This window comes from Miniopterus natalensis, chromosome 17 (assembly GCF_054644295.1).
Source record: "Miniopterus natalensis isolate mMinNat1 chromosome 17, mMinNat1.hap1, whole genome shotgun sequence".
NCBI classification, from domain to species: Eukaryota; Metazoa; Chordata; class Mammalia; order Chiroptera; family Miniopteridae; genus Miniopterus; species Miniopterus natalensis.
Window position 1 is genome coordinate 45,254,663 of NC_142097.1, and position 130,547 is coordinate 45,385,209.

The following is a 130,547-nucleotide window of genomic DNA, read 5'->3' on the forward strand; positions in this document are numbered from 1 at the left end:
GACTTCATCAACTCATGCAGCAAATGCTACGCATCTGCCCGCAGTCCATTTAGAAGCATTTGCGGTGGACGATGGAGGGGCCCGACTCGTCGTATTCCTGCTTGCTGATCCACATCTGCTGGAAGGTGGACAGCGAGGCCAGGATGGAGCCGCCGATCCACACCGAGTACTTGCGCTCAGGCGGGGCGATGATCTGAAAGACAGGAGCGCGGCTTCAGCTTGGGCCACCCTCCCCCGTGAGCCCCGCCCCGCCCGCCGCGCCCACAGCGCTCGGCTCACCTTGATCTTCATGGTGCTGGGCGCCAGGGCTGTGATCTCCTTCTGCATCCTGTCGGCAATGCCCGGGTACATGGTGGTCCCGCCCGACAGCACCGTGTTGGCGTAGAGGTCCTTCCGGATGTCCACGTCGCACTTCATGATGGAGTTGAAGGTGGTCTCGTGGATGCCGCACGACTCCATTCCTAGGAGACAAAGCGCTCGCTCAGCTCGCGGCTCCCCCTGCAGGCCGAGGGCGGCGCGGCTCGCGGCCCGGCCCGCACCTACCGAGGAAGGAGGGCTGGAAGAGCGCCTCGGGGCAGCGGAACCGCTCGTTGCCGATGGTGATCACCTGCCCGTCGGGCAGCTCGTAGCTCTTCTCCAGCGAGGACGACGACGCGGCCGTGGCCATCTCCTGCTCGAAGTCCAGGGCGACGTAGCACAGCTTCTCCTTGATGTCGCGCACGATCTCCCGCTCGGCCGTGGTGGTGAAGCTGTAGCCGCGCTCCGTGAGGATCTTCATGAGGTAGTCGGTCAGGTCCCGGCCAGCCAGGTCCAGACGCAGGATGGCGTGGGGGAGGGCGTAGCCCTCGTAGATGGGCACAGTGTGGGTGACCCCGTCCCCAGAGTCCATGACAATGCCAGTGGTGCGGCCGGAGGCGTACAGGGACAGCACCGCCTGGATGGCCACGTACATGGCCGGCGTGTTGAAGGTCTCGAACATGATCTGGACAAGAGGCAACGGAGGTCCCCTTAGCGGAGAGCAGGGGCACCCAGGGCCACCCCATGCTCACGCCCCGCATGCCAGCATGCCACCAATGTGATGTGTGGAGAAAGAAAAGACAGCAGGCAAAACACAACGAGAAACCTTGAGACTTCAGGGAGGAAATGCCAGGAGAGGAACAGAACCCTGGAAATAGTGAGAGAAATACTTGAATTTCAGAAAATAAAGCTGAACAGAAAATGACTTGTGAAACGGCTGGGAGGGCGGACGCGACCGGCGGCACTTACCTGAGTCATCTTCTCACGGTTGGCCTTGGGGTTCAGAGGGGCCTCGGTCAGCAGCACCGGGTGCTCCTCGGGGGCCACGCGCAGCTCGTTGTAGAAGGTGTGGTGCCAGATCTTCTCCATGTCGTCCCAGTTGGTGACGATGCCGTGCTCAATGGGGTACTTCAGGGTCAGGATGCCACGCTTGCTCTGGGCCTCGTCGCCCACGTAGGAGTCCTTCTGCCCCATGCCCACCATGACGCCCTGGTGTCGGGGGCGCCCGACGATGGACGGGAACACGGCGCGGGGGGCGTCGTCCCCGGCAAAGCCCGCTTTGCACATGCCGGAGCCATTGTCGATGACCAGCGCGGCGATCTCCTCTTCCATGGCGAGCTGCGTGGGGACGCGGCCGGCTTAGACGGGTCCGGGGCCCAGAGCCGGCCTCCAGGGAGGGTCCCGCCGCTCCGACCCCACCCCGCCGGCCGCAGGAGTAACCGCCTGGAACCCCGCCGGCCGCTCCCCTAACGCCCCCCACGCTCCTCCGCGGCGGCGCGGCCGGGGCTCGTCGCACTGCGGCCGGCCCCGCCCTGCCTCCCCTCCCCCACGGGCGGCACCGGCCCGGGCCCAGCCAGCCACCCGCCGGCCGCCCTTTGTTCCCGGGGACGGCGCGCCGGGGCTCCCGGGCAGGGAGCGGCCTGCGGGGAGCGGCGCGGGGGCCCGGAGCGCGACCGGGGCGCTCAGGGCGAGCCGTTTACCTGCGAGGGTGGCGGCGGCGGGGCGCAGAGGAGCGGAGCGGCGAGAGGACGGCGAGAGCTGGCCGGCGGCGGAGAGTGAGACCGACCACGGCCTCCCCCGCCGCTATTTAAGCGGAGCGGGGCGCGCGCGCGGGGCGGCGGCGCGCGCGGCCCCAGAACATGTCCATATATGGCGATCTTTCCGAACGCCGGGCGCCCATTGGCCCGTCCGGCTGGGGCACGTGGGGCCCCGCTCGGGCCCCGCCCCCCGCCTGCACCGCCCCCAACGGCCCCGCCCGCGCCCGCCGGGCTCCGGGGACCCGGCGCCCGAGACCCCGCGCTGCCCGCACGGGTGGGGCCGGCGGGAGCCCCCGGGGGTTGCGAGAGGGGCGAGGGGAGGATCCCGCGGGGCCCACCGGCCGGCTCCGCCCCGGGACTGCCGCGCGTCGTGGGGGAGGGCCCGGCTGCACCCCGAAACTGCCTGGCTCGGGGCTGGGTCGCGCCCCAAGTCGGGGTGTGTCACCGCGGCCCGGCCCCCCGAGGGGCTTCGGTCCCCGCGCGAGCGCCCCCTGCGAGCGTCCTCCCCGCGCTTCGCAGAGCGCTGGGCCCGAAGGCGGCTCCCGGGACCGGGCCGGGGGAAGGGGGCTCCCCGCAGGCCGCCCTGGCGGCACCGTGGCCCCGCCGCCCGGGGCACCTCGGGGACCCGTGACCTCGCCCGGGCACGGTCGGAACAAGTCGCCGGACCCACGGGGCGGCTACGGCCGCGCAGGCTCCTCCGCCCGAGGAGGGGGCGCCCTGCGCAGGGTCCCCGGCGGTGCTCGGTGCAGACAGGCCCGGCTCTTCCCACTCGCGACACATCCTGTTCTCGAAACCGCAGCCCTGATTGTCCCCAATCGCGGCTCCACTCCGGATTTGGGGTCACCCCCCCATTCGCTAGGGAGGGAGTGGAGCTTTGTTTCCTTTTAGGCGCCTGCGGGCATGATAGGGGCAGGCGGGGGGGCGCCCCCTCCTGTGCTGGCCCGGGGGGGCCGGCTGCGCGGCGGGTCCTCCCCGGCCCGGGAGCCCCGGCCCGGGCCCGCCGCACCTGCCGCCGCCGGGCTTTGGCTTTGCCCCGAGGGGGGCGGGCGCGGGGCTTCCTTCGGGCTCATTTGTAACTTTTGGAGCCGCTCCGTGTGAACGCCCGAGGGGGCGCGAGGAGAGCGCCTGGGGGGCAGCAGTTGCTGGGGCAGAGGGAGGCCGGATTGTCCTGGACACTCAGCTTGACCGGGGCAGGTGTCTGAGGGTGGGGGCCCCAAGAACCCCGTAAGGTCAGCTGGTGACCACCTCTCGGGGTGAGGGCGCTGAGGCTCGCCACCGAGGCCCAGCTGGCTCACCAACGCCCCAGGCCTCGCAGGGTGCGGGCCCGGCTGCGGGCTGCCAGCACCTGCCCCACCCGCGAGATAACCCGGGGCCGGGCCCCCGCGGCGCCCACCCTCCCTGGCGCCCGGGGTGGGGGAGGGAGGCGGGGCGTCTCCGAGGCCTCCGCGCCCCGTCTGCCCACCGCACATTCCACCCGGGCCCCTGGCCCTCGGGGTGGGGGCGCCTGCCCCCCACTCAGTCCCTCCGGCCCTCCTTTGTCTGGCGCGTGCGCCGGGAGGAGTGGCTGACCGGCTGCTGCCGGGGACAGACGGACGGAGCGGAGGCTCGGGGACCTCTGTCCCCGCCCCCCCCTTTCTTCCCCACCTTGCGCGCCGGGTGCACGGCCCGAGTCGCGGGGAAAGCGGGGCGGGAGCGAGCCTCTCGGGGCTCCCCCGCGGTCGGCCGCCAGCCCCCGACCCGCAGGCTGGGGTGCGGGGGGGCACTTCCCTCGACGCGGCTGTGTCGCCGCGGGGCGCGGCGGGGGGGTCAAGGTGCGGCCGCAGGTGCGCGGGCGGGGCGCGGGGGCGCGCGGTGCGGCCATATTTGGCGATTTCGGCGCCGCCCGGGAAACCGCGTCCCGGGCAGCCCCGTCCCCGCCCGCCGCCGGCCCTGAGTCACCGGCCGGGCGGGGGGCGGAAGTAACGGACGGGGGGCGCGGGGCGCGCTCCTCGCCTTATTTAGTCAAGGAGGCCGCCGATTGGCCGGCGGAACAAAGGGGCGGCGGCGGGGCGGCCGCGCGGCTCCGAGGGGCGGGCGGGCCCGCGGCCGCCCGGGTCCCACCCCGCGCGCGCTCCTCGGGGCGGCCCCGCGGCCCCGGCCGGGCCGGGAGGGGCGTGCGTGACCCCGGAGGCCTGGTGCCCGCCGCCGGGGAAGCACCAGCCGGACGCGGGGGACGCGGGAGCACCGCGTTCTGCACCCAGACGTTTCTGTTTTGCAGCCGGGCAGCGCGAGACCTCGCCCAAGGTCACCGAAGGGCTGTGCTCTCGGCAGCGCCAGCACCGTCCCCTCGCCTCCGGAGCAGGACCGGCCGGTCGTGCCCGGGGAGGGGCCCGTGCGGATGCTGCAGCCCCGGCTCCGAGCTCCGGGGGCCCTGGGGAGCGGGGAGAGTCAGCAGTTCCCTCCCGCGCCGGGGAGGGTGTGTCCTTCCCGTCTGGAGGGCGGATGCTGGGGCTCAGAGAAGTGATTTTTTTTCTAGCTCAGCGCCGGCTTTGGTGGATTTGCTGTGATCTTGGTGGGTCTCATTTACTCTTCCATCCACCTAATGGCTGAGAAACCTGCAGAGCAGGGAGGTGGTGCTCCTTGCAAGGGAGTGTGGCTGGGCCGAGACACCCCCCCCCCCAGGCCTGCCTCCAGGTCCTGGGCTCTGCCTGGCAACCCCAGCTCAGGGCCCTTCCCTTTCCTTCTCCCTCTGACACCCACATCGCCTGTCATCTCCCTGCTCCAGCCTCCAAGGACACTCTCCAGGATCTGGGTCACCTCTGCACCTCATAGCATGGCCCGAAGCCCACCTTTACACACCCCACCCTCCAGACCCCCCTGTCCCCCTCCCACCTCTAGCCGCTTCCCAACAAGCTGGACACTGGTCAGGCAGACAGGGTAGGGAACTTAGTGAGTCCCGGCTCCTGGCCTTTGCCTCTACTGTTCCACCTGCCAGAAATGCCTTCCCTTCCCTCCTGGGGTGGATCCTGTCTCAGAAAACAGGACGGGGGTGGAAGAACAGGTGAAGTCTGGAGTTTAACTAACACTAGACACCGAGGCCAATCTCAGTGTGACAACTGTGCAGGGCCTGTACGGCGTTGATTGGGGGAGACGGTGTAGAGCCTACAGGAACGCTCACACTGTCTTTGCAAATCGTAAGTCTAAAATCGTAACAAAAACTATTCCATAAAGTACGAGGAAAACCGAAGTTCCCCTGCCCTCAGCTCGCTGTCTTGTTCTCCCTGGCCCTTGGACAGATCAAATGTCACCTAAAGCCCACTCCAGGGGCAGTCCCTGGACTGGCTCTGGAACCACTGAGGGCTGCGCTGGTGTCAAGGCCAGGTCACCCCCCCCGCCCCTCCCGCTTGGCTTGCCTGCCTCTATTTCAGGTCAAGGGACAAGGTCAGGGCCACTCACTTCTGTCTCTGGTGTGGTGCCCAGTGGGGACTTGTTTTCCAGCAATGCTCAGACTGAGGCCCGGGAAGTCCCACTGTCCAGGGGCTCAGCCTTCACAGGGACAGTTGTTTCCTCACTATGGTGAGGTGAGTCCATGTGCCTATTGCTGCTATTTGTCCTGTGTCATGTGTTGTCCAGTCCTCACTGCCCAAGAACACACCAGATCCATGCCACTTCACAACAGGGAAACAGGCTCTCAGTGTGTACCCCCTCATGGAGTTTGGGGGTCAGGTCAGGTGCACAGAGACATCCAAGTCCAGGGTCCCTGGAGTCAACCTGAGGTTCCCTGTTCCCCGACTGGGCAGCAGGAACCAGGGAGGACCCTGGAAGAGCACTGGGCTGGGAATCAGGACCCGGAACCCCCTGTGACTTAGCTCTGTGAGGGGAACATGGCCCATCTGAGGCTGAGGCTGGTGCCCCTCTACACTGGACGACGGGTCTGGGGACAGGAGGCCACTGGGTGGCCCAGCAAACCTTCCCTCCCAGGCCTCACCACTGAGGTTTTCCAGGCCTCCAGCCTTGCTGTCCCCAAGTGTCCAATTTTGGTGAATATTCTGAAGTGTTCACTCAGCCCATGTGTCAGACCCCAGCTTCCTGGGAGCAGGGCCTGCCTCGGGGCAGCAGATCCTCAGATTCTTCAGGACACTCCCTCAGGCCACACCTCCCTGGACTCCAGACAGGCAACAGCCACTGTCTGGAGGGTGACCTTTTGTTTCCCCTGCCCTTGGTAGCTCTTACTGGCAGTGAGCCACATCATGGTCCTGTGCCTCCACACGTGGCCAAAGCCAGAAACCAGGGTGCCCACAGCACACCTGGCACATTCCTGACCTACCATGGTGTCCACTTGTCTACCCACCTCCAGCTTCCCCACAATTAATGTTGCAAACCAGGTCACTGCTCCTTGTGCCACCTACTGCCTCAGATGGAACCTGAGCCCCTAATCCTGGGGCTGTAGGGTCTCAACATGACCCTCCACCCCTTCAACTACAGCACCTGTGGCTCATTGCCCTCCAGCCCCCAGCTACCACCTGGCTGTTCCTCTGCCCAGAAGTCATTCCTGTTGACTGCCTCCTCCATGAAGGATTCCAGACCGTCCTCTGGCCTTGGGTCAAGTCCCCACCACCCACCTGAATATTGTCTGTCTCCGGCCTCCCCAGAGCACTAGGTCATCCAGCTTATGGTGAAGCAGGTGTCCCTGGAACAGGGCCTGGCCCCGAGATGCCTGCAGAAAGCTAGGATGGAGGCAGGAGTGGAGAGGGAGGGGCCTGCACTGAGAGGCAGAGGCAGAACTGGGACAGGTGAGAGGCAGAGGAGCTGTCACCCCAATATGTGAAGGGGGCTATGGCCCTGTGGCAGAGGGGAAAGGGAGCATGACTGCCCCCAGGGACCCTCTCTTCACCCAGCCGGTAGGTTTACAGGGTTGGACAGGTGGGTCCTTGAGGCGACAGGTAGAAGGTGCACAGGTAACCCAGCCTGCGCCTCCCACCCTGGCGCTGTGCTGTGCGGAGTGCACCTAGCCAGCCGAGCTTTCCCGAGCTAGACTAGGTCTGAGGCCTGTAGTCGGGGTTCCCACTTTGGGGACACCAGGGCCACGCTGAGGGCCGGGAGGTGGGTCAGGCTGGGATATGGGCAGGAGGCCGCTTCTCTGGACCCTGCCACTGTCCCCAGGGTGGGCAGAGAGGAGGGAGGTGGGGTTCTGAGCACTCATTCTGGCCTCAGCGGCCCCTCCTTTCCCTGCACAGACCACCCGGGGAAGGTGCCCTGGGCAGGGAGGAGGGGGTCCCTGGGGGTGGGAGTGGTTGGTCCGGCTGGCCCAGCCCCAGCAGGTGGGGGAGTGTACCGCTCCCCCGAGCCTGCCAGGTCCAGCACCCAGCAGAGACACCCCCGCTGGGCGCTCGCTTCCCGGCCGGCCCAGGGCAGCACCTCCTAATTTGGTCCGGGAACGGTGCCGGCCATACATCCCGTGGCGCTCCTACTGGCGCCTGGCCCGGCCCCACCCCGGGGAACCTGGTCCCAGCACCGGCTTTTCCTGCACCCTTTGGGGACTGCGCCGATGTCCCCGGGGGAAATGGGGTCCCGAGAGACGAGGTGGGCCCAGGCAGGAAAACCAGCAGGCAGCGAAAACTGGGTCCCGAGCCCTGGGACGCCCTGCCCGCCCGACCCACGAGGCGGCTCTGTCCCCCGCGGCCATTCTGCTTCCCGAGGGTGAGCTGGTTTCAGACCTGGAGCCAGAGCCCCCTCCCCTCCACCGCCCGACCACCCCTCCTTTGCCCCACCGGGGTATGGCCAGGGTAGGGAACCCGGAGCCCTGGGGACAGGGGAGGTGGGCGCAGTGTCTGCACTCAGCACCCACCTCTCCAGGCCGGCACCGCGGCCACTACCCCCAGGCAGGGAACTTAGAGGCCTGGGCCAGGAGGTGGCGCCCTGGCGGGCCTGGCTGCGCCCAGCGCCCAAAGCCCAGCGCCCAGCGCCCAGCCAGCCGGTGTCATTCCCGGGTGGGCCGCCAGGTGGGTCCCGCTCTCACCGGGGCCACCCGGGGAGTCCCGGGGCGCCGGCCTGCCCCGCCCCCCACCCCAAGCCCGCAGGCCCTCCCTGGGTCTGGGGAGGTGCCCGGTGCTGCCAGCCTCCGATGAGTCACCGCCCCCCAAGGGTGACGCAGAGCCGGCTGGGAGTGGCCGGTGACCTCAGGCTGTGCTGACGCAGGGAGAGAAGGTGGGATCCGGGTCAGCCCGCACTCAGGGCCACGGAACCGGGAAGGGCCAGCCCACCCCAAAGCATGGAGCACCTGCTGTGCAGGGCGGACAGCACCCACAGAGGGCCCCCAAAGCTAGGGCTGCTCCTAGACCTGGTGTGTGTCTGTGGGATACCTGGGAGCGCCCCAGTAGAGAATCAATTCAGAGAGAAAGGGAGGGAGGCTCAGAGAGGCTGAGGCTGGCTCCAGGTCACACAGCAGGAGAGGTGGAACCAGAAGAGGAGGGGTGGGACCCTGAGCACCACCCTACCCCACTGGGCACACCCTGCTGTCTGTGAGATGCCAGCCTCGGGTCCACCAGGGTTACACCAGGGTAGTGGGGAGCTATGGAAGGCCCTAGGGTGGGTGGGGGGAGGAGCAGAGGGCGGAAGCCCCAGGGAGTCCTGAAGGTGGAGCCCGGAGGGGTGGAGAGAGCCAGGTGGGGTCAGGTCATTTCTGAGGAAGGACAGAAGACGCCCATGGGCAGGTGGCCAGGGCAGCACCTCCACCTCCCTGGGTGACAGGTGAGTCCGTCTCCACCTGTTGGTCCACCGGGGACTGTGGGAGTGGATCACCCCAGGGAGCCAGCCCCCAGGAGCAGCCCCCACCCACAGGCACCAGGAGCCTGAGGTTAGCTGTGTGAGCCCCTCCTGCCAGCCCCCACAGCGCCCCCCACTGTGTTGGCTGAGCTCGGAGGGCCACGCAGCTGGGCAGGGCAGGCCTGGGGCCCCTCAGGAGGATTTTGAGTTTCAGATCCACACTGGTCTGTATTCCACCCTTCAGGGAGGGAGAGAGGTTCACGTAGAAATGTTCCCTGGGGCTTTGAAGGCTTGGCTGCCTGGCTCTTGCTTGTAGTGTGGCTCTTGGGAGATGGCTGTCATTCGAGTCCTGATCCAAAGTCTGTGATTGTTTGGGCGTCTCCAGCAGCACCTAGGATTGTCCCTTGGCTCCTGCGGGTCTGACATTTCCGGCGCACCCTCCTCGGAGAAGCTTGTCATCCTTGCCCTGGCCCTCGGCTGCTCAGATCCTTCAGTTCTTGGGAATTTTCTTTTATTATTTCTTTCCTGCTTTTTTTTCCTGTTCTGTTCTTTGGGGGGGGGGGTCCTATTAATGGGGTGTCATAGCTACTAGATGAATCCATTAACATTTTAATTTTTCTTCTATTTGTCAATGTTTTGCTTTATTAACTTTCTGGGTTTTTTGTGGGGTTTTTTACTTCTTTTGACCCTGCAGTGGGGTTTTTTTATTCCAGTTATTATAGCTTTTAACCTCTTTGTTTTGAGAAAATTTCAAATTTACTAAATTGCTGCCACTGCCACATTTGCCTTCCCTTTCTCTCTCTTCACTCCTGAGCCATTTGGGCGTGTGTCTCAGGCACACTGACCTAGGCCCCTTATTTCAGTGTTTTTCCTAAGAACAGACATTATCTTTTATGTGACCACAGTACAGTGACCAAACTCAGGCACTTTAACATCAATGACACCTTCCATCTAAACTACAGTCCACATTTCCATGATGACAGTTGTCCTCGCAGCATTTTCCGGCCCTAATCCAGGATTCCGCTCCACGCTCAGTTGTCATAAATCATCACATATTTAATCCCCAAAGCCTCGCCCCTGTTCTCTGTACATCTACAGCGTCACCGACAGGTAAGGAGGTTTTTATGAGAACAGACCAGCACTAAAGCCTCGAGCTGAGTGGGGTGGCACCGTCCCCACGGGAGCCACTAGGCAAAGGACAGTGACCATGTGCAGAGCCTGAGTCACCGTAGGGCGGGCGAGGGGGATGGCCCAGAAGTCAGAAATGGAGTCAGCTCCTTTTCGGGTCCCCAGCAAGGTTTCTGGCACACAGCAGGTACTTAATCAGTGCCCATGATTGCTCGGTGTCAGGGCTCTGAATCTTTCACAAGGGCTGAGCCTCTACAGATAGATGTGGCATTGTGCAGCCTGTCTCTGTGTGTGCATGTGTGTGCAGGCATGACTGGGCATGTGTGTGTGTTTTCCTGTGAAGGTGCACATGGGTGGGGGCGGGGCAGAGGCTGCCGTGGTCACCTGTGGAGCTGTGAGCTCGTGACAGATGTCGACACATTGTGGCCTCATACCTGTGTCTGGAAACCCAGGTGGGCAGTAAGTAGCTCTCTGTTTTCTTGGAGTTGGCCTGGTTCTCACTCTGAGCCCCATGCAGCCAGGGGCTCACTCTGATATATTCTTGTGAATGCTCCCCTCTTGTCCTAAGTATGTGCAAAGGTCCTGGGGTTTGGGTGTTGAACAACTGCCCAACGTTCACGGGGCATCCTGGGTTGCTCAGATGCCTTCGGTCCTCTCCTTGTGGTCCTTTGAGGACTTTTGGCCTCGTTGAGGCCCAGAGGCCTTAGGTCTCTCCCTCCCCTCCCCTCCCGGACACAGCTCTGCCTCTTACGGTTTTACAAGAAACAAAGGCCAGGAGACGGCCCCAGCTTTCTACCCTGACAGCCCCAAGCTGGCCTCCCAGTCCAGCCAGCAGCTCTGTGCTTGAAGGGGGGGGGGGGCACCAGGAAGGACAGGGTCCACAAAACCAGTATTTCAAGAGGCTGCCCCTCCAAGTCCAGGGGAAGGGGTGGTAGATAGGGGCCCTGCGGTAGGGTGGGGGGAGGGTGGCCATGAGCAGAGGGGGCATAGGGTGGGGCGAGGGGTGGGTCTCGGAGGTGGGGGGTGGGTTCTCACGAGAGCAGGCGGGAGGGGCAGGCTGGGCACCCCCAGCGGGTGAGCACGGCGCAGTTGAGCGCGGAGCCCCCCCACACTGCTCGTTCAGGACCTGCCCACCCCCCGAGGGGCGCTGTCACACTAAACTGCCTGCAGGCTCCAGTAAACCAACCCACGGGCCAGGCGGAGTAAGAGAAGCGCGGCCCCTCCCGCCATGTAAGTGGAACTGGGCAGAGGCAGGGAACTCGGGCATGAAAAAATCATGAGGTAACCAAGCCGGGGCCTGTGCTCAGGAGCAATGTGGGAGGCAGGGCCCTGGGCGCCAGCCGGCTTGGGCCTCAGGAACAGGCCGTGGGCCCAGCATCCAGGAAATCAGGGCCTGGGCTGTGCCCACCAGTGCCCAGGCCAGCAGGGTGGCCCTTGCATTGTGGGGCAGAGGCCCAACAGAGCGTTGGCAAGGATGGCCTGACCGTGGAGGGGCAGAGCGCCAAGGCAGGGTGGGACCCAAATGCTTCAAGAGCAGCAGGTGGCCAGGCCTGGGGCTGAGGGTCTCTGGGAAGCGGGTGTGTTGGGATTATGCAGCTGGTGACACCCGGAGCAGGGGGCCACGACCTGGGTCTGGGAAAGGTGTGACCTGTGGAGGTCCCTCAGCCAATGGGCTGCCTGGGCCTCTGTCCTAGGCCCTTTCCCAGTTTCCAGGGCTCCAGGCCAGTCCAGTTGGGAGCCCCCCCAGCCTGCACACACACAGGGCCTGTGCCAGCTCACACCACCAGCATCAGCGTTGCCTGGGCACCCAGCCTAGCTCACGCGCCGGTCGCCATGGCAGCAAGCTGCATGCTGGCAGGAGCCCAGGCTGGCACTAGTGTCCAGAGCCGGTGGTCTAGATTTGCCAAGGCAGGGGTCCTTTCTCTGGTAGCCCCAGAGGGTCCTGCCTGGGTGGAGGGAGAGGGGAACCAGTCAAGAGGCCAGGCCTGCCCATCCCCCAGCATCCCTGGAAAGTAGTAGTTTTCTGAGCGCTCCAGGATGAACGCCAGTGGCCGAGGGGCCCTTGACACAGACCTCTCTGCTCCTTGCCCCAGCTGGACACTCCCTAAGAGGGGCAGGAGCCAAGGACCAGCCCAGTCTTGTCTGCTGGGGGCTTCCAACAGCTGAAGGGACCCCTCAGCTGTGGCCAGGAGGGACCCTCTGGCTGTGTCCACAGGTGGTCACTCCATGAGATAGGGCGCCGGGGTGCTGCTCACTCAAGTGGCCCCTTGGTGCCCATCAGGAAAAGGCGCCCCTCACGATGCCTTTAAGATGGTGCATCGGGTGGCCTAACGTCTGGTCCAGCAGTCAAGGGTGGCAGCCCAGGGCAGTGGGCACACACTAGGTACAGGTCCTGGCTCTGGGAGGGGCTGTGTCAAGTTTAGAGGTGACCGGGGGTGGATGAATGGGACTCCCAGAGCGGCAGGCTGGACAGGGCACAGTGGCAGGCACGTTCGTGTTCCTGAAGGAGTGGCTGTGTGGACACCTGGGGCAGGGCCTAGGGTTTCGCGGGGTTCCACGAGGGTGGTAAGAGGGGCGGAGCGCCCAGCCCACCCGGGCTCTGGGGAGCAGTGCATACCTGGGGTGGGGGCCCTGAAGTAGACTCCCTAGTGGGGTACACAGCCTGATCTCCCGCTGGGCAGCCAGGGGTGGGCCGGATAGGGGTCTGGGGAGCATCTCCAGGGCCCGGGGGGTCGGCAGATGGCTGCAGCTCACTCTGCCCATCCCTGTCCATGTGTACTTTCACTCACATTCACACGTGCACACACCCACGCACAGAGCTCAGCCCGTTACATAAGAACCCCCACGTCAGACATTCACGGGGACTTAAGTACCTACTATGTCCCAGAACCTTGGGGGAGGGGTACCAGAAAGAAACCATGACCCTAGCAAGCAGCTGGGCAGGGGACTCGGGTCCTGAGGGACAGGCAGGGACCGGGGAGGCCTGTGCAAACTACTTTCCTCCGAGGAAGCCTGGCCCGGGAGGCCCACCTCTGAGGTCCCCTAGGGCCCGAAAGGCAGCCCCAGGCAGTCCACCCACCTCCACCTGGGACCGTGGGGCCCCAGAATTGGGAGACCGCAGCCGCTTTGGCTCTGACGCTGAGAGGCTGCCTGAGCCAGGCCTACTTAGTGCCTGGCGGCTGGACTTCCTCCACGGGGCACGTGATGCCGCGAGCACCCTGCCAGCACCAGTCAGCACTAATGAGGCTGTCACGCTCCTGAGACGCCCGGCTCCGTGCGGGAAGGCGGGCGGGGGGCTCAGGGTGCAGATGGGGGGGCCATGGGCGCAGCTGCCCCTCGGGCCCCCCAGGCACAGATGAACTGAGGTTCAGGCTCACCGTGGCTTTTACCCACAACCCAGGGATGCTTCTCACATGGAGGCCTGGGCTGGGTCCCATGGTCTCCTCCGTGTCTGACGCGCTGGGCTTGGTCACTGCCAGGGGCTGGGAGGGTAGAGGAAGGACTCCTGGCCTTGTGTCCATTCCTGACTGTGGCCCCCCGTGCCCCCTGCCCACCCCCTAGGCTCACACATGCTCAGCCAAGTCCATTTCAATCGGCTGGAACCCCACAGCACCGGGCCCTCACGGTCTCGAGAGGGATGCAGGGGCTCGCCTAGGCCTCAGGGCCCACGAGGATGGAGCGAGGCTCTGGAGGCTGTGGCTGGAAGTGCCCGTGGCCCCAGGTCCTGGTCCTCAGGGAGCCCTGAGGGTCACTCGCTGTGACGAGAAAGGGGACACTGACGTTGGCCCAGGCCCAGGCCAGGCAGCTATAGTTTCACTACTTGGCTTCCAGCCCTCGAGGCAGGTGCAGGAGACAGACAGGCATGGCCAGGCCAAGCAGGCCGCTGCAGGTCCCTAAAGACGGCCCCCTGGGACTCAGCAGGAAGGGGGTGCAGGGGAGCCCCGGCAGCCGGGACTGGGAGGTGCCGGGTTTGGCAGTGGCCAGCTCCCGGCCTCTCCTAGCTGGCCTCATCCCTACATGGCCCCCTGGACCCGGCCCCATAAAGACCTCACAGTCTCTCTGGCAATGTGGACGGCAGTTCAGGGGTTCCCAAGGCCACCCAACAACGCTGGCCTGACCGGAGCTGTCCCATGGAGGAGGGAGAAGTCTCGGGCCCCATGAGGCGCTCAGGGTGCAGAGGTCAGCTTGGAGCTGGGCCCTCTCACCTGGGTCCTTCCTGCCGCCTCCCCCTGCAGCCCCGATGACTTTGTCTGCTCCATGCTCACGTTCTCACGTCACCCTCCCCGTCCAACCTGTTAGCAGGTGTCACCGTCTCCATCACACAGCTGCCATCGTGGCCCGAAGCAGGGGCCCTCTCCCCGGGGCCCGGCCCAGTGGGGACAGGGTAAGCAGCCGCCTCTCCATAACGCCTGCACCCTAGCTGGGTGCCGCGGGTGCCGGGACAGGGTGCCCAGCGGCTCACTGGCACCGACACCCCCACCTGCCACTGTCCCAGCCCCGACCACCCTTGGGGAAGCATCAGGCCCAGGGCTTCGGACTGTGGCCAAGGGGCAGCCTAGGGGGGCGCATGGCGCAGGCTGCAGGCTGCCGGGTGGGGGGCCTTGCCCTGCTCCTGGCAGCAGGAATCAGAGAAGCGGTAACTGGATCTGGCCGAGGCTCGGGCGGCTGCCGAGGGTGGAGGGCTGTGATCGGGTTGCGGCTGCGCTGTGTTTTCCACCAGGCGGCTTTTTCTACGTCGGGAAAGAGCTGGGCTGGGCTGGGCTGGGCTGGGCTGGGCGTCCGTGCAGTGGGTCTGGGGGCCTGAGGTTGGGGCAAGAAGGAGAGAGGCCAAGAGGTGCCAGGACCACGAGGCGGGACGCAGGGCCCGAGCCTGGGCCCCAGCAGCCACTGGGGAGGACGAGAGGGCGGTCAGGCCTGCGGCCGGGGCACCCTCCATCGCCGAGGGCCGGCTCTGGCCCCCTGCAGTCCAGGAGTGGCTGAAATCCAAGCTGGGGTAACGACAGGCAGCCTCTGTCCCTAAGCCGGCCCAGCTCTGATCCGCCTCCCACCCGCCCTCTGCTGCCCGCTGGTCATGTAAGAGCTGCCCGGGCCTACAGCCACTGGTTAGAGGAGGCGTCCAAGCAGGCAACGGGTCCATGACGCTGGCGGGACCTGGGGGCCACCGGCCAGCCCAGATGAGCTGGATCCCTGGGGACCATCCGGGGCCGTGAGCGCACAGAGGGAGCTTCCCAGGCCCCTGCCGGGCTGCCCCCAAGATGCCCACCAACGGCCTACACCAGGTGCTGAAGATCCAGTTCGGCCTGGTCAACGACACCGACCGCTACCTGACGGCTGAGAGCTTTGGCTTCAAGGTCAACGCCTCGGCGCCCAGCCTCAAGAGGAAGCAGATGTGGGTGCTGGAGCCCGACCCCGGCCGGGGCACGGCCGTGCTGTTCCGCAGCAGCCACCTGGGCCGCTACCTGTCGGCCGAGGAGGACGGGCGGGTGGCCTGCGAGGCGGAGCTGCCGGGCCCCGACTGCCGCTTCCTGGTCCTGCCGCAGCCCGACGGGCGCTGGGTGCTGCAGTCGGAGCCCCACGGCCGCTTCTTCGGGGGCACCGAGGACCGGCTGTCCTGCTTCGCCACGGCCATCTCCCCGGCCGAGCTGTGGACGGTGCACCTGGCCATCCACCCGCAGGCCCACCTGCTGAGCGTGAGCCGGAGGCGCTACGCCCACCTGTGCCCGCAGGAGGACGAGATCGCCACCGACAGCAACGCGCCGTGGGGCGTGGACGCCCTCATCACCCTCATCTTCCAGAACCGCCAGTACTGCCTCCGGTCCTGCGACAGCCGCTATCTGCGCAACGACGGCCGGCTGGTCTGGGAGCCCGAGGCCCGTGCCCGCTACACGCTGGAGTTCAAGGCGGGCAAGCTGGCCTTCAAGGACTGCGACGGCCGCTACCTGGCGCCCGTGGGGCCCACCGGCACGCTGCGGGCTGGACGCAACACGCGGCCCGGCAAAGACGAGCTGTTCGACCTGGAGGAGAGCCACCCGCAGGTGGTGCTGGTGGCCGCCAACCACCGCTACGTGTCCGTGCGGCAAGGTGAGCGGGGGCGGCCTCCACGTGGGGGCTGCGGGGGGAGTGGCCGCGGGGGGGGTGCAGGGCGCAGATGGCGGGGCCGTGGGCCATCAGTGGGGTCCCCGAGGAGGGCAGCTGGCTTTGGGGTCAGAAGGAAGAAGCTTTGTCTTGGGACAGCTGGGCAGCTGCCTAAAGCCACATGGGCAGTGCCCGGGGGGGGTAAGCAAGGGCCCCCTCCTCCCACCCCTTCTCTCTCACCACCCACCCCACTTTGAGCTTTAAAGGAAATTAGAGAGGGTGTGAAGACCAGGGCAAGGAGCCAGCAGAGCAGCGGTCCCCACACCCCCATGTGGCTGACCAGCGGGTCTTCATCCAGCCCCAGGAGTGGGCCGGGGAAGGGCCTTAGGGTCCCCCCAGCCTGGGGGATGCAGGGAGCAGGTGGCCCCTCCAGGGCCTGTGGTCCTCGGTGGGAAGGCTCGGTCTCAGCCTGGCCCCCCTGCCTCCTGGATCATTGGTCCCCTGCCTCATGTGACCGGTGGGCCCTTCCACATGCAGTCACACGCCTGTGGGACGGACACTGGCAGTTCCTGCTTCCCCTTGAGGAAGCTGAGGCCCTAGAGTGGCCTCACACTGCTAGTGGCCACCCCTGGCCCAGGCCAGCAGTCTCAGCTGCCTCCCACTTGGGCTCCTGGCTCTGCGCACCCAGGAGTGGCCAGGCACACCCTGACCTGGCACAGTGCCGCCCTTGTCGGGATGGCAGAGGCCCAGTCCTGAGCACCTGGGAGGGGTGCCCCACGATGGCTGCAGGGGCCCCTGCCTGTAGTCAGGGTCCTCAAGGCCAGTCCAGCACAAGGAAGGTATCCCACAAACACCCCCTGAGCACTTGTCCCGATGGGTGGCCGGGTCCTGGGGTTCGACGGAGGATGAACAGCCTGGCCCTTCCCACCACAGGCCCTGTGGTCCAGCTACACCAGCCTCTGGCCTGGGCCAAGGCCCGTAGGCTCGGTTCATCAGTGACACGTGGGCACAGTGTGGAAAAGCTTCCTGCGTGAGTCACAGGAGAGGCTGCACACAGTGACCTGCACGTGCTGAGCTTGTGGGCCTGGCTCGCGGTGGCATGGGAGCTGGTGGGGCGGTGGTGATGGCGGTGATGGCGGTGATGGTAGTTAGCGAGGTGGTGTTAACGATATTGGTATTGACGGTGGTGATGGTGCTGGTGTTGATGTTGGTGGTGATGGTGATGGTGTTGGTAGTGATGGTGCTGGTGTTGATGTTGGTGGTGATGGTGCTGGTGCTGGTGTTGGTGTTGGTGGTGATGGTGCTGGTGCTGGTGTTGGTGTTGGTGGTGATGGTGCTGGTGTTGATGTTGGTGGTATTGATGATGTTGGCAGTGGTGGTGTTTTGGAGATGGTGGTGGTGGTGGTGGTGAGGGATAGGGCCGTATGGACCATTTTTCACCCACTGGCCCACCCTGGATCTGACCGCATACCTCTGATGGGGGAACCCCCCGTTAACGACCAGACCCACCTCCCGCTGTAGAAGTGGAGGTACCTACATTTGCCTCCCCACTTCCCTTGCAATAAGCCTGACTGCATATGGCCTGGCCCCCAAGATGTCCGTATGTTGACGTGGCAACCAGGGTGTGAGGAAGCAGGACGTGGCATCTCAGCCCCGGGAGGGTGCCCCTAGGTTGGAGGCAGCTGGAGCAGCGGGTTCTGCAGAGTAGCGGGGCCTGGATCTTGGCCACCTTCCTGCTAGGTAGCCCCTGAACCCGACTCCGTCCCCCAGGAGCTGCGTGAGCCCCCGTCTGGCCCGTTTTCTCCTGATACCTTTGGCTGCCGCCAGCCTTCGTGGCTACTGTCCACAGCCGTCAGCGTTTGCTGCTGCGAGTAACAGGAAAAACAGTGCAAACTGGCAAACCCACAAGGACGTCGATTCTCTCTCATAAAGGGGCGTCTGGAGGCACGGGGTGGGGGCGTCCCAGGCAGGGCACTGTTGCCAGCTCAGTGGCATTACCAAAGTCTCCTCAAGGAGCCTGCCACTTGCCTGGGACAGCTCTGACCTCAGGCTGGTGCCCTTATGGTCACAAGGCGGTTGCTGCTTTCCAGGCCTCACATCTAGACAGGACAGTCCAGAGGAGAGGGGCCCAGCTCCTCTCCTGTCTTCCCAGGAGTGAGGCAAGTTCTCCCGTAAATTTCCTCAGACCCCCACTCGGTGCTCACACACCCACTGCTCAGCCAGTCCCTCCGGGGCAGCGGGTGGGGTGTGTGCTCTCCGCCAGCACCGACCAGGGCTCCTGGTGCTCTTCCACCTCGAGGTCAGGGCCCCAGCAGGTGACTGTGAGATGGAGGCCCTGGGACGCACCCTGTCTGCAGGGGTGTGTGGGGACACGCTGTGGGGAGGGGTGGCAGAGACGTGAGCCCATCCTCAGCGCCCACCCCATAGCCTTGCCCCTCCAGCAGCACCTGTGGGACCGTTCCCACACCCCTCAGGTCTGCTTCAGTGTCACCTTCCCCCGGAGGCCAGCCCAGCCCAGGCCCACAGCGGTCACGGGCACTGGACACCCCATGTTGTTGTTGGTCACTCCCCGCAGAGGGGAGGACTATTTTCCGTGTTGTCACTGACTGCGAGCCCAGAGCAGAGGGCGCTCTCTGAGTTCAGTGTTGCTGACAGACGCAAGGTGGGGACGGCCATGAAAAACGCCAGCCACCTTCTACTCTGAGCAGTGACCTAAGTGAGAGGGGAGGCCCCGCCTGGGGCTGCGGAGGGAGGGAGGCCCAGGCCTCTGCAGTGCAGGCCCTGCCCGGGGCCCAGCCTTCCTTCTCAGCATCAGGGTGGGACAGGATCTGGCCCCGACCCTCAGGCTCTGATGGGGATCGGCTGTCACCCCTCCTACTCCCCCAGCTGGACATACTGGAGCCCGAGTGGGGGGCTCTGTGACCTGCCACACCACTCAGACTGGCCAGTTGCCACAGAAACAGAAACTTGGTTTATGGATACTGGGATGACCCCAGTGCCCGCCTGCTGCCCCCCACCTGAGCATGGGTACCCCCCATCCCTGGCCCAGGAACCCCAGGCAGTCCCTGGGGTAGCCTTGTCCTCTCCTAGGACTGCTAGGATACCCCACTCGTGAGTGGGAGGCTGGGGAGCTGAGATGGGTTCAGCCCCTGCCCAGTGCCCTGGAGTGAACCCTAGGCCTTGGCTGTGTCCTGGGCCTTGGCACTGGGAAGCACAGGGACCCCACTATGCCCACGCAGCCGCTCGGGAGTGAATTATAAATAGAGGCCAGTGTAAGTGCTGGGCCCAGAGCAGGGGAAGCAGATTACCTGCTGATTAGCGAGGCCGCGGATTTGCTGGCACGGAAGGGCCTGGCTCCCGGGCTGCGGTCGGAGCTGGGCCTTAGGGAGCAGTGTGTGGGGCTCCACGTGCCCACGTGGCCCTGGGGCAGAGCTCCCGGAACCTCTGAGAAGTGCCTTTTGAATCCTCTCAGGTTCTAGGTGAGCCCCCTCTGGCTTCGGGGTTGCCCCAAGAGCATGCTTCCCCACCCGTCTGCTCCCCACCCACTCAGGGAGAGGCGTGAGGGGCTTCCCATCTCCTCCCTCCAGGGGTCAACGTCTCAGCCAACCAAGACGAAGAGCTGGATCATGAGACCTTCCTGATGCAAATTGACCGGGAGACAAAGAAGTGCACCTTCTATTCCAGCACTGGGGGCTACTGGACCCTGGTCACCCATGGGGGCATCCAGGCCACAGCCACACAAGTGTGAGTGTGCCATCCCCGTGTCCACCACCTTCTCTTCCACCTCCATCACCATCATCATCACCTCCATCACCACTATCTCCACCGCAAGGATATTGTAGCAGCCCAGCCAGGGAAGAATGCCTACTGGGGTGGGCACAAATCTTTTTTTTAAAAAAATATTTTTTTATTGATTTTTAGAGAGGGAGAGATAGAAACATGGATGAGAAACATCCATCGGCTGCCCCCTACTGGGGATGGAGCCTGCAACCTGGGCCTGTGCCCTGACTGGGAATCCAACCTTGACCTCTTGGTTCATAGGTCAATGCTCAACCACTGAACCACATGAGCAGGGCGAGGTGGGGACAGTTCTTAATGGTGGTGGGCGCGTCAGTGGAAGGCAGGTGCCTGCCCCTCCCCCTGGGGGTGGTACTGGACCTGAGGGGGTTGGGGAGCCCTGAGCCCCAGTCCTGCTGCTCTGAAGGGACCCTGCCCCGCCCCCTCAGCTCGGCCAGCACCATGTTTGAGATGGAGTGGCGGGGCCGGCGGGTGGCCCTCAAAGCCAGTAACGGGCGCTACGTGTGCATGAAGAAAAACGGGCAGCTGGCGGCCATCAGCGACTTCGTGGGTAAGCACTCCGGGCATGCCTGGGGTGACGGGCTGGGCCCTCTGCCCAGGGACAGCGCCTGCTGAGCCCGGGTCCCCCGAGAGCTGGCCTCTCCCCTGCCCCTCCCCGCGGACTGGGTGCTGTCCCTGGCACTAGCCACACCTGCTGGCCCAGAGCACTGCCGCTGACGTCGGGGCAGGTGGGCCCCAGAGCGCCCCTGTCCCCACTGCACCTCAGGGAGGCCCTGGCTCAGGGGCCGCAGACCCCTCGTGAGGTCATGAGGTCACCACGGGAACAGCAACGGCACATGTGGCCCAGGGGCCTGAAGCCCAAGCCTGCTGGGGGCGCTTTCTGGGGAGCCCCTGTTGCACCCCACGGGCGGCTAGGCCAGGGACGGCTCCCCCCGCAGGCCAGGACGAGGAGTTCACCCTCAAGCTCATCAACCGGCCCATCCTGGTGCTGCGCGGCCTGGACGGCTTCGTGTGCCACCGCCGGGGCTCCAACCAGCTGGACACCAACCGCTCGGTCTACGACGTCTTCCACCTGAGCTTCAGCGACGGCGCCTATCAGATCCGAGGTGCCGGGGCGCGCGGGGCGGGGGGCGCACGGGGCGGGGCGCACGGGGCGGGGCGCGCACGGGGCGGGGCGCACGGGGCGGGGCGCACGGGGCGGGGCGCACGGGGCGGGGCGCACGGGGCGGGGGGCGCACGGGGCGGGGCGCACGGGGCGGGGCGCACGGGGCGGGGCGCACGGGGCGGGGCGCGCGGGGCCCAGGGCGCCCCCCGACGGCTGCTCCCCCGCAGGCCGCGGCGGCGGGTTCTGGCACACGGGCAGCCACGGCAGCGTGCGCAGCGACGGCGAGCGCGCCGAGGATTTCCTCTTCGAGTTCCGCGAGCGCGGCCGCCTGGCCATCCGCGCGCGCAGCGGCAAGTACCTGCGCGGCGGCGCCTCGGGGCTGCTGCGCGCCGACGGGGACGCGCCGGCCGGGGTCGCGCTCTGGGAGTACTGAGCGCGCGGCGCGCTGTCCCCATTAAAGTGTCTGTCTCAGCGGCTGGTGGCTCGGTGGCCGCTGCTCCGGGTGGGCGCACCGGGTCTGCGCCGGGGCCCTCGGCTGCGCGGGGCGCGGGCGGGCTGCGCCCGGTTACCCAGCGGGGCCCCCGGGTTCCTGCGGTGCGCGCTCCGCCCCTCCACCCGTCCGTCCCAGGAAACGCAGCGCCCGGGGCTTGGCCGGGAGGAAAGTCCAGCCGGTTACCCCCCCCCCCCCCCCCCGGCACAACCACAGCCCTGGGTCTCCTCTTGCCCCCCCCTCCCCCCCAAACCCGGAGACGCTCGGCCGGTGTGGGCTGAGGCAGCCGGGGGGCCGCCGGCTAAGCAGGCCAGTTAGGTCTTCAGGGTTCACGTCTCCAGGCAGGATCGCTGCTCCCAGCGCCGGGGCAGGGTCTCAGGGACCCCGCACCTCCCAAGCGGCCCCGCTCAGCTTCTTAACCCGCCTCACTGCCACCCAGCCCCACCCAACCCCGGAAAAGGGCTCTCAGGCCAAGCCCACCCCCAAGCTGTGCACAGAGGCCCTCACTTGCCTCGCCCCGCAGCCGGCTGGCTGCCCTGTGGCCAGAGCGGACGACCAGACAAGGCCCGTAGCTCACCCACGTGCCTCCCCACAGCAGCCGGCACCCAGAGCACCCAGCTCACAAGGACTCCCACCCAGGCAGATGCCTCTTCAATGGGCTGGGTGACCCGGGACTCCTGAGGTGGGTGCTGGGTGGGAGACATGACCCCCGGGACTGGTCAGACCTTGAAGATGGGGAGATGGGGGGCTGGGGGGTGTGGGCAGGACACAGTCTGAGCGAAGGCCTAGAGCCCAGAGAGAGGGTGCAGCCACAGATGACTCCGCCTGACCAAGATGCTCTCACTACCCTCCCCCTAGGCCCACGCCCCTCTCCCCACCCCGGGCAGCCCCAGCCCTCGCTTGGGGCCTGAAGCCCCCCTCCAGTGAGTCCTGCCAGTGTGGCCCAAGGAGAGGGGTCACTGAGGATGGAACACTTTGAGAAAGGAGGGCAGCAGGGAGGGGGCGTGGGGCAGGTGCCAGGGGAGACCAGATGTATGTAGCCTGGGAGAAGGCAGGAAGGGGCTGAGAGGAATCCTGGGGACACAGGGGACCTGCTAGGTCACCCCCAAGCCTTCCTGCAGCCCCTCTCCAAGGGCCGCCTGGGCCCACTCCCCTCACCTTAGGGACAAGGCAGGCACCAGTTAACTCAGGACACAGCCCAGCAGGAAGGAGCCAGGGAGGCTGCCGAGCTTCAGTCTGTGCTGCCCCCTGGTGGCACCTGGGGAGGGAGGCTTGGGGCCCATCTGCCAGGGCGCCCACAGCCTGGAAGGTGGAGGCACCAGGCCTGGATCCCAGTGCCCTGCCCCTGGGTTCCTCGACCCTGCAGGGTGCCAAGGATGGGTTCCCCCTTGGCTCTCAGCCACAGTGCACTTGGCCTGAGATACTCAGAGTGGTGCCCACATGGCCTGCAGCAGCCGCTGGAGAGGGGAGGCAGGAAGGGGAGGAACTGGGGTGGCAGTAAGGAGACCCTGGCACCCCCAGGATGGGGAGTAAAGGGGGAGACAGGCATGCTGTGGCTGAGGTGGGCTTGAGCTGCGTGCAGGGGTATCTTGGTAATGGCCAGGCCAGGGCCTCATACAGCCCACTCGGTGGAGGCCACACTGTGGCCAAAGGAGGGGTACCAGGTGGGTGAAGGCCTGGACCAGGTGGCTCCCAGAGCAGCTGTCACCTTCCCTGGCTCTGCAGCCTGGCACCCACCCTGCACCTGTGTGTGCTGTTCCAGGTGGTTCCCTGACCAGGCGGGTCTGTGTCTTCACCAGCTTACACTACGCGTCCCAGCCGGGTTGAGGTCTGTCACCTTGCGGCTTGTGTCCTATTTGTCCTGTGTCCTGTCCCTCTTTTCCTGCCTCTTCCCAAATGTAGTTTTCCCCTTTTATTCCACGTGTACCCCTTCACCTCAGGACCACAAACAGGCCAGGGCAGGGCTCGCATGGTGTAGAGTAGGAGGGTGCCTAGGAATCTGTGTGGGAGCTGCCACCCACCCGAGGGGGGGGAGTAACAAAACCAGCGGAGACAGAGGCAGGTCACAGAAAGGGTCTGTTGTGGTGGCAGCAGGGCCCTCACAGCCCCACAAAGAGAGCACCAAGTGACACCCAGGAGTCACCTCCCCAAACACAGAAAACACCAGCACCGGCTGGGCCCGCCCAACCATGGGGCCCTGGGATTGCAGTGCTGTGCGCTGGGGGCAGCCCTGGCCACAGGCCGCAGGCCACCAGAGCACCTCCCACCTCGTGACCCCAGCAGTGCTGGGGCAGAGCCAAGGCACCCAGAGTGGGTGGCGGGGCAGGTGCCTCCAGGAACAGGGACAGCCAGACACAAACCTGCCCCACATCCTGGTCCCGAGCTGTCTCTCCCTGGCCTCTGGAAGCCAAGTGACCACTGGAGGCCAGGAGTCTGGTCTGCTGTGCAATGGCCAAACTCACCCCCGACCTTCCACAGCCACAACCAGCCAGTACCTGCCTCCCAGCTCAAGAGCCGGGAAGTAGTCTTTTGTGTCCTCGATCTTTCTCCGTAAAACCAGAGGCACTGTGTCCTCAGAGGCTGTTAATGTGCACGGAGCTGGGGCGGGACCCACCGGCCTCACAGCAGCAGGAGGCTGGGGCTGCGCAGCTGCTGATACACCTGCAGGAGCCTCTCGGCAGTGGCGCAGGAGCTGGCTTCGTCCTCTGTGCACAGCCGGTCCCGCAGGGTCTGCACCTCCCGCAGCAGCGCCTGCAGGTGGGTGCGAGCAGCAACAACTAGGCCCCCACCCTCCCACCTGCATGTCACCAGGTCCCTCTGGGGACACCTGTCCCCCACAAACCCTACTTGAGACGTGGTTCAGGAAAAACTCTCATCTGTGGCCTTAGTGTGGGACAACCTGCCAGCCACTGGAGACCCCTCAGGACAGGGCGTGGCAGGGCCGAAGGGGAGACCACACCCCCAGGTGACAGGAGGGTCCTAGCCAACAGGTAGGAACAGAACTAGAGACAGAAGTGACCGAGGCCACTCTTTGCCTCCCCACCCCACCCCTCTTGGTTCTAAGGGCTGTGCAGGCTGCTGGGAGGTTTGGGGACGGGACCCCAGGGGCCTCACCTCGTGGTTGGCCTGGATCTGGTGGAGGTACTGCATGCGGAGGTCAGGTGGGCTGGAGCCCCGGGCGGCCTGCTCCATAACCATCCTCTGAGGGCACAAGGGGCAGGTTGCTAGAGGGTGACAGGCAGTGCCAAGGGCTCCGGGGGCCTGTCCTCCGGCCCTTCCCTCCCCCAGTCTCCCTGCCTCGCCCCATTTCCTCCCAGGCCCCTCAGGCTCCCCCCCATTGCAGGCACACACCAGCTCCTGCTGACCACCCTCCCACATCTGCTCCCCACCCTTGTTCCTGCCCAGTCTGCTCAGCCACTCAGCCCACCGTGGGGCTGCTCCGAGTCCCGCTTTCCAAGTCCCCCTCCTCCACGCTGGCTCCCAGGGTTCAGATCTAAGCTCCAGACAGCTATAGACAGCGAGGACCCTGCTGCCTCCAGAGCAAAGCCTCGAGGAGATGGGGACACTTGGCTCCTCCCTGGGCGGAGAAATGCAGGAGCTGGACCAGCCGTGCATGGAAAGGGAACAGGTGTCCTTGGTGGGTAGAGCCTAAGAGGTGGCACCACTACCCTGGAGGCAACCTGCCACCAGAATGCCGGGACCAGATTCCCGGGCCTAGTGCGAAGCCTCGAGGTGTGCCAGGCAGGGCCATCACAGCAGTGAGGTGACCACTGGGGTCACGGCGGGATGAGAAGGGTCACAGAAAGGTCATGGTGCCACACAAGGTGGTCATTAGAGTTGCTGGCCTGAGCTAGTGCAGGTGCCCGGCCCACCTGAGGTCTGGCACTGCCCTCAGACCCTCGTCAAAGCTCAGACTGTGGGCTGATTCTCGAGGGCAGGGCTGGGGCCTGGGAATGCATGTTGGTAAGTTCGCAGGTGAGGCTGATGCAGACCATGCTTAAGAAAAGTCACCAAAGCTGGCTGGCTGGTGGCTGCACTGCGACCGGTGCCGGGAGGGGCACCAGCTGACAGCCGTTTTCTGGAACGTGAAGACTTTCTTGGAGCTGGAGTTGTCCCACCCCCGCACGGCACTGAAGTCCCAAAACCCATGCAGGGAGCCACAGACCCCCCAGTCCATGTCCCAACCAGCCCGTGGAGACCTCCCCAGCAGGGGATGTACCTGCATACGTCCAACGACAGCATGGTGGGCCCTGCACATGTTGGCCAGAGAGGAGCTCTCCACCTGGATCTCCACGGCCTGGATGGGCCCCGCAGGGCACAGGTCGGTCACGGCCACCTGTGACAGAGGAGGAGCCTCGTGCCCACCCACAGCTCCCTGGCCCCTCTGCCTCCCTATAACGTCCTGGGCAAAGTTTGGTGCTGGGTCTCCTTGACCAACGGCAACTCCCACCAAAGAACCACCCACCAAATCTGCTCACCCGTCTGGGAAGAACTCTGCTCCCTGTGGCCCTCACTCTAGAACACAGTGACAACTGTGACTTTGCCTGGGCACCTCCCACAGCCCACATGGGACAACCCAGATCACCAGAGCAGCTGCCACTGAGGCCGCCTTCCCCAAGGACAGGAGAGCTGACCCCTGCTTGCCTCATGGACAATAAGGCAGATGTCAGTGCCGTCCGGGGCCACTCCCTGGACAGAGGACAGTGCTTGGGACCTCACGACATCCACGGCAGCATTCTCAGCGAGGAGCCACTGCAAGGTGGCACAACACAGGGACACACCTGAAGGACAGAGGTGCAGGCCGTGAGCGTGGATGGATCCTAGGACAGTGAGGAAGCACCCCACGTCCACGGGCCTTGGTGCATCCACAGGGAGCAGGGGCCACAAGGCCAGAGCGCAGCCGGTCAGAACCACCAACCTGATGAACTGTCCCCCAAGGCGGCTCTGAGCAGCTCTGCTGACACCCTGATAGCGGCCACGGAAGGGGGCAGGTACTTGGCCCGCAGGGACTCGGGGCCCGATGGCTCGCTGCTGAGCCTGCAACAACTTTCCAGGAAGGTGTTCACGGGGTCACCCGAAGGGTGGGATGGCCCGGGGGCCTGCACGTGGGGTGCGGCTAGGCCAGGGAAACGCAGGCCCTGCAGCATGTCCACCGTGTGCTCGCTCAGGGGCAGGCAGATACCCCCCTGCTCAGGCAGGACGTCGGGGGGGCACCCGACCAAGGCAGGGTCCTTGAAAGAGTCCGAGGGGGCCAGGGCCCCGCCCACAACCTCCCTGAGGCTGTAGAAGAGCGCACAGGACACGGTCAGGGGCAGGTCGAGCACGCCATCCTCCCCAGGGCCGAGGAACAGCGTCACCTCCCGCCGACCGCCGGGGCCGAGCTGGTCCACGGGGATGGTGTAGGTCACGGCTGAGCCGGCCGTGTCCGGGTCTGAGGCATGGGAGCTGGGGAGCACCTGGACACACAAGGCCCAGCCCCGGTCCAGGCTGAAGCCACTACTGTTCTCTAGCAGGCAAGTGGCGGTCAGCACGTCCTGCAGCTCCTGGTGGCTCCAGGCAGTGGTGGTGGTGCAGGAGATGGGCCGGGGGCCCTCCCGGCTGGACAGCAGGGCGCAGCTCACATTCATGGCCTCGTTGAGGCACATCAAGGCCCTGTTCCGCTGGTCCACGGCCTTCTTCAGGGAAGACACTCTGGGGAGAGCAGACGGGGCACCAGGGAGGAGCGCGGAGCCGAGGTGGTGGGTACCACCCCCTACTACTGGGGTCAGAAAGGTCCAGACTTTGCTCCAAGCACCAATTAGGGAGCACCTGCCTCGGGGAGCAGCACTCCTTGTCCCACCCATGCTGTCCCCAGCCATCTGGGCCTAACCAGCTCTCTGGGTCAGGGAGTTTGCCGCCCCTGCCAGGGCCACATGGGCTAGCTGGTGCCTGTGCCAGGCTGGCCTCCCTACCATGTTTCTCGAGTTCTGAGTTGGCCTCTTTGCTCCACTCAGCCCTTAGAGTGACCAAGCACTATGGACGTGGCCCAATTCTACAGGGCCCTGGAGCCTAAGGAGACTCCTCGGGGCCACAGGAGGGCAGGTGAGGGACCCGCTCTCTCTGAATGGGTCAGAGGAAGGGCTGTGGACATCAGTGAACGCAAAGAGGAGAAGATCTCCGAGGAGAGGATGTCCTACATCCCCTACTAGAGAAAAGGGGGGTGGTCTGAGAAAACGGTGGGGGCCCCTTTTGCCTTCTGAGGGAGCCAGCCTAGTGTCAGGCATTTCTATGTCTGAGGCTCTTGGTAGGGACCAGAGGCAGAGTAAAAGGTTTGGCCTGGAGCAATATCCACACCTGGCCTAGGCACAGCCTGCAACTCACCTCTCAGAGACGGTGCCGATTCCACAGAGCAAATCCTTAATCTTTCGGCCAGTGTCCGCCGCAGTCACCCTGGTGGGATGAGGTGGCTCGGGGTTCAGGTCCAAGCTGCAGGTCATCAGGCGGCCTTTGGCAGACAGGGCCAGGAGCTCAGTGCCCCCTGAAGATGACACAGGCCAGGTCCAGTCAATGGGCAGGAGGAGCAAGCTGCTGGAACAGCTCCCCCAGACTCAGGACAAGTGCTGGCCGAAAACCAGCACCCAAAGGAGGACCCAGGACGAATGGAGAGCCTGGACGTACGCCACGGTCTGGGCAGAGCTGCCCAAGTTCATTATACACACACTCCATAGAGCCCTCCCTAGAAGGAGACACCGGCACAGTAGGGGTGGCACCGCTGTGTCACATCGCACACGGATGGGACTAGAAGAAGCCAAACAAGGAATCCTTGTGGGTATATCCATCCGACTCCTGCCTGCTTTCCTACGCCCCGCCATCCACATGGCCCTCTTTCCTTGTGGTGCACAGTAGCCTTTCCCTGTCAAAGCATTTCTTCCACATTAGAATTGCCTACAGCAGGCTTCAGGCCGACTCGGCGACCATCTAACAGGAACATACATTAGAGAACCTGCTGTCCCCCAACACTGGACAGAACACACAGGACCAGAACTCCAGGAAGCCACTGCCTCCAGTGCAGGGTGGCTTGTTAACAGTGAGCAGGGGTGGTGTTTCCTGGCCTTTGGGAGAAATGCCAAGACCTGAACTTCTCCTGGACCAACTGCAATGCAGGACCTGTCATGGAAAGACACTGCTGCCCTGGGTCACCCAGGTGCAGACCCCACCCAGGCAGAGCGGCACACCTCCTACAGGCAGGCACTCTCTGACCCCAAGACCTAGACCATCAACTAGGAGGCTCTGCCAGGTGAGGATGAACCTGCCCTGCCAGGATTATAGCAGCTGGGAACGAGGTAGGGAGAGGACAGGCCAGTTCCCAGGGGATAAACTACCAAAGGGGGGTCCACCTGTCCCCAAAGCTCTGGTTATTCAGGTTTAAACAGCAACTCATACCTTCCGATGACCTAGACGACACACAGAGGGTGACGACGCTGCAGACACCCAAGCTGGCTGGACACAGCAAAGAGGGCAGGCCTCCTGGGCAGTCGGGCTGCACGGAGTCCCCGGGGGTGCCTCCTCGAGCCAGGTCCACCACGCAGAGGTTGGCAGGGGTGCTGTGGTAGACGCGGCCGTCCCCGCCACAGGCTGCACACAGCACAGGCCCCGGCAGGCAGTACTCCCGCAGCTCCGGCACCAGATTCCCTGCCTCGTCCCAGCTGGCCTTGATGGCCAGTGTCCGGCCACGATGACCGAGTGCCACAAGGCAGTCTGAGTTGGCGTCCTCTAGGTCCTCAGCCAGTGGCTCTGTCCTCAAGGCCCCGATGAAGATGACGGGCTCCTCCAGGTGATGGAGGATCTTGACAAGGGCTTTCGGGTCACCAGGGGCCAACCTGGAGGTGACCAGGGTCTTCAGGACCACGCAGCAGAGCTGACCATCAGGGAGACCACAGAGGATCACGGGAGATTCCAGGAGGGCGGCGTCGGCTCCAAAGAGCAGCCCAAAGAGGGGCCCCTCCAGCGTGAAGCCCCTGGGACCCTGCAGGTGGCTGTGCGGAGCCCTGGAGCCCGGCGGCAACGCGCAGCACAGCACTGGGAGGAAACGGGGGGCTGGGGGCGGCCCCGGGCTCCCAGGCGGGGGGGTGTAGGTAGAGAGCTCCACCTCGCCGATCTGGCCTCCGGGCCCGGGGTCCTCCCCGGGGCGCGGACACTCGAACAGCCGCACCTTCCACTGGGCGGGGCCCTGCGCCAGCGCCACCAGCACGTCGCCCAGCACGGAGAAGGCGCACAGCGCGGCGTCGGGGAGCGCGCAGGCGGCGGGGTCCACGGGGGTCGCGGGGGGCGGGGGCTCGCCGTCCTCGCCGTCCCCAGCGCCCCGGCTCACAGACCTTTGGGGACACAGGGAGCTGTCACTCACGACGTTCACTCGCTGTCCCCACGACACCGGCCACGGAGCAGGCTGGCTCCGGGGGCTTCGCGGCGGCCCCTCCTTACCTGCCCGCCTGGTCCAAAGACAAGCAGTAGATGCCCCTCCGGGCGCACAGCACGTAGAGCGCCCTGCGTTGGGCGGGGGCCTCCAGGTGCCACACCTGCCCGGGGAACCTGTACGCCGCCTGGGCGCCGGGGCGGGAGGGCGGGGGCGTCAGCGCTCAGCGGCCCCGGGGGGCGCCCCCCGCGCCCCCGCCCCCCCGCCCCCCCCCCCGCGCCCCGGGCCCGCCCGCGCCCGCCGCTCACGCTCAGCCGCCGCCCCTCGGGCTCGTAGACGTAGACGAGCTCCCCGCCGGCGGACAGGGCCACCTCCGCGCCCAGGCTCAGCACGCGGGGCGTGCCCGCCGCCAGGCCCCCCGCGGGGCAGCTGAAGCCCGCCAGGTAGTCCACGCGCGGCGCGCGGCCGGCCATGGTGCGGGCCCGCCGCCAGGGGACGCGGGGCGGGGGCGCGGGTGGGGGCGGCGGGGGCGCTGTACGGCCGCCCACGTTGCGACGCGGCCTCCGCCGTAAAGCGACGCGGCGGGGGCGGGGCCGAGGCCGGGCCTGGGCGGGGGGCGGGGCCCCGGGGAGCACGCGGCGGGGCGGGGCCGGGACCCGGGGAGCACGCGGCCGCGCCCCTGGTCGTGGGGTCCGGGCTGGAGCCCCGGTCCGCGGGCCGGGGGGCGACGCCGCTGCGGTCGAGTTAGGGGGACAGAGCAGCTTAGCAAACGGTGGCCTGTCCTCGCCACCCCGTCCGTCCTCCGCGCGGCCGCATCTCCCTCGCCCGTGGCGGGCGGCGGGGTCCCCTTGGTCCGCACCAAGTCCCCCCCCGTGCGCCCTAGACCGGGCCGGCTCCCCCGGGCCGGCAGAGCGCGTCTTCCCGGAGCAGGGGGCCGCTCCTAACGCGACTTCCTGGGGTTCGGGGAGCGCCGGGATGCTGTGGGGCCCAGGAGTGGGCGGGCGGCGCCAGCTCTTGCTGATTCCACAGCCTGTGGCTCTGGGCCCTTTCCTCTGACCTGTTGGGCCAAACGTGGGCAGAAGTGCCCCCTCCACGCCTGCACACGGGCTGAGCGTGGGTGTGTTGGTTTGAACGGACAGTGGGGAAAGCCAGAGGAGCTCTGGGATGGGGGCCAGGGCCCTAAAGAAAATGAGGGGCAATCACCGGCAGCCCTGGGGGTGAGCGAAGCGGGGCAAGCCGTCCCTGCCCCCACCGGGCTGCTCCCTCCTCAGCCTCCTGGGCTCAGGTGAGGTGCAGACCAGAGAGGGACCAAGAGCTTTCCTCTGGTGAGAAACCTCTCCTTTAAGAAGCCAGTGGGACAATCTCCAAGGCCACCCACGAGGCCAATGGGAGGCATCGCCAGGCATGGCATGCTGAAGGGGCCCAGCTGCCAAGTGTTCTCTGGGCTTGGAAGTTAAGCTGGCACAAGGGAGGCTGGTGCGCCTGCCAAAAGAGAACCAGCAGCAAAAGTTCTAACTGCTCTTGAGGTGGGAGCGGGCACTTGGCCCCCAGGGCAGCGGATAGGCACTGTCGGACTGTCTCTGGGTGCTGGGATGGGCACGCATGTGTGGCATTTGCAGCGTTTGCCCTTTTCTGCTCCATGGTCTTTGGTGTGAAATGCTGTCCTGGATGCTGGGACAGGGAGGGCCGCAAGCGTGAAGAAGACCAGCTCCCACTTGGCCTTCTAAGTGGGGACACGCTCCTTTCAAGCCACCTCCCACTGTGACCGTGCCCCCCAGGGGACAAGTGTTCTGCACTGCTCTGCTCACCAAGCCTGAGTTGGAGGGAAACACCCCTCCAGGCATTGTAAGTGGGTGGCTCCTCCGTCCCACTCCCTTCTGCTAGCAGGCTCCTGGCCCCAAGCTCAAGCAGGCCCACACCCAGTGACACAAGGATTTACGAGCATCACCAGCCCGTCCAAACATCAAAGGACCTTCAGTGCTGCTCCTGGGGGTCAGACATAAGCAAAGGGCTACAGTCCAGTCTGGCTCAGACATCTGAGGGGTGAGGCCGAGTGAGGGGTCACCACGTGTGCGCGCAAGGTGCACGCTCCTGGCCCAAATCCTGTGGATTCTATGCTGGATTTGGAGGCAGTGTCTTCTTAGGACAGATTACACCCCGACTTGGGGAGGAAGCACGGTATGTGCAGGGAAGCTTCAGGCTGTGCGGTCCCTGCTCAAGTGCCAGGAAAGGGGGGCAGGCCCCCGAGTTCTGTTTCCAATCAGTACATTCCACTTCTTGATTTCTGGGGGAAGGTCTGAGAACCTTCTCACTTCAAGAACCAACGAGTTCAGCAGCCTCAGGTGCCCAGAGCTGAACAGCAGCCACACCTGAACTTGGGAGCTGTCCGCGGTCATCTCAGGGACAGGCCTGCAGGCCCCTCGGACAGCAGTGGTTTTATACACCTGTTGAGGGAGCAGTGAGTCACCTGGAGGAGTGTGCTGAATGCTGCGTATGAAGGCTGGCACCGAAATCAAAGGGACAAGGCAACTCGGGCCAGCAGTGTCTCCTCTGGCTTGTTCCCTGCAGTTCTGAGGGGCTCCTGGACTTCACCCTTCACCTGCCACTGGGCCACGTGCACCTGTCCCAGCAGGCAGAGGCCCAGGAGTGACACATGGTAGACAGGCAGGAAAGGCCCCGAGGGAGGCCAGGCTCTCTCCCTTCCAGACTGCTGGCTGGAAGCAGAGCCCAGGAGCCTGGGCAGGAGGAGAGTTCTCTACCCTCCAATGGTCCACACCTGACACAGGCCACATGAACTGGCCCTGCAGACAGATGCAGAGGCCTGGGGCTTCAGGTGTTTATTGGCCCCCTGCAGGGCCAAGTCCAGGCAGTGCTGAGGCCACCCCAAGCACACCATAGGCCCTGAGTGGAATGGAGCATGGAGGGGGGCAGACTGGTCGGAGGCCACCGACAGTGTCCCCTGGAACAGGTGTGCACTCAGTCACCCCTCTCCACTGCAGTGCCTGGCAGAAGAGGGTTGTGCTCATACCAGGGCAGGTGGGATGCAGGGGGCTGGAGGCCCCTCCCCTGTGCAAGAGGAGGTGGCTGAGCCACCTGGGTCAAGGCCAGAGCCCACCAGCAGGGTGCCCCCCCCCTCACTGCTGAGCTCTGACTCTCTTTGGACAAGGTAAAGTGCATTACTGAACAAAGAGCAACTCGAACCAGAAGCAGAGAAGTCACAACGCTTTTTCTTTAGCTGAAGAAACAAGGGAACATGAATTATGTGGATGCCAGAGCTTGAGAGGAGAATGCTGGTTGAAAGGAAGCTAGCAGTGGATGAAGGCGAGAGCACGTTGGGGAGCCGGGGGGCGGTGAGGTCTCAGGAGTGAGGTCAAGCGCGGGTCCAGCTGCAGCTTCACATCTGGTCACAGGAACCACACAACAGGCTGGAGTCCAGCCAGTGTGCCAGCCAGGAGTGCGACCAGACAGTCCCCCGAAGGTAGCTGTACTCTGCACTGGCCGCTCTGGCCCTCCTGCTCCTCCAGATCAGCCACTCTCTGCTCTGGCCAGACCCAACCTGAGCCTCCCCAAGAGCAGACAAGTCTGTGCTGGTGGACCTGGAGGTGCCAGACTGGGCCGTTACCACCACAGCCAACACCCAAGGGTTCTCCCGCACTGCACTGAGGGAAAGGGCAGGTCCCACAGGCCTGCCCCCGCCCCAGGGCAGATGTGAGGTCCCCAAGCAGTCTCTGTCTGGGCTGGCCCTTCCTGAGGGTGGGGAACAGCTCAGAGATCGGCTCTTATTAAGGCAAAGAGGCATCAGCATGCCCATGGGTTCCCGGGGCAGGGCGTGGTCACAGCCCAGCCACAGAGGATGGGTAAGGACCCCAGGGCACACCTGTAGGGTCTGACCACCACCTCTGTCCTGGGATGGCCCGGATCTCACACCATCGGCACAGCAGCACCCTTCCCGTCCCCACGGCAGAACCACGTAGCTCCACAACAGCCAAGCCCCACTCCCTCACCCAGGCCTGTCTCAATGGCCATGTCACTGTGCCAGAGGCTAGGGCCACGGGAAAGAACTGTGTGGGAGTCAAAGGGGACCAGCTTCTGGTCCTGGGCAACCTAGTTTGCCCCAGGGGGCCTGGTCAGCAGCCTTGGCCATCTGGAGGGGCCCCTGCCTGGCGGGAGCCACTGCTATACTCCTGCTCTGACAGCCCATGTCTGCAGCTGCTGTGCAGCTTGGCAGGAAAGTCTCAGGCACTGAGGTTTACTTCCAAGGAGGACTGAGTGTAGGCCCCCATCCATACTCACCCACCCTGCACACCCACAGGGACTCACTAGAGGGAAGGAAGTGGAAACTAGTCTCTCTCACTCCCCTTTTATGCGGTTTTTATCTTTAAAAAAATAAATAAACGTCTTCTGGGCAGGAATTACTGATAACTGTTATTACAACCAATGCCAACTTTAAAATCCCACCTGGATGTTGGGTGAGAGCAGGAGAAAGTGGGCAGCAAAGGAACCTGCAGACCAAGCAGACGGGAGGCCGGCGAGCCTGTGGCCACTTACGTTTCCACCAGACAACGGCTACCGGACGGGGAAGAGGTGCCCCCCAGGCAGGGCCTGCCCAAGGGCCACAGGGTACAGAGGCCACAAGAGCTCCAACCACAACCAGGGAGGGGCAAGAACAAACGGCATCCAGAGAGGAGGAAGCTGGCGCAGCAGCAAGCACTCCCGCCCTCCTGTGCAGGTGGAGATGTCGAGGCGCCAGGCCCCCCACCGTGGAGGTAGGTACCGGAGAGGCGTCTGCGTCAGGCCCACTGCTCCTCCACTAGGAGCCTGGTTTCAGCCGGCAGAGCACCAGCCTGGCTCCGACCTCCAGGGAAGCCTGATGCTGAGAGGCTTCGTGGGCCAGAGACCCCCAGGGCAGCCATGCCACCCTGGGGCACGGCTCCGTGACCCTGGCTTCAGAGAGGGCTGGGGTGGGCCCAGTCCTGCCAGCGGGGCCGAGGCCCTAGGTCCTGGGGAGGCTGCACATCTCGCAGTGGCCAGTGCCCGGCTGGTTCATGAAGGTGCAGTGCTCACAGGCCCACATGGCGGCCGTGGCGGCGTGTGAGGAGCCCCCGACGGCACCATACTCCTGGAGGCCCGGAAGCTGCACCCCAACTGTGCCTGCAGGGTGGGAAGAGAAGCAGCACCCATCATTCCTGCACAGGGAAGACGTCCTGCCATCTGAGCTCTAGTTACTGCCTGTCGGGGTCAAATGGACTCTAAGCAATTGCTCCGGGTGGGCAGATAAGGCCCCACCCCCACTGTGGGTCCCTGCTCACCCCCGGGACCCCGCTAAACACAGCTTCTGTCTGCATAGCTGGAAGCCAGCTCCCTACCTGCTGCCCCTGCTTAGTGGATCCTGCCCAGTGTCCCGGCTGCCCACCCACACAGTACGGACACTCAGTGGTTCCCGATTCAGTTGTCACTCATGCTGTGTCTGGATTACTATCAATATGCTAAGCTCTCTACAGTCACCTGCTGCACACCAACGCTGGACCCGCACAGACTAAGAGGTGGTCCAATAGGTCACAATAGAGCTGAAAATTTCCTATCACCTGTGGTGTTGTAGCTGGCGTCACACCATAGGACAGCGCCCCTCGTGTGTGTGGTGACGCTGGTGCAAGCAGACCTACTGCGCGTTTTTAGCGTTGCTGTCATGGAGCGGCGCATGATTGTGTATTGGGGCAAGTCTCATGTCACATCCTTGCACTTTAAACATTTCCCCAGCCTAGGCCTTGCCTTTTCACGTTTCTAAGTCTCTTGATGGGCCCAAGGGTTTCATTTTGATAAAAGTCCAACTGACCATTTTCCACGGTCAGTCCTTTCCTCTGTCCTACCCAAGGGCCTCTGGTCTTAGCTTCTACCATGAGGCCATGACCCGTGTTGAGCTGACTTTGGTAGCTGGTGTGCCTGTGGAGGCTGTTTTCTGCACAGGCCCCGGGGGGCTCACTGCCCTCCCTGAAAAGGCTTCCTTTCCTCACTGAACTGCTCAGGCACCCTTGTCATCAGCCGGGCCTCAGCTCCAGCTGGTCACAGTCTATTTACTGTCATGCTGACACCACGCCCCCGTAGCCACCACAGTGTCCCCGCTGAGACCGGGTGGTGCACAGCCTCCACCTTTCTCTGCCCTCCGCAGCCCAGATACATCTCATAATTTATCCCCCTCCCCCCGACTCAAAAAAGAAAGTGTCTATGGGGATTTTGATTGGGATTGTACTGATCGATTTTGGTAAAACTGATGTTAAAAATACCCAGAAACATGGTACTTCTTTGCATTTACTTATACTTAGTTCTTCCACAAAGTGTCTGCTTTCAGAGAGAGCTCTTACATGGCCTCCACCACACGCACACCAGGAAATTCCAGGTGCACAGTATGGCAAGCCCCTCGAGGAGACCCTGTCGGCAGGATCTGGACAACCCAGAGCGGACTCTTGGATGTGAGCACATGAGTGCCAGGAGCTCCCGGCAGAGGCTATGCTGCCTGGTTGCTATGGCTCTTCCCAGCTAAGCACTGGAGAGCCAGCAGGCCCTGCTCCCAAGGGTCACCAGCTGTAGGCTCAGTGCTCAGACAAACCTTCTCGGACCTAGCTTTCCTCACCCCCAACATGGCCACTGCACCTCCAGGATAACCCCTAGCCCACCTGCCCTCCCCTCCAGGGCCCCAGGATGCCCCTCTGCACCTCAGCTTCCCTGTGTGCAGCCCAGACAGCCACATGTGGGGCAGTGGGACACCACGTGCTGAGTGCTGCTGGCCAGCACTGCACCACCATCTACCCACAAACACACGGCTGTAGGGCTTTATGGGGAGTCTGGTGGGATGCCTTGTCTTGTCTCTAGAACACCTGAGCAGTGTCTCGGGATGGGGGGCAAGAATACCAGGCACATGCAGCCGGCGTATTGCTGGTCTGGTGTCAGAACTGTACAGAAAAGCACAACACAGGGAAGGCCCAGCTCTCAGGCCCAGAGCTTCTAGGTGTGTTAGTATGAAAAGAACAGCAGCTCCCACGGGCTCCCCTCAGCTTTGATTTCATGGAAGTTCTTGGCTAATTTTGTCTCTAGTGTCTGCCCACTAGATTGAGAACATGGCATACACACTTTCTAATGTGTACTTTCAAGGCTGTCTCAGAGGGAACTCCAGCACCTCTCACCCACAGGGAAAAGGCTGTGCCAGGAGCCCAAGGTGGCAGACACAGCTCTCACTAGGCAGCACGGTCATGCAGCTCCGGGACATGAGGCCCCACAATATGGTCTGTACCTCTCCTCCCTCGTCAATCAGGGAAGCTCTGAGGACTGGTGGGAAAACGGAAAAGCTGGAGGAGAGCAAAGGCTCTGTACTCTCAGCACTTGAGTGAACCTAGTTCCAGCTTCTCTACAACCACTTTCCAATTGCTCCTAAGATGCCGGAAGATTAGCATGCCCACTGCAGACATGTACACTCCCAGAGCTGTGCACCAAAGATCTGCAGCCCCCAGAGCATGTACGTCACAGCCCTGAACGCCCATGTGCCCTGGCAGAGGGCACCTGCGTCCGCTGACTGCTCATGACACCTGTCAGACGTGTCTGGGTCAGGCTTCTGGGGCATAAGGAGTTTGGGAGCTTTGCGGAGCAGGTGTGGGGCCCCTGGGCTCTGGGAGGCCACTTACTGCAGAGCTGCTCAATGGTGGCCCACTGCTCAGACTTCTTCCACGTCTGGGCGAGCTCCTCGTTTCTGGTCCTCACGGCCTCCAGGAGCAGGCTGATGCTGTCCTGCAAGAAGCCAGAAAAGAAGGTTCCATAGCCTGGCCCACAGTGGACAGACTCCTGCTGGTAGGCTGCTGCTTCCCCAGCATCTCAACACACTTCAGGGGGATGTGGGAACCTCACAGGCTGTCACCATGAAATGCAAAGTGCCCCACACTTCAGTCTAGATGTACGAGTGCCAAATGAAGCTAGACCTTAAACTCCTCCCAAACGGCCCTGCTGTGCCATCTGTCATCACCCAGGTAATAGGCTCCATCCCTTTTCTGGGCTCAGGTGGAGAGACAGGAGCCTCTGTCCTGTGTCCACCCCCCCTCACTCTCCCCTCAGGTTCTTCATCTTCTCAGTCGTGTCCTCAAATACATATGCTATAGCCCAGGCCTCCGGGGTCACAAGGCAGAGAGTTAAAATAGTTTAGGTACAACACCTGTAAGCTTTCGGGGGCCTCAGACAATAGCTATAGAAAGTGATGTTTGACAGGGACCGCAGATCAGTACCCGCTGCCCAGTGAGGAGCCCTGGGGGGCAGGGGGGGAGGGGCTTGCACCACTTGTCCCACCGGACAAGCGGCAGCTGAACCTGGGGCCGAGCTGCAAATCTCTGAGCTTTATAGGGAAAGCACAGCAGGTGGGACATCTCAGGGTGCCTGGTATGAAATGGCAGAAGAGGGTCATTTTGGACAAAATACAGGCACAAGACAAAGGTGGCAAAATACAAGAGTAGCCACAGGCCAGCTGAAAGAGAAAAGCATGGGGGGGGTCAGCTCTCTATTCTACTCTGTTACGCTGGGGGGACGCACAACACTGGTGTCAGCAGCTCAGTAAGAAACTGTTCCTCTCTCTCTCTCTGGTGTTTCCTTGGGTCTCAAGCAGAGAGAAGGGCCACCTACGCCATGGCACACGCCTCGGGCTCCCTGGCTGGACACACTGCCAGGCTGCCGACTGCCGCACTGCTCAGATAGCAACTGCCATCTGTACACTTGCCCTCTCCTCCCCTCAGAGTCTTACAGACGCCAACTGTGCAGCTGTGTGCAGGGTCTGGACACCGGCCAACCATCTGGCCCAGGCGATAGCAGTGGGTTGGGAGGAGGGGAGACAGGGAAGAAGCAGGGTGTGGTTCTGAGGCTGTCAGGACAGTACTCCTGTGGGATCTCTACGGCCCCACACTGGGATCAGCTCACCACCACTGCATCCTTGTGGTTAGAACATACAAGGAGACCAGCCCCTTACAGAAAGTTGACACTTAAACACTGTCTCTAGGCAAACGCTAAATGAAAAAATTCACCTCTGGATCAAGAAGTCCCTTGTGCAAAGCTGCTGCCCACAGGACATAAGGGGGGCTGAGACCACCTCTCTGATTCTGGAGGAAGAGGAAGCCCCTGTACCCAGCCCCACCTGGGACCACCAGCGCCAGGCGTGCAGCAGGCACACACGCTCAGTCCATACCTGCAGAGGCATGACTTCGTTGGTGACCAGAAAGAGCAGGAGGTGGAAATCCGAGATGGTGTCCAGGAACATGGAGGAGGTATTCTGCGACAAGTAGGTGGCAAGACTGTGGAAGTCCTAGAGAATGAGACAGGAGGAGTAGAAGTGGCTCTGTCCCAGCTCCCAGAGGAGAACCTTCCTCCTGAGACGTAACTGAGGGCATTCAGGGCTGACAGATGGCCCTCTCTCTTTTCTATACCCCCTGACGGGAACCCAGAACAGGAATAAACACTCAGGACATCAGAGTGCCTGGCTGTGAGACACGTGCACGGGACCCGCCCTTGCTCCCAGTGGAGAGGGCAGGAGACCCGGGCACCTTCCGTCTTGTCATGTTGTTGGCTTGGGCAGCAGACACTGTGGAGCAGGAGGGCTGGGGGGCAGGTAGCGGGCACACTTGTGTACCACGAACGCCTTCAGCAGGACTAACAACAGGAGACTCAAGGGAACCACCCTAATAAGTGGCTCTGCTCCTCTGCAAGGCCCCCGCACGTCCCCAGGCGGATGGCAGTGAGGAGACAGTTTTAGAGGTCTCTAAACATACCACTGCTCCAGAAGCAGCTCTCACTGTAGACACACTCTCATCGAGCCACTCTCTGTGACGCCTGTGTGCTCACTGGCACCACAGCACACAGGCAGACACAGCAGTAGGTCACATGCTTGCATGGTGCCTGAGAAACGCAACAGGTGAAAGGCGGGGCCAGAGCAAACGGCAGAGCGAGATGCCTCCACAAAGAGATGTCGGCATCAACAAATGAGCAATGAATTGTTGTAGGAAAATGGCAGAAGTGACAAATTTAGGGGGGAAAAGATGTTAATGGTCCTCCTGGCAAATCTGTCTGAGGACTGGCAGGACTTGCCCTGGTGGCCATCAGTCACCTGGCCAGGAGAGGGGGTTACAGTGACTAACAGTGTCGTAGAAAGAGGCCCTGCTGGGCTTTGTCAGAGCGAATTGGCACAGTCTAAAAGCTGGGCACTTGGAAAAAGCAGTATTGGCCCGAGACAAACCAGCAGCAGGTACCTTAAATTATGTTTCTAAAGACAGAGAGCTTACCTGTGTCTCCCCCAATACATCCCGGTTTTCAATAGGAAATGGATTTTGCGAAATAGAAAAAGTATAAACTGGATCCTTGGGGAAAGTGGTTGTGATCTAAGGACAAAAAGAGAAACCATGTCAATCCAGCTGTGCCATGAACAAGGGGTGGGTGACCTTCAAGGGCAGCAGCCCGAGCCCCAAATCACTCCCAACAGCCAGGGGCCCTGACTATCCCAACGAGGAACAGGTGAACCACGGCCCACCCCAAAAGAAATTCTGAAACTGACTCTGGAAACAAACAGAATCACTTCTAATAATTTCCAAGATCGCACCCCATGTGGCGGCCATTGCCTGCGGTCTCTGTGACACAGAGCTCACACCCAGGGCCAGCCTGAGGACAGCTTCTGTGTGGCACGCCTCCCACACAGCTGCCCCCTCCAGCCCTGGACGAGCTCCAGGATGAGCCTTGGGCGCAGCACAGATACACGAGCAGGCATCTTGGGAGCTGGCTGTTCCCATTGCTGGGTGTGAGAGCCCCAGCAGCCTACGGGCTGGACTCATGGCAGCGCCTCGGATCCTCTGGGGCTTTTCTAAAAGGTGAAGCTTTTGTTCTGCTCTGTGTTCCACATCAGTGAAGGTGGTGACTGGCTGGGACTGTGCCTGACTGACCAGACCATGCAGGCCTCATGGCAGAAGGTGTGGACCTGAGCGACAGGGCCACATCCCAGCTGTGTGGCCTGTCGGCCATGGAGCTTAGGCCTCTGCTCGTTGGCCAGATAAGGATGACCCGGGTGCCTGCACCTCCTAAGGCTGCTCTGAGGATTAAATGCTCAGACACGTAAAGCCCTCAGAATGGTCACATGCACAGGTCTCAGTCTCAGCCACTGTCACGGTTCTAGAAAATGGCAGGGCTGTCCGTGCTGCTGAGACAAAGCCTGTGGGCAACTCAGTCCCTCCCACTGAGAAGGCAGGTCCGGCAGGGGACCAGCACAACAGAACACCTGCTAGTGAGCAAATGTGGAACTAGGAGAAGTGCTCGTCAGACTTGCAGTTGTCCCTGGAGAGCTCAGCACCAACCTGGGGCGCCCAGGGGAGGGGACACAGGCCATCAAGCACCTCATCCTGTGCTTGAAACATCTCCCTACCCAGCCTGTCTCTGGGTCGACTAGCCGATGCCCTGGTACCTCCAGAAAACCTCCACAGGAGCCCGGGAACATAGCTCATGCTGCCTAAAACAGCTGCCCGGTCACAAAGTTTGAGGATAACAGATGGCCCTGGTCAGGCTGTGAGGCTATGAGGCTGTGAGGCCGTGGGCCTGGGGCAGGGTGAGGAGCTGAGCACACCTGTCTGGGCCCTGCTGCTAGGGGCTGCTCCAACTCTTTCCACAGAAACAGGCGGCTGGGGAATCACAGCAACAGTGTTCCCTTGTCAACCAAATACAACCACAACAATGCACGAGGGCAGGAACGAGGCTCCTTCATAAACGGGAAGGGGTGGGAGGCCTGGGAGAGCAGCCTTAGAAAGCTGGCTTTAAATCACAAGACTCCTCCTAAGTGTGTGTTCCACCCATCTGTCTGCATCTTAATTACACTCCAGGTAGTCTAGAAACAGATGCCTTTACAGCCTAGGTAATCAATATGTTCTCGGGAACTGTCAATTGGATGGAGCATCGACGGCTTGGCTCCTGGGAACCCGCTGCTCCAAATGCAAAGCCATTTTACAGCCTGTGTCACGTGCTCGTCCTGAGTTCAGTGCAACCCAAACAGGTCCTGGCAGGCGGCAGGCAGGGCGCAAGCGGCTCCCGCCCCCTGGACGGAGCGCTGATTGCTGCAAACCATCGGGCTCTCGTCCTGTAGCATCACTGCCTTGGTCTGCAGCCAGAGAGGAGCTGAGAAGATGCCCTGGAGCCAGGTGCTTTTTGGGCTCCTGGGGTTCTACCCAGGAAACGACACTGCCCCTCACGTAAAGATAGTGACGGCTGTGTCCCTTGAGGACTGACCCAGCAGAGGGTCACCATGAGCCCAGCTGTGGCACCAGCTATGGCCAGGGCAGCACCTGTACATGCCACGGGTGAACCAGTTGTGGTCCTTGGTGGCACTTTAGTTTGGGAGAAGTTAACACCTAAGTTGTTTTTAAGGCGAAAAAACTAAAAGAAAAAGCCCCTAAAACTGTGAGCATTTCCGGGATACAAGGAGACTGACCATTCTGACACTTGGGTGCCTGTCCTTTGCTGACACAGGGCAACTGTCCACCACCCGGCAGTGCCGCCTCCACCGTGCCGTGAGCCCAGGCAGGGACAACACCCACTTACATCTATGATGAGATACTCCACGGGCAGAGGGCGGGCCAGCTGGGTGATCTCATTGCCAAACTTGTCTATGTCCTGCAATGGAAAGCAAAGGTGAGTGGAGGTTTGCTGACCAGTGACGTTCCTCCTTTCACATGTGCCTCTCACCTTTTACATTGACAATTCTTGCTGAGGTGCAGGACAGCGGGAAGGAAAATGTGCCCTTTTTTGCAAGACCCCACCTTCCATCACTTCCTGGAGCTCTTTATGATGCCTCACATGGGAAACAGCAGAGCTCTCAGCTGAGGGGAGTCTCCACAGGGAGTCAGGGCCCCGGCAGCCCAAGGCTACACCTGTGCCCTCTCCTCCTCTACAAGCTCTTGGTCTCAGGCCTGAATGCTAATCCTTAACGATCTTACACCTCTGAAACCCCGGCTGTATGGAACTCAATACTTGTACATTACTAAAAAATGCGCACACAAACGAGCCCACAGTCACAAATACAGACACGGAAACCCCTCCACCAATCTGTCAACGTCGACACTTGTTTTGCTTTGTCAGATGCACAGAACATAAAGTTTAATTATGGGTAAAAACGGCCAGCATATGTTCATTAATCATAAAGTGACAATTAAACCTGATTTATGTCAAACATGCTGTGTTCAAACAGAGCTCTAGAAATAAATTCATGAGAGCTGATGCTTTTCATTAAAGATTCTGCAGGAGGGGTTACATTTTCTAGCTAAATCATCACTTAACATTATATAAATCACCCATGGAGTAATATATAAATTATGCGTCTGTAATTTCCAATTACGGGTCTTACACAAAGTTTACATCTATTAGAGCTCTCGGACCTGCGCGGATGCCGAGCAGATCGCCCTGTGGCGTGAGGGTGGTGCATGGCTGCCCCAGCACCTCCATACCTTCCTGGGACACAGAGCCACCCCTAACTCAGACCAAGCCCACTGCCCCCACCTGGCCTTGCTCCTTGTGCTTAAAAATGGAAACTTCTCGCTGTAACACATCTCAAGTTTATCCACACTTTCCTCACCTTCTCTTCACAACTACAGACCTGCCAACAAGAACCTGTCCCTCTGAGCTCCCAGAAAGTGGGCTAAGCCCATCTAAACTTATCTGTGTACGTGGGAGCATCGCAAGCCATCAAAGGACATCTTCCTGCAACAATGCACAGCTCTGTCTGGCTGTCTGCGTCCTGTGGGGCTGAATGGCTCGCCGGTCCACCTGGGAAGGACTCATCCGAACCTCCAGGAGATGGCTGCCCTGTGCTGGTTTCTGCGGGGGTCAGGCTGGGCCCAGGTTTCCTTGGCTGACCAGCCTCGACAGTGGCAGCCCAGGACGGGAGCCTGCTGAGGGGGTCCTGGGGCCCCAGAAGCGGATGTTTCTCAATGGAGGAGACATGGCAGGAGGCAGGAGGCAAGAATCAAATCCAATCAAACTAAATCACCATTTCCGAAAATACACGCTTGCCCCCACAAGAAATAACCTGCAACAACTCACACGTAACGAGCCCGTCTGGAACTCACCTTCAGATCTAATTAAGCTCTAATATGCAGAACATGTCCCAGCACCTGCTCGCTTGCGTCTCCCTCCAGAGAGGTTTCCTGTTAAATGCCCTTCTCTCCTCTCCCTGTGCCGTGCTATTCGCTTTCACATTTAACTAGCCCACTGTGCCTCTCTGCTCCCCAAGAAGATAAAGGTGCTGCATCCCCCTCTCTTCCCTGGGGAACAGAGGTTATCCCCTCCCCACCCCGCCTTCCCTGTAGTGAGTGGTTTGCCAGCCGGTCCCGAGCCCTGTGCACTACTTTCACTTGAGTCAGCAAGTGCTGGTGCAGTCGCTGAGGGAAAACGTCTTAATTCTAAGTTTGGCAGCTGCCAAAGTGTCAGCAGTTTTATCTCCACCTTGAGCAAGATGCCGGGGGAGTCAGAAATTGAGGTCCCCCCTGACTCACTACCTGCCACGTGCCACGTCTGGAAACAGCGGCGCCAGCACCGAAACAGCAGAGGAGTCCAGGCCTCCATCTGTGGGAATGGAAGGTACACGGGCCTGGTGCCAGGCAGCAGCAAACACTACTGGTGGGTGGCACCACCCTGCTCTGGAGAAGGCCAATGAAATCCTGACTATACTGCTTTTCTCTTTAAGAACTGACAAGAAGGTAACAAGTGACGTGAGCAGCTCATCTGCAACTTCACAGGACAAAGAAGGAAAGGTCTCACAGCCGTTCCTTCCTTACAAAACCCTGCAGCATATCCTGCTCCCCAGCACGGTTAACCCTGCCCGAGGCCCACAGGACAGAAGGGTTACGTCCATGTCTGCTTCCTCAGTCTCCAGTCCTCCAGGCTACAAACCACACTCCAGCTACTCCCACTAACGGGCAGGTAACAACTGATGGAAAATAGCAGCCTGACCAAGGAAATAACACAGGTTCCACAGCCATGTGTAAGAAACACACAAGACATGGAAATAAAGCAGATTTCCGACCTGGGAAAGGATAGTACAAAAACAAAACAAAACAAAACCTACAGCAAGTTTATAGTTCATGATGAAATCCCGAAAGCGCTTCCTTCACAGTTAAACCAGGAACAGAGTGTGGACGCTGGATGCTGTTTGGAAGCCCTGGCCAGCACACCGAGCCAACATGGACAGGGAGACAGAATATGCTGTGTGTGTGGGAAGCCCGAAACAACCCGCGTGTAAATTAGAGGGAGAGTAACAATAACATTGCTCAATACAAAAAAGTACTAGTTTCAAACAGCAAGTTTAAAAACATGCTTTTAAAAGGTGCTACTTAAAACATGTAGAAACTACCACGCACCTGGGAACAACCCTCAGACAAGGGGCTGTGCAGTATATCGAAGGTACTAACCAGCTGACCTCAATATTGGGAGATGACCCGGAGTCCTCTGGGTGCCCAGTCAAATGACAGGAGCCCTTTCAAGGCTGCGCTGGCATTAGAAACAGACGCTCCAGAGGGCTGGGTGCCAGGAAGCTCAGTGCGGCTACCACCTCCCACCTCAGATGAAACAGTCGAGACCTACACTCGACTGCGGCCTAGACCAGGGGCAGAGAATACAGCCGGGCTCTGCCCAGACTCCAGAGTATGCAGCTGTCAGGTGAGACCCAGGTGTTGTGCTACAACCACCCAGTTTGCAGCCACGTTAGGGCAGCAACAGAAAATGAACACAGAAAATGAACAAAAACACCACCGTCAACCCACAGACCCAAGCTCAACAAACCCCAAACACAGGACACACGTGCCAGGGCACCGGCACATCATGAACAAATTCCTAAAATCCATGCTATGGGAGGAAGGGTCAGCAGAGGGAAGAGTCGCATTGTGCACATGAGGGTGACAGTGACCGCCCGGGGAAACACTGCGAGTCAGGTGACTATGGAGCAAACCTTCAACCTACAGTCTTCACACAGTGAAACTCTGCAGACATAAACGCCACCCCACACTATAAGAAAGATGACATCCTGCAGGTGCAGGCAGTCCCAGGTGGACTCCAAGTCACCCGGAGTGGGGACCACGCAGGTGCCTCAATCATGACCAGGGACGAGTCCCAAGCTGAGGATGAGACTGTGTCTCTGGCCTGCATGTCCAACCCGGACACCCCTTCTCAATAAAAACAGTTTCACAGCTTTCATAAGAAAGAGACTTTGGAGGGACACTTATATGTCTGAAGTGTCAGCTGAGAGCACGGGACCTTCAGGCGGCCTCGGCACTGACCACACAGCTCTATCCTTCACTCCTGCGAGGCCCTTACACACATCCCCATTTTTAGAAATCGAGATTGTCTGTGTTGCATGGTTTGACCTGGTGTTCTATACCCCAGACGTGGCGAGGTTAGGTCTACTCCGGTCACAGGCCTGACAGGCCCGGAAATGCTATGGAACACCTCATCAACAGCTGACACTGAGCCACCACGCTGACCAACGGCCCATGTGGCCAGAAAGCACCAGAACCAGTCGCAGCACAGCAGGCCCGTGTCCACATGTCCTCCGTCCACGCGAAGCCCCCGCACTGTGGTGTTTTTACCTTATAAAACACATCAGGCACGTACTGCTCACTGCTGGACTCCTTGACATAGCCGAGCTCGGGGGCGTCCTTGCAGGGCAGCAGGCACTCATCCCGGACCAGCGCCATGCACTGATTGGACACTTGGTACCCTTCAAAGTGGACCTGGTTGTCGGGACCACCTACAAGAGAGAGACCTTCTGTGAGCATCCACTTAAGGACGTTCAGAACAAGACCGTATCTGCTCCTCCTCACTTCAGACCAACAGAGCAGACAAACTGATAGGGCTTGTTTGTACCCAAGAACTCAAAAACATTCCATAGCAACTTTACAAGGGGCTTGAGCATGGGGCCTTGAATGCAGGGCATGGAGACACCACAGTGGCACCTCAAAGAGGCTCCACCAAGGGCACACTCTCAGAATCGGCAAACTGGACTAGTAAACATTCTCCAGCATCTGCCCAAACTTGGCTGAGTCAAATACTGGCCATTGGTTTTTAACAATAGACAGAGCCCGGTGAGTCAGTGAGCTTTCGTTCCAGTGGACAGGGGTGGGTCCATCTGGAGGCAGGAGAGGTACGCAATGGAAGGGAGAAGAGCAGGACAGAAGCCATTTTCAGTGAAATTATGACAGAGCTTGCATCACAGGTACACCAGTCTCTACCTTGGAGAGACCTGCATGGCCGCCATACTCCAGAGCTGTGGGCACCACCAGAGCAGCTAATACGTTCAGGATTTTTACCACAAACCAAAAAGACGACTCGATGTCTCACAGGCCCATTAAGAAAATCTAGTGTATCCTGGCTGGCGTGGCTCAGTGGTTGAGCACCAACCTAGGGATCCAGGAGGTTGCAGTTCGATTCCCGGTGAGGGCACATGCCCAGGTTGTGGGCTCTTCGACCCCCAGTAGGGGGTGTGCAGGGGGCAGCGGACCAATGACTCTCATCACTGATGTTTCTATCTCTCTCCCTCTCCCTTCCTCTCTCTGAAATCAATAAAGACATATTAAAAAAAAATAAAAATGAAAAGAAAATCCGCCGTAACTAAGTTAAATATGAAAAGCTACCGAATGAGGAACAAAACATGGACAACTAGTGTCATTCACGATGTATGGTCTTTGGTGTACCTGTGGCCACTGCAGTCACGAACTTGGAGCCAAAGTGCCCATCGGGGGAGAGCCGGCACATGTTGGGGTGCTTGTTCTGGAAGTCCCCTGCCGTGATGCACTCTTCCGCACTCAGGAAGTAGGTGTCCTGAGGAGAGAGCTGGGTCAGAACATACTTCCACACTCCTCTAGGGAACATCAAGAACTAAACTACCACACGTCAGAAACTAGGGTGAACCAATGCCCACAGTGCCTGACCATCAGGAACCCTCATGTAAAACCACATGTAACTAGTAAGGCAGAAGCACTACGCCTGTAAAGGTCAGGTGGGCTTGCTCCACGAGAAAGAATCAACAGACCAGCTTAATTTATTGACACTGTGTGTAACCCAGCTGCAGGTCAGCGAGTGTGCCGCCCCCTCACCTTATTCCGACTGTATCGGACTGTACCCTTTCGAGTGTCTTCTGAAACGAGGTCTGTAAATATCCAGCCGACCTGCATAACAAAGGAAAGTGCCTTCTGAGTCTCTCCCTGAGTAGGTGATGCTTTTTGGCCTCTGCACAGAGGGCTTACAAACATCTCGGTGAGCCTCCCGAGCAGCCAGGCCACACCAGGCTTCCAAACTCGGCTCAGTGCAAGGAGGCCACCCTCCTGGTGCTGCCAGGTCAAAAGGAGCAGAACTCACTGGTCCATCACCCAAGTCCATGCCCAGCACTGTGCCAAGTGTTGGGAACCCCACAGTCAACAAAATGAAAACTGTCAATGAGAACAGAGCCTGCACTGCCAAGAGGAAGCACATAAAGGTGCCGTATCTCAGGTGCTGGGTAAGAACAGACTCCCTGGAGCAGCCAGGACAGGAGGAGGAGGACCACCATGGGAATGTGCCCAGCTGCTCCTCGGAGCCCCACTGCAGGCTGAAGGAAGCACCTGAGGGTACAGGGCACCTGAGGGCAAAACTCCCAGTGCCAGGGCTCCCTCAGGCCAGTCTCCAAGCTCGGGACAGGGGCGGCCTCCACAGTGTGTCCTGCTGCAGTGATGGCATCTGTCTACATGCTCCCTGACCCCTGGCCCTCCCATGCCCACGCCTCCAGCCGTCCTGAAGCAGACCCTGGCTGGGAGGCCTACGAGCAGGCTGGGATCCAGCATACACCCACTTATGTTCCTGGAGAAGGGATTTGGCACCCAGGACACTCACCCGCACAGCTCTGACACAGAACTCCTCAAAGCCATCCCTGCACACGTGACCAGGCAAATCGAGACTTTTGTTTTCCTTTAAAAATGCCCAAATGAATGGAAAACACGAGGAGGACGGCAATGGAGAAAGTGAGGCTTAAGGACAAGTGCTGGTAAGCGGTAAGCAGTAAGCAGAGTAGGCCCAACCTCAGCCTGAGGTGAGCAGGATATGGAAGCAGTGTTTAGGGAAAAGGCATTTAGGTAACTTCAAATCCTGTCATAATCATGATAATCACGAACTGTATGTGCTTACGACAGACACAGGTCAGAACACTGCGCCAAGAGAAACTTCCAGAACTGAAACAGGAATAGGGCCCTAAATGGAGATGCTGACCCACTGGAAACAACGGGACATTTTCCCTCACATCAGTGAAGTGACTTCACACTAACGCTCCCAAGTTAGAAAGCAAATTCCCAGTTTCTCCCCGTTGCGTGCTGGAGGAACTGACTTTCACTGCCTAAACTGACTGGGAAGCAAAGGATAAACCTGCATGGCTACTAGGAGTGAGCTTTCTAAGACATGTTCAGACTCCCAGCCTAACATGTATCTGTAGAAACCCATCTTTAAAGCTCCGGGAAGCTCTACCAAGGACGTGATGAGATAAACTAGACCCACAGACTCAACAAAGAGGCTCTGCCCCGTCCTCCGAGGGCCGGGGAAATTGGGAGGCACATGTGCTCTGACGCTTACGCTATAAGCAGGAATTCAGTGAGGCTGCAGAGGAAACACCTGCTCCAGCCACGAGCATACGTGAGCACTGTGGACGGGCCTCGGCTCGAGGCAGCCAAGGAGCACGAAGGAGAGCTCACACCCGAGGGTGTGCGCAGCGGGGAGGTCAGGGGTACAGGCTGGCAGGACAGGGTCTGGCTCCGCTGCTTCCCCCCTGAGCAGGAAGTGTGGCTGGCAGATTTAATTGTAACAGCCCTGCGCTGGGATCGTTTGTTTCACGCTCAGGGAAATGTTCTCATTTTACTCTAAATCAGAGAAACACAAAGCCATCGGCACCCAATAAACACAAGTGAGGCTACAGAACCATGACCTGCACCTGGCCACAAGCAGCTGAGCTCAGTCCCAGACGATGCCCCCCAGCCCGGGCCCAAGGCCAGTACCTTCCTCAGGCCAAGTTTGGCAGCGATTTCATCCACCACCTCAGCTTTTGGGTCTTCAAGAAGCTCCAAGCTGTTCTGTGTCCCAATCTGGCGGCATCAAAGGGAGAGACCGATTTAGAGAAGTGGGCGCAGAAAAGCATACCGCCCACAGCGCCACTTCTGACTCCAGTCACAAGGAGCACTGGGCTCCCCCGGCCCAAGGAGAGTGCCAGCAGCAGCGAGAGCTCAAGGCCACCAGGCCAACCTGTTCCGGGCTCACCCCTTCTCAGGCTGTCGTGCTTCAGTCAAGGCCCGGAACAGGGAGACATGATGTGCAGGCTGTGGACACCACAGCCCCGCAAGCAGCACATGGGGGCTGGGGGACTAAGGAGGGCTCTGTACACGGTTTCTTAAGGTTCTTTCTTGGGAAAAGTTGTTAGTTTCAAAGTGCCCTTGGATAAAGTTTCACTCTAAACAGGTGTGGCAAGATCAGACAGGATGAGAGCTGTAAGGTAACATTTGTTCTCAGAATACACCTCAGGAAAACCTGTGCAGCACCTGCAGAGACAGCACTAAGCTTCCAAGACAAGGTCCCAAGTGAGACAGCGACAGACCTGCACGCCCTCAGCAAAGACGCTGCCTAGAATCGGTAAACTGCTGGCCAGTGGGCAGAGCGCTCAGCTCGGAGCAGTAGGTGGGCTCAGGCTCCGGCTGGCTCACATACAGCCTAACTGGCCATTGACCTGGAGAGGGTGATGTTTGGGCAACCTTTAATCCGCACTGAAATGCAGGTTGTGGGTCGTCAGTAACAAGTGTGGTGCCGAGCACAAGCCCAAACCACAGAACCGGGACAGTGAAGGGAAGCCCACACCGAAGTCCCTCACTGGATCTGTAAGTCAGTCACATTCTGACAAACCACAGAACTGCTTGTTGCTGGTATCACCCACCTGGAGATCGTTAATACCTTCCCGGCAGAGGTCAGATCACACACTTAGGAAAACCCTGCGGATCTCGTTTCATGACGTGGCAGCACGAGCTTCAACTTCTAATGAGCTAGAGATTTTCAGTGGCCACCTGGTCCAACCTCCAGGACCCCCAAACTGGGGCCTCTGATAACACTGCTCGTAGTCTGGGTGCCAGAGGTTTCTGTTCCCGTTTTTTGCTCAACTATACTCGTAAAAGAACTCTGGAACTCTTCATGAACAAGTCTCCCTAACACTGAACTGGAGCACCTCGTGCCTCCCTGGGAGCCTCCTTATCCAAGCACATGCAGGGCCGAGGGCGGGATACCAGGCTCTGTCTGGTGGGGTCTCTGCTGCCACCTAGTGTCTCCTTTTAAGTGAACCACACAAAGGCACCGTCAAGCACTTCATCTACAGCTCTCAGTAAATACTGCAAATGCCAAGGGGAGGGGGGGAGACTACACTCAAAATCAGTGCAAATGCAGCCGGGGGGATACTGGCACTTGTGCCACAGCACAGACCTGCAGGCCAGCCAGTGGCCATGTGCTGCAGTTTCACACCCTGGTCCTGGCGTGCTCTCTACAACAGCCTGGAGACAGAGGTGTGCCGTGCAGAGCAGGCCCGCAGACACGAAGGCAGGGGACAGCGTGAGTACTTGTGTGTGCCTGCTTATATTAAAAAGTCAGACTTCAGAGGCCTAGACTAGAGATGCGCAGGTGGCACAACCTGCAGGGGAAGAGAGGAGACAGGAGGAGGGTACCTTGTTTGTAGGTCTGGCTTCAGAAATGTGCAATTTCCCCCCAAACATATAGCAAAGTCACCAGAATTTTACAGAAAACACTGTATACCAGTACCTCGCTCAGCCACTAATGCTGACTGCGCCCCATCATCCCGCCAGCCACCCCCAGTCCATCTTGGTTTTGTGGCACCTCAGGGTAAGCTGCAGCTGTGTGCACACTGTTACCTGGAACTCGTGCCCTGAACACATAAAGCCATCCCCTCAACACTCAAAACAAAAGATGACAAGTGAGCATAGACTGGAACAGGTTGGTGGCATCACCATACAGAGAGGACCTCCCAAGTAACTTTACTTTTCTTTGTAATTTTAATTTATTATTATTTTTAAATTCTCACCCAAGGACATGCTTATTGAATTTATTTATTTATTAAACATATCTTTATTGACTTCAAAGAGGAAAGGAGGGGGAGAGAGAGAGATAGAAACATCAATAATGAGATTCATTGATCGGCTGCCTAGCCTGCAACCTGGGCATGTGCCCTGACTGGGAATCGAACCCCGATCTCCTGGATCCTAGGTCGATGCTCAACTGCTGAGCCATGCCCAGGCGGGCACTTATTGAATTTAGAGAGAGGAGAAAGGGGGGGGGGGGGGAAGGGAGAGGAGGAGAGGGAGAGAGAGAGAGAGAGAGAGAAAGAAACATTGATGTGAGAAAGAAACATCAGTTTCCTTTCCGTACACATACCAACTGGGGATTGAACCTGCAAACCTAGGTATGTGCCCTGACTAGGAACTGAACTTACAACTTTTCAGTGTACAAGGTGACATTCCAACTGAGCCACACCGGTCAGGGCTCAAGTAACTTTAAAACACAGTAACAGCCCTGGTCGCTGTGGCTCAGTTGGGTATCATCCCATGTACCAAAAGTTTGCTGGTTTGATTCCCAGTCAGGGCAGATGCCTTGGCTGCGGCTCAATCCCCCATATGGGGAGTGAAGGAGGCAACCAATCGACGTTTCTCTCACATTAATGTTTCTCTCTAAAAATGAATTTTTAAAAATCTTAAAAAACAAACATAGTAAGAGATATACCCTAAGGGCCCTCCCCCTCCCACCAAAAAATCCTCCCCATTTTCAGTCCCACACAGCGGCAATCCCGGCACTATGTCCTCAGCCGGCTGTGTGTGGGGCTCAGGGTAAAGACCTGCGTGACCTGTGACTCTGCCTCCATCATTCCTGGAAGAGGTGACTGCAGCCGGGAAAGACATACCACACGGATCACAGAAGAGAGGGAGTGACTGTGGGACACTCTGGGGCAGCTGACAGGAGTGGACTACAGATGGCAGGTGAGATAAAAGCACTGAATCAACAGGATTTACCGAGGTTGGTAAATGTACTTGTTATGTAAGAGAATATCCTCCTTCTTTGGAAACACGCACTGAAGTATTTCGGAACCGTGATCTTACTCTCCAGTGATTCAGAAAATACGGATCGCGCAAGCGTGTGTGTGTAGACAGACGGACGGACACACCGACTGTGCAAAGGATGAAAGAAAAGCAGGTACATCTGAAAGGGCACCGCAGACCCACCTGAGGAGGTTCGTAGATGGCAGCCACCTCGGCCCGGATGCCCAGAGGAATGTCCCTGTGCTCCGTGTACCGTCCATACAAGTACCCGAAGTGCTGGCTTCCCGTCTTCCTCCAGAAGTCAAGGAAGCGGTCAGCAACTGTGTGGTTCTCAAACATGATATTGTCCACATGCCTGTATTTCTGTAGAGTCAACAACAGCGGGCTAAACAAAAACATCCTTCAAAAACAAATGGCCGTTCTTAAGTTAAACTTATTGGGTGACAATAGTTAATAAAACTACATAGGTAAAAATAAACAGCTTTACCCGGCTCTTAACACACACGCCTTTTAAAAATGTGCTCTGCGCTTAGCACCACCTCAGATTCTAGTGGGCAGGTAGGTGGGGTAGAGGTGGGGTTCCTCAATAAATTAATTCAAAATAATCTTACTGGGATTTCACCTAGAATGGAGCTTTTCAAACTCTCTAGAGGAAAGATTAGTTCTCAGAAAGAAAGAAAAGGACAGAGATGGAGTGAGGAGAGAAGGGAGAGGAAGAAAGGTTCCCAAGCAGCCCAGGAAGCCTCAGGATCCTGAGGAGCAAACGGGAGCATGGGGTGACTATTCTCAGGGGGCAGGGCCACAGAGCAGGAAAAGCCAGAACAACACATGCAATTTCCCTGGTTCCTCTCCTGTTCCAGACTAGCTCCCTTCTTAACCTGGCTTGGACAGGTGCCCTGAGCTGGGTGCAGGACAGAGCTTCACAAGTTTCCAGACACAATTTCTTAAAAGGCAAAGTCACAAGCACTGAGCATTTTAAACAGGCACCAGGAAAATTATGCCTCCACACAAGGTGGGGAAACAAAAAACCGAGGCCCCGCCCCTGCTCGCAAGAGCTTCAGATCTCAAAAGGCACATCTCAGTGCGATTCCACAGAAGGGTCCACCTGAGCCTCTCACCTGTCTGTTCAGTGTGATGGCGCTGGGCTGGCACTTCGTGCAGATACCATTGGGCCACGGGAGGTGTCCCTCGCACCCTGACTTAATCTTGCAACTGATGTTCTCCAGGGCAACAAACTTCCCCCTGAACAAGAGGCGACTTAATTAGACATGACAACATGAAAAGCCTGGCAGAAGACTGGGAATTCAGATGCCTCATACTCTGAGCAGAGCTCTACGGAGCAAAGCAGGTGCAGGAGCAGCAGGAGGAAGTCTGAGCTCTCCTGGTGGAGCCCCGCCTGTCTGGTGCTCTCAGACTATAGGGCACACAACCCTTCTCCCACATACACCACCCTAACTTCCAATGTCTACCACTAACACAATGATTTTCAAAACACTGTCGAGCCATGGCCAGTGTGGCTCAGTCGGTGGAAGGTTCGATTCCCGGTGAGGGCATGTGCCAATTGTGGGCTCAATCCCCAGCAGGGGGCGTGCAGGAGGCAGCCAATTGATATTTCTCTCCCTCCCTCTCTCTCTAAAACCCATTTAAAAAAAATCTTAAAAATATATATATATACTGTTGACTATCTACTGACCTAACCTGTGCCCCTGAAGGGAAATGCTGCCCTTTTCAAGTTTCATTAATTTATCAGCACCACTCACACTATGAGACTCATAGTTAAGACAGCTATAAAAAATTATTTATGGGAAAAACCTGATTGGGAGATGGAACAAAGATATCTTCACTCTGCTTCTGGCAAAAATAAAAAACTGTGGTTAGAAGACTGCCCGTAAAGAAGCACTGGCCCCACTCTGAACTTGGGGTGAGCTCTCTGCCAGTTTCCAGTTCACAAAACAGTCCAAACATGCGACCTTGTCTCCATCAGCCACTGGCTGCTGTTGGGGGCATGCAGGAGCGAAGGCTGCCACCATGTCTGTCTGCAGGTTGGTGACAGCTACAAACGTGCCCCTGCCAAGTCCACAGTCCTGGACCCAGACAGAAGAAAGGCTGACACAGTCATCCCCCAGTCCATAAAGTTCCATAGCTTATCCACTGACAGGCAAGAATGAGTTTCTGGTGGGATTTTTTCTCCTGGCCTAACTTCTTTGAAAGTCATTTTAGGATTTCAGCAGGTTGTCAGAGAAAAACTACAGTCAGGCCCACATGACATCCCTCACACAGTGTTGCTGACTTGGGTTCAGCCACCTTCTCTTGCTGCACTGGCAGGAATTATAAAATCGTGGTAGGAAGTCTATCACTTTCTGGGTAGGTGAGCACGTAGTCAACAGAAGGGGTCACACAGGCAAGTATTTGACATGGTTTAAAAGAAATCAAATGGTCAAAGCTTGCCATTTCTGGCCACTGTCTGGCCTGCACTCCTCCACCCATGCCCCCTGCCTGAGCCTACAGATGGCCCAGCTTAGACAGTGCCACTGCTCCAGTCCTACTGGGCTGCTCCACCCCAGGTCCAGGTAGGGGCTGACCGAGGGTCCGACATTGCCATGGGGTGGTTCTGTTTTTCCAAAAAGCTGAGGAAAAGCTTAAGATGCCAGACACACTGGCCACCATCACACCTTAGCTCATCCACCTTCATGCACCACACACTCAGGTGAGGTCAGGAGGTCCCTGGGGGCCTCCAGTGGCATCACCAACCTGGCATCTGCCCAATACTCTGGCTCCGTGGACAACAGCAGGCCGTCGGATTTTCCACCCACCCATTTCTTTTCCATAATCGGGCAAAGTCCATGGATTCAAGTGCTTTGGGCCCAGGCCCCAATCTCTGCTTTTCTCATTCACATGCCCAGTGGCTTTAAGCAACAATGCCTAGCAGACACACAAAACAAACTCTAAGGGCTGGCCGCACTTGAGTCACTTACTTGTCAGCCCCTCCAGTCAGCTTTCGGATGTAGGCATGGAAGGACATGTGCTTCACAGGCGGCTCGAGATGGTTCAGGTAGTCCTCATCAAATGGCTGCCAAGATACAGTCAGACCAGTCACACACCCACTGTGGCTAAAAGGCCCGTGGGCAGCTGAGCCTGGTGCAGCAGGGAGGACCAGGCCACAGAGGGCGAGGAGGAGCACGGCTGGCTCTCACTATCACTCTAGGCCAGAATAGACCTTTTCTTTGGGCACCAACTATCTTTTCAAGATGGAAACGGAAAATGAACATTAACTATAAAATGTTTTAAGTCAAGTAAATATCGGGAAAATTTTGCAAAAAAAGTGTCACAAGATGAAGCAAGAGAAGTCTCATGGAGAAAATTGGGTTGGCCTCCTGCTGTAAATTCAGGGTTAGCCAGTACCAGTCAGCATTATTATGGTAACTCTCAATCTCACCAGACAAATCAGCAGAGGAGGCGTGAGAAGCAGGGCAAAGTAAATCAAAACAATCATGAGCACGAAACTGCCAGGCCCAGCTTTGTGTCACGTTTTAAAGGATTGTCCAGGGAGCCCACAGTAAATAGGGCCCCTTTATCACGAACGCCTGAGCCATTCATAATCCACCCAGAAGGTCAGTGCCATAAATAACGGCTCGCTTCCTTGTAGCCTGCACTCCAGGCAATAACAGATGAGCTCTCTGAACCACCCGGGCAAGGGCAGGGTCAGGGAAGTACTTAGCCACTGGGAAGCAGGACTTATCCAGACTCACCTCCAGAGGAACACAGTGCACGCACTTCCCCAGCGGCCCGTGTCGGCATCTGAGAAGAGCATGGCAGAGAAACAATGCAATTAGCACGCCTGTTCTCCTACTGCTGCCTCCTGGAGCTTCGAATGCTTAAAAAGTACATCAGACTTAATAAAGTGAAGTTATTTTAGATGGTACCCAGTGAATGTTTTTAATAGTTCTGTTAATTTTGATGTGTATTAGAAAAAATATGACCAGCACCTCAAACCTGTGATTTCATGGACATTAACTGCTTAAAGTGACACTAACCAAAAATAAAAGTGAGTGGATTTAAGGTCATTGAAAAACAAATATTGCCCGGCCGGGTGTGGCTCAGCGGTTGAGTGTCGGCCTAGGATCCAGGCGATCAGGGTTCGATTCCCGGTCAGGGCACATGCCCGGCTGTGGGCTTGATCAATGACTCTCTCCTCATTGATGTTTCTCTCTCTCTCTCCCTCTCCTTTCCTCTCTCTGAAATCAATAAAGATATATTTATAAAAAAATAAAACAGCCTGCAGCTAAGTCAACATTTAAAAAAACACACAAATGTTAAGCAAATACTAAGGAAGGTGGTCCATGGATATGGGGAAAACCCTGACAGTGGTAGGTAAATAACCCGGGTTTGGAAAACACCCCGTCACACACATTTTGGGGAAAAGCCTACAGAGGACGTCTGGCTCTGTGGGTTTCAGTCACTTTGGTCAGAAGCCTCGGAAGCTCTGCACATGCGATGGGACAGTGCAGATGAGCTCAGGGGAGGAGGGCAGAGATGGCTGGTGGGAAAGCCGAGTGGTCCCTCCCAGCTCAACTGGAACCCTTTCTAAACAGGCTCAGGCTCTCAGATGCCCGTGAGCTCTACATTTCTGAGTAGACAGCTGATATCCCCTAACAGGCAAGGCTCTGCAGCTCGGAGGACAGGTCGGTGTGCACATGCACCCTCTAAAAGGCTGCTAATGAAGCTCAAAGGCACAGGTGGGGAGCCAGCGCTGGAAACCAGTGCCCGGCACACGTTCTAAAGCCCCCTCTACCATGGAGCAGTCAAGTCTCTCTAGGGCACATCAGGGTAAAGACTAGGTTTAATGATCCTCCTTCTTTCAAATCTTAGTTCCAAACACCTGAAAACTCTCAAGTCCACGTGGAATACACCCAAAGATTCAAACAATGAGAAAGGTTACAAATAATGCAGTGAAACCTAATCAGAAAACAGGTGGTCAAACTGCAGACTCAGGCTCTTCATCTGACCCTCGCTACAAGGACGCTCTATAAACAGTTTCCGACTGAGCCCTGAAGCCAGCAGGCTGGCCCAGCACTCACAGCTGTGGGTCGCGGCTCCGGTAAATCTTCCCGTCCTGTCTGCTCAGGTACTGGTCAATCTCATCTTCTACCACGTTGGGAGCACCGAAGGCCTTCAACCCCAGTGTGGCTGATGTCTCCATCTCAGATGAGGGCCCAGCAATGCTCGAGGGAAACAGGAACAGCAAATCGCCATGCCTGTTAAATGACAAACGTCAGGTGAGGCCCATCGCCCTTCTAGAACCTGAGCTGCACAGATCCACTTGGATGCAAGAATCTCTGGCATCTGCAAAAAGCAAACACCAACCACCCTGAAAGCCTAAACAATGAGGTTTCCACTTTTAAAAGCCCAGAACTCTCTTCTCCGATCTCTCTTCTGCTCCTAACTCTATGAAGGTCGGCAGCAGGGTCTCTGGAACTGCACCTTCTTTCACAACCGGGTTTCAGCACGTATGAGCACGCCCACAGACCTATCTGGTTTTGCACAGATGAAGACACAGTTGACCCTGGGACAACACGGGGGCTGGGCGCCAACCTTATATAAGATGGCTCAGATCAATGCAGTCAGCCCTCCACACCTGCAGATTTCCAACCGCAGACTGAAAATACTGTTTTCAATACTGGTTGGACCTATGCATTTATTAGAAAATATTCACGTATAAGTGGATCCACACGCTCACCCGCATTGTTCAAGGGTCAGCTGTATAGTCACAACATGGACTGCGTGTGCAGGCAGCTTCTCCCTCTCATTCTCTGCTTGGCTCCCACTTTCCTTCATTTACTCCTTAGCCCCTATTCAGAGCCCCTACATCCCATCTGCCTTGGACACATCCTTCTATTTCTTTCTCTACATTCCTGCACCCATACCCCACATGTATGCGTATGTCACTGCTGGACAAATATGAGATTCTTAAAACATACTGTTTATACTTCCTTTTCTCATGCAACACCACCTCACAAAATCCACCCAAACACAGTCTCGTCTAATCGTCACTTCTGATGGCTGCACGATGCTCCCCAGTGAAGCCATCCCAGGATTCATTCTGCGGCTCCCACACTGGTGGGCCCACGCCTCTGTGGCTCCTGCCACCAGGAACACCACAGAAGGAAATGCCCCAAGACAAGCAGCCACAGCTTTCCTTCAGCAGGGCGCTGGCCCTGGTGGACGGAGGATTTGTTTGTTTTTTAAAGTTGCTGACGTTCTGCTTTCAAAAAGGCTGCCAGAATTCACAGTTCCAACAGCAGCATTTGGTTTTCTATCACTTCCTGGGTAAATTGTGTTCCTCCCTTGATCAGCCTCGCACTGCTGGCAAAATGCAGGACCTTACTCACAGTAAACTCTACAACTGGAGGCTACATAGCATGTGCCACCCCGGGCAGCTCACAGCAGCACTCAGCCATGTGACCAGAGACGGTCTGCAGCACTCGGCCCAGCACTGTCCCCACAGAAGCACTGCAGCTCCGCCACTGGGTAAAGTTTCAGCAGCTGCCAGCCAGATGCACGGGACAGGAGACAGGGGCAGGGCTCAGCTGTTGGCACACAGCACGACCGGAGGTGGGGCTGTAGCTACTCTGACATCTGTTCTCCCCTCTTTTCCTTCCATCACTTCAGGGCCATAAAATTGCCAAACTATAAGGAGAGGCTTCTACTTATAGCAGGGATCAGATATTCCCAAGCACCCTCAGCTATGGAACGCTGCACTTAGCTGTCACGTCAGTTTTAACAAATATTTGCTAAAATGCACTGCTGAGAGCTAAAGAAAGTGAGGAATCCCCAAGGGTCCAAAACTCCAGGAGTAGTTCAAACAAGAGCAGCAGGAGCACAGCTCAGAGCTGCCCTCTGGAAGCTCGTCACAGGGACCTTTGGAGCTGACGAGGCCCAGAGCCTGCCCACCCAGAGCGGGCTGCCAAGCCTGAAACTACACAAAGCCAAATGACTAAGGATGTCTCAACAGCAGGGAAAACCCAAGGAGGAATCCTGTCTGCCTCCACCATCTATGTAACAGGAAAGTCACCTCTAAAGCCTGAAGACAAAAACTGTCTCAAAAGGGGAGCCAGGTCCATAGCACTCCCTCGTACCAACAGAAGCAAACGAAAGCCCTCTCTGTAGAAAAGGAATCAAACAGTATTTAAAAGTGAAAATGTAACCACTGAAATAATAAAGAGAATGGGGAGAGGTAAATTTAGAGATAACCACCATGAGTTTTCCAGAGCTGAGCTGCAGACACAGAAAACATAACCTATATTAAGTAGGATTAAACAAATGACAAACCAGGAACCTACACCTGGTCAGGCCAAAGGAAACTGGAGGACTCAAAGAGGGCAGGAGACTTCAAAAACAGCCAGAGAAGAAAAGGTCACTACAATGAAGTAGACAGAACCACACAGAGCCCAGGGAGTAAGGACACGGTGGAGCAGTCAGGTGACTCGGCAGTGACCGCACGGAGACCGCAGGTTCAGATCCGTACTGGCCAGTAGGCATCACAACTATTGCAGGAAAGCTACACACACTCCAGGAAATTCAGAAGGACAACCACTCCCAGCGCCTTGGGAGGGCTGTGCTGCCCCACGCCTCTGGCCTGGTACTGGTGTGACCACACTCGTTTGTCGGTTTGGTCTCGCGGTGTGTCGTTTGGCAGCCTCCCTTCTTGTCTACAGCTATCAGAGTAGTTCTTACAGACAGAGCAGTCAATTCAGTGCTTATCACGTGCAGGCACCGTGCAACCAGGCAAAGGTGAGCAGCACCCAGCAGGCCAAGGTGGTAAGGCCCAGGGAGGGTGAGTGACTGTCCCAGGCACACAGCCAGTAAGTAGGTGGCGGAGTGAGAATCCAAACCCACATGTAACACTCCTGAGAAGTGATCTGCAGAGGCAAAGGCCCTTTCCCAGCTGGGAGGAAAGATGAACTGTCCACACTGGACACGGACACAAACCACAACAAAAGGCTCTATCTAAAGGCTTTTGCAGCAGGTGCCCAACAAATATCAGTTGAAGAACAAATCAACGCTATAATGGTAAATTTTTTTTCCTGGACATAATTTGTAAACCCTGAAATGATCACACAAATGGCCCAAACTGCCTATTACTCTGGTCAATGGGCACACAGTCAGCTGCCAGCAGAGCCCAGCCCAATACTCAGGCAAGGGCGGCCACGCTGCCTGCAGACTGGCCGGGGAGCTGCTCTCTCAGGAACTGAACCCATGTGAAGGGTCCTGCCCACTGAGTTGTGATCATGTGCCAACCATTTAGAAGGAGCTGGCATACTTCCGTAAAGGGCCCAACAGTAAATAACTCCTTTCGGCTTTGCAGACTGCAATCTGTCACCACTCAGCTCCACCCCTGGAGGGAAAACACGTGAACTACAGAAGCAGGTGGGGCTGCAGCAAGAGGGCTCTGCACCCTGAAATCCCCTCCTGACACGTCAAATCAGCTCCAAGGCACCCTGAGAGGTCCTGTCAGCAAGAAATGGAAGATGGGCAACGGGCCCAACTGCTGGCCCTCCTACCTGCCCACCATGCAGGTCCCGAGGCAGAACCCTGCTCAGAGCTCCATTCAAGGTCCTTAACCTGCAGGGGAGCAGCTGAGGGTACAGCTGCACACATGGCCTGAGACCGTAACTTAGTGCTAAGTGACACACGTCTTGGAATTCTGCAAGTCAATCAAACCAGCTCACCAATAACTAGATCGTGTGACTGTTAACACCTGGGGAAAATACGATGGGTCCCCTGCACTGCAGTTGGTGAAGAGACTGTAATAAGAGGGGCTTGAGGAGCAACCAGGTGTGAACCAAGCAGCCTCCGTAGACAACTGGTGTCACCCACCATCCTCCCCACTTCTCCTCCCTGGGGGCACTTACTTGATTTTCAGCAGGTTGAGGGACTTATTGGATGATGCTGTTATCTCTCCAGTCTTGTTTCTATTGATGTAAACCGAGAAACCATTATTCTGGAAGCCAAACTCCTTTGCAACCTGAAACAAGGCCCAAACAACAGAGATTTAGTCAGATATTTAAGTATCACTGCTGACTGCAGGTACCTCAGGTGTCACTAGAGCACTCACTCAGTTTGTCTCATTACTTTCTCTTGTGAGGAAGTTAGCACTGCCGACGTAGATGTCAAGCAAAATGAAGAAAGTGGCCAAAAAGAAGCAAAGCTCTGTGAACACAAAGACTGGGTGACACATTTAAGAGTCTGAAGCCAGAGTCATGGCCCTGTCTGGAGGTTTGACCTCTACTGTTGAAATCAACTGTAAAAGCCAATCCCAATCCTGACCCTGACAGAAGAATGAAGTGTCGAAAGACATCTGTACATGAGTAACGAACACCTGCTGGATCACGCACAGTCACCCAGCGCACAGCAGCAGTCCTGCGTGCTGGCTCCACTCCGGTGCTCAGAACCCCGAATAAAAACAGAGAAGGTTCCTGCCATCAAGGGTCTGACCATCAAACAAGGGAGACAAAGTCAACAAAGATGAAACCACAGGCCGACAAAAGCCCCAGGGCAGGAAAGGAAGAGAGATGCCCGGGAGAGGCCACTCTGGATGAGAGAACAGAGGAGGCCTCTTTGAGGAGCCCATGTGAGCAGAGGCCTGAAGGACAGTGAGCCTGTCACGTGCAGAGCTGGGAAGGGACAACAAAGCAGGAGGACCATGTACATGGACTGGAGGAAATGCTGCAACTGAAAAATACAGTAACTAAAATGGAAACTCACTGATGGGCTTGTCAGCAGAAGGGAGATGACAGAAGTAAGAGTCATTAACCTAAAAATAGGTCAATAGGCAGGATCTCTGAAGACAGAGACCTGAAAGAAAAATGAACAGCCCGAGGAAACCCGGGACAACATCAAATGATCCTCAGGAGAAGAGAGTAAGAACAAAACTGAAAAATATTGGAAAGAAAATGGCTGAAAACCTCAAATTTGATGAAAAACAGAGAGAGTAACAAACCCAGAGAGTTCAGCAAACCTAAAATAAAATAAAAGAGAAAGCAGTCCCTAGGCACATTGTGGTCACACCACTGAACCAAGCATCATGGGGACCAGAAGATGACGGAGTGATACCTTTCAAGCGCCGAGGAGAAATCAAGCCTGTCAGCTTGGAATTCTGTCGCTGGTGAAAATGCTCTCAATCAGCAGGGTGAAAGGAAAATGACTTTAGGTCAACCACACCCAAGGGAGTCATGGCCAACAGGCTCAACTGCAGTAAGAGCTCTTGGACAGTCTTCAGGCTGCACAACGGACCAGACAGAAACTCAGACCCAAAGGAAACACTGGAGAAACAAGCCAGGCAGAGGCAGGAAACCAACAGAGAGCTGCCAGCAGAATCCTGACCGCGATGACGCAGGTCAGGAACGAGACCAGGGAGCAGCTGTGTCCCTGAGTGCTGGACACTCCCTTCAACCATACCCTCTCCTACCTGTTTCTTTTCACCTACAAGTAATTTATCCTTTCATATGGAATTACCGATAGAATCTAGTATTTATTTACTCTAAGGGAAAAGAGTTGACTTAATAACTCTACGTACTAACCTATTTTCTACTGATTTAAAAAATGGATTAAAACTAACTCCACCTTGTCATTCTGAAAGTGATAAGAAATGATCTCTAAGACAAAGTTGAGATTTTATATCAGATGTACTATAATATTTGATACCATGTGTTTTTTTCCCAAACCAAAAGTGCCATCAGGAAAATAAGACCGTGATGAATTTGTATCCCCAAGTGCAAAAAAATCAGGACTCAGGACTAAAAATAATGGCTTTAATTTCACTCCTCCTTGAAACTGCTTAGATATAAACTGAAATTAACTAAGTGTGGCATTTCACCAGTTCCACAAAAACTGTGCTTTTCCTGTGGACAAAACACTGCAAACTACCACCAAGAATGAGGAATCTTCCACAGGATGGTTCAGCTGTACAAACGTTAAATACTCCTAGATGTAAAGCCATGTCCAAAACGGGGCAGGGGTGTCCTGCAGCCTCTAAGTGAAGGTGACTGTGCAACGACCATGCGACTGGAGCGTCATGCTCTGTCAGGACTGATGCAGCTGCATCTCAAATGTGACAACCAGCGATAGCCCCCACATATGCTGATCCCACTGGGGAGATGCAGGAATGTGTGTATTTTTCTACAGTACTCCTGAGAAAAATCACTGCTTCTGTGAACTTCGCGAGTTCTGCCTGTGAAGACACCGAAATCTAATGTAAGGCACTGGGCATTTCAACAGAATCTCAGCAGAACCTCACAAGAGCACCATTAAAATCTTAAACACTTTATATCCACATCTGGGGTCATCCTGATGTGATGCTGTAATAAAGCCAAAAACACGGTATGAATTGAAAGTACTACAGATATTTACCACTGAACGTAACAAAAGAGAATACGCAGCATGACTCCATTTAAGTTAAACTCAGAAACAGCAAAACTAAGATTTAGAGTTCAGGAATGCATGCTGAAGTGGTGACACACAGGAGGGGGCAATTCCCACAGGGTCAGGAGAGGGGCAACAGGGTACAGGAGCTCGGAAGGCTGCCCAACAGCTTCCAGGGCACAGGCACCACCCCCACTGTGACCTGGGCCTTTGCTTCATCATCACTCGGCTGCCCCTATTTTTCAGGGACTCTTTAGTATGTATTTTATTTCATAGTTAAAAAAAAGCTTCCAAGTATTAAAAGAAGAGACTGTGTCACACGCTACTGAGAGACCAATTAAGACAGGTCAGAACCGCCCACGAGAAAGAACAGGTAGGACCTGGCGTGCCTCAACAGGGGCTGTTTCAGGGGAGCGACAGCAGAAGGCAGCCAGGGCACAGGCAAGCGGGGGGGCCAGAGGAACCTGTCCTGGGGTCACAGCTGATGACTCAGAGAGGGAACCTGAGTGAGAAGCAACAGATGGTCTCAAAGGAAATAGTGACTACGATGCTGTGAGGAATCTGCAAGGGACACGATGTCATCACACTTGCAACTTCCTTACAGGGCACAATGCCACATATTAAACAAAGATCGAGGCCACCAAGTATGGGGACAGCGAGCTGGAGCCAGCAATGTTCACAGTGGACCACACACTTGACAGGCAGGTTTGTGAGGACAGGAAGGCCATTTCAAACCCACTTACAGGGCTTTGTATACATATGTACAGCCAAATTATTCATTTTTAAAAGTGAGTATAATCCTACTAATAGAAGATACCTGGAGTAGACAGATTCATAGAGAAAGAAGGCAGGATGGTAGTTACCAGGAGGTGGGGGAGGGAAGGGAAAATTAGTGTTTAACCGGGACAGGGTTTCAGATTTGCAAACTGACAAGTTCTGGAGATGAATGGTGGTGATGGCTGCATAATATGAAGGTACTTAATGCTCTCCCTTTCCCTTCCTCTCTCTGAAATCAATAAAAGTATATTTTTTAAAAAAAGATCAGACTATACAATACCTGAGGTTCCCTCTGACTCTAACAGTCTATGACCCAACAATTTTTTTGTTTATGAAAAATGAAAAACATTATTTTATCATTACAAAGGTATCATCTGCTTGCAACAAATTCAAATAATACAAAATGCATAAGTAGAGGTTGGAAACTACTTTTTGTAAAGGGCCAACAGTAAATATTTGACTCTGTCACAACTACTCAACTCGGTCACTGGATATCAAAAGCAGCAAGACAATACATTACTCAGGAACTATGGCTGTGTCCCAATAAAACTTTATTTGCAAAACTAGGAGACCAGCCCATGAGTCAGTTTACTGTTTTCTTTTCACTGCAGCCTCTCCTCCCAGGTTGTGCTCTCCTCATCACAGTCTGCGCTAACACGACAGCTCTACACGGCGTTCATGTCTTAAGAACAAAGCGGGATCATTCTACACGTTTTTAACAATTCCCCTTAGCCAGACAATCTGAGGTTTTCTCTCTCATAAACACTACTCCTGTGAAACCCTTTTGCGCTTCCTTTGGGACCTGGTCCTACAGCTGTAAGCTGTGCCACCTGTGACACAATCTGATCCCTTATCAGTCCAACCAATCACAACAGGAAAAAGCAATGTGACTGACTGACCCCTGGGGTGGGTGGGACCAGGAAAGTAGAGAAGGCAGAGAAGGGAAGGGAGTCACAGTGGAGGGCTGAGATCCTGAAAGGTAAACAGCCAAAGTCCCAAGTACCTTTTTCAGAAATGTTGCAGCTGTCTCCCTCTTTGTCGCGGTGATCCGCTTCACCCCATCTGGGGACTGCACACGGATTATCTGTTGGAAGTGAAACAAGACGGTTACTACAGACTAGGAAGGCCCGGCCGTCACTGAGAGGAACATGCTTCCCCTGCAGTGCCCACCAGTGTTCCCAGGTGATGAAGCACGGGGTGCGGCCCGTCATATTCCGGAGGACGCCCTGAGTGCTACCCTGATTCTCAACTCTTACCATTCCAGCCAGAAAAACACAACTTCAGTCTTTAACCATCATTTATAAAGAATATATCTGAAACACTGATATTTTGCTCTTCAGATTCACACACAAAAAAAGGGGGGGAAACCCCACCATGAATCATGAATGACTGGGTTCCTCAAAAAAAAAACAAAACACCAAACTTGGTTCCAGGATCTATACACACACGTTAGGCTGATTTAAAAGAACCACAGGAAATCTTCTAACTTGTCATTTCCTTTATTTATTTACTTAATTATTTTCTTGGGGTGGTGGGGCAGGGCTGTCATTGGTAAAACTTAGTTGGACGACTACTGGACAAAGAGCGTCCCTTCTCCAGGACCTGATTTTATGTTGATCAAAGCCCTCCTGAAGGTGAGTGGTTACACCTGGAAACTTCGAGGGGCAGGAGGCAGCACGCCCTGCAGCCGACAGGTGATGCCCCAACCACCCTGGGAAGGGCGGGGAGCAGGAATATGCCAGAAAGTACTCCTGTGGTAGTTTCCCCTCAAAACCACTGCCCTGTGCACTGTCACGGATAAAAGACACTACACGGATAAAAGACGTCACAAGCCGTTGTTTTAAACAAAGGTTTTCACTGACACACGACAAAAATGCCACAAGGACTTTCAATCTACTATCTGCTTTTATCAAACAAAGGAAGACTCATCCAGTTTTATCCAGAACAGCCTGACTGTCCTCCCCATTTCTATTAGCTTTCACTGGCCTGAAAAGGTGTTGCCCAGACTGTTCTCAATTTCTAAGGTTTTGTTTTGAATTATCCTTATGAAATCCCAATTGTTAAGAGCATAAAGCATTTTCTACCTTTTTGCTCCTTCCCTACAATCTGTGTAAAGTGCAAACACGGGGGCTTTTGGCTTTTGACCCCGAGCTCCCTCCGCTCTGATTCGACACCTAGGGAAACGTTCTGGGCATTGGCTAACTCCTTCCCTGTCTCTGTCTCTGAAACGTCTCCAACACTGAGGCGCGCTCAGAGTGAGGAGCTGTCTCTCTGTGGCCTCTCCTTTGACACCTCAGGTGGGAACAAGAGCCTGACACTCCAGGAGGAGCCAAAGGTTTGAAGCATAAGAAGTCCTTCTACCTGACCGGCTACAGCAGGGCATGGTGGCCCTGGTTTCCAAGCTAAGCCTAGTGTTTAACTTGTACTGAGGGGAGCTCTGGCTTGGCTTCTAACACAGGCTACAAAATAAAATACACAACAAGGGCCGGCCGGTGTGACTCAGCGGTTGAGCACTGACCTCTGAAGCAGGAGGTCAGGGTTTGACTCCCGGTGGGGACACATACCCGGGTTTCAGGCTCGATCCCCAGTAGGGGGCGTGCAAGAGGCAGCCGGGCAATGACTCTCTCTCATCAGTGATGTTTCTACCTCTCTATCCCTCCCCCTTCCTCTCTCAGAAAAAAAAAAAAAAAAAAATTACACACAAGGGACAGGCCCGGCAACAGGGACACACAGCCTCTCGGTAACTTAGGTTTCCCTATCTATAAGAAAACGAGCTCAGGAAACTTCTTGGGGAAGTCTAAGAATTGGTGAGATGAAAATCAGTTACACCCACAAAAGTTTTTAGAAGACCTCTTTCTAAACTCAAAACAAAAACCACCACCACACTCCTGCATCGGTTTCAAAAGAGGGACGGGATTTAATCCCCCCGCAACCCGGGCAGCTGGAGGAGAGGGCGCAGGCGGGGACGAGGGAGGGGACAGCGCCTGGTCCAGGGCGACTCCAGCGCAGCCAAAAGCGCCGCCGCGCAGGGACGGTCTGAACGCAGACGCGAGAGCTCGTAACCTACTTCCAGAAGCCCCCGCACGACCAGGAGCCTGTTCAGGGGCGCCGGGCCCCCCTCCTGCTGCAGGGCCGCGCGAGGCGGCGCCGCCGCGGGGAAGCCTCGGCCTCGGGCCGGGAAGGGCACCAAGGCCACGCCGGACACCCGGCTGAGCCGCGGCGAGGCCTGCCCGCCGCCGGCCACCAGCGCTGCGCGGCTGCCCCGGGGAATCCCAAAGCGCCCTTAAAAACAACCGAGGTCCTTCCGTCCAGCTGCTCCGTGGGTTTTGTTTCCTGCCACGTTGACTCGGGAGGGAGAACGTCCCCCGAGCTAACGCGTGGCCGGGGCTCCGGTTGTGAGTGACCTCCCCCGTCTCCGGCCGTGAGAGAGGAGGGCGCCGACCCCGGCGCGGAGGGAGTCAACCCCCGTCACGCGCCCCTAGACAGGCGGCTGTCAAGCTTCCCGGGCCGCCGGGAGCGAGGCCAGGCTCCCGCCCGCGGCCCCGCGGCCGCCCCACGGGGTCGGCCAGGTCCCCGCGCGGGGGAAGCGCTCTGCCTCCCCGAGCGGTGACCAGGCGCCGGCTGGGGCGGGCGTGGGGCCGGACGGAGCGACTCGAGCTGAGGAGAGGACACCCGGCGAGCCCCGGCCGCGGGGGGACGGGGAGCGAGGCGCGGCCGCTCCGCGACCCGCCGCCGTCCCCGGGCCGCGGGCGAACGCGAGGGTCGGGGACCGGGAGGAGCCGCGGGGGAGGTCGGGGGCCCGGCCCCGCAGCCGGCCCGGCGCGGAGGGCAGGCGGGCCGCGGGGGCCTCCACAGGCCGCGCCGGCAAATCTGCTGCCTCATCCCGGCGCCCGCTCCCGCCCGCCGCCCCACTCACGATGCTCTCGGCCATGGCGGCCGCTCCCGCCTCCGGGCTCGAGCCCCGGGCCGCCGCCGCCGCCGCCTGCCGCCCCGCGGGCCTCGCAGCCCCGGCCCCGGCCTCAGCCCCGGCCTCCCGCCGCCGCCGCCACCGTCGCTCCAGCTTCGCCGCCCGACAGCCACAGCCGCGACGTCCGGTGCCTCGCCCAACGCGCTCCCCCGGCCGCGCAGCCCCGAAACCGGGTTCCGGCTGCACCAACGGCCGCGCGTGCGCACGGCGGCCCTGCGCCCTCTCCCCGCCCCTCCCCGCGACGCCCCGCCCTCCCGCGACGCCCCGCCCCTCTCCGCTCGGCCCCGCCCTCCCGCGACGCCCCGCCCCTTTTTGGCCTGGCGCACCGCCTTGGGCCGGGACCTCGCTGGCACACGGGTGGGCCTTGGGACAATGGCCTTATGTACCCCCGAAGCTGCTCTAAAGCAATACCGAATGCGAGCTGCAATTGAAAATGTTTTTAATTTATGTTTTAAGTTAAAAAAAGAAAGATGCCTTTATTAATGACCCATGCTAGTTATTAGAAACCCAAGCCATAGAGGAAAGTCCAAAGGGAAACAGAAATAACCACCGGTGGGTTGTGATTGGGAAAATGGCAGGGCAAAAGCCCTGGCTGGTCACATAGAAACAGAGGCACGATTTCAGGAAGGTGACATCCTGCCTTCGTGCTGTTACCATAAATAAATAAAAATAAAAAATAAGTTATTTTCCCTGAATCTAACCTAAGAGAAACGCACGAATTTTGACAACGTTTTTAGAGAAACGTTTCCTTGCTGCAGAGATGTCGTCTCCTACAACGTGCCACCAGGGCCAGCTTCCCGGCCACCCTCTTCTGACGCTCAGAGGGCTGGTGCTCTGCGGGGAACACTGCTTGTCACTGTCTTAAAATTGTCAATAGTTTTAAACAAGGAGCTCCGTGTTTTCGTTCTGCACTGGGCTCCGCAAATTTTGTAGCTGACCTTGCCTATGATTGTAAAAAAGTTATGAAAACATCCAAGAAACTAAAGTCTATGTTTTTTTAATCCCTGTGGTTCCATTTCAGATTGTATTTATTTAACTCCTGTGCTGGAAAAAGTCAGGAAATCGTTGCTCTCATTTCCTCCCATCCCCACCTGGTTTCCTTATTACTGTTACAATGTCAGTGTTTGAGACACACTCTGTTCCATAGTCTCAGTTACAGCCCTTATTTGAACTTGACTTGCTCATTCCATCACCAAATACTTTTAAGTGTCCACTTTCTGTGTGTCATGGCTCTCATGCTGGGGATAGAGCAGAAACTGGCATTTAGCTGGGAGCGGGTCACCTGGGACTGTCACTGTGAACCAGTTTACAGGGTTCTGTGTCCCTGGGTGAGCTAGGAGAGAAGTCGCAGAAACTGCCAGTCTGAGGCCAGCACTGGGACCCTGCAGTGATGGCCATGGGGGCAGCACCCTAACAGCCCCACCCATGTGGTGCCCACAGAGTGAGGCCCAGAACCGGGCTCAAGAAGAAAGGCCAGCGGCTGCTTCTGGAAAAGCAGAGGCTGTCCTAAGCCCTAAAATGTGATTCCTCACATGATCCCATCGTGACTGTGGTGTCCTGGTGGGGCTCACAGCTCACCCGGCCCTGGGCTCCCAGCTCCCAGAGTAGCTGGGGACACCGCAGCACCAGTCCCCCTGTCCCAGCCAGAGAGGCTGGCAGGAAGCTGCATACCTGTCCTGGTGGGGGATGGAGGAGGGAGAGAAGAGCCCTCTGCTATCCCAGGTAAGTCAGTGCCCTATTGGCTCCCTCCCCCCCCCCCCCCCCCCAGTTGGAGAGGTTCCCAGGCCTGAGGCTCACAGAAGCTGCTAAGACTGGGGTGAGTTTTTACTAATCAGCCACTTAACCTCACCCAGCACCCTGTTTGGGCTCTGGAATGTGACCCAGCCTTGCCTTTGCATTTGACCCGGTATGCCCAGGGTGTGTCCATGCCCCGGGGAAAGCACACACTCAGGAGATGGAGCCATCAGGCCTCCCCATTCCCCTCCCCTTCCCCAGCCCCCTCAGCCTCCTCACCTCTCTGGTTCCCCCTCCCCACTGCTCATGTCACTCAACCCAGTGCCAGCTCCTGGACAACGGATGGGGTGGGGGGGTCTCCTTGCAGATCTGAGGGTGATCTCTGGCTCAGAGTGCAGGCGGGGCTGAAGGCCAATGTCCCTCTCAGTGGGCCATGGAGCTGTAAGACAATCGCAGGCCCGTGCCTGTGGCCTCCAGCAGCCCCGGCATGGCACCCGAAGCTTGTCTGTTTGTTCCTACTGATTTTGGGGGCCTGGAGGGCTGATAAGTAACCCCCTTCTCCACTCTGAGTCTAGAATCAATGAAGTGTCAGTGCAGAGTCAGGTGGGGTGGGAAGGGACATTCCTGGTCAACTGGATTGGAATGGACCCTTGCCCGGGCCCGCAGCCACGGCTTCCCCATTTGTCCCCCAGTCAGACTGCAGCACTGGCAGAACTGGGGCCCGCGGGTCCCCCAGCAGGGCTGGCGAAACAGGCTGTCCCTCTCCCCCTACAGGGAGAGACCAGAAGGCCCTCCCACACCAGCCTGTGGATGGAGGGGTTGGGCTGGGAGAGGGGACTGTCCATTTAAGGGCCAAGTGGAACAGGCTTACAGGCCTCTCCTAACCTCAAAGATCAATGAGCCACTTCTCTGTGGGAGACCAAGAGAGTGGGTGGGCCCTCCAGCATTCAGCACCCCTTTACCCTGCATCTTGGTACCTGTCCCCTGGATTTGGCTGAGGGTCCTGCTATAGAGCAAGGAGGGGCCCCTTGAAAGGTCCTGGTCTCCCGGGAGCCCCCTGTCTCCCCTTGCTGTGGGCCCAGCACAGCCTCTACACTCAGAGAGTGGGGGTGACCAAGTGCATCCTGGACATCGGGGCCTGTTTCAGAAGGGGAGGCAGAGAGGGCAGTTACCTGAGCTGGCTCCCCTGCCTCCGCCCCCACAGCCTGGTTGGAAAAGTCCCCCCCGTGACCACATCCTTCGTCACCTAGGCGCAGAGGACAGCAGGGAGAGGTGTGCGTTTATGGAGCACGCATGTACTTCCCATGTCACCTTGCTCAGGATGCAGTCATCTGGCTTCCAAAGAAGCTAGGACCCGCGCCCATCCAGCCTGGGAGCTCCCGTGTCCCTGGCTACCTAGGGCCTCTGAATCGGCCTTCCCCCACCACTGACCAACACTCCCTCACCCTGCTGGCGCTGACCCCAGCTGTGAGGTCACACTGGTGAGCTCCCTGTCTCTCCTCCCTCTGCAGGACTCTGGGGACCAGGAGCCACCCCTCACTTACAGCTACCTGGGTCCAGCGCTCCCGGAGGGGCGGGCCTGGAGGGCAGGCCTTGGCAGAGGCCAGGCCCTCTCCCTCCCATTGAGAAGCAGCTGCCTCCAGTGCCTGACTTTTCTATCCAACTTTCTCTTCTCTCTGCTCGGCCTGCTGGCCCTGGCCATCGGGCTCTGGGGCCTGGTTGTCAAGGGGTCTCTGGGGAGCAGCTGGGGGGGCCCCCTCCCTGCAGACCCCATGCTGGGGCTGGTGCTGGGGGGGCTGGCGGTCAGTGCGGTGAGCCTGGCAGGCTGCCTGGGCGCCCTCTGCGAGAACGCCTGCCTGCTGCGCTGCTTCTCAGGGGGCCTCCTGGCCTTTCTTGTGCTGGAGGCCGTGGTGGGGGCCCTGGTGGTGGCCCTCTGGGGCCCGCTGCAGGATGGCCTGGAGCATGCCCTTCGCGTGGCCATCACCCACTACCAGGACGACCCTGACCTTTGCTTCCTCATCGACCAAGTCCAGCTGGGGCTGCAGTGCTGCGGGGCTGCCTCCTACCAGGACTGGCAGCGGAACCTGTGAGTCCTGAAGCCCAGGGGGGGCCACACACCCACATGCACACGCTCACTGGCACACACATATGCACACGCTCACTGGCACACACATATGTACACGCTCACTGGCACACACATATGTACACGCTCACTGGTACACACACGTACACGCTCACTGGCACACACATATGTATACACTCATATGTACACACACCCACATGTACACACTCAGGCCCAGCCAGGTGGACATGCAGGGACCGTAATGGAGAAGCTCAGCCAGCAGACTTAGAAAGTCACTTTTGGGCATTTTTTTGGTAAGGACGTCACACGAAACATCTCATTGTCAAATGAAAATAGCTTTTAGGTTAACTCAAGCTGTTCCCTGGCCACTATGTGTGTGCGAATCTGTGCGTGGCTGTGTGTGCACAATGACCTGTGCCTGTGCATGTGTTCACGTGCGGACGGCTGCCCGTGTGTGTGTGTGTGCATCATACGTGGGCATTCATGCCTGAGTGTGCGTGCCTGTGCATGCACCGATGCCTGTGTGCAGCCGTGGAAGTGTGAAGGTGGGTAGGAGACACCCCGTGCAGCGGGCCCCCCGCCCTCCCAACCGACCCTGGTGCCCTTGCAGGTACTTTAACTGCAGCTCCCCGGGGGTCCAGGCCTGCAGCCTTCCTGCCTCCTGCTGCATCGACCCCCAGGAAGACGGAGCCTCCATCAACGACCAGTGCGGCTTCGGGGCCCTGGGCCTGGATGAGGGTGCGGCTGGGAGAGTGGTGCACCTGGAGGGCTGTGGCGCACCGCTCCGCCGGTGGCTGCGCAGGAACGTCCGGGCGGCCGGCGGCTTCGCCATCGCCGTGGTGCTGGTCCAGGGGGCCGAACTCCTGCTGGCCGCGCAGCTGCTGAGGACCCTGGCTGTCCGCAAGGGGGTGACCGAGAGCTTCGGACCCCGCGCTGGGTCCCTGGACAAGCCAGCCGCGGCTGGCCGGCAGCGGGGGACGTGCAGCGCGGACAGCTGGCCGGCTCCACCTGCTGCGCCTCTGCCCCCCAGGGCTCCCCTTCCCGAGGGCCGGGCCACCCGCTTCCTGCCCCCTTCTGCCAGTTCCCTCATTTCGCTCTTTCAGAGGCTTCCGCCCCTGGGACCATCTACTGCCAGTGCCCCCAACCTTGCAAACTGCTGCAGTCAGAGTGCAGGCCCATCTCCAGATCCCCACGGGCGCAGCCTGGCAGCCACTGAGGGTGCCCGGGAGGCCACGGGGCCGGAGGGCTAGGGGCTGAATGAAATCCTGCTGCCCAGCCTCCCACTCAGACTCCCGCCATACACCTCTGACCCCCACATGCGACCACTTCCTAGTCCTGCCTCCAAGCCCAGCCTCAGACCCCCCACCTCCCACCCCTCCTGGACCCCAGCCTCCCAGGCCCTGGCTAACAGCCCCCTACCATGTCCACCTCTGGCTCAAATGTCCATGTCTGACAGTTGTCTCTGAGGCCGTCCTCAGACCCTAATCCCCAACCACCTCTGACCACCCCCACCAGCCGCCCCCCTGAGGCCCCAGGGCTGCACCACAGCCTGCCACCCACCCGGCCTCCTCTGTAGCCATCTCCTCCTCTCCCGTCCATTGTGGTGGTTGAGGCTGAAGCCCAGGCCTCTCCCTCTAGGGGGCTTTTTTGGGGAGGGAGTAAATTTTGTTGAGATGTGTCATTCATACAGTAAATTGCACTGATCTTAAATGGGCAAGCGTGAGGGATTCTTACCTGTCTAAACCCCTGTGAACCCACCTTTGGATCAAGATCCAGCCCCACACTCCCTTTCCCTTTCCCTGCTGTCACCCCTGCTTGGGCTTCATCGCCTTTCTTTAGGGTGGCCTTTTCTGGATGTGACATAAATGGGGTCACAGAGGGGCCTTCCTGAGAGTCACCGTCTGGTCACTGAACCTGGTCTGTGTGGACGTGCACTAGGTGGCTTCTAGACGATGGCTGTCGCTGGAGACAGCTCGGCACAGGTCCCTGTCTGTGCGGGCGCCTGGTTCTCCTGGGTGTGCTGTCAGGAGGGAAATTGCTGGGTCACAACGGTGCCAGCCTGTCCAGCTCTAGGGGACACTAAGGGATGGGCTGGCCGGGCCACTGGGTGAATTACCCAATGCCTCTGCACCTGCTTCCTGCCCTGTGAGGTGGGGACAGGAGTTCCCTCCCGGTGCAAGCTGTTGTGGGCCCTCACCAAGTCCACCTCCTCAGTGAGGCCTGCTCTGGCTGCTGCGAGTGCATTCGGCCACCTGCCTTGCCCGAGTCCTATGGCCTTGTGTGACCCAGCCGTCACAGGTCCATGCTGAGCGCCTGAAGGGTTTTCTTCCCTCTTGGCCTGGCTGGGCTGCTGCTGCCCCCACCACCCTGCAGAAGCGACCTACACCCTCGGGCTCTGTTTCCACTCCCAACACATGGCAGGCAAGCGAGTGGGGGCGTGATTTTATTTTGAAACAGGGACAACAAGCGTGGCCATGCTGGAAAAGACAAGCTTCCCACAGGCGTGGTGGGTTTGGGGAGGCCCTGCTCTCTCACTGATGCCCCCAGGACTCCTGCCACCTACCATGCTGACTCAGTGGCACCAGCTGGGAATGGCTAGTTGGGGGTAGCTTGTCCTCACGTTGGGATAGGCAGGACAAGGGGCCGGCGTGTGCGGGACACTCCTGGGAGGTCCTGCCCTGGTTTTCCAGCCACAGGAGGAGAGGGTCTGACCGTCTCTTGGCAAGTCAAGCAGGGCCTGGCCAGCCCCGGAAGGGCATCCTATTGGGAGGTGGTGGGCTCCTGGTGTCAAGGGTCCTGAGGTCACTGCCCTTTGAAGGTCTCCCCACACAATCTGCACAATCCTGATGCCCTCAGCTGCGGGGTGGGCCTCCTTGCAGGAATCCTGAGGGGCGGGTCAGGCGGGCAGCAGGGTGGGTCCGGGACTGGCAGGTGGGTGCTAGATGATGCCGTATTGGGCCAGCTCATGCAGTTCCAGGTGGTTGAAGGCCTCCCATGGGCAGATGACCGTGATGTCTGTGAGAAAAGGGCCAGTATGTCCAGAAGGTCTCATGGCCCCACCGTCCCCTTAGGACCCTGTTATCCACACCCTGAGTGGTGAAAACCCTCCTTCCAGGACAAACCAGCTTTAGGGGTATTGAGTGAGCACCCACCCAGGAAGACAGTGGATGCAGTAGGCCCAAGGGAGGGAGCAGCAAGGGCTCCTTTCTTTCCCAGCCCCTCCAAGCACCCGGTGAAGCCACTGTGTGGGAACGACCCCACTTCAGGGGGACCCCATTGGGGAGAAAATGGACAGGCTAGGGGTGTCCCTAAGTGAGCCTTGACCTGGGAAAAGTGGGAGAGCTGGGCCCCTGCACACTGTGGGCAGGGGAGTGGGGGGACTTGGTGGATCCTAGCATCGCCATACCTGTTCCTAGGCCTTCCATTCCAGGGATGTCGTCCCCAAACCTGCAAGGACACAGTGGTCAGGTCAGTGGCCATGATGAGAGTGGAGTGGGGTGTGTGGGGATATGTCTTCCCTTGAGTGCAGGTTTCTGAGTGTGGAGTGTCTGTGGGTGTGCCCTGGTGTGTACCTGTGGGGCTGTGGGTGGGGGGTGCAGGGACCCATGTCAGTGGGTTGTGACTGAGCCTCTAGCTGACAGTGAGTGTGCTTTCCAAACCCATTTGGCGATAAGTGCTAGAGAGAAGAACTGGGGCCCCCCGCACCCCTGCCCTACCCCATGCTGAGGAGTGGGGGGCTCTGAGACAGGCCCTACTCAGGCTCTCCGGAACCCCATTCGAGGACAATGGGACCACCCTCAGCCAGAAAAGGGTGGCTAAGGCCCCCCAGCCCCTGCCTCCCTCCTGTGCAGCCTGGGGCTGGGCCCCTCCACCCCTCAGAGAGGCGCCCCTTCCCAAGCTCTGCTTACCCTTGGATGCCTTTCTTGGGGGGCTTGCTCTTGAACTGCCTGGTTTGCCGCTGCTTAAATTTGGGGGGTCCTTTCCTGGGAGTGACGGGCCCCCCAGTCACCCTGGTGGCCGACCGGATCTCGGTCTTGGGTGGCTCCAGATTCATGGCCAGACTGGCAGAGCCCCTGTGGCAACCTTTGGCTTCTGGACTCCCTCCCTCTGTGGGCTGAGGGCAGACCAAGCGGGGGTCCCAGTCAGGCCTCCTGCTCCCAACCTTCCTCATAGGTCTCAACCCACAAGAGGAAACCCCAAAATGTGAGACCCAGGGGGCCCTCAGCATGACTTGGACAGCAGACCCTGCCATCTCCACGTAGGGCTCCACTGGGGCCAAGCAGGGGAATGAGAGTGCTGGAGGCCCCCCAGTACACCCCTCCTCTATCCCTGGAGCTGGGACGTGCTGTCTTGTTCATGGTGGCATGCCCATGTTGGACACCCAGGGGTGCCCAAGACAGGGGATCTGAGAGACGGGGGCGGGATGCCCGGGCAGGGAAGGGGCCTGTCTCAGCATGATACCGAATTGAACTGTGACACTTTCACCTGGCAGTGTCTTCCCAGCTGCTCACTGTGCTTGGAACCCGCTCTGGGTGCCAGTGTCACCTGCTGGTGTCCTTGTACCACTGCACAAGTGACCTCCTCTCCTCTCCTCCTGAGCCTCTCCCCAAATGCCCTAAGCCCCAATGACCCTGGCCAAGGTCAGCGCCAGCTTGGTTTCCTCTAAGCTTATTAGCAGCAGAAGACTAATCCCTCATGGCCACTGGGGCCCAGAAGGTTCTTAGGATAAGCATGTGACACAGACAGGAGTGCTGTCCCCACACTGCATGCCCCAGGCACTGTCTCTTGGGTCCCCTTTCTTGCCCTCTGTCTGGTGGGCTGCAATGCCGGAGTCCAGCCTTGGGCTGCCGACAGCTGCCTACTAGAGCACCAGGGCGAGACTAAGTGAGAGGCAAGGACAGGTGGTCCCACTGGCAGGGAAGGCTCGGTGATGGATGCTGGGCACCTGGGATTGGGGTACACCTGCCATGGACCTTCCCTCCCTAAGGTTCAGCCTCTGTGCTGGGACCAGCACCAGCCCAGGAGGCCCAAGGCAGACGGCAGCAGGCCTGGGGGTTCTGGCTGCTCAGACCCCAATACCCACTCCTCACAGCCCTGACAGTGCAGGCCCAGCCAGATCCCTTCCCCAGTCCTGGGCCATGGGCCTGGCATGGACAGCTCTGAGCCCTGATGGAGCTCCAAGTAGCAGATGCTGTCCCCACAGAAACCACTGCTTGAGCCTCCCTGGCCCCAGCCAGGCCTACTGCCAGTGCCCCCTCAAGCTGACTGAGCATGTGTGGCCTGAGACTCCCAGACCACTGCTGGCCTTGGGGACAGTCTGTAGCACTGTTTAACTTGGGGGAGTGGAGGTGATTGGCTGGGCGTCCTCTCTGACCACAGCGGTGGGTGAACTCTCACAGACCCAGGCCTCAGTGTGACGGTGAAAAGCCCACCAGCTTCCCACCCTCTGGGCAGATGCCCACTAACACCCGTGGGTAAGTGGCCACCAGGAAAGGTACCTGGGGGAGATTGATACTCACCAAGCAATGGGCAGGTCTCAGGCGGCCATGGGTGTGAGTGGCGGGCCTCCCTCACCAAGGGTAAGCCTGGCATTTATCCTGCGGCTGGGTAAGCTGATTAAGACTGTCCCCTGATGCCATGCTAATGAGATTGTCAGGGCCACTCGGCAGGCACCGCCTCTGAGGATTCCAGGGGATGGGGAAGTGGCTCAGGTGCAGTCAAGGGCCTAAAGGAAGGACGAGCTAGGGACAGGGCCAGGACAGGGAGGGGAAGTGTGATCAGGAACAGTGAGCAGAGCCCGGCTCTCTCCTGAAATAGCTTATCTTTCAAATGAAGGCAAAATGTACTGGCTGCTGTCTTGGGCCTCCCCATGTCTCTGTCTAGTCCTCTGATTTCCGAAAAAACACCTTCATGGCCCTCAAAACCCTGTGCAGCCAGGCCCCTATCCACTTCTTCAGCCTCACCTCTCATCTCCCCCTCTTGCTCACTGTGCTCCAAGGAGCCCTTTCCAACCCAGGGCCTTTGCACCTGCTGCCCCGTTCCCATAGCTCCCTCCTCTCTGGACTGCAGGGGCATTCAAGGTCTTTCCCAAGGGCAACTTCATGGGACCGGAGAGTCCTCCCTCTGCTGTGCTACTGAGTAATGACAGCTGACCTGAGGGTAGGACTTCTGGGATGCTAGGATATGGAAGGGTGCCCCGGGATCATTGCCACTTGAACATTCAGGGAAACAAGTCTTATCTCACCCTCACACGCTGGTGAAGGCTGTACATGCTCGCTGAACACCTGATGACACCTGCTTTTTGACGAGGCCACACGAGCCTTTCAGACAACAGCACAGAAGCCTCGTCTCACCAGCACAGAGAGCTTATTTATTTTCAGGGAAAGTCAATAAATAATTCTTCCAATTCCCACCTGACACAAGCCCCACAAAGGGGCCACAAATAGAGGAGGCTGTGCTGCTGCCTGGGTGGGAGCTCCGGGCTGGAGCCCATGGGGTGAGCGTGTCCGGTCAGGCCAGCTCAGCCTCCACTCCTCATGCGGAGCTGGATCTCCATCCTGAGGAAGGCCTTGAGGTTCTCATCGGTCACATGCTCCTCCAGGGCAGCCAGGGCCCGCTCCCCGCCGTCCTGGTAGTGCTGCAGCAGTGCCTCCGCATAATCCACCCACACGCAGTTGGGGCAGCCGCTCATGCAGCAGTTTGTGGGGGGCTGCAGCTCAGGAGGCGGGGGGTAACCGGCTTCTGAGGTGCCCCCGTTGGGCAGGGAGGACTTGGGATGCCCGGTGCCCTCTGTGCCTGGTTGGGAGCCCTCCACATGGTCCTTTCCGAACTCTCTTCGCCCCTCATAGACTGGGATTTGGGCGTGGCACTTGTGCAGAGTGCCGCCTCCAGGAAGCCGGTGGCACCTGACCCAGCAGCTGGAGAGTCGGCCTGGCCCCTAAGAATGCAGATAAGCCTGTGAGTCTGCAGGAAGCTGGTAAGGCCTCGCCTGCCCATGGGAATTTGGGCCTCTTGTCAGGGGCAGAAGGCGCCACAATCTTCTCTGCTTCCTCACTTCCTATGTGACCTTAGACAAGACACTTCACTCTAGACTCGGTTTCCATCTGTAAAACGGGTGTGATGGTTGGTATGAGGGCGACACGATCCGACGGAGGAGAAGGGCTGGGTTCAGGGCCCGGGGCTAGGCCTGCGTTCCAGCAGGCGGTGGGCTGGGGGGAAGCCTGGCACCTCCAGCTAAGACGCCTCTGCCCCTCTTCCCACGAGGGTGCCCGCCCGCCTCCTGACCGCCCGACTAATCTCAGCGGCCCGTCTCCCCACCCCCCCAATCCCCCCGTTTCCCTCACAGGAGCCCAGGCCGCCAGGTCACCCCACAGGCCCGAGGGCAGCCCGCCCTGCCTCCCCCAGCCCAGCCCAGCCCAGCCCGGGGCCCTTCCCTGCTCCGTGCGTCTCCGGGGCACTGAGCGCGGAGCCTCAGCCAGGCTTACTTCCCAACTGCGGGGCGCACCAGCCCCCCGTGCCCCGCGGCGTCCCCGAAAGGCTCCCGCGCACGGCGAGCGGAGAACGAGCTCGGACCCGGCTGGCGCTCCGCGGGGCTCTGCCCAGGGGCAAAGCGGCCCTTCCCGCAGGCCCGCCGCGGGCGCCGGCTGCAGCCGCGGTCCCCTGGGAGCGGGGAGGCCGGGCGGGCGGGGCGCCTCCGAACCCGGTCCCTCCGGCCCCTGCCGCTCCGGCCACGGTCCCGGCCCTCCGGCCCCGGCCCCCGCCCCTCCGGCCCGCGGGACGAGCCCTCCCCGCGCCCCCCGCAGCGCAGTCCCCCGGCTCTCACCGCGCAGAGGGCCGCGGAGGTCACCGCGGAGGCCCCGGCGGCTACGCTCCGCAGCAGCATCGCCCGCGGCCCGCCCCACGGCGCACGCGCGCTCCAGCCTCCGGCGTGAGCGGCGGCCGCCTCGGCCCATCGCGGCTCGGCCGGGAGCTGCGCCGCCCCAATGAGCGTGCGGCAGGAAGCGGAAGTGGCGGTCGTGGGGCGGGACCGTGCGCGAGGGCGGAAGTGACTTCTCCCGGGACCGCGGCGCGTGCGGATGGCCGGAGCCGGGCGCCGAGCGGCGGGCCCCGCGGGGACAGCGGGGCCTGGGGGCCCCGGGCGGCCGCAGGGGCGGCGGCAGCAGCTGCAGGGGCAGCAGCGCTCGGCGCCGTGGCCCCGGCCGCGCAGGTTGGTCTCTCTGCCCGGGCCTCTGCCCGGGCCTCTCCCCGGGCCAGGCCCCGCGCCCTGCCCTGTCCGAGCCGTGCGCGCGCCGGAGGGTCAGCGGAGCGGGCGAGCGGAGCCCTTGCCACCGTCCAGGGTGCCGCCTTTGCCATCCTGGACTGGGTCAGGGGCGGCGGCCGCCCTGGGCGCTCGGAGCGGCCTGCGAGGACCCGGCTCCGGGACAGCCCCGGGGAGGATGCCGCCTCCACCTGCCCCCAGGGCGGCCGGCGAAGCTTCGTTCCCTCTGACTCTGCCCACGCTGGACTCAGAACGCGTCTCACCCCCGTGTTCTCCTTCTTAGCAAAGAAAAGAAGAAAGTGAACTGCAAGCCCAAGAACCAGGATGAGCAGGAGATCCCTTTTCGGCTCCGGGAGATTATGAGGAGCCGCCAGGAAATGAAAAACCCCGTCAGTAACAAGAGGAGGAGGAAAGAGGGTAACGCGCGGGCGCCCCCGGGTGGCAGTGAAGCTTAATTCCCCAAATATCTAACGGTGGTCTGAGGGTGCGCGGGCAGGCGGGGAACTGACCCATGGCCGTGCCCCCAGGGCCACAGCGGTCGCTGGGGGCAGTGTGGCTTCAGGTGAGGTTCCAGAGGAGCCCTGGGCCTGGTGTAAGCAGCACTGATTCCCCCAGGAACAGTGGGGATCCATCAGAGGGGTGGTGGGGTCAGATATACTCCGAGGGAAGGTCCCTGTGTAGCAAGCGAGGGGGAGTGGACAGGGCAAGCCAGCGAGGCGCTTCCAAGCGGGAGATGATGGAGAGAAGTGGGTGCTTTCTGGGGGTGAAGGAGGGAATTGATGACGCCCACTCTGACAAACCGACCTTCCCCCAAGGACAGGCAGGTGCCCATCCATCAGCTTCTGCCAGAGATGACAGGACATGTTGGGGCATGGAGTCTGGCGTGTTTTTCCCTTGGTTTAGATGTAAAATCAGTCCTGCGTTTCTTCTCCCAAACGCAGGACTGATTTTACAGCACTGCAGTCTGATAATTTCATCTAAACCTCAGGCTTTTCATTGGGGGTAATGTTAATGTGGGTGCCCAAGGGACAGTGAAATAGTCAAGGAAGGCAGAGGCAGAGGAGGTGCACTGGCGGGGGGAAGGTGACACATTTCAACCATGCTTATTGAACGAGCCCTTTTTTTGGTTATTTAAAAGATATAAACTCAATATACATCGTAAAAATCAAGCAGTTCTGAAAGGTATGAAGTGAGCTGTAGCCTCCCTCCTCTGCAAGAAACCACTATTCATCTCCTATACCTTCCCAGGGAAAACCTGTGCATGTTTCCAAGTCCCTATGATGTAAAAGCTGTACCTTTCTGCACATTTAGTGTCCTGGGTTTTCACTGACAGTGGACCTTAGATCTGTCCACCCCCGTCTGGAGCTCCACTGTGCTCCCCTATACCTGGGCAGTGAAGTCTCTGTGAGCCCAGGGAACTCACTCAGCAGTCACCTACTGATAGCCGTTTAGGCTGTTTCCCGTTTCCTCTTTCAACCGAGCTGCAGGGACGTCTTTGACATGTACCAGTGGGCTGTGGTGGCCCCATCCCTGTGGGTCCCCCAAGATGGGCATCTCAGACCCTTTTCAGCCACTGAAATTGGGCTGTTCCCCCTTGAGCCTGGTGTGCCCTTCCTGTGGCCTTGGGAGGGGAATGACCGTGGCGGCCAGCCTGGCACCACCGACTCCCTCCTGCCTCTCACACTGTCTCCCCTTGTCCTCAGCCCAGGCAGCCTTCAGAAAGACGCTGGAGAAGGAAGCAAGGGGTGTGGGTCCAGACATAGCTGTCCCCAAGTTCAAGCAGAGGAAGTGGGAGTCCGATGGGGCCTACATCCAGCGCATGGAACAGGAGGTCCAGCACGTGCTGTTCCTCACCAAGAACCAGCCCGACCAGCAGCCCGAGGCCCAGGTGGCTCCCAGGAAGAAATCGGAGGGGAAGAAAGCGTGAGTGGGGGTTAGGGGGTGTGGGGTCCCACAATGGTCTACAGCAACAGCGTTTTGTTGCCAGAGGCACCCCCACCCCATCCCATGATTCAGGGAAAGCACGGAAAGAAGTTAAAAACCCCTGTCACCTCGGGGTTCAGGGAGGCTCTGACCCATGGACTTCAAGGGCCTGGCTTTGTCTTTGTGTTTCTCTGGGAAATCAAGGGGTTCTAAGAGCCAGAGCAGGTCAGGGCTGGCTGTCCAGCCAGGCTGGTTGCTATAGGGAGGTGGAGAAAAGATGAAGCTGTCCCCTCCCAGGAGGGATTGCTGACCACCAGGGAGCATATACACCCATGGGAATCAAGACTGTGGGTGGGGTCTGGGTGAGGCTGACACGCAGCCCTCTGGTTGGCAGACGCCACCATCTCTCCCTGGACCTGGACTGGGTCCTGTTCCCATGTCACCTTTCCTGTCCAGAGGAGATTTGAGAACACTTAGCAGTGATCCCTATTAGCCTCAGTTCCTCATCGGTAAAGAGGAGATGCATCCCTCAAGGGCACGTGACCTTCATCACCACCGGAGTCCAGTGAAATGAGAGTTGGGAATTGGAATGGCATTGTGTTTTCTTGCCCAGGTTCCAGAAGCGGCGGCTGGATAAAGTCCGGAAAAAGAGAGAGGACAAGGCAGCGGAGAGGCTGGAGCAGGAGCTACTCCGAGGTGGCTCATCCTGAGGGGACTGTGTCAGCCCTGGGTGGGGAGTGGGGGCTGCTGGGCACCTGTGTCCCCCCAGGTGGGTAGATGGACACATAGCAGCTCAGGTGCTGGGTCTCCAGTGGTTGTGTGGGCAGAGGGCCTCAGGCATGCCCCTCTGTCCCTCCAGACACGGTGAAGTTTGGCGAGGTTGCCCTGCAGCCCCCGGAACTGACCGCCAAGCCCAGGAAGAGCGTGAGCATGGGCCAGGTGAGCAGTGGTGGGGTACTTCCCTGTTTGTCACTGGTCAGTGTGGTTCTCACTGGGCTATACCCTTGGACCAGGCTCTTTGTCGTCTTCCCTCTTCCTGAACCTGTGCCCCACCTTCTGCCTCTGGTCCTCAGCCTGGCAAGAAATCACTGATGCTGGCGATGCTCTTGAGCCCTGGTGGTGTCCCCCAGCCTCCACCCACCTCGATGGCCCGACAGCGGATCATGGAAGAGGAGAGAGAGCGAGCTGTCCAGGCCTACAGGGCCATAAAGAAGCTGCAGCAGCAGGGGGCTCAGTCAGCCCGCCTCCCTCCTGGGAAGAAGCCAGAGATGTGTCTATAATGGCCAGAGACTAGGGCTGCCACACTGGGTTGGGGAGAGCAGGTGGGGGTGGGGGGCACAGATCAAAGTCCTTCCCCTGGACACACCTCAGGACAGAGCCTGGTGCACCAGCTCACAAGTTTGGGAAAGGGCTCCAGTCTTTGCTCTCATCTTTTCCTCCCTCATGACTCTTCTTTCATGAGTGACTGCTCTCCAGGTCCATGCCCCACATGGGACATCATCTGTCCCAAGCTCTCATAGATGGGGCCAGTGCCTGGTTTAGAGACAGCTGGCCACACCCAGCACCATTCTGTGAATCTAGCAGTGCCCTCAGCTCTGTTCTGAACAGACAGGTCCAGGCTGAGACAACCTAGGGCCAATCCTATAATCCTGTATAATTGTAGATACTGCCAGCTTAGGTCGACCAAATCCATCACAGGCTCCCCTGGACTCAACAGAGCAGCACAGCTGGAGACGGGAGGCAGGCAGCGGGCCAGTGTGGGGAGGAAAGGCCTGGGGCGAGGGGTGGTCAGCACCTACACCACCTGTTCAAGGTGCCAGTTTAGTCACCGCAGAGGCAGGTGGAGCCCACCCAAGCTTTGGTTCTGATATGGAAACTGATGACGGCACCCACCCTAAGGGCATGAGGATCAGGAGGCATTTTTCACAGGGAAGCCACCTGTGAAGGAGGGCCACCTTAATAACTGTCAGTCCCCTAGTGGCAGATTAGGTCTGCAGGGGCACCTCACTGTGGACTCAAGTGATTTTAACATAGTGCATTACAATAAATTTCAGAGTGTTTGGGGAGGTTCATTTTTAGCTTAAGTTGCCTCATATTTGGCCAGTGAAGATCTTGTATGTTGCCCAGCTGGCGTGGCTCAGATGACTGGAGCATTGCCTGTGTACCCAGGGTTGAGGGTCCATCGCCAGTCAGGGTGCATACTCATGTTGTAGGTTCAACTCCCCAGGTGGGGTGGGAGGCAACCAATCAATTTCTCCCTCTCTAAAATCAATTTTAAAAGTCCTAAAGGGTTTATTATCCCTCTCCAAAAAAAAGAAAAAAGACCTTGTGTCTTTGATGCTGATCTCTGAGTGTCGGGCTCCTAGCTTTCAGACACAAGGTGCTCTTTCCCTGCCTGAGATAGAGTGGTTTCTGTGAGACCACTGCTCCTGGTGGTGGGGTGTGGTACTTAGAAACCAAGATCTGGGTTACAGAAATGCTCATTGATGCTGAGATGTCATTGCTTCTAGCCCATTTTTGCAGACAGGCCTTGGAAATGTAATTTAAATATATGTATATAACACTTTAAAATTCTGACTCTATGTTGATGTTTCTATTAAACTTTAATATTACAGTTTTTCTTTGCATCTTTTGCACTGAAAGTGTTTCACAAATATACTTTATTCTACAATGAACATAAAGTAGCTCTAACAGGAAGAGTATTAACACAACGTACAGAATGAAGTTTAACATTTTTTCCGTTTTTGCTCTTATCCAACTAAAGACAGGCCGTTCAAATGTCACCTTAAGAGGTTCTTTTCTCTCTGGTTGTGGTACTGATTTGATTTACAGTTAAGATCTTTTGTTTTCAGGTTTTAAGTTGCTATTTTTGCTTTTAGTCCATTTTTTGATTATGTAAAACATGGTTTACATAATTCAGAAACTTACAGTAAAAAGGGGGGAACTTCCTGCCTATTGTTGCCCTGTAGGTATGTCCTAGAGTTCACACCTAGTACTTTCCTGGGATCTTACACCCTTAGCTGAAGAATTGATGAGAGACATTCTTCTAACACTTCATGCTTTTAACGAGGCTTTGCTCAAGTCCTGAAATTGGGGGATGTCTGAAAGCCCTTTCTTTGGGTCCCAAGTTGTCTGACATCTATACGGACCTCACCAAAGAAGTGGAGACGCTTGGTGGCGTCTCAGAAGGTGGCACCCAGCAGTGACAGGCAGGCCATGCAGAGCAAAGAGCCAGAAGCACTGCAAGGCCTAAGGCTTCAGACCACACTCGGGCACAGGGTTCCTTACCTAATTACACCATGTTGAACAGTGGCCCCAAAAAGGTAAGTCCAAGTTGTAACTCCCAGAACATGCCAGTATGAAATCTGGAGAAAGGGTCTTTGCAGATGTAATTACAGATCTTAAGATCATGTTGGATTTAGGGTGGGCTCTAAGTCCAGAGACAGGTGTTCTTACAAGAGAAGACCATGTTAGGCAGAGATTTCAAGTTTGGCCGGCCACGAGCCAAGGACACTAAGAATTACCCGCAGCCACTAGAAGCCAGACGACAGGCAAGAAATGGATTCTCCCTCAGAGCCTCCAGAAGGAGGACCCAGCCTTGCAGACACCTTGATTTCAGACTTCTGACCTCCAGAACGGTGACCATAAACTTAGGCTGTTTTATGCTAGTTTATGGTAATTTGTTACGGGTCTCCCAGGACACATCCACCAATCAACAGGTGTTCTGCCAGCTCAAGGGACACAGTGGGACACTGGGGAGCCATGGCCCTGAGGACCTGGCAAGAGCTCACTGGCACCCGTGCTCAATCAGAGCCTCTCCCTGCCCTCCCCACCTGTGGGAACCCTGCCCTGGGTGCTCAGGAACAGAGGACCGGTTGGCCGGTCCTGCTGTCCCAGCCCTGGGAAGTCTTTTCATTCTAACGTCTGCTGTCAGAAGTTTCTGTAACCTCGGTACCTCAGTTTACCTATCATTGAAACTCAGCACAGAAGCCAGCCTTGTAGGTTCACCGGTCTTCCTCAGAACCTCCCGAGGCGAAGCAGGGCCATCCTCTGCCTGCGCCCCACAGACCCCTCCAGCCATGTTCTCCACCCAACAGTCACCTGCCAGTTCTGTGGGTGTCCTGGAGCCAGTGCAGCACTCCTGTCAAGCCAGTGCCAGTCCGGGCACTGATTTCTGCCACGGTGATGTTCTGCTTGGCACATGCAATGATGTCTGGGAGCCTGATTAACGACTTCATCTCCTCTATGGTCATATAACAGGGCAGGTCACTGGAGCAAAATTGGCGCCTTGTCAAAGTGGGCTCCACAAGCCTGCCCCAACCCCCACCGCACCCCTCCTTAGGAAGCCACCCTCCTGGCTACATTCTAAGGGAGCTCCTCTCCGGACACCCTCTGCGCTCCCTCTCGGCTCGAGAACCCGTACGTTTTATTGAAGAGTATCAGGACCGATGCTTCTGCAAGTGGTTCTGTAGAAAGGAGGCCCAGGAGCTGCACGCAGGACGCAGAGAGCTGGGTGGGGTTGGAGGCATCTATCATAAACTGGGAAGAAGGGGAAAACTTCAGGGCCACCCTGATGGTGACAGCCCCTGCCAAACCTCCACTGGGCACCACAGACCTGGCTAGAGAAGAGCAAAATGACTGAAACAAAGGGCTCTGAGGACAGGTGGAAGCAGAAGGAAGGTGTATGAGAGTGACCAGGCGCCACTTGTTTCCACGTACACAGAAGTCTCTCTTCTCATGTGGCCATCAGTTCTCCCAGGATGGGTCCCAGAATTTGGGGCATAGGATTTGCCAGGATGGGATGAGGGATGTAGAATTTAAGCATAAACAAAAACACACCCACGGCAACAGGGTGGGCATCAGGCAGTTAGTTACCTGCAGAGCACGAGCACTGCCCTCAGCAAGCCTTTCTCCAGCTCTGACAAGAGCTCACCAGCGAGAGCACAGGGATAAGGCCAAGTTCCAAGAGGGAAACAGTAGCGCAGGCCCCGTTCCCTTGACCAGCAACAGCTGCACAGGAGCCCAAACCCCATCCTATACAAAGTGAGGTCAGGGGCTAGACAAGGCCAACACGGGGACATGCTTCCCTAAGAGTTCAAAAAATACGACCCACCAGGAGTGCACGGCAGTTTCCATAGTAACTGGACCAGATGGGGCCCATGCACCCCCCCAGCTCCCGGATGGTGATCTTTCTGTGGGCCATGATGTCAGTGAGGTTGGTGCCCACCTGTGGGGGGAAAAACAGGATGCACAGACCACCACAAGCTCTTTCCCACTGGGCTCCTCAACAGCAACGTGCCCGGCCCTTTACACTGTGACCTAAACCCCAAAAGGCCCTTCCTCCAGGTCTGAGGCCCTAAAGCAGAACCCATAAGGAAGGGGGGCTTCCAGGAGCGGGGGCCCTACCCCTCCCGCTGGCTGTGGCCAACGCCCACCAGGGGGATTCGCTCCGTGGGGCGACCAGCTCCTTCCCGCTGTCACGCCCCACTCGCTTGCCCTGGGCGGTGTTTAATCCATCCACCCGCTGGGCTCCAGTTTCCCTTAAGAGCCCAGAGCGCCCTGCCAAACGCGAGGGGCACCGCGGCTGCGGAGCGTGCGCGGGCGGCGCCTACCGTGGGCCGCGTCGCGGGGGGGGCGCCCAGATCGCCCTTGGCCTCCGGGGAGCTCAGCTGTGCGAGGCGGTCAAGGACCCAAGCGCGGCGGGGGGGGGTCGCGGGGCCGGTCCCGGGCCTCCCCGCCCCGCCAGCTCCCGTCCCAGCCCCCAGGCGACCCGCCCCGGCCACCTGCGCAGAGGCCGCGTCGCCCGACCCCGGCCCCCCACAACCGCACCCCGGCCCCCACCCCACGCCCCCCCGGCCCCCGCGCCGGCCCGGAAGGATAGTCTGCAGCCGTTTCACCAACAGCGACTTGCCCACGCCCGCGGCCCCCAGCAGGAGACACATCTCCACGACTCGCGCCGCTCGGCCGCCGTAGCTCCGCCCCGCGGCGACGCTAGGCCCGCCCTCCTCCCCGCTTTCATTGGAGCAGCCTCGCCTTCTGGATGCTCATTGGAAGGCGCGGTCCAATCGGCGCACAGTCTGCGGCTGGCGGAAGGACCGCCTCCTCGCCGCTCGAGGGCGGGCCCCGCGACGTGTGCGTGCGTGCGTGCGCGCGCCCGAGGGGAAGGCGGAAGCGGAAGTCGGGGGCGCGCCGGCTAGCAGCGAAGGAGGCCTCGGCGTCGGGTCGGGCCCGGGTCGCCATGGGGCGCGGCAGCGGCACCTTCGAGCGTCTCCTAGGTAACGCGGCCCTGCCCCTCCCGGCTGCCCGCGGCCCGAGGGGTCCGAGCGGCGCCGCGCGGCCGGGGCCTGGGTGGGGGCGCGGCGGGCGGGGCGCGGCGGTGCCGGGGCGGGCGGGGGTCCGCGGAGGGGCCGGGCCGGCAGCCGACAGCCCCCGGGAGCCGGCCGCGGGCGCCTGACGGAGCGCCCCCGACGTCCCGAGTCACCGAGACGGGTGACTTAGCAAATCTCGGGAGACGCCCTCCCCGCAGAGCTAGGCTGCGTGGAGTTCGGGCCTTCGGACCCAACGCTGGCACCCCAAAAAAAGAGGACACCTTTGTGGGACCCGCCACGCTCCTTCGAGGCCCGTTCCCTGCGGGCCGGTCGCCCCCGCTCGCTCGGGCTCAGGAGGGCGCTCCCTCTGCCTGTCAGAGGCCGTGGCTGCTTCTCTCTGAGCCTCGGGGGAGGGGAGGTCACAGATTTTAGGAAGGAAAACGAGTGTTTCCGGGCAGGCCCCCCTCCTCCAGTGCCCCGCGGTCAGCCCGAGCCCACCGCCCCTTCCCTCGAGTGGGGCTCCGGAGGAGGCCTCCGACGGGGCTTCATTCTTGCCCTTGGAAGGTGCAGGCCCAGGGACTCAGCCACATGGAGTGGTTCAGCCTTTTAGGGATCAGTCCAGAAGTTGCCACCAGCTCAGTACTGAAGGCTATTTGTAGGCGTGATGGGGAGAGGGGGGTATTAGTTGGAGAATTCCCTGAGGTCAGCCTTGTTTCGTCGCACAAAGACCCTTGATACAGAGGACAGGAGTCCATGGTGCATCCCCCAAGCCTGGCCCCCGTGGAAATCTAACCAACTAGGTCAAACTTCTGAAAACTGGGGACCCTGAGGATTGAGGCAGCAGGTTTCTCTGTTGAGAAACAGCCAGCGTAGCGCCGAATGCTGGCTCTGTTCCCGGCAAGCTGTGTGACTCCCGCCAGTGACCTCACCTCTCTGCTTCAGTTTGTAAGAGGATGGAAACAGGATCCAGCTCGTAAGGCTGTGTGAGAAGCAAGCACAGGGAGAGCGTTTGGAAGGGCCCCGGGCTTGTAACAGGCACACAACGGGATTCCTCTGTTACTGTTTTTCAAGGTTTTTGTCTCATTAGGTCAGGACAGCAGTTTTCACGGTTATCACTGTGTCAGGAGGATTCTCACGGCGTTGTCCATTGGGTCCAGACGTTTAAAATGGGCAGGAGGCAGCTGCTCCTTCCTGTTGCTAAGCTGGGGCACCCTTGGGAATCACAACAGGATGAACTCCTGTAATGGTGTGTTTCTGTCTTAGATAAAGCGACCAGCCAGCTTCTGCTGGAGACTGACTGGGAGTCCATCCTGCAGATCTGCGACCTGATCCGCCAGGGGGACACGCAGTAAGTGAGGAGGACTCTTGTGCCACTACCCTCCAGGGCCCTGTGGCCTTGGTGTGGAGCTGCATGCTCTGCGTGCTGGGGTTTTGGGGATCTGGGCACAGCCAAAGACCTCTCTCTGTACAGCTTGGGGATCCCAAGGGCTACATGACACCTGGACTTGTCTTTTCGCTGTGACTCTTCTTTTTTTGAATTTTTGTGCTTGTACCAATACTTTTTTCCTTCAGGGCAAAATATGCTGTGAGTTCCATCAAGAAGAAAGTCAACGACAAGAACCCTCATGTGGCCCTGTATGCCCTAGAGGTGACTAGACCCCTGCATGCCAATCCTTTCCAGGGTCCCTATCCCCAGCAGTCAGGATGGCCGAGAGCAGCGGCCCCTGAGGCCTGGCCCACTTGCCTGGGCACACCACCAGCGCAATGTGGGCACTGGGTGTAAGGGCGGATATGAGCGACCCTGACATGGAGCTGGGGCCAGAAGCCGGGCCTCAGCTTCTCCACCTGAAATGGGGAGTTAGGACAGTTAAGTCTCTGTCCTTGGTGATGACGCGTGGAGTGAGGAACCTGGGTAGTGCTGGCACTGCCTGCCTCAGGCTTCCATGGAGTCTCCCCTGATGGGCTAGGTGACCTGAACGGCCTGTGGAAGACTGCCTTCTGCTGGGGAGGTGGGCCTGTCCAGGAGGGGTCCTTGCCCTGGCCAGCAGCTGGACCCTTCCCCTGCTTGGGGTCTGCAGGTCATGGAGTCTGTGGTGAAGAACTGTGGCCAGACAGTCCATGATGAGGTGGCCAACAAGCAGACTATGGAGGAGCTGAAGGAGCTGCTGAAGGTGGGCACTCTGTCGGGAGCAATAGATCCAGATGGGGTCAGAGGAGCACCTCACCCTGCTGCCAGGCCTTTGCTTCTCCAGTGTTTGCTGGTACCTGGGGCGGGAACAGTGCCAGGTGCAGCAGAGACTGGAGGGGGAGCGTCGGTAGTCCCTGCGCCATGCCAATCCCAGCCCGGCGATGTCTGGGTACAGGAGGCCTCTCTCTTCCTTAAGGTGAGAGAAGGCTTCCCGGGGCAGGGCTGGGAGCCAAGCCTTGAAGGGCAGGGGACACTCACTGGAGAAGGTGGAGGAAGGAGTTGCGTGTGAGAGCAGAGGCCCGGGGACCCCCAAGGGCAGCTTGGCAGGTTCCAAGCCCAGGGAAGGTTCCGAGCAGGATGCGCATGGGTATGATGGAGGGAGACTGGGGGAGACGCCCTCCTTTGGCAGAGGAGGAAAAGTCCTCCTGGATCCAAAACATTGTCCTGAGGGGCCCCTGCCAGTGGCCTCCCAGGTCTGCAGGGATTGTGACGTGGGCAATGACACCCCGGGGTATGTGATGCAGAGCTGGGTGGGGCAGACATTCTTTGAGATGAAAGGGTACCCCATGGAGGTGAGGCTGCCTGAGTGGCCGCTGAGGAGCGCAGCCCCAGGCACCATCTTGCTGCCACCAGTGGGCCAGGCCACGGTCTCCTGGACCTGTCCCAGTGCCTGTGGCCCATGGGTCCAGGAGCCCATCTGGGACCTGAGCTGACAGCTGGCTTCTCTGAGGCCCACTGGGAGACCAGGAGTTAGGAGCTGCCTCCTCCTGCGTCGGCAGACTGTGCCTGTTCTGCTGCACGTGGTCTAAGGCAGTTAGTCCCCCTGGGAGATAGGAGGGGGTTGTCCACTGATTGGGCACAGATCACAGGAAAGACCCAGAAGTCCGGCGCTGATCTGTGGTTGGCATCTCCGTGAAGTGGCTTTCTCTTTCCGCCATCCTCCTGAGCGTCCTGTATGGACAGCGCCCCAGGGGCTCTAGAAGTGTACCTGGCTGTGCTTTCAGCCGGTGGAATTGGTGGCTCTCTAGGTGGGTGTGTCCCTGGAGCATCTGTAACTGGAAAGAAGGGTCCGTGTCAGGCAGGGCCAGAGTGTTACAGACTGAGGGGCTCCCAGTCCGGTCAGGATGGGGTGGGAAGAGACACATGTTGTTACGGGGTCAAGGGACTTGGAGAGCTTTTGCCTCGGGTCCCTGGGGTTACAGTGCTGGCCCTGAGTGGGCAGACAGGTGTGTGGGGTTCGTCCTCAGGGATGGGGTTCCATGGAGGAGGGCTGGGCCTGGGGAGAGGGTTATACGTGGCCCCTGTGCCCCACCTGGGGGACCCCCCCTGCTCTGAGGAGGGGGGGTCTCACCAGCCAGTTTGTCACGCTGGGACTTCCCTTTGGCACCTCTGTCTCTGGTGGTCCTCATGTCCTTCCTTCCTCTGCAGAGGCAGGTGGAGGTCAATGTCCGAAACAAGATCCTGTACCTGATCCAGGCCTGGGCACACGCCTTCCGGAATGAGCCCAAGTACAAGGTGGTGCAGGACACCTACCAGATCATGAAGGTGGAGGGTGAGTCGGGTTTGGAACACCGCCTGCACTAGGTGGGACCAAGGGGGGCTGAGTTTACCCTGGGCGGGTGGGAGACAGCACCCCACCAAGTGACCATCAGTGGGCGCATAGTTGGGCATCCCCAAGGTGGGTACATGGGGTCAGCTGGGCTCTGGGCACCCAAGCCTCTGCCTTTCCAGACCTCACACTCATCGGGGCCGGGGTGGGGCCAAGCAGCACACAGCAGGTGAGTGAGAAGTGAACAGAGAAGCTGACCTCTGAGGGCAGGGTCCAAGGAGGGAGGGAGTCGGGTTAGGACCAGTGGGCAGGGAGGCCTGAGCGTGAGAGTGAACAGTGAGTGGAGGTCTGGGCCCAGCATCCTGCTGAGGACTCAGGTTCAGAGGCCCCAGGAGGAGCAGCCCGTGGGGAGCCACCTGGGTGTGGGGCAGCTGCCAGCTGTGCTCTTGGAGGTCTGTCTGTGGAGACAGATGCTGAGACACAGAACATGGCTCCTGGAGGTGTCGGGGCCAACTGAGGGGCAGATAAAGCTGTGGGGCCTCACACACCAGGGCAGCCCTAGCGTGACTGCAGCCTCCTTTCTCTAGGACACGTCTTCCCCGAGTTCAAGGAGAGCGACGCCATGTTTGCTGCAGAGAGAGTGAGTCTGTGCTGGGCGTGGGGTGGGGCTGCTCCGAGGAAGCTGGAGGGAGCCTGTGACAGGCCTGCTGGGAGCACTGGCCGCCCGTGAGCTGCTGTGTGTCTCGAAAGTGAGACGTCTAGTGTCACCAGGTAGAGCCGGCAGGCTGAGCCGGGAACATGGTTCAGGTGCTTTTGGACCATGGCTGGTGGCTCATGTGGTTAAATAAGCACTGGCCTGTCCCCAAGGCCACAGCGTCCTGCTTTTGAGCCTTAGAGAGAAAAGAAGTCTTTTGGAGGGGGCTCCTTCCTCGTGTCTGCAGTGACTGGGCCCAGCCTCTGTAGGGAGTGGAGGCAGAGTTTGCGGGGCTGTGGGGTCCTAACTCTGCTTCCCCATAGGCCCCCGACTGGGTGGACGCTGAGGAGTGCCACCGTTGCAGGGTGCAGTTCGGGGTAGTGACCCGCAAGGTGAGTCACCCATTGTGGGGAGGGGTCCTACCACCCACCGCCATCAGGAGGCCACTGCAGCCACACATGGTGAATGTGGTTACCCAGGGCCTGGTGTGTAACAGTCGGTGCCGCCGGGAAAAGCTCGCGCTCCCCGGGGGCAGGAACACCCAAGGCCAGGGCTGGGGGCTCGGACTGTGCTGTCTTGGCCGATGGCAATGGTGACAGCTGGGTCTGGGATGTCAGCAGATGTACCAGAGCCCCACCCAGCCCAATTGACACACTTTTTTTGTGAATTAAAAAAAAAGATTATTTTTTTATTGCCGTTTGGAGGGAGGGAGAGAGAAACATTGATATGAGAGCACAATGTTGTTTGGCTGCCTCCTGCACCCCCCCAGGGATCGAGCCTGCAGCCCCAGCATGTGCCTTTGGCCAGGAATCAAACTGGCAACCTTTTGGTGCACAGGACGACCCCCAACCAGTTGAGCCTCACCTGCCAATGCAAATCTTTCTTTTTAATTTAAAATATTTTTCCCCAAACGGTGACTGCAGTTGACATCCTGGGCCCGGGCCCTATTCCCCTGGCAGCTCTCAGAGGGTGGTGCTGGGAGGGGTGGTATGAGGGGTCTGTGGCCCATCACACAGCCACCACCTCCACCCTGTGTCACAGCACCACTGCCGGGCCTGTGGCCAAATCTTCTGTGGCAAGTGCTCCTCCCGGTACTCCACCATCCCTAAGTTCGGCATCGAGAAGGAGGTGCGTGTGTGCGAGCCCTGCTACGAGCAGCTCAACAAGTGAGTCCCCACCAGCCCCAGCCTGCTCCCTGCGCTCCACCAGCCCAGCTTCTGTCCACTGAGGACTGTCAGAGGGCTGGCCCCGGCCCCGAGTTCCAACCTCAACTGCGCCCAGACTCAAGACAGAGCCAGGCGGTAACCCAGGCTTGGGACCTGCCAGCCCGTTGCTGGAGTTTATTTGCCTTTTAACTTTTTAGTTTGGAAGTAAAACTTCCAGGAAAGACGCAAGCCTGACGAGGGGAGGGGTGCCCTCCGCCTTGCCCCTCAGTGTTGATGTGTTGCCACAGTGGCTTCCCCTACATTTGTGTTTACACGTGTTTGGTCCTGACCTTCCTGTGTGTGTCTGGGAAGAGGAACCTTCTGTTCTGGAGCCCGGCAGGGTTGTCAGGGTGGCACTGACATCAGCGTGGCTCTTGCATGTCCTCGATGGTGGTGTGCTGGTTCCAGTGATGTTGGTGGCAGTTCTGTCCCTCCAGGGCCTGTTCGGCTCTCAGCCCCTCCCCCGCGTGCTCCCACCCTCTTTCCTGAGGGAGACCCTGCTGAAGCTTCTAGGCCCTTGCAGCAGGTCCCTCGTTTGGGCTTGAGGTTCCTGCGTGGTTCGGGTCAGGGTTTGTGCTCCTGGCTGTGTCCTCAGTGTAGTAGGTGCAGAGGCCGTGCTGTCTATCTATTCACCCCAGCAATCCCTTGTTAGGTGGTGGTCAGTCTGGCCGGGCAGGTGGTTGAACCTCACTCTCCCGGGTCCCTTGGCCTGGAAGCAGCAGCTGGTGTGAGGGTTCAGGTTTTCTCTGGAGTATGGGCTGTGGAACCACTGTCATCACTCTGATGACATTAGAGGGAGTCCCAGGTGACTTCCTCGAGAACCTTGGGGGGCCAGGGTGCGGAGCTTGTTCCCCCACAGCACCCTGTTGTTTCAGGAAAGCGGAGGGCAAGGCCCCCTCCACGGCGGAGCTGCCCCCGGAGTACCTGACCAGCCCCCTGTCGCAGCAGTCCCAGGTAGGCCCAGCCCAGGCCCCTCCCCTTAGCACTTCCCCCTCCTGGGATCTGCTCACCCCCCTGTGTGCTCCTAGCTGCCCCCCAAGAGGGACGAGACGGCCCTGCAGGAGGAGGAGGAGCTGCAGCTGGCCCTGGCCCTGTCGCAATCGGAGGCAGAGGAGAAGGAGAGGATGGTGAGTGGGGCGGTGGGGAGACCTGAAGCTTTGCTACGTCTGTGGGTGCTGGGGGGGGCACCCCTAGATGTTAGGGGAGGGCAGAGTGCGGAGGCTCGTCCTGCTGTGCCATGTGCTCCCTATGGGTCCTCCTGCAGAGACAGAAGTCAGGGTACACCACATACCCCAAGGCGGAACCCACGCCCGTGGCCTCATCAGCACCCCCCGCCAGCAGCTTGTATTCCTCTCCCGTGGTGAGTGCCCTGGGAGGGAGCAGGAGGGCTGCCCCAGAAAGGACGGCACCTGTCACTCTGCCTCCCCTCCTGCCCCACCCTGGCTCTCGGCTCCCTGATCCGGGATCCCCTGTGGGGTGGAGAACAATAGAGAGGCTGGGGGCCCCACTAGCGAGAGTCCCATCTCGTCCACACCCCCAGGTGGGAGGTAGTGGGAATCCTGGGGCCAACGGTAGCTGCCCCTTTCTAGACCCAACCTGTGACTGTGACAGGTCTTACTTTCTGGGGTTCAGCCTAGTCCTGCTGTGACTAGGAGGTGGTGGTGGGTGGGGCTAGCCAGGCACATGGGTTGAGAATAGCCCTGCCACCTACCTATTGGGGACCATTTTTACGGTTGATGGGAGGGTGGGTGGGGTGCTGCCTTGCGTCTTGTCAGTCCCTCAGGTCCCCCACAAATCAGCCCTAGCCGGACTCCAGCACCCCGTCACTGCTGTGCCATCTGGCCTCCTGAGCGACAGCTGGGGAGGAGCCACGGTGTGTGGCCTCTGACCCCTCAGACCCTCCCCTGTCTCCCCAGAACTCGTCGGCACCGCTGGCTGAGGACATGGACCCTGAGGTGAGTCCCCCGTGCATGGTGCTTCCCCTTGCTGCTCCCTGGCCCTCGGGATGACCACGTGTTGTCCTTGCAGCTCGCCCGGTACCTCAACCGGAGCTACTGGGAGAAGAAGCAGGAGGAGGCTCAGAGGAGCCCCACGCCGTCCGCACCCGCGCCCATGGCGGAGCCGGCCGCGCAGCCCGGGGAGGCGCACACAGCCCCTGTAGCTGTGGTGGAGGTGAGGTGTGCTCTCAGTGCTCCTGGGCCACGGTCCCCTGGGAGGGGCCGTGGGGACAGGCCAGCCCCACTCACTTTCTGGTCTCTTCCAGACGTCCCTCCCGGAGACAGACCCTCAGCCGATAACGTCCTCCGGCGGCCCCTTTAGTGAGGTAAGCTCCCTCCTCGGGCCAGGGAAACAGCCTCCTGAGTGCAGAGCACCAGGCCCCGCACAGGTGCCTGCCACCTACAGTGACTTCCTGGCGGGGGCTTGGCCATTGGCTGCCTACCCAGAGCCACCCAGCTCAGTCTGTCCTGAGGCTTCCGGGCTTCGTTCGCCACTGGAGTAAGACGCCAGGGCTTTTGCAAGGGATGCAGGTCTCAAGTCACCACTGGTGGGTGTGCCTAGGGCATGGCCACGGGCCGCAGCCAGCTCTGTCCTGGCCTCGGCTTCCTGGTTTATAGGATTGGAGGCTACGGTGCCTGCAGCGCCCTCGGAGGGTCAGGTCTGGTGGTGCAGGTGGGGCTGCTGAGGCTGACTCAGGAGCCCGGGTCCCACTGTCACAGCAGCAGTTCCAGAATGGGGAGTCGGAGGAGAGCCATGCGCAGTTCCTGAAGGCCCTGCAGAACGCAGTGAGCACCTTCGTCAACCGCATGAAGAGCAACCACGTGCGTGGGCGCAGCATCACCAACGACTCGGCCGTGCTGTCCCTCTTCCAGTCCATCAACGGCATGCACCCCCAGCTGCTGGAGCTGCTCAACCAGCTGGATGAGCGCAGACGTGCGTGGCCCTGGGCCTCCGCCGGCCTCACCAGCCGGTGCTGTGCGAGGGCCCCCACGCTGCCAGTGGCTGCGGGCAGTAGCAAGGTCCCTGGGGCAGGGCTGTCCCGGGGAGCTGTGACCTCTCAGGCTCCGGGGAGGGGGTCCCAGTGACAGGAAGTGTCCCAGTGAGCACGAAACAATCCGCTGAAGGAAGAATACCCCAGCCCCGGCGCCAGCCGTACCGTGTCAACAAGCACTGGCAGGACAAGGGCAGGCGCCCCCATGGGCAGCTCATGTGTCTGTACAATGCCAAGGGCCCTGCTCTGCCTCCCCCACAGTGTACTACGAGGGGCTGCAGGATAAGCTGGCACAGATCCGCGATGCCCGGGGGGCGCTGAGCGCCTTGCGGGAGGAGCACCGGGAGAAGCTGCGCCGGGCGGCAGAGGAGGCAGAGCGCCAGCGCCAGATCCAGCTGGCCCAGAAGCTGGAGATCATGCGGCAGAAGAAGCAGGTGCTGTGGGCGGCCTGGCAGCCAGACTTTGGGGACACCGGGAGGCGGCCGTGCTGACTGCTGCCCTGTGGCCCACAGGAGTATCTGGAGGTGCAGAGGCAGCTGGCCATCCAGCGCCTGCAGGAGCAGGAGAAGGAGCGGCAGCTGCGCCTGGAGCAGCAGAAGCAGACCATCCAGATGCGCGCCCAGATGCCTGCCTTCCCCCTGCCCTATGCCCAGGTGCGCCCCACGCCTCTCATTCCCGCTGGCCTGCAGTCACTGGGAGCCTCCCTGACAGCCGTCTCTTTGTCCCCAGCTCCAGGCCATGCCCGCAGCGGGGGGCGTGCTGTACCAGCCCTCGGGTCCCACAAGTTTCCCAGCGACCTTCAGCCCGGCCGGCTCAGTGGAGGGCTCCCCCATGCACACTGTGTACATGAGCCAGCCAGCCCCGGCTGGCGGCGGCCCCTACCCCAGTGTGCCTGGGGCCGGAGCAGGTAACAGGGTGGGCGGACGTGCCGACCAGCCAGGATAAGCCCCAAAACGTTACCTTCTTTCATTTTTATTTTTGCATAACAGGTTTACAGAATAGTTAACAGGATAACGCAGAGGATTTCTGAGATTCCCCAAGTGTTAACATTTCACCACGTGCTCTTTGCTCACACGCACACGCACGTATTCACTGCACTCACTAAAATGCGTTTTCTCTCACACCTTCCAGTCTCTAGGCTCAGGTGTCCTCCCCTTTGTGTGCCTGTCACTCCCCCCTACCCTACCCCATCCCATGTTGACTGACTTGTTCGGTCCCAGAATTCAGAGAGCAGTTTCAGGAACGCCAGCCAAGGCCGCTGTGAAAGGCTGATGTTCGTTGTCCTAAGTCCCAATTCTAGGTTCAGAAATCACCAGGCTGAGCTGTCCCCCACCCCCAGTGTCATTTACTCAGTTGGGGTACTCTTGGGTTCATTTCTCCTGATTTCATTCAGTGCTGGGGGTCCTCTCCCATCCTTGTTGATCTCATTTTTCTCCGGTGAGAATGTGAACCGTGAACTTGGTTCCAAAAACTCACAACAAAAAGGAAAACTCAGAGAAATGCTCCCCAAGCCCGGGTCTTAACCTCACTCCTCTTCCCCCCACAGATCCCAGCATGGTGAGCACCTACATGTACCCAGCGGGGGTCACTGGTGCGCAGGCAGCCCCCCAGGGCCCAGCGGGGCCCAGCGCCAACCCAGCCTACTCCTCCTACCAGCCCACCCCAACCCAGGGCTATCAGGTAGGGGGGTGGGGCTGCTCCCCTCCCGAGGCCCCAGTGAAGCACCAGCCAAGCCCTTCTCCCCTCACACTCCTTCCCTCCACAGACGGTGGCCTCCCAGCCCCAGCAGAGCCTCCCGGCCATCTCCCAGCCCCCGCAATCGGCCAGCATGGGTTACATGGGGAGCCAGGCAGTGTCCATGGGCTACCAGCCCTATAGCATGCAGGTGAGACCACGTGGGGCAGCCAGATGGCAGGTCCCTGGCAAGAAGCTGGGGGAGCACTGGCCGGGCTCAGCCCTTCTGACCACCCCCACACTGCTGGGCTCCCCTAGTGGGTTTCCCAAGAAGTTCCCTCTCATCTTCCACAGGGTCTCGTGACTCCCCTCCCCAGCCAGGATGCACCTCTGCCGCCCCCTCAGCAGCCCTACCTCTCGGGGCAGCAGCCCATGTACCAGCAGGTGAGCCTTTCCCAGGGCCACCACCCTGGGGACCTGGGCCCTCAGCACAGGGCAGTCCTGGGAAGAACAGGAAGTTTTGGCTGGGAATTCTGCTTGGCCAACAACCTGGACGCACAGGCATCCTGTGGAGAGCAGAGCCCACGTTGTCTTAGAAGCTGAACTCTGTGGACACCATTGGGAACTCCGAGGGTTGGCCCCTGCTGGGGCAGGAAGCTCAGAGAGCCGGTGACAAGCTGGAGGGGGAGGGACCGCCACCCTCCGTGGCCTCCACTGGAGGGCTGAGTCCCAGGGACAAGGTGGAGATGGGGTGTTCTGGAGAAGCCACCAGAGGGTGGGGACTGGGGGCCTGGGGGAGGACCAATGGCTTGTCCCCTTGTCCCCCAGATGGCGCCCTCTGGTGGCCCTCCCCAGCAGCCGCAGCCGGTGGCCCAGCAGCCGCCCACACAGGGGCCGCAGGTGCAGGGCCGTGAAGCCCAGCTCATCTCCTTCGACTGACCCCAGGCCAGCTTGCTGCCCAGAGTAACACTACGTTCTCCGAGGTCGCCGCGTCCGCCTCTGACTAGCGTCTTCCCTCCTGCTCCTCTTCTGCGCCCTGTAGTGTCCCTGCTCCCGCGAGCCGGTGGCCCTTCTCCCCAGCCCGCCTCTCCCTGCCCCGCCTGCCGGCTCATCCCCTCGGCTCCACCCTCCTCCTGGTCCCTGAGTTGGCCTCTGACTCCTTTCCCCACGGCTGGGCCTGGGGGCGGAGGTGGGAGGGCAGCATCTCCGACAGGAGCCCCGCCTGGTGTCAGCTCCCTCTGCCCTCCCATCCCCGTCATGGGGGCCCCTGGTCTGACTAGTGTGAGTGCTCCCCAGAGCCCTCCAGTGCCCCCTCCCCGGGCTGTCACCAGGACACCCCTGGCCCCCACAGGAAGGTGGGGGTTGTCTTCAGCTTCTGTGCTTCTGAGCTGTCATCTCGTCCAGTGCCCCCAGTAGCCGGAATGGAACAGCGGTAATAAAATCTCTAAAACAAGTGTCACGTGTCTGCTCAGAGGCACGGTGGTGGGCAGCGGGTCCGGCTCTGGACCGGAGTGTAGGCGCATCCTGCTGGCCAGCCTGTCGCCCGTCCCAGGCCCCGCTCCACGGGCAGCCTCCCTGGGACAGCACCACGGGGCAGGCCCGAGTCCCGGGAAGGGCTGGCAGGGCCCAAGGCTCCGGTCCGCCCGCCGGTTGTGGGGAAGAAAACGTTCCATGCTGAAGGCTCGGCCCCTCGCCCCGAGCGCGCGCCTTCAGTACCCAGGCCTCGGGCTGCAGCATTAGCGCCCCGGAGGGAACGCGCGAGTGTAACACACGGGCCACCTGAGCTCGGTCAAGGCGGGGCCGGGCGCTGGGCGGAGGAAACGTGCCTGCCCGTCGGCCTGCTGCCTGGGACCAGCAGAGGCCCGGGCCCCGGGCCGACGCCGCGGGGGGCTGAGCTGGGCCGAGGGGCGGGCGTCTGGGGACAGCGGGCTTAGGCGTCGCTCCTCCCCGCGGCCCGCTGCCCAGGTCCCCTCCCGGGCGAGCCGCAAGCCTCGGCCACACCAGCAGCGGCCGGGCCCCGCGGAAGGAGGCGGCCTCGCTCCCGGAGCGGCCTGGGCCGAAGGACAAGACGAGCCCCCGCGCTGGCGGGAGAGCAGCGGTCCCGGGAGGAAGGCGCCAGGAGCAGGCCGGCCAGCGGGCAGCGGCGAGGCGACCGCGGGCTCTGGAGCAAACGGCTCGAGCCGGAGGCCACGGTCAGCCGACGCGAGGCTTCCGCAGGGGCCACTGCGCGGCTCTGCGCGGGCCGGCCTCCCCGACTGGACGGAGCCTGCCCGAGCTCCGGCCTCCACTGGCCTTCGTGCGCCCGGGTCGCCGAGCGGTAACCTCGGCGAGCGAGAGGAAGCCCGGCAGGGTGCGGCTAGAGCGTCCTCCCCAGCTCGTATGCTCGGCTGCCCTTGAGGCTAGAGCGTCTTCCCCCAGCTCGTGTACTCGGCTACTCTGGCGGCTAGAGCGCCCTCCCCCAGCTCGTGTACTCGGCTGCTCTGGCGGCTAGAGCGTCCCCCTAGCTCGTGTACTCGGATGCTCTGGCGGCTAGAGCGTCCTCCCCAGCTCGTGTACTCGGCTGCTCTGGCGGCTAGAGCGTCCCTCCTCCCGGGAGCCTCGTGTGACCTTCCCGCCAGCGGAGCGATGCTGCCGGCGGCCGCTCTCCCCCTGTGGGGGCCGTGTCTCGGCCTTCGGGGCGCCGCGCTCCGTCTCGCCAGGTACTGCGCGCTGCCGAGGCCCGGGCCGGCCGAGTGGGAATGCGTGGCCGGCCACCGATGGTTCCGGTCGGGGCGGCGGGCGGGAGGCCCCGCGAATTCGGCGTGTCCCGGCGGGGCGGGGGGCGTGGAGACCGCCGCGTGCCGGCCCCGCAGCCGTGCGGCCCCCGAGACGTGCGGAGAGTGCCGGGGTGGCCCCAGGTCACATTGGACGGGCTCCTGCCTTTCTCCGGGCCTCGGTTTCCCCCGCAGCCCCGTGACCTGGGAGGACCCCCATCGGCGCCTCGGCGTCCCGTCGTCAAAGGCCCCAGGTTCTGAAGGCTTCGTGCAGCAAAGTGCATGTGCATAGCTGCGTTGCCCGCGAGGTGCCAGGGTCCATTCAAACCGGGAAGTTGCTGCGGGCAGCGTCCCGCAATAGCAGTTACTTGGGTCCCTAAGGCCCGTGTAGATGTAAAGTAGCTGGGAAACCGCCTTGTTGTCGACGGGGACCCTCGAGCCTGAGAACTCTGGGTGGGGAGCAAGGGGCGAGGCCTGAACTCATGGCACCTGCCGCCTGGACTGCCGCCCACCTACCTATGCCGGCCTAACAGCTCCCTTTGAATGGGCTCTAGGCAGCAGATACCACGGGTCTGCACCGTGCGGCTGATGAGATGCAGCAGCCATCGGAGGGGGGAGGCCCTGGCTGGTGCGCCCCTAGACAACGCCCCCAAGGAGTACCCCCCCAAGATCCAGCAGCTGGTCCAGGACATTGCCAGCCTCACGCTCCTGGAGATCTCAGACCTCAATGAGCTCCTGAAGGTATCACGGGGCCAGGCCTTGGCAGTGAGGGCTGGGGCTTGCGTCTTGTTCCCGGCGCACCTGGGGGCTTTGGTCAGCTGTGGGAAGTGTGCTCCCCGAGTGTGAGGACGTGCCAGGCTTGTCCGTGAGAAGGTGTGGGTGCGACTGCCAGCTTCTGAGACCGCTCTCCTCTGTCCCTGCAGAAAACGTTGAAGATCCAGGACGTGGGGCTCATGCCCATGGGTGGGGCGATGCCTGCTGCTGCCCCTGCCGCGGCAGCTCCCGAGGTGAGCCCAGGCGGTGTCCTATGCAGAAAGGCGTGTTTCCCTGGTGCCCAGTTCCCAGCTCCCCTCGTGTCCGTCACGTGGCCAGGTTTCTCTCGTCCCTCATCTCTGTCCTGCACCAGTCAACACACCCTGCAGATCTGTGTGCTTCTGGCTGTGGTTCTGGTCGGCCTCCGTGGGACCTGCTCCCTGCCAAGGATGTGCAGGCCCTGCCCACTGGAGACCACGGCTCTAGTGGAGGGAAACAGATGATGAGCCTGATGAGAGGAAAAAGAAATTATGTTGGATAGTACGGTGTTACAAGTACTGTGGGGGAAAGTAGGGAAGAAACTTAAGGGGTGGGGAGGGTTACGAGTTCAAGCAAGGCTGTGTTGAGCAGGGGACACTCTGGAGAGGAGATGGGAGGAGTGAGGGAGAGAGTTAAGGCATTCCCCGCAGAGGGCGGCAGGCAGGAGGGCCATGGGGCATGTCCAGGGCTGGAGATGAGCAGGGAGGTGACGGCAGCTCCATCTCTGGGCGACTGGGACGGGTTTGGGCGTCTTTGAGGAAACCAGCAGACTTGAATCCACACGCTAATTTGTTTTGTTGTTGCTTTTTTAATTTTTTCAATATTTGTTATTTTTTTAAAATCCCAAGTTATCCACAAATAGAAATAGTAACACTCTCATCAGCCTTAGTAATGATTAAGGTTTTGTCACATTTGCATGTCCTGTCCCTTGAGGTTTAAGGCAGATCCCTGGTCTGTCCTTTCCTCTGTCCCCAGATACCTCTCTAAAAACACAGGTAGCCTGAAGCCATTTGCACAACAAAGAGAATTGGCGGGGACTGCCTGTCCCAGCCCACTCGGGGAGCTCTACCACCCCCTACCGGCCACTTGGGGAAGGTGGGGCTAAGTCTGGGCTGAGAACTGGAATGACACTGCTTTTCTGGAACGTTATTTCACCCAAAGCACTTTTGCTGTCGCTCTTCCTTGTCTCATAAGTTACAGTTTTAAGGGATGAGCTTTGGGGACTGGAAAGGGAGGCAGTTTTAGACCAGCCTCTGGAGAGCTGGAAGTGGTTTTGGGTGGTAGAGCTCAGCCTGACGAGGGATGGACAAGGGAGGGGAAGCACCGAGTGGGCAGGGGGCTGGCCTGGCCTGGACTGCCTCCTGCTGGACTCACAGGGGCCCTGCCTTTGGGGTTACAGGACAGGCAGCGCAGGAACGTTGGGCCTGTTCCATGCTGTCCTCTCTCACCTGGCTGCCCACTGTTTCCCTCCCCCAGGCAGTAGAGGAAGACATCCCCAAACAAAAAGAGCAGACACATTTCACCGTCCGCCTCACGGAAGCAAAGCCTGTGGACAAAGTGAAGCTGATCAAGGAAATCAAGAACTACATCCAGGGCATAAACCTTGTGCAGGTGAGCTCCGGGCATCCCCTCCCAGGCTGGGCTTGGTCCGGGTAGCCCAGGCATGGTGTCTGACCTTGCTCTCCTGCAGGCAAAGAAACTGGTGGAGTCGCTGCCCCAGGAAATCAAAGCCAACGTTGCCAAGGCCGAGGCGGAGAAGATCAAGGCGGCGCTGGAGGCGGTGGGCGGCACCGTGGTCCTGGAGTAGGGCAGCGCTGAGGACTTGTGGACAGGGGTCTGTGGGACACGGGCACGGCCCTGCTGGCCCCACCCAGCACCCAGGCTCAGCCCATGGGCGCCTTGGAGCAGTACTGCACACTGCCACTGCGTGGCAGCCCAGTTTTGGGACAGGCATGGACCCGCTGAGCCCGGAGGGGCAGCTGCTGCCCTGAGCCCCACCGGGGCAGACTCTGAAACGCGCCTCGAGGTTACCACGCGCCCCCTGTTGGCCGCTGAGAAAATACATGGTTTGGGCCGTGTATGTGCCGTGCTGTGTCCCGTGGGCAGTGGGGTGGGTGAGGGTCTGCAGGTGATCATCTGGGTCCACTGAGACCCCACAGCCAGTGGTGTTTCCCTGTCCTGCCTGGCAGGTGGCAGCTGAGCGTGGCTAATGCCAGATCTTCACCCAGGAGCTGTGTGTGCAGTGCTGGCCTCACTGGGACAGCCTCAGAGGCCATGGTGCATGCAGCTCCACCCAGGCTGGCAAGGGTGAGGCATGTGCCCCAGGTGGCCCTTAGAGAGGACCTGGGAGCCAGGGTGAGGTGAGGGAGGAGGCCACCCTCAGCCGCTGAGTAAGGACAGCCCTGGGGCCTCCCTCCCAGGAACCTTGGCTTTCTTCTCTGGGGGCTGTGAATTCCTTCCTCCCAGCCCTTAGCCTGAGATTCCTGGGACTTTGGGCCCAGAGCAGGAGAAAGGGAGGCTGCAGTGTGCTTTGAGCACCTATGACCCCCAGGGGCCCCCACCCCCTTTGGCCCTGCTGGAAGAATGACTTGCAAGATCAGTTCTGTGGAACCAGAGGGGGGTGCTGTGTGTCCTGGAGTGCCACCTCTGGGTGGGACAGCTCACTCATGGGCGTGCCCAGCATTCCCCAAAGCTAGGGGCCTTTCCCCAGTGTGTGCTCCCTGCTGAACCACAAACAAGAAGGGTCCAAGGGGGGGTGCAGGAAGGCTGCTCCCTGGCCCAGAGAGCCCCCCTGACCACCCCACAAGGTTAATGATTCTCCATCAGCAGATCTTGGGTGTGCCTTCCCTCTAGAGGTGGCTGCTGGGCCAACTGGGGCTGGGTGTGGCCTGCTGACCTGACTGCCTCTTGGGGAGTAGAGGGAGGAGGTGGGCTGAGCTCACCAGCAGCCCAGGCCTGCAGGATCACAGACCCTTGTCCAGCTTTCCCTGGGAGCCAGGGGTACAACTGGGATGATGGGGCCCTCTGCTTCATCCTAGGTTGGCTGCTCAAAGGTGGGGGTGACCCTGCATTTCTGGCCAAACGCATTCCTCCTCTAGTACCCCCGGCTAAGTCCGGCTCCCAGTGGTGTCCATGTGGTGCCCTGCACCTGACCTCACAGTCGGATTCCTAAAAGCACTGGGCAGATCCTGGGTCTCCTGATGGGGGTCCTGGCCCACCACTCCCAGCTCCTCCTGACGTGCTGCAGCCTGCAAGTGGCCTGTAAACAGGTGTCCCAGGCCCTGGGGCTCTGCACTGGGAGGTGGGTCTCTGCCTCCTGAGCTTCCCTGCTTGTGCCCACACAGCACTTTACAAGACCCTAGTAGAAATCAGCCTTCCTGGTCTTTGTCCAGCCTGGCGAAAAGGTCACGGGACATGGCTGAGAGAGCCAGAGCTGACTCATGTGCTTCCTGCCCCTGCAGATGCCCGTTCCAGGGACCCTGGTGTCTGCCAGGCCACCCACGTGGCTGTCCTCCCTGCTAGGCTCCAGGAGAAAGTGCAAATGTCGCAGAACAGACCCCAGGCCCCAGCCGAGAGCCGGGCCTGGCGGGCAGCCTGTGTTCGCACTGCCTGCTGCCTGCCCACCCAGCAGGCTTGTGACTTGGTCTAGGAGGCATCTGAGAACTCTGCCCCGACCTGCAATATCGGTCTTTCCCTTTTATTTATTTTTTAATCCGTCTTTATCGAGAAACATCAATGATGAGAGTCATTGGTCGGCTGCCTCCTGCACGCCCCCTGCTGGGGATGGGGCCCGCAACCCGGCCCGGGCCGACTGGAATCGAACCTCCATCTCCTGGATCCTAGGTTGATGCTCAAGCGCTGAGCCCCACCGCGGGGCGCCTTTGATTCCTAAAGCGTCCAGAGCCGCCGGCCGGCCCTCCTGTTTCCCCGCGAGGACCCGCCCTCCCCCCGGGCTTCCTGTGGGCACCTGCCCTCCCTGGTTCCCCGGGACAGCTCCCGGCCCGTCTCCCCGGGGAGCTCCTCGTGCCCCCGGGGCGGTGTTTTTACCTGGTCTGCATGGCACATTTTTAAAAAAATCCTCCCAAAACCAGGCTCAGAGGAAAAGAGAAACATCCGCTGGCTCAGCCAACTGAGCCCCTCGGCCGCGCTCGTCTGACACCCGTCTCCCCTCCCGGAGCCCGAGCCGGACAACCCAGCCCGCCGGCCCCTCCGGCCGGGCGCCTGGGCAGGGGGAGGCCGGGGCAGCGGGAGGCCGGGGCCGCACCCGGCTGGGGGCTCCGCGGGCGCCGTCTGGCCTCGCGCCCCGGTTTCCGCGGAGCCGCCGGCCGACTTGCAGCTGCGCGTGTCCAGGGCGGGCCCGGCTGCGGGGCGCGGGGCGCGGGGCGCGGGGTCAGGGCCCCGGCGGGGGGCGCGGGCAGCGGCGGGGGGCTGGCGGGGCCCCGAGGCCAGTCCGCGCGCCCTCCGGACACGTGGCGCAGGCGGGGTGGGGCCGTGGGGGGCCGGGGCGGCGGGTCCCCGAGGCCGCGGCCGCTTTAAGGCCGGGGGCGTGGCCTCCTGGCCCCGCCCCTCCGGCTGGCCCCGCCCCGCCGCGCGGGCGTCCTGGTTGCGCCGGACGCGCGCGGCCCGCTGCGCTTTGAACCCGGCGCTGCGGCTGCGGCGCGGGCTGGGGTGCGGGCCGGGGCCGGGGCCGGGGCCGGGGTCGGGGTGCGGATCGGGGTGCGGGGTCGGGCTGCGGGCCGCGCCGGGCTCCTGCGGGCATGGCGGCCGAGGCGCGCGTGTCGCGCTGGTACTTCGGGGGCCTGGCCTCGTGCGGGGCCGCCTGCTGCACGCACCCGCTGGACCTGCTCAAGGTGAGGGCGGCGGGGGGGGGGAGCGGGGGGTCCCCGGGGGGGTCCCCGGCTCCGCGCCCCCGGCTCCCCCGGCCCCCGCCCCGAGGCGCCGCGCTGAGGGACGGAGGCCCCGCGCCCGCGCCCGCGCCCGGCTGTTGGCGGCCCGCGCGCCCGGCTGTTGGCCCCGCGCTTCGCCACCTGTGTGACCTTGGGGGCCGCCCGGCCTCGCCCCGCGGGGGAGGCGCGTCCTTCCCGGGACGGCGGAGCGATTCTCCAGCCCCCGGGGCGCGACCCGCCGGGCGGGGCCGGGTCCCCGCGGGGGGAGGGGAGGGGCGTGGCCGGGCGCGGGGGGCACCCCTCGGGCTCGGGCGCTGGGTGGGCGCCTGGCCGCCGCCCCGGGGCGAGCGGGATGGCGCTTCCTGAGTCCAGGGCCGGCGGGGGCTGTTTGGGGCCGTTTTGGGGGCTGTTTCCTGCCCTGTCCCACCGCAGAGAACAAAGAAGGTCCAGGGCACAGGCCGTAGCCCCCCCGGGATCTGGCACCGTGTCGCGTGGGGCCTGTGGGCAAGAGGCAGCCACGGGCCACCCCTCCCGCCCTCGCCCGGCGCTGTCTGCGCCCACGCTGGCCCTGGCACCGCCCGCCCGCCCGGGGGCTGCTGCCTAAGGGAGCGGTGGTTCCTCTGATGAGTGAGATGCCAGCAGCAAGGGCAGGATTGGGGGGCAGCAGGCGAAGCCCGTAGCCCTGCCCCAGACCTGGCTGGTCCTGGGAGTGGCCCCCAGGGCCTGGCGGTGAACAGGAAGCTGCTTTTTGGTTTGGAGAAGGAGGAACCCCCTCCTCACGTCTGTTTTGTTTGCTTTCTGCCCACGCAGGTGTCCACCCCCCACCCCCCACAGTGGGACCCTGAGGGTCAGGCTCCGGCCCACTGGAGCAGGCACAGCCTCCCGGGGCCCTGGGAGGAGCCCTCCCCGCCCGGCCTGGCCCTGCGTCCATTGCCCAAGGCCCCTTTGGGCGTCCCTGCCCCTTGCCCCCCCTCCCCAGGTGCTGTTTAGCTACAGAAGCTGCCGGGATGAGTCAGGGGAGGCAGGTGGCCACAGAAGTGTGGCCACCCTCTGGCCTGGGAGCACGTGGCCCCGTGCCGGGGGGCGGAGGCTGGAGGCCAGCCTTGGAGGGAGGCCCGGGCTGAGGTTCTTACCTCTCTGCGTGGTCATTAGAAAGATTATTTTAAAGCTCCTTGATCTTTCTTTGCCTCATGTCCTGACTTGATCCTCTGGAGGGGGGCTGTTGCCCGCGTGGCTGCCCTGACTGCGGGCCCGGTGCCTGCTGTCCTGCCCGGCTTGGCTCAGGCAGCAGGAGGACGCCGGTCATGTCACTAGCCAGGTGCAAGGCCCCTCCGTCCCCACCTTTGTGGCCCCACTACCTGGAGGCCCCGGGAGGATTCCTCTTACTGAGGTCCTTAGTCGTCACAGCACACGGAGAGAAACCGAGGCACCGCTCAGTGACCTGCCCACGTGGGCCCAGCGGGGCGTGACCCCCTGAGGCGGCCTCTCCCCTTCTCCCCTGCAAATTCCCACCTGCCTCCCTGCCCCCCATGTTTCTTCAGGAAGCCTCCGGGCTCCCGTAATTTTGTCTCCTGAGAAGTGAGTAAGGCTGAACAGTAGGGCCCTGGGGCCACCCTGCTGGGGTCCTGCCTCAGTTTCCTCATCTGTAAAATGGGGCTGAGGACCTCCACCCACAGCAGGTGCTCAGAGGACTCAAGACAGGTGAGGAGTATTTCATGGGCCTGGTCAGTGCACCAGTCACCTGGTATTGTTACTTGTAAAACAAAAGTGTGGAACAGAGGTTGGTGCCAGGCGTGGCATGGCATCCCAGCGCCTCCCCCTAGCTGGGTGCCCTCAGGAGGCCTCTTTCCCTCCCCCTGCCTCAGTTTCCCATCCCTGAGCGGGGAGGCAGTAGCACCTGGCCCACGGGGCCGTTGTGGGGGAGTGAAGGCAGTAGACGGGCTGGCCAGCCACTGAGCAGGTGTGTCCCCTTTCCCCGCAGGTGCACCTGCAGACGCAGCAGGAAGTGAAGCTACGCATGACAGGCATGGCACTGCAGGTGGTGCGCTCGGACGGCATCCTGGCGCTCTACAACGGCCTGAGTGCCTCCCTGTGCAGACAGGTACCTCCGGGGCTCCCCCCATCCCAGGGCAGCCCCCACCAGGGGCTCCCGTAGGTCCTGGTCCCCGAGCCCATGCTCTGAGCAGCCCAAGCAGGCAGAAGGGGTGGCTGACGTCTGCCATGCCTGGACTCAGACGTGGCTGTGCCTCCTGTCCACCGTGGGCACCCGTGGGCATCTTTCTCAAGGCTGCTTGGGGGGAACGAACCTCAGGGCCCCGGGAGCAGGCGACCCTGGGTGGGCACAGGGCATAGTAGTGTGGGGTGTGCCGCCTTCCACCTTCCACAGGGTCAGCCCTGTTCTCACAGCCAGCCAGAGACCTCCACTTACAGACGGGGAAACAGGCCTGGGGAGGAAAAGAGGTTTACTTGTTGGCTGTGTGGCCTTGGGAGGGCTCCTCACTGTCTCGTGGCCCACAAGTGATGGCTGTGCCCCTGGCCCACTGGGGTGGGAGGGCCAAAGGGTAGGGCTTGCACCCAGCACTGTCCTGCCCCTCCCTCCCCAGATGACCTACTCCCTGACGCGGTTTGCCATCTACGAGACTGTGCGGGACCACGTGGCCAAGGGCAGCGAGGGGCCCCTGCCCTTCTACAAGAAGGTGTTGCTGGGGTCCATCAGTGGTGAGTGGCCGGGTGGGCAGGAGGCTGAGTGGGGGAGGAGGTGCTAGCGGGGGATGTGTTCAGATGGCACCACAAGGACAGCATGGACATTGCCTGTGGTCACATGTGCGCTCTGGGGTCTGTTGCTCCAGGTTTCATCGGAGGCTTCGTGGGGACCCCTGCAGATATGGTCAACGTCAGGTCAGTACAGCCCCCAAAGGTTGGGGTCTCTGCTGTCCCCTGACGGGGCCAGGGCTCAGCCTGGGACAGGGCACTTGGACCCAGTTCTGGGCATTGGGTGGGGATGCCCCAGAGCCTGTGGTGGACAAGCCGACAGAGCCCTGCTACCACCAGGGTCTGGGGGGGCATGGGGACCCCCACCACCCCCTGAGCCCCTGTCATCGTTTCAGGATGCAAAATGACATGAAGCTGCCCCAGAGTCAGCGCCGAAAGTGAGTAGTGGGGCCAAGTTCTGCCCTTGGCTTGTGGCTGGGGGTGCAGGGGGACCAGGCCAGGAAGGCCCCCAGCTGCTATACGGAGACTTGGCTGGGACACCAATAGGCCACCTGGGGCAGGGCAGGGTGGCTGGTGGTTTTCAGAAACATGCAGTATGCAGGTGTGTCCTGGGGTCACAAGGGGACCCCAGCACCTCTGATTCCTGTGGGGAATCTGGAACAGGGGCTGGGTGGCAGGACCAGGCCACTCACTGTCTTCTCCCTCTGTCTGCTCCTTGCACATGGAGGCTGGTTTAGAAGTTTGAGTTTGGGCCTTTCAGAGGGTTTGGAGCTGGGATGTTTTTATGATAAAAACATTTCTCATGAAGCCTAAGACACTGTCAGCTCTGAGGCTCTGTTTATGAACTGACACTGCAAGTAAGCTCCAGGTGTCGGTGTCAGTTCAGGGTGAGATGTGCTCTGAGAGAGCCCGTTGTCCACACTCTGGCCAGAGGAGAAGGCGGGGATGGGGAGGGGCCAGGCTGGGCGTCCCATCTTCCTGTCCTCGGTAGCAGCCCCACACAGGGCCGCCTCGGGGCTAGCAGCTCCCCAGAGGGGCTGGTGCCCAGGTGTTTTCTTGTGGGTCTCGGGCTCTCGGGGTGCTGAGGTCCCCTGAGGGAGGAGACCGAGACCCCCCTGAACTGTCGGAACTGGCCGCTGTTCTTTGGCTTCTGTGATCCTTCTTTGAGGGTCTCCTGGCTCTTCCTGGGGAAAACCGTCCCAGGGGAGCCGGTGGTTAGGGGGAGCCTCATGTGGGCCCGTTCTGTGTCCCCGGCAGCTACGCCCACGCCCTGGACGGCCTGTACCGTGTGGCCCGAGAAGGTGAGGAGCAGGCCCTGTGCCTGGCAGGAGCCCGGGGCAGCCTCCAGCCAGGAGCCCAAAGAGTCCCCAGGAAGCAGAAGGGGGCAGGGAACACTGTCCAGAACCTGGGGGGAGCTTGATAGATTTGGGCAGATGCCCAACCTTCTCCCTTCCTCTGGCAGAGGGTCTGAGGAAGCTGTTCTCGGGGGCAACCATGGCGTCCAGCCGAGGGATGTTGGTCACGGTGGGCCAGGTAGGGCTTCTGCTGGGGGTGGGGCTCTTTGGGGAGCGTCTGGGGGTCCCTGGCCCTGCCCCAGCCCTCCTAGAGGTCACAGAAGGCGGCAGTGGCCACAGAGCACAGGTGGGCACTGGGGAGGTGGGCACCCAGCAGGACAAGTGTATGACCCTGGGCAGGCCCCTCCCTGCCTGGGCCTTACGTGTCCACCCAGCTGCAGGACTGTGTAGGTGACTGCAGAACAGGTACTTAGTCACTACGGGTGGTGTCACTGTGGTCCCCTGTCTGCATTCCCCTGTCTGCATTCCCTGGAACCAGGGGCCGTCCTTCAGGCCCTGACCATCCCTGTCATGTCCACAGCTGTCCTGCTACGACCAGGCCAAGCAGCTGGTCCTTGGCACGGGGTACCTGTCTGACGGCATCTTCACTCACTTCATTGCCAGCTTCATCGCAGTGAGTGCTGGGCGTGGCGTGGGTGGGGTCGCTGACCAGCTTTGGGAGGCAAGGGCCAGGGCTCAGAAGACAGGAAGCACCAGACAAGTTGGTGGACGTCCCTCTAAAGTTGGTGGGTGCCAGGCCGGGATTGCTTGCACGTCACCCCATGTCCAGGCTAGAGCAGTTCTTGGTGTCCCCTTGCAGCCCTGGGTCTTGCAGCCTTGGGACGCCTCCTGGGGGTCGGGGGCAGGCCTATGAGGGGTTGAGGGGTTCCCAGACATCTTACGTGGCCAGCCCGGGGTGACACATTATCTGCTCCCAGGGTGGATGTGCCACGGTCCTGTGCCAGCCCCTGGACGTGCTGAAGACCCGCCTCATGAACTCCAAGGGCGAGTATCAGGTCAGTGGGAACCTGTGGGGGGTCCCTGCCAGGCTCTCTGGCTGGCGAGCCTGTGCCCTCAACCTGGGATTGGCCGACAGCTGCTCGCTGTCCGCTCCTAACTGCTTCTCTCCCAGCTGCCTCCAAACAGCCCGTGGCCCTTTGTGTTTCCTTAAGTCAGTTTCTTTGACACATTAACAGAGGCGGCAGCGGGGGCCCAGCGCCCTGTGAGCACCTCCTGGGGCTCCACGGTGCCCGTGGCTTCCTCTGTGTCTTCCTGGCACCTGAGGCCCTGCCCCTGAACTCCCCACCAGCGCGGGTGTCGGCTGGTCAGCCTGCCGCTGGGCACACTGGGCACACCCCCGGGGGCTCTGGTTTTGCCGTGTCAGCGGTCAGCCGACCAGTGGCAGGGCGGCCATGACCTTTTGCTCACGGTTTGTCCCGTGTTTAGCTTTGAATGTTCCAGGCCAGGCTGTGCGCTGGCCGTGTGGGCTCACACCCTCTCGTTGGCCTGCGGGCCGCCTGGCAGTGCTGTGGGTGGGGTTGCAATTTGTGCCTTTTGAGCGAGAAGCAGCCTTTCTTTTCACTGCTCGTTTCCTGCAGGGTGTTCTCCACTGCACCATGGAGACCGCGAAGCTCGGGCCGCTGGCCTTTTACAAGGTCCGGTGGGGCGAGGGTGGTGGGGTGGGGTTGCACCGTGGGGCGTGGGGGTGGCAGGGTGGGACAGGTGTGGCAAGGTGAGGGGCCGGGGCCCCCCCAGCTCTTCCTTCCTTGCCTCCTTTCCCCACCAGGGCCTCGTGCCTGCCGGCATCCGCCTCATGCCACACACGGTGCTCACGTTCGTGTTCCTGGAACAGCTTCGAAAATACTTCGGCATCAAAGTGCCTTCCTGATGGGGACCAGGGAGCAGCTGGGCCATGCCCGGCCCCAGCGCCAGGTTCTCCCAGAGTCCACGCGGGCCCAGCGCTGCCCTGAGCCCAGCACCTGCCCGCAGAGCCCCGGCCTCCCTTCCTCCCTGACCCCAGGCCACCATGTGTGCTCCCTGGCCCGCCAGCCAGAGCTCCTTCCAGTGACGGTGTCACCTCCACCCTTCCTGCCCCCCACTCCTCGCCCTGCACACTCACTAGGACCACTCACCAGGAGGGGCGGCATTCGGGCCCTGGGATTCCTCTCCTCCCCCAGTAGGCAGTTAACACTGGAGATGGGAGGGGCGGGCTGCGAGGTTTTTGGGGGTCCCTGCTCCTCCAGCCCCAAGGTTTCTTTCATGGAGCAGCTGCCCGAGGCCCTCAGCACCGTCTTCCAGCAGCTTCTATCAAGGGCCAGTGTGTGCACATGCACTTTTTTCTTAGGAGAGGGGCCATAGCGTTTATGATGCTGTGAAAAGTAGCTGTCCCCCCACAGCTGCTAGGCCAGTGAACAAATGAGGCAGGTACCAGACGGGTGCCAGGGTGAGGGTCTGAGCCCAGGATACCCCGCCCAACCCTCCCACTCCAGCCAATCCCCAGTGGCTTTAACAATTTGCCAAAAACTTCTCGGCACCCAGAGGCCTCTGCCGTCTTCCAGGACCATGCGGTGTCCCGGGCACTGTCTGTGCCAACCCCTAGCACCCTGGGCAGAGTGGGCTGCAGTGTGTCCTCAGGGTCCCTCTCCGTGTGGACGGTGGTCACCCCTCAAGGCCCCTAGCAGCTGATCAGCCAAAACACCACCACCACCTGGGGTCTCCTGCCAGTGCAGCTTGTTCTCCCCAAACGGAGCTGGGAGCTGTGGCCCTCTGCTTCTTGGGCCCCCTTGGGACTGTGTCCCCCCCCAGCAAGGGGCCAGTCTGCAGGAACAATAATAAAGGACAGTGAACCGTCGTTTGTCTAGTCCTTGCATCCAGGCCGCTCACTGGTCTGCAGGCTGCTTTGCTTTTAGGGGGCAACGAGACCCTTCTGCTCCCCCCACGGAGGGCTCCTGGTTTGTGGGGCCGGGGCCGGGGGGTGGGGCAGAGGGAAGCGCAGCCCTGGCTGGGTGCGTTGGGCAGCCTGTGGACAGAGGGATTGGGGTGTGTGGGCAGCAGCCGCCCAAAACCATGCAGGAGGGGGGTGGGCAGCTCTGAGCTGAGAGGTCGGGTCAGTGCTGAGTTCCCAGGTCCTGGTCACCATGGGCCCCATGGGGCCATCCCTTCCCAGCAAGAACCTGGGGACTGCAAAACCCCTTAGCTAAGCTGGTGGGCCTCCCTCCAGCTGTGGGAGGTACCTGCGCCCCCCCCCCCCCAGTCCATGGTCATGGGCTGATCAGCAAGCCCCAGAGGGGCTGGGGAGACCCTCAGACAGGCTGGGGGAGTTGGTCTGGGCACTGCCCTGGGGCCTTTTGACATCCCAGGACAGGTGGGAGCTGCCCGGGGCCTCCTGCTGCACGATAGGTAGTCTGTGGGCCATCCATTCGGACATCAGGACCCCTGACACCCAGCCCTGGAGCATTTGAGCAGATATGCCCTGGGCAGCGGGCAGTTGGCATCTCACCAGCCTCCTCCCAGCCAGGCCCCCATTGTGCAATGCCTGCCTGGACCAAGGCTGGGGAGAAAGTGCCCCGTCTGGTTAGGCGGTTTGGCAGGGACCTGCCTGGCTTGGCCGGGGACCAGTGCAGGACAGAGAGCAGAGGGCGGGGTGGGCGGGATGTGAGGTTTCTAGGGCACAGGGGAGGGCAGTGGGCAGAGCTCCCCCTGGCCCAGAGCACCCAGCATGGCAGAAAGGCCTGGGGGTAGGTCTGAGCGTGGGGCCCTCTCCCGGGGAGTTTTCAGTTCAGGAGCCCCACACTCATCTGTGCGGAGTCAGAGCCAGTCCGGAGCATGGCCAGCCCCACCTGCAGGTCCTTTGGGCCCCAGGAAGGAGGCAGATTAAGTTCCCTTTTTCAGGAGGGCAGCCCCGCCTTTCACAGGTCAACCCCAGGCCCTTTTCTTTGAAAAGACTATCCTTTACAAAAAGCTGCACCACGGGTACTGGTAGTGAAGAAATTCCAACAAGGAAAATTCACCAGGAAAATTCAGCGAGAAAGCCCGGCTTTTCACTGATTTATTTTTTTAGGGGGAGTGGGAGGCAGGGGGAAAGGTGGGCGAGGAGGGAGGTGAGGGGGAGAGAAACGTTCAAGTGACAGAGACTCATCGATTGGTTGCCTTCTGCTCCTGCCCCGACTCGGGCAGGGGATTGAACCCGCAACCCAGGTGCGTGCCCTTGACCAGGAATCGAACCCGCCACCCTTCGGTGCTCGGACCGACCCTCTAACCACTGAGCCGTGCCGGCCTGGGCAAGTCTTTTCAACAACTGGTGCCGGGCAACTGAGGAGTCACATGCAAAAGGGCGACTTTGGACCCTGACCCAGCACCCAGAGAACTTGAACGGATCACAGGGTTAACGGGCAAAGCAGAGCTCCAAGTACAAGGCGTGTAGAGCCCCAGTCAGTTTGGCTCAGTATCAGAGTGTCAACCGAGGGACTGAAGGGTCCCGGGTTCGATCCCTGCCAAGGGCATGCACCTCGGTTGCAGGCTTGTCCCTGGTCGGGGTGCACGCAAGAGGCAACCAATCGACGTCTGTCTCCCTCTCTTTTTCTCTGAAAAGCAATAGGGGGAAAAATATCCTCGGGTGAGAATTAAAAAAAAAAAAAGACGTAGAAACGAACAAAATCACCCAATAAGAAAAAGCAGAGGCTGTGTACTCGGAGCTCGGGAGGCAGGGAGGCCACAGAGGGACCCAGGAACACCCCCCACGGGCCCCTCACAGCCACACCCTCAGTTTTACACGGCTGAGGTCTAGACACTGTCTTTTGTGTCACCTCTAGTGCACGGGGCTTTCGCCTTGTCCTGTTTGTGACAGTTTCCTTGCCCCACAGTCCCTCGATTCTGCCCAAGCTCACCCAGATTCCACCCACTGCCTCCCACGGGTGCAGGGGCCCCCAGGCTTGTGGGGCCTCAGAGGCCCGGCTGCAGCCTCCTGGGAGGAACGTCTCTGGGCCTTTGCACATTCCGTCTCCCACGTCCCCAGTCCTGTCCCGAATCTCTCCGCCTGCCTGGGTGTCTGTCGCCAAAAGACCAGGGGTTCTCCGGAAAGTAGCCTGGATAAATCCCTAACTGGGCAGGTGGGGGGGGGGTCACCCGCAGGCCTGTAACTTCTTTGGTGAAAGGCTGGTCTTTGCCAGCTCTGGGCGTCGTTTCTGGGCATCTACATTATCATGATAACCATGTTAGCTCTCCCCGCCAGATCCCTGCCGGCTTTCTCCCGCCTCCCTGTGACCTTCCCTGCACCCCCTTCTTAATTTCAGTCGCAGCATCAGAGGCTGCAGACTGTCCTCTGGAGCATTTGAAATTTTGAGCCCAGGCATATGGTCAATTTGGCTCAAATAAACTCAGAAACACTCTACAGGTTTGGACATTGGTGGGTAGTTTCCCGTCCCCGCCTGCCAAAGGCTGGCTGGCTGGGGGTTCGAGTCCCGGGGCCTCAGTGAGTCTTGGAGCTTGAATTTCAGTAGCACCAGGATGAGGCGCAGGGTCGGTTCTCTGTTAAATTTTTCCTGAACCAGGTGTCCCTCTGCCGTCACCCCTCCTTCCCTGGAGGGCATTTCCTGTCCCAGAAAAAGGGCGGCCTCCAGAGGCCCTTCCCGGGCATCTCTGTTCTCTACGCCCCTTATCTGCTCAAAGGTCCCTCCTCCCTGCCCCCCTTGACTGCTCCCCCTTTCCTTGGTGCTTTAGGGACACTTGGGGTTCGTCCTGTTGGTCCAGGTCCTGTCCTGGCTCTTCGAGGACCCCTCAGCCCTTGTTCCCCCCAAGTCGCTCCCTGGGGCCCCAACGGTTCCTGGAGGAGGTGCCCGTGACTCCCCTAGAGCCCCTTTTGCTCCGGTTAATCTTCGCCAGGCTGGGTGCTGGGTCTGCTCCTCACAGGCCCGGACTATTCCCCCTTCTCCCTCCGCCTCTCTCCCCTCCTGAGTGTGTCTGTGTCTGTGTCTGTCCCTTTTTCTTTCTTTCCTGTTTTTGGCCGACCCCGTGTGTGTGGTCACTCTGTCCAGTGCTGTTGAGCGCCCCTGTTCCTCTGAGGCTTGGGGATCCGCTGCCCCCTCCCCCAGCCCAGCGGAGCCCAGAGCAGGGAGCCCTCCCAGTGGGCCTGCCATCCAGCCCTGGCCACGCTCGGCCCAAAGCTCAGCATCACTGGCTCCCTCGAACCGGTGGACTGGGGGGGGGCTGCCCGTGTGACCAGTCCCGGGGTGGTCCCCAGGATAGGGAGCCCTGGATGGCTGGGTGGCACAGGGCCGTGTCCTCCAGACTCAACGGAGGACCCACGGCTTCAGCCCGACATCTACGCCTCCCGGCTCCTCCACACACCGGTCACTGCGGCCAGGCTGCCCCAGCTGCTGGACCCGGGCCTCGGGCGGCAGAGCCAAGACCGCAGTTGGTGACAGGATGTGGAGAGGCCGAGCGCAGGATGTGACCAGGCCTGGGTATGCCACAGGCCCGCCCCGTGCCCGGACTTGGTGCCTCCGCTTCCAACTGGGACCAACCAGAGAAAGTCAAGCCTGCTCCCGCCCTGGCCAGTGTGGCTCAGTGGTGAGAGCGTCGGCCCACGGACTGAAGGGTCCTGGGTTTGATTTCCGGCCAAGGGCACGGACCTGGGTTGCAGGCTCGTTCCCCGGCCCTGGTTGGGGCACATGCAGGAGGCAACCCATTGATGTTTCTCCCTCCCTCCTCCCTCCTCCCTCCTCCCTCCTCCCTCCTCCCTCCTCCCTCCTCCCTCCTCCCTCCCTTCCACTCTCTAAAAAAATCAATAGAAAAAACATCCTCAGGTGAGGATTAAAAAAAAAAAAAAAATTCCTGCTCCCGAACCCATGTGAGGAGCCCGCGTGAGGAACCCATGTGAGGGACCCACGTGAGGAGCCCGTGTGCAGAACTCACATGAGGGACCCACGTGTGGAACCCGCGTGCTAAACCCACGTGAGGGACCCACGTGCAGGGCCCACGTGAGGAGCCCGTGTGAGGGGCCCACGTGAGGAGCCCACGTGAGAGGCCCACGTGCAGAACCCACGTGAGGGGCCCACGTGCAGAACCCACGTGAGGGACCCACGTGCTGAGCCCACGTGAGGAGCCCACGTGCGTTCGGAACCCACCACGTAGGCTGGCCGCTCCTCGTGGCGACCCTGCTGCAGCGTGACAGACCAAGAAGACGTGAAGAATACGTCACGATTCCACTGATGCGAGGTCCCCGGAACGGGCAGAGTCACAGGGACAGTGTGTTAGGGGCTCCTTAGGGCCGGGGGCTGGGGATACGGCCAAAGGCCAGGCAGTTCTTTTCGAAGTGATGAAATCTTCTAAAATCCACTGGTGATCGTTGCACAAGCCTGTGAGCGTACGAACCCCACGGGCTGCACTTCAGTGGGTGAATTATGTGGTATGTGAATTATGTCTCAATAAAGCTGTTTAAAAAGAGAAGAAAAAAATCACTCCTGCCCTGGTCAGTGTGGCTCAGTCGGCTGAGTGTCCTTCCGAGCACTGAAAGGGCACATGCCCAGATTGCAGGTTCAGTCCCCTGTGTGTGGGTGACATCCCATCATTGTTTCTCTCTCTCCCTCCCCTTCCTCTCTCTAAAAATGAATATGTATATATTAAAAAGGTCATTTCTTGCAGCCGAATGAAGGGGGGGACTGGGTGGAGGGTGACCCCTGTGGACAGCTGTGTCCACTGGTGATTTGGTCACATACCTTCTGCTTTGGTGAGTCCCGCTCCATCCCCCGGCGTGGGCCCTGGGCAGGGTGGCAGGAGAATCTGTGAGCAGAGCAAGGGCAACAGGCCAGGCACAGGAGGTCACCAGGGCGGAAAAGCCCTGGACGCCTAGCAAAGGAAAATTATAGGGTGGGACCTCCGGCCCAGGGTGACCTTTCCTCTCCTAGCATATCACTGGTCATGCGGTTTGGACCCCTGACCTTTCCTCCCTACAGTTGTGTTTCAGCTCCAGGCCCAGAAAAGCAGCCAAACCAGCCACAGCTGACCTCAGGACCAGCTGCATCGGATAATGACCCCCGGCCCTGGCGCCGACCAATCAATCGGCGGACACCTAGGCCCTGAGAGGACACACCTGGAAAGCTGCTGAATATTCTATTGCCATCTTCCCCAGGACCTCCCCAAAATCTCCACCCCTAAGGCCCTTAGGACAGAGCACCCCGCCCGCCTTTCCCTCCCCTCCCCCCCCCCCCCCGGGGCACCACCTCGACCTTCCTCACGTCTGAGCTCCGAGGCCTCTTCTTTTATCCCTGTAACTTGTTTCCTGGGCCCATTTCTTCCAGGAATTACTTTTTCTACCGCAATGACTTTCTAAATAAATGTTCTGTTGTAGTTTGGGTCTTGGCTCTGAATTCTTTCCTGGACAGAACTCAAGCACCCAGGTCCGGTCTGACCCCGTGGGTCTAACGCCTGGTGCCGCTCGGGGCCCACAGCAGGTCGGGGAGGGGGAGGGCTCCTTCTTGTGTCCTTCAGCCACCAGGCCTGCCCGACGGAGCTCAGTGTCCTGTGCTGAGTGAGTGAGTGAAGGAAGCAGCAGGTGAAGGAAGGAATGGGTGGGAGAAGCCCTGCGGGGGGTCCACCTGGCAGGCCAGCGGCCAAAGGAAAGCCTGTCACCCCCCAAGTGGCCGCTGGGTGGCAGCCAGGTGACGCCGACAGGCGGGAGGGCTGGGAGCTAGTGGGTCGAGAAGCGACAGGTGGGTGCGGCTGGAGGTGGGCCGGGGTGCTGCTGGGGATGCCTGGGGGGGGCCTTCCAGGGTGGAAGGAGCAGCAGAGGGAAAGTTGGCTGCAGGGTTTCCCTGGGTGGGCCAGGAACTGTACAAACTGAAAAACTCGGTCCCAGATCCGGTCCAAGCCTCCTGTCGGGCGGAGGAGGCACCCGAGGGCCTCAGGGAGAGGGTGCCTGGCGGTGGGACCAGAGTGCAGGCTTCAGGGCGGCGGGTCCCCCACCCTGCGGCCTCCCCTGCCTGACACCAACCTGCCACTGCGCTCACGGGAGGAGGGGCTGGGCAGGGGGCAGGGCCCCGCAGGGCACACGGGGGTGACACTTGGTCCTGCGGGAGGGGCGGGCGTGCTCCTGGGGCCCGAGCACAGGCTGTGGAAGGAAGGGCCCGTCCCGACCATGTAGCCAATCTGTCCAGCCAGGAGTGCCTGCCTGTCTTGCCGACTCCTGCTGGGAACAGTGGGGATTTTGCAGCAGGGGGTGGGGCGGGGGGAGACCCCAGCAAACCCTGGGCAGCGTGTGGAGAGAAGGCTCTGGCCGCCTGGCGCAGACGGAGGTTGGCGTCCTCAGCGCTGAAGTGTGTTTACAGCAGGTGCTCACACTGTTTGGATGTGAGGCTGCTGCTCCCTCAGCGGCCTCCAGTGTGGTGTAAACGTAGCCGCTACGTGCGCCGGGAAGCCCAGACGTTCGGGGGACTCCCCGCACTGCGATCCTTGCTCTACGGCGGCCGGGCGCCAAGCCCACGGCATCCCCCAGGTCAACAAGTAATAAATGATAAAATAAAACTTACCGCCTTTACCACTCTCAGGGCACAGCTCCGTGGCGTTAAACACACTCGCGCTGTGCGGCGGTCACCACCCTCCCCTCGTCTGCAGAACCCTCTCATTCTCTTAAACTGAAACTCTGTCCCCATGAAACACTAGCTGCCCCCCGGCACCCACACCCTGAGTGTAGACGGGACAGGTGGACAGACGGAGGATGGACGTGCCCCTGATGGACAGAACTTGGCAGAGACCGTGTCCCTCCCGAGATCAGGCTGTGAAAGGACGTGGCTGCCATTGCTTGACCGCGGGGAAGGAGCCTTTGTCTCCCACCAGCGGCCGGCAAGGGCCTGAGGCCTGTGGCAGCCACGCAGCGGAGCTCGGAAGGGGCCCCCCCTCCACTGAGCCTCAAGAGGCTGCAGCCCCGACCGACACCTTGACCCAGATTCCTGACCCGCAGGAACTGGGTGGTGATAAGTGTTTGCTTTGTGAGCTGACAAATTTGGATAATTTGTTCTGCAGCAGTAGGTAGCTAATGCTCCGCCAGGACACCGTGTCCCCGGCTCCTGCGGTCAGGGCTCCCCAGGGCCATCCGAGCCTCGCTGCCTGCACACCCACCTTACTGCTGCCACCCTGGGCATCACCCCACAGACACAGAAGGGACCCCAGCTCCGGCAGGACCTCCCGCCGCCAACCCTGGCCTGACGGGGACGCAGCTTCTTGTGGATTCACCGTGGCCCCCACTGTCCTCGGTCCCCCAGGGGAGCCTGTCACAGCAGGTTCCCCGATCCTGCAGAAGCAGCCCCAGCCCTGCCAGCCCTCCGGCCCCTGCGCCTGTGGCCTCCTTCCCCCCACCCTGTACGAGGCAGCCCCGCACCCCCGTCTTGTCTCCTGCAGGCCCTTGTCATCCCCAAGCTCTGAGGAGCCACCCAACAGCACTTAGGACAATTTCAGGAGTCCTCCAGGTGTGGCAAGTGCCCCAAATCCATCAGATCCCATCCAGCTCGATCCCGCCAGCCCCCAGCATCCTCGATACCCATTTCCTCGCGTGCTCTGGGGCCTGCCCTGCACGCCTGCCCGCGGGCAGCTCCTTGCAGCATCGTCCCACTCTGGCCACTCAAGACGAGGCCCCTGCCACGGCCAGAAACTTGGAGGGGAGGCGGGAGGCTCTTGAGATGAACACCTGGCTCAGGTGAGATCTCTGCATGGCCTGGGGGTGGGAGGCGGGCCCGGAGCACGCAGGGGGTCAGGGCTCCAGGGTCTCGGGTGCTCCCACCGGGTGTCCCATCTGGGTGGTGGACTGAGGCATAGCGTCCTTTCCTTCAAGGTCCTCCCCGCCACGGTCAAGCCTTTGGCCTGATCTTTCGCAGGATCTGCTCTCCGGCTTTAGGAAAGGAGACTCTGGACACTGCCACGTGGCCATACGCGTGTCCTGGGGCCGCCCCGGCCGGTACACAGGCAGGGCAGCCTGACCAACAGCTGTCATCTCACACCCTGCAGCCTGGTTCTGCGAGGCCGGGGTCGGCAGGGTGGCCTTCCCCGAGGCCTCTCTCCCGGTGTGCAGACGCCATCCTCTCTCGGTCCCCACAGGGTCGTCCCTCTGTGTGTGTGTCCGTCCTGAGGTCCTGTTTCTTTTAACAAAATATATTTTTATTGATTTCAGAGAGAGGAAAGGAGAGAGAGAGAGAGAGAGACATCAATGATGAGAGAGAGGCATGGACCGGCTGCCTCCTGCACGCCCCCGACTGGGGCTCGAACCCGCAACCCGGGCCTGTGCCCTGACCGGAATCGAACCCCGACCTCCTGGATCCTAGGTCGATGCTCCACCGCTGAGCTGGCCGGGCTAGATGCCTTCTTCTTATAAGGACAGTTGTCAGATTAGACCAGGGCCCAACCTAATGACCTCGTTTTACCCGAATCAACTCTGCAAAGACTCTTCCTCCAAACACAGACCCATCCTGAGGTGCCCGGGTCAGGGCTTCATCATATGAATTTGGGGGACACAGTTCAGCCTAGGACAGGGTCCTTCCGAGTCTTTTCTCTCCGAGTGACTGGCCCCAATCCTCGGGGAAGGGTCCTGGGTCCTGGCCCCCGTCTCACCAGCTGCCTCTCGCCCGGAGCCAGTAGGCTCTGCGAAGTCCCATTAGGCAGCATCCAGCCGGCTCGATTGAATCAGGCCACTTAGAGGGCTGGCGGCGGTGGGAAGAGACCCCGGGGCCGCCAGCCGTGGAGGGTGCCAGGCTCCGGTCAATGACAAGGGAGGGGGCTGGGGCCGGATGGCACTGGCAAGGGACAGGAGGGTGGGAGCACAGAGAGGTAGCAGGACAGGAGGCCCCTCACCCGGGAGGGAACAGACAAGGGAGGCCCCGCCTGGGCGGTCAGGGCTGGGATGTGCGCCCGGGCAGGGCGGGGCCTGGGCAGCCAGGGCTCCTGGGCTTCTGCAGAATGAGCCAGGCCAAGCGGGATGGGGGTGAGGGGGGAAAGATGGGGAGGGGTCCCGCCGGGCCCAGGGGCGAGAACCCAGAAGCCACTGAGGGCGTCCAGCCTGGGGCCGTGCTGAGCCAGACAGGCAGCTGTGGGTCCTTCTCACGCCTTCCCACAGCCTCGCTGGCCCCCCGGCGCCCGGGCTGAGCCCTCTCCCGGCAGTGGACGGATGGCCTCCTCCACGGCCTTGCCCCCGCGGTTACACGCTATAAACTCCACGACCTGTGCATTCCTCAAGGGTAAATTTGAGACATGCTATGAAATTAATATTTACATTTGAAAATAAACTGCAACCCGGCCAGGCGGGGCTCGGCCGTTGAGCATCCGCCTGGGATCCAGGAGATCGAGGTTCGATCCCCGGTCGGGGGCGTGCGAGAGGCAACCGACCGATCACCCTCTCATCACTGATGTTTCTCTCTCTCGCTCCCTCTCCCTTCCTCTCTCTGAAATTAATAAAAATATATTAAAAATAATAATAATAATAAAGAAAATAAACTGCAGTGCTGGGGAAGGTGAGTCCAGGGGCTCCCTGCTGGACGACTCGGCAGTTCGCCCCCAGGGGAGACCCACGGGGTGTGCCGGGGAGACCTGTCCGGGAACATGCCTCACCGAGGCCAAAGCAAGACCAGAAGGGAGGGTGGGGGAAGCAAACCCAAGGCCTGCTACAGAGACACGAGCAGAGGACGGCGCAGCAGGTGGTCCGCAGGCCAGAGCTCCCGGGACCAACACGGACGACTGTCATCAGCCTCCCGTTGAGCAGAAGAGCCGGCTGCCCACGGTCACCATTCTCTGCATCTTGGAGAAGATCTAGCTGATTGACTCACGATTTTCATATTCACGCGAGTGACGAAAGTGTAGAGACGCCGAGCGCAACCCCCAGTTCAATGGGAGTGTCGGGGGAGGCTGGGCGACCTTCTTAAGGTGTTTTCCTTCTTTTTTTTTTTTAAATATCTTTATTGATTTCAGAGAGAGGAAAGGAGAGGGAGAGAGAGAGACAGAAACATCGATGATGAGAGAGTCACTGATCGAGCCCGCAACCCGGGCCTGTGCCCTGACCGGGAATCGAACCCCGATCGCCCGGATCCCAGGTCGACGCTCAGCCGCTGAGCCAGGCCCGGCCGGGCGGTGTTTTCCTTCTTAAGGCAACTGATACTTTGTATACTTTTGTTATTTCTGGAATGTTTCATATTTTTAAAAGAAACTATCTAAAATAGATACAAATAAATAACAGATTAAGATGTAAAAATGGCCAGTGATAGAAATAAGTCGATGGCAGGGTTTTCTCATTGGTTCCTCGGTTTGCTGTTTTTTGGGGCCACGGTGAGTTTCTGGGGCCGAGGTGAGCTTGGGGGACGCGCTTCGGGTCGCTTCTTTACGGCATCTCCTCATTCCCGGGTGTCCTTTCGGAACCTCTGGGACCTTCCCCGTGGAGCCCCGGCCGTCTCCTGCCTTCTCTTTCCTCGTTTCTGTCTCTAGGATTTTGTTGTTTCTGAGAGATTTCCTCCGCTTGCTCTGCCAACCGTCTATCACATTTTGAAAATTCCAGACAGTCGATTTTCATTCCCCAGGGGCTTTTCCTCTTTCTCTGCCTGCTTTCCAAAGTGCCCATCCTGGTCGGAAGGGCCCCTCATCCTTCCTGCCCCTCGGAGGACAGCGCGCGGCTAAGACGTCCCGGGAGTTTCCTTTCGTTCCCTGCGCCAGCTGCTCCCCGCAGCACCCTCTTTTCCGTTGGTCCCTGGTCTCCTGAATGTGTCTGGGGCCCTCGGATTTCCTCGGCAAGGCGCCAGGATGTAGCTCGGTGCCGCTTCGCGTGGGCGTGGGGGGGCCCTTTGGATTCCTGCCGCCTGTAAACGGGGGCCCCCGGCAGGACACTCAGCGCCCACGCACAGCGACGTTCGAGGGCTTCTTACTAACAGAACGAAATGCTCGTGTGATACGCTGTGCCAAGAAAAGCTGGATAAAACTATATCAAAAATAATGAACTGGGGAGACCGGGGAGAGCCCCACCCAGACAGCAGCTGTGTCTGGGCACCTTCCCTGCAGCCCCGGCCCCCCCCCAGCCCCTCAGCCCGGTTCCTGCCCCGCACACCCCATCCGGCTGCCTCTCCCTTTGTTACTGACCATCGTCTGTGCCCCCAGAACACGAGGGTGGGGTGCGTGGTCTCCCGGGCAGGCGGGCAGGTGCTGGGCCTGTGGGCAGTACCAGCTCGGAGGGGATTCTCCCCAGAACCCACGGTGCAGACAGACGGACAGAGCCGGTGCTGGAGGGCTGGGGCGGAAGCAGGTGCGGGGCAGCTCCCCCCCCAGCCCCCCCCCGGGCCGCAGCAGAGCCAGCGCACCCCCGAGGCTGCCACCCGACGACCGGGCCCCTTGGGGACACAGGGCGGGCGGACACCTTCCTCGTTCCCAGGCCCCCGGACCGCTACGTGGGAAGGCCCAGCCCCCTTCACTCCCAGTTCCCGCTCTGTTTATATCTTACGATTTCAGTTATATAAATAGAGGTGGCCCAGCCGGGCAGGGAGCCCCCACCCCCATCTGCCCTCTCTCCCTGCCCCTTCTGCTCCCCACTGTGTCCACACGTTTCAGGTGTCCCCCCTACCCCACGTTTTGCACCTACATTGATTCTTCTACGTCTATTCCTGCTGGGCCCCAACTCGGGCCGCCCAGCACCTACCCCTGACTGCCGGGCCTCTGTCCAGCCGGAGAGATGTCCGGGGGAAAATAAGATCCAGACAGGGAAGGGTGTCTCTGAAGGTCACACAGGCGGGGTGACCCCCTTCCCAGCTGCTCAGACCCCCCCACATCCAGGAAGAACCCGTAGCGTCTCCTCTGATCCTCACAGCCGCCTGGAGGAGTCGTTACCCCATCACAGGTGGAGCCCACCAAGGCTGGCGGGTAGCTTTACACTGACCCAGGTCTGCGCCCCCCCACAGGTGCTCCTACCCCGAGAGGTGGGGGCAGGTGGGGGAGGGGGCAGGGGCAGGGGAGGGGGGGAAGACCGGGTCTTTGGGCACAAGCTGGGAGGGCTCCCCTCCCCCAGCACCTGCGTTTGCACAGGCCCTTCTGCAGGCAGAGCCCAGGGCCGACTTCCTGACCTTTGCCTCTGACCTTTGCCTTCTGGCCATCACCTGAACTGAAACAGAAAGGCGGCTCTGGGGGCAGGGTTTCAGATGCACTGGTAAGAATGGGGGTCTGGAGGGCACCCCCCAGGGGTGCCCCTCCACCTGGGGCTTCAAGCGGTGGCTGGGCACAGAGGTGTCCTAAGGTACCAGCCACCTGTGGGCGGTGGGACCAGCACTGGCTCTGTTCTGGGGGCTGGATGGTGCGTGGGGAGGCACAAGCGGGAGGCCATGGGCTCCACTGTCCCCCAAAACAGAAATAGAGCGGAGAGAAGGGCCCAGAGACAAAGGACAGCGGGGAGCGTGTCCCAGGCGATGGTGGTCAGAAGAACAGTGGAGAAGAGGCCCAGGTGATTCCAGAGAACGCAGGACGAAGAATTGGGATTTGGCGACTTCAGGACCACTGCCAGGTGTCGGGCAGGGGTGTGGGGAGGTGCACCCAGGAGATGGGAGCAGGTCCGGGTGGGGCCCTGGGTGTGTGGCCCTGGAGACACCTGGGGGACAGGTGGACCCCTGGTGAGGGACAGTGCAGGGGGCTGACATGTCGAAGCCACAGCCTCGGAGAACTTTCTGGAAGGGGCCCCAGCGTCCGCGCCCTGGAATGCTGGGAGGCCAAAGCAGGCGGGCGCCAAGTGTCCATGGGGTTGGAGACCCTGAGGTCACCGGCGCTGAGCAGGGACCGCTGGGGTGGGGGCTTGGCCGGTGAGGAAGTGGAAAGGGCCCCAAAGCAGGGACTGGGGTGCCAGCTCTAGACCTGGGGGGGAGAAAGTGCTCAGGAGGGTCTGCAGGCACAAGCCTGGGAGGAGGGGTGCAGCTGTGGAGCCCCCTCGGCAGCGAGCCGCTGGGAGAGGGACAGGGGCGGGGGTCTTGGCGGCGGCCAGCTGGGGGCAGGAGCGGGGGGTCGGTGGTGCTGGAGGGGGCTTAGTGGCGATGACTGGGCCCTGAGACCAGGGTTAAAGGGCCCCCCGGCCTCCCCCTGCCCCGCCCGGCCTGCCCCCCACCGCGGCCCTGCTCTGCGGTGCGGGGTGGACGTGTCGGCGGGACCCACGGTGGGCGAGCGGGGGTCGGTCCTCCCAGCGAGTCCGCGCGGCACCGGCCAGGACGCGGCGGGAGCGAGGGGAAGGGGCGCCGCGGACCCCAGCGACCGGCCTCCGCCGGGGGGGCCCGAGGGGCGGGGTGCTCCGGGTGGGGGTCCCCCGGCGGGGCCTGCGGGGGAGCCGCGGGGTGGGCGCCCGCGAGGCAGGAGTCGGGGGACGGGGTCCTCGGGGACGGGGCCGGGGCAGGAGCCCGGGCGTCGCCGGGAGGACCGGGGCGCAGACCCCCCCCCCCCCGCCCCCGCCCCCGCCGCCGCCGCCGCCGCCGCCGCCGCCGCCACCGCCACCCAGCGTCGCCGCCGGAAAGTTTGCGCGCAGCTGGCGCGGGGCGCGGGCGCGGAGCCGGCGCCGACCCGGATCGGGCAGCGGAGCGACCTGAGCGGTGAGCAGGGGCCGCCCGCGGGGACGTCGGGGGCCGCGGGACGGGGGGCTCGGCGCGGCCGCGGGGCCCGGGGCGGGGTCCTCACCCGCCGGGCTCCCCGTCCCCAGGCCCCGGGCCGGGCGCGGCGGGTCCCGCACCGTCGGGCGGGCGGGGGTCCCGGCGCTTCGCGCTCCCGGCTCCGCCGGCGCAGCCCCCGGGCGCTCGGTGCGCCGCCCGCTCCCCCTCGGGCCCCCCCCCCCCGCAGCCCGGCCTCCCCCTCGGGCGGGCCCCGCACCCCCGAGGCCCCGCAGTATCCCAGCTCCCCGGGGGTCCCCGGGCCGGGCGCGGGGCTCAGCACCCCCGGGCCGCTGTTCCGCGAAGCCCACGTTTGTCACTTTGTCCCGCGGCGCGGACGGGTCGCGGGCCCTCCGGGGGCCCCCTGGCGCCCCTGGGCCGTCGGGAGCGAGGACCGCCCGGCTGTCCCCGGCGGGGGTGAAGGGCGCAGGACCGGCTTTGTCCACAGCGCGCGGCCCCTGAGCCGCTGGATCGGGCTCCCCCCCCCCCAGGCCCCAGCCCCACCCCTGGGCCCGGGGTCACCGCCTTTCCTGGCTCTCGGGGTCCCTTTCCTGGGTCCGGGGCCCCTCGGCCGCCCCCAGTGGGAGCTGGAGGGACGCTGGCCGGGCGGGGGCGCTGGGGAGAGGTGCCCTGGGCCGGGCAGGTGCCAGCCAGCGGGGGAGGAGTGGGGCTGGGAAGGAGGGAAGAGGGGCGAGCTGGGGGCTGGGCCTCGGGCCACCCCTCCTCTGCCCCCTGAGCCCCACCCAGTCCTGGTGCCCAAAGGCAGAAGGGTCCCTGGGGCAGGCCAGTTGCCCCATCCCACCGCTCAGCTCAGCGCGGGAGGAAAGTAAAGTGAAAAACAGGGAGCCCCAGAGCGGCACCTCTGCCTGCGCCCCCAGCACCGGGGCTCATCTCCCTCGTTCACCCGCAGCGTGTCCTGGGCTGACAGGCTGCCCTGTGGCGGGCAGGGGCCTGGGCGCGAGGCTCCGGCCCCTCGGTGGCCAGAGGCAGGCGTCCCCATTTCACGAGTGGGGAAACTGAGGCTCTGAGAAGTTCAATTATTTGCCCTTGGCCCCAGGACCAGAACTGGGCCCCGCGACGTTGCCCTGTCCTGCAGCACCAGCAGCACCCCTGGGTGCCAGGGTGGGGACCCCAGAGCCTCAGCTCTGCCCAGGCAGTTGCTCCCCACCCCACCCCCATTCAGACAAGCGCCCAGACCCTCCTTGCCCGCACCCCTCCAAGGGACAGAGGCCCCCCCGCTTCGGCCCCTTGTCCTGCTCCGGTCAAGCACCTAGTGGGGATCACCCGCAGCCTTCGCTGGTGGGGCTGCTGAGGCCCTGACCTCTAGGGGTGCCTTGAGCCGGGGTACGCAGCCTGTGATCTGTGGGTGCTGATTCTTAACCCCCCACCCGACCAGAGGTGGGAGTGGGGGACCTGGAGGGCCCCCCTTTCCTGGGCCATGGCTGCCATGGAGAACAGCCGGGAGAGGCGGGGAAGGAGGGGCCCATGGCAGCCCACGCCTCTCCCCCCTGCCGCCTGAGCCCTGCTTCTCTCTGGGGTCCCGGGAGTAACTTACCGCCTAGCTGGAAAGCAGGCTGCCCTCCCACCTGGCCCCTCACTTGGGCCCTGCGAGGTCAGCCAGGCGAGCTGTCGCTCGCTCCACCCAAAAGCTGAGGGACAGCCAGGCTGCCCTGGCCGCCGAGCCCCAGCTGGGCTCCAGGGGCTGTCAGCTTTTGGGAGGCTGTCCAACAACTTCACCCCCCCCCC

At 60.4% G+C, this 130,547-nt stretch overlaps 12 protein-coding genes across 21 annotated transcripts in view; 6 read left to right on the forward strand and 6 right to left on the reverse strand.

The window, feature by feature from the left end:
* ACTG1 (actin gamma 1) overlaps positions 1-2,072 on the reverse strand; it is a 2,740-nt gene extending 668 nt beyond the window's left edge. The window contains exons 1-5 of the mRNA XM_087826410.1: positions 1,998-2,072; positions 1,267-1,635; positions 544-982; positions 280-461; positions 1-193 (exon numbers count right to left, since the gene is read on the reverse strand). The exon at positions 1-193 is cut by the window's left edge and continues 668 nt beyond it. Coding sequence (XP_087682536.1) covers positions 50-193; positions 280-461; positions 544-982; positions 1,267-1,629 — 1,128 coding nt within the window. The 5' untranslated portion in view covers positions 1,630-1,635; positions 1,998-2,072 and the 3' untranslated portion in view covers positions 1-49. The remainder of the gene's footprint in view (positions 194-279; positions 462-543; positions 983-1,266; positions 1,636-1,997) is intronic.
* A 13,109-nt stretch (positions 2,073-15,181) lies between these two features.
* Positions 15,182-21,337, forward strand: FSCN2 (fascin actin-bundling protein 2, retinal). 3 transcript variants are annotated; one of them, XM_087825709.1, is made up of 5 exons: positions 15,182-16,007; positions 19,589-19,745; positions 20,228-20,373; positions 20,663-20,905; positions 21,132-21,337. In XM_087825709.1, the coding sequence occupies exons 1-5, from the start codon at positions 15,182-15,184 to the stop codon at positions 21,335-21,337; spliced, it is 1,578 nt and encodes a 525-aa protein (XP_087681835.1). The 3 variants fall into 3 exon arrangements, with proteins under 3 accessions (XP_087681835.1, XP_087681833.1, XP_087681834.1); XM_087825707.1 differs by having other exon boundaries at positions 20,228-20,349; positions 20,720-20,905; XM_087825708.1 differs by having other exon boundaries at positions 20,228-20,349; positions 20,738-20,905.
* A 1,130-nt stretch (positions 21,338-22,467) lies between these two features.
* Positions 22,468-30,259, reverse strand: FAAP100 (FA core complex associated protein 100). Its single transcript, XM_087825775.1, has 9 exons — positions 30,095-30,259; positions 29,855-29,973; positions 28,817-29,748; positions 27,755-27,911; positions 26,313-27,085; positions 26,039-26,175; positions 25,614-25,730; positions 24,509-24,595; positions 22,468-24,145 (listed from the first exon to the last, which is right to left on the reverse strand). Exons 1-9 carry the CDS (start codon positions 30,257-30,259, stop codon positions 24,014-24,016), a joined length of 2,619 nt encoding a protein of 872 aa, XP_087681901.1. The 3' UTR covers positions 22,468-24,013.
* Positions 30,260-32,995: 2,736 nt separating this feature from the next.
* On the reverse strand, positions 32,996-69,085 carry NPLOC4 (NPL4 homolog, ubiquitin recognition factor). Its single transcript, XM_087826411.1, has 17 exons — positions 69,042-69,085; positions 66,129-66,209; positions 61,840-61,952; positions 58,006-58,182; positions 56,677-56,725; positions 55,903-55,997; positions 54,046-54,169; positions 53,111-53,290; positions 49,844-49,930; positions 47,924-47,995; positions 47,522-47,648; positions 46,418-46,578; positions 42,381-42,452; positions 40,088-40,183; positions 38,998-39,114; positions 37,460-37,562; positions 32,996-34,937 (listed from the first exon to the last, which is right to left on the reverse strand). The coding sequence occupies exons 1-17, from the start codon at positions 69,054-69,056 to the stop codon at positions 34,780-34,782; spliced, it is 1,827 nt and encodes a 608-aa protein (XP_087682537.1). The 5' UTR covers positions 69,057-69,085; the 3' UTR covers positions 32,996-34,779.
* Positions 69,086-70,778: 1,693 nt separating this feature from the next.
* Positions 70,779-74,159, forward strand: TSPAN10 (tetraspanin 10). Its single transcript, XM_087825776.1, has 3 exons — positions 70,779-70,814; positions 72,338-72,912; positions 73,520-74,159. Exons 1-3 carry the CDS (start codon positions 70,779-70,781, stop codon positions 74,157-74,159), a joined length of 1,251 nt encoding a protein of 416 aa, XP_087681902.1.
* Positions 74,160-75,394: 1,235 nt separating this feature from the next.
* Positions 75,395-76,994, reverse strand: PDE6G (phosphodiesterase 6G). The gene is made up of 3 exons (XM_016215443.2): positions 76,818-76,994; positions 76,316-76,356; positions 75,395-75,924 (listed from the first exon to the last, which is right to left on the reverse strand). The coding sequence occupies exons 1-3, from the start codon at positions 76,961-76,963 to the stop codon at positions 75,848-75,850; spliced, it is 264 nt and encodes an 87-aa protein (XP_016070929.1). The 5' UTR covers positions 76,964-76,994; the 3' UTR covers positions 75,395-75,847.
* Positions 76,995-78,295: 1,301 nt separating this feature from the next.
* On the reverse strand, positions 78,296-80,791 carry OXLD1 (oxidoreductase like domain containing 1). 3 transcript variants are annotated; one of them, XR_015715837.1, is made up of 3 exons: positions 80,732-80,791; positions 79,323-79,846; positions 78,296-78,650 (listed from the first exon to the last, which is right to left on the reverse strand). XR_015715837.1 is itself a non-coding variant. In XM_087825711.1 (2 exons), the coding sequence occupies exons 1-2, from the start codon at positions 80,789-80,791 to the stop codon at positions 79,430-79,432; spliced, it is 477 nt and encodes a 158-aa protein (XP_087681837.1). In that variant the 3' UTR covers positions 78,914-79,429. The 3 variants fall into 3 exon arrangements, 1 of the variants encoding a protein (XP_087681837.1); XR_015715836.1 differs by having other exon boundaries at positions 79,154-79,846; XM_087825711.1 differs by lacking the exon at positions 78,296-78,650 and having other exon boundaries at positions 78,914-79,846.
* Positions 80,792-81,327: 536 nt separating this feature from the next.
* CCDC137 (coiled-coil domain containing 137) lies at positions 81,328-85,703 on the forward strand. Of its 3 annotated transcripts, XM_016215475.2 has the most exons (5): positions 81,328-81,583; positions 82,870-83,089; positions 83,703-83,785; positions 83,949-84,028; positions 84,163-85,703. In XM_016215475.2, the coding sequence occupies exons 1-5, from the start codon at positions 81,526-81,528 to the stop codon at positions 84,367-84,369; spliced, it is 648 nt and encodes a 215-aa protein (XP_016070961.1). In that variant the 5' UTR covers positions 81,328-81,525; the 3' UTR covers positions 84,370-85,703. The 3 variants fall into 3 exon arrangements, with proteins under 3 accessions (XP_016070961.1, XP_016070959.2, XP_016070960.2); XM_016215473.2 differs by lacking the exon at positions 81,328-81,583 and having other exon boundaries at positions 82,151-83,089; XM_016215474.2 differs by lacking the exon at positions 81,328-81,583 and having other exon boundaries at positions 82,151-83,089; positions 83,949-84,215.
* Positions 85,704-85,732: 29 nt separating this feature from the next.
* Positions 85,733-88,782, reverse strand: ARL16 (ARF like GTPase 16). 2 transcript variants are annotated; one of them, XM_016215424.2, is made up of 4 exons: positions 88,702-88,782; positions 88,203-88,316; positions 87,513-87,628; positions 85,733-87,358 (listed from the first exon to the last, which is right to left on the reverse strand). In XM_016215424.2, the coding sequence occupies exons 2-4, from the start codon at positions 88,290-88,292 to the stop codon at positions 87,187-87,189; spliced, it is 378 nt and encodes a 125-aa protein (XP_016070910.2). In that variant the 5' UTR covers positions 88,293-88,316; positions 88,702-88,782; the 3' UTR covers positions 85,733-87,186. The 2 variants fall into 2 exon arrangements, 1 of the variants encoding a protein (XP_016070910.2); XR_015715901.1 differs by lacking the exons at positions 85,733-87,358; positions 88,702-88,782 and having other exon boundaries at positions 87,544-87,628; positions 87,965-88,295.
* A 522-nt stretch (positions 88,783-89,304) lies between these two features.
* Positions 89,305-101,150, forward strand: HGS (hepatocyte growth factor-regulated tyrosine kinase substrate). 2 transcript variants are annotated; one of them, XM_087826412.1, is made up of 22 exons: positions 89,305-89,364; positions 90,661-90,745; positions 90,970-91,045; positions 91,476-91,568; positions 93,014-93,137; positions 93,722-93,774; positions 94,152-94,220; positions 94,870-94,994; positions 95,909-95,987; positions 96,062-96,160; positions 96,298-96,393; positions 96,950-96,988; positions 97,062-97,205; positions 97,297-97,356; positions 97,751-97,964; positions 98,284-98,456; positions 98,535-98,675; positions 98,752-98,929; positions 99,569-99,702; positions 99,788-99,907; positions 100,051-100,140; positions 100,525-101,150. In XM_087826412.1, exons 1-22 carry the CDS (start codon positions 89,328-89,330, stop codon positions 100,633-100,635), a joined length of 2,340 nt encoding a protein of 779 aa, XP_087682538.1. In that variant the 5' UTR covers positions 89,305-89,327; the 3' UTR covers positions 100,636-101,150. The 2 variants fall into 2 exon arrangements, with proteins under 2 accessions (XP_087682538.1, XP_087682539.1); XM_087826413.1 differs by having other exon boundaries at positions 97,754-97,964.
* A 1,073-nt stretch (positions 101,151-102,223) lies between these two features.
* On the forward strand, positions 102,224-105,319 carry MRPL12 (mitochondrial ribosomal protein L12). The gene is made up of 5 exons (XM_016215442.2): positions 102,224-102,395; positions 103,004-103,190; positions 103,373-103,456; positions 104,718-104,852; positions 104,932-105,319. Exons 1-5 carry the CDS (start codon positions 102,322-102,324, stop codon positions 105,046-105,048), a joined length of 597 nt encoding a protein of 198 aa, XP_016070928.1. The 5' UTR covers positions 102,224-102,321; the 3' UTR covers positions 105,049-105,319.
* Positions 105,320-107,971: 2,652 nt separating this feature from the next.
* SLC25A10 (solute carrier family 25 member 10) lies at positions 107,972-114,146 on the forward strand. Of its 2 annotated transcripts, XM_087826415.1 has the most exons (11): positions 107,972-108,091; positions 110,109-110,228; positions 110,731-110,845; positions 110,977-111,025; positions 111,235-111,276; positions 112,097-112,140; positions 112,302-112,372; positions 112,715-112,807; positions 113,112-113,189; positions 113,772-113,828; positions 113,960-114,146. In XM_087826415.1, the coding sequence occupies exons 1-11, from the start codon at positions 107,999-108,001 to the stop codon at positions 114,059-114,061; spliced, it is 864 nt and encodes a 287-aa protein (XP_087682541.1). In that variant the 5' UTR covers positions 107,972-107,998; the 3' UTR covers positions 114,062-114,146. The 2 variants fall into 2 exon arrangements, with proteins under 2 accessions (XP_087682541.1, XP_087682540.1); XM_087826414.1 differs by lacking the exons at positions 113,772-113,828; positions 113,960-114,146 and having other exon boundaries at positions 113,112-113,762.
* Positions 114,147-130,547: the final 16,401 nt, after the last annotated feature.

Coding starts and splice junctions, on each gene's coding strand:
- MRPL12 (XM_016215442.2), top strand. CDS start 102,322: ATGCTGCCGGCGGCCGCTCTCCCCCTGTGGGGGCCGTGTCTCGGCCTT. Junction 102,396..103,003: donor GCCGCGCTCCGTCTCGCCAG/GTACTGCGCGCT, acceptor AATGGGCTCTAG/GCAGCAGATACCACGGGTCT. Junction 104,853..104,931: donor AGGGCATAAACCTTGTGCAG/GTGAGCTCCGGG, acceptor GCTCTCCTGCAG/GCAAAGAAACTGGTGGAGTC.
- OXLD1 (XM_087825711.1), bottom strand. CDS start 80,791: ATGCTGCTGCGGAGCGTAGCCGCCGGGGCCTCCGCGGTGACCTCCGCG. Junction 79,847..80,731: donor CCTCCGCGGCCCTCTGCGCG/GTGAGAGCCGGG, acceptor CTGCATTCTTAG/GGGCCAGGCCGACTCTCCAG.
- PDE6G (XM_016215443.2), bottom strand. CDS start 76,963: ATGAATCTGGAGCCACCCAAGACCGAGATCCGGTCGGCCACCAGGGTG. Junction 76,357..76,817: donor CCCAAGAAAGGCATCCAAGG/GTAAGCAGAGCT, acceptor GTGTCCTTGCAG/GTTTGGGGACGACATCCCTG. Junction 75,925..76,315: donor AATGGAAGGCCTAGGAACAG/GTATGGCGATGC, acceptor CTTTTCTCACAG/ACATCACGGTCATCTGCCCA.
- TSPAN10 (XM_087825776.1), top strand. CDS start 70,779: ATGGAGGAGGGAGAGAAGAGCCCTCTGCTATCCCAG. Junction 70,815..72,337: donor AGAGCCCTCTGCTATCCCAG/GTAAGTCAGTGC, acceptor CTCCCTCTGCAG/GACTCTGGGGACCAGGAGCC. Junction 72,913..73,519: donor CAGGACTGGCAGCGGAACCT/GTGAGTCCTGAA, acceptor GTGCCCTTGCAG/GTACTTTAACTGCAGCTCCC.
- CCDC137 (XM_016215473.2), top strand. CDS start 82,713: ATGGGCATCTCAGACCCTTTTCAGCCACTGAAATTGGGCTGTTCCCCC. Junction 83,090..83,702: donor AAATCGGAGGGGAAGAAAGC/GTGAGTGGGGGT, acceptor TTTCTTGCCCAG/GTTCCAGAAGCGGCGGCTGG. Junction 84,029..84,162: donor AGAGCGTGAGCATGGGCCAG/GTGAGCAGTGGT, acceptor TCTGGTCCTCAG/CCTGGCAAGAAATCACTGAT.
- SLC25A10 (XM_087826414.1), top strand. CDS start 107,999: ATGGCGGCCGAGGCGCGCGTGTCGCGCTGGTACTTCGGGGGCCTGGCC. Junction 110,229..110,730: donor GTGCCTCCCTGTGCAGACAG/GTACCTCCGGGG, acceptor CTCCCTCCCCAG/ATGACCTACTCCCTGACGCG. Junction 112,808..113,111: donor TCATTGCCAGCTTCATCGCA/GTGAGTGCTGGG, acceptor ATCTGCTCCCAG/GGTGGATGTGCCACGGTCCT.
- HGS (XM_087826412.1), top strand. CDS start 89,328: ATGGGGCGCGGCAGCGGCACCTTCGAGCGTCTCCTAG. Junction 89,365..90,660: donor CACCTTCGAGCGTCTCCTAG/GTAACGCGGCCC, acceptor TTTCTGTCTTAG/ATAAAGCGACCAGCCAGCTT. Junction 91,046..91,475: donor TGGCCCTGTATGCCCTAGAG/GTGACTAGACCC, acceptor TGGGGTCTGCAG/GTCATGGAGTCTGTGGTGAA.
- NPLOC4 (XM_087826411.1), bottom strand. Junction 56,726..58,005: donor CGGAGCCGCGACCCACAGCT/GTGAGTGCTGGG, acceptor TGCTCTTCTCAG/ATGCCGACACGGGCCGCTGG. Junction 37,563..38,997: donor ACGAAGTCATGCCTCTGCAG/GTATGGACTGAG, acceptor GGCTTCTTGCAG/GACAGCATCAGCCTGCTCCT.
- ARL16 (XM_016215424.2), bottom strand. CDS start 88,292: ATGGCCCACAGAAAGATCACCATCCGGGAGCTGGGGGGGTGCATGGGC. Junction 87,629..88,202: donor GAAACTGCCGTGCACTCCTG/GTGGGTCGTATT, acceptor CCTTCTTCCCAG/TTTATGATAGATGCCTCCAA. Junction 87,359..87,512: donor CTGATACTCTTCAATAAAAC/GTACGGGTTCTC, acceptor ATTTTGCTCCAG/TGACCTGCCCTGTTATATGA.
- FSCN2 (XM_087825709.1), top strand. CDS start 15,182: ATGCCCACCAACGGCCTACACCAGGTGCTGAAGATCCAGTTCGGCCTG. Junction 16,008..19,588: donor CTACGTGTCCGTGCGGCAAG/GTGAGCGGGGGC, acceptor TCCTCCCTCCAG/GGGTCAACGTCTCAGCCAAC. Junction 19,746..20,227: donor CAGGCCACAGCCACACAAGT/GTGAGTGTGCCA, acceptor CCGCCCCCTCAG/CTCGGCCAGCACCATGTTTG.
- FAAP100 (XM_087825775.1), bottom strand. CDS start 30,259: ATGGCCGGCCGCGCGCCGCGCGTGGACTACCTGGCGGGCTTCAGCTGC. Junction 29,749..29,854: donor TCTTTGGACCAGGCGGGCAG/GTAAGGAGGGGC, acceptor GTGTCCCCAAAG/GTCTGTGAGCCGGGGCGCTG. Junction 27,912..28,816: donor GTCGTCTAGGTCATCGGAAG/GTATGAGTTGCT, acceptor TGTCATCTTCAG/GGGGCACTGAGCTCCTGGCC.